We start from the raw sequence: 102,431 nt of genomic DNA on the forward strand, positions 1-102,431 counted from the left end.
AAAGAATAACAAGTGCAGTGAAATAAATCGATAACAGTACATAAATAGATACACATAGGTGATTGCATTGAGCAATGTAGATACACAGAAACATAAAATAAGATATACAGTATTTTTCAGTAAACAACAGAGATCATTGAATGCAGGAGACCACCATCATAAGCGATTAAGCTTGAAATGGATGGAGGCCTCAGACTTTTAAAACATTATCTATGATGATTGTGGAAAAGAAACAAGTGCGGAAACTTCTGCTGGTATATCAGTACAAGGTAGTATTTTTAGCAAACAGAAGAATCTTACTTATCTCAGTGAGGTGTTATGACTTTTGCAAGTTAAACATATTGCAGTCAAATAATCGATACGTTCGTCAATATTTTCTACCCTACACATGAACGCATATCCATATATGTATACAGTATGAAATGATTATTTACGTAAAACAGCCTGGACTTACAGTTGGAAACAATATATTGCAAATGTTCCACCCAAGATTTAAAATCATACCCCTTCTAGTCTGTTGTCGATATGTTATCGATATAATATTTTGTACCGATCGGATTTGAGGAACCACTCGACTTATAGATTGGTATATAATTCGACGATGTCCACCCCTTCCCTAATGTAAGTAAACAAGTTCGCATTGCCTTATAATATCGTATAACATAATTATACCTTTGTCTTTTCCGATAAATAAGGAAGTTGATGAATCGCTAACAGAGGGTGAAGTACAAAGAAGTGAAGACTGTATCGTTATACCTCAAGACAACAATATTATCAAAATGTATATCATGTGACGATGACTCGTTAATCCTAATCTTCGTAAATAAGAAAAATAACGAGGTGCGGAATTCCGAAGATTTATTTCATATGTTTTTCACTTTCGGATTAACAAACCTTCGGAATAGCGAAAAAAAATGTTTTGATTAACGATTTGTTTTTTTTTTTTGTTTTTTTATTTATTTTTTTTTTTTGGAGTTGCGGATATAATACGAACACGAATTTTGTGTGTTCAGAAAAACGAACCTTTGCAATAACAATCCTTATCTCCGGAATAACGAATATCACCAGTTCTCATCTCGTTTGATACATACACCTCTTTCAATGACATTAAATATGATAATTATATAATATTGACTGGCCACGAGGGAGATACCAGCAAATATTGCCCAAACTGAAAAAATATTGCCCTCGTCTTCGACTCGGGCAATATTCTTTCAGTGCGGGCAATATTTATCTGGTATCTCCCTCAAGGCCAGTCAATATCATAATTACCTATCCCCTAGGTAAATTAGGAATATAGATTATTATGTGAATACGGCTATACACTATAATATATATCAAGCCACATTTGACTACCTGTAGATCACCACCAACATGTCGAATAATATTGGAAATTTGTTCATCAATGTACCATTCAACTCCAACTTCCAAGATATATTATGTAGTTGTAACAGGCGAACTTTAAACATCTGAACGTATTTACACTTTGTGTTTGCCTCTGTTTCAATATGGAGAGTTGCAATAACTGACGGTCACAGTGCAGTTATTGAGCATAAAATAATTGACTAGTTCTGCTGGAAGTGTTCGACCTTGTATGAGTTGATTTATTGGCGTTCTTCTGCGGTGCGTGTGTCCAGCGGATTTGAGAATGTCTCCTCTTTGTGAGCCGGATGTAGGGTGATACCCACTAATATCACCCGCTGACCTCGACGACCGATTAATATACCAACTATACAATTGCCCCGCAAAGCTACCTCATGCAGGTAATAATTCAGATTATTGTATATTTCTTCGATTTTTTTTTTGGTGCTATAGGAGCAAAGATATACTCTTAAGATGAGCATCATATTCGAAGACCTTATACGCGTGTACTAATGATAACTACTTGTACTAGGTGTTTCAAAAAACATTTCCCACTTTTGATTCTTAATAATTCAATAACTGTATATCAGATAACACTGTCATTGATATGAGTGATAGCTGAATAGTGTACAATTTGGTTAAAGGTGGTTTAAATATGAAAGCATAAATAAGTTTCATGAAATCCATGATTACATTCACTGTTAGGTTCCAGACTTTGCTCTATTTTCAACCCTCTGTACAAAATTTCACTTTGCACAGGGGTCAATGGGTGTGTATGGGAGTGTGTGGTTAACACCCTGACAATGGTCCTGAACAATGGCCAGGGTTTGAATGCTTCGTTATTCATTCATGAGAAATTCCACTATCACAGCTAGTCTTTATTCAGCCTCTGACAGTATCTGTGTAAAGTCAAACGCCTGTCGATACTGTCATTGAGTCGCGTCAGTGCTCTCCCTACTTCTGAAAAACAAAATTACAATGAATACCTTCTGTTCTATCGTAAACGTGGTGACAGGAAGTATATATACACTTGTGTCTATGGAGCCTTAAATAAATCTACTCTGAAACAAATCACCCCAATGATAAATGCTGCTGAACTCTTTACCAAAAATGATCTCTTTTTATCGAAAAAGCGAAACATTTGTCAGACTATTTAATTAGTAGACAGTTGTATTAAAATGAGGAACTTTAGATCATTTATGCTTTTTTATATCCCAAATTTTAATGATATGTGAAGCAAAATTTGAAAATGATTGCTAGCTGGAATGAAATGTGGTTTTTGGAAGCACTTTACCGTGCATGAATTCAGACTAGCAGTGCCCAGGGCAATCCACATAAATTATTGATTAAACATTCATGTGCCAGGGAGCTCCAGACTGACGCCTAGTCAACAGGTGGTTCAGGCATGTCCATTGTTCAAGGCCATTGTCAGCACACACTCACATACACATCATTGGTTCCTGTGCCAAGTTCAATTTTTGTACAGAGGGTTAAAATTTGACCAAAATCTGAAACCTTACTTCAAAATCAATCTTAGATTTACTGAAACTGATTTATGCTTTCACGTGCAAATCACCTCCAACCAAATTGTACACTATCCAGCTATTACTCATATCAATGACAATTTTATCGGATGAATAGGTTTTGAAATATTAATGATCAAAAGTGGGAAATGTTTTCTGAAATACCTAGTAGTATGTGATCCTTGTTTACCCTTGAAAGATAAAGTTAAAGGTGTTACATATAAGACATGAAAAAAATGCCAATAAAACAACGTTGCTTATAAAATAATCATTAATGGTAAACAATTTACTGGATTGCAAGTGAGGTTAGCTCGTCAATTGAAACTATAGTTAAACCTCTGAGGCGGCGGAACGGGGCTTATTTTTTTGGATAGGTACATATTTGATATCACTTTTTTTTTTGCACCACACAAAGGAATACATACGGTGTCATCTTTGCGCCCCCCCCCCCCCCCCCCACACACACACACTTTTTTTACCCTGGAAGTTCGTAAGTGGAACGAGAAAGAAATAAACAGAAAGCGCTGAAACTAAAAGGATTTGTTTTAAGGCTTTTTTTCACTTGTCAGCTGAAGAAAACAGGAAGTGGCACCCTTTGTTGCGCTGAAGATTTTTTTTTTTGGCTTGTTAGCTGATGAAACCCGGAAGTGGTACAAGAAGTCTGAAGTCCCCCCCCCCTTTACTTACGAAAACGCACCTTACCTGTAATAGAATACAAATAAATGTGTGTGGTATTCACGATTCCATATAGTACAAGCACAGTCCTTTGAGTGGGTACCTCCACTGTTTTTCTTTCGCAGAATGTATAAATATGTTTGTATGAGAAATGCCCCACTTTGTAGTGACTACTGACAAATGTTATTCTTTGCTATCTATATATCAGTCCTTAAACGCATGACGAATTCATACATTTGTACATTCTGTTGAAAGAAGTGAAAATAAAACCTATTGAATTGAATTGAATTGAATTGAATTGAAATATAACGAATTCCCGCGATGTATAACTTTCTCTGTAACCTATGGAATTTACAATTAGAGAACCTATGAAAGTAAAATGCGGTATTTATTTTCACTTCATATCACTCATTTTAAAATTTACCATATATTTATACATTCTGCGAAAAAAAAAAACAGTGGAGGTACCCACTCATAAGACTGTGCTTGTACTATATGGAATCGTGAATACCCCACACATTTATTTGTATTCTATTACAGGCAAGGTGCGTTTTCATAAGTGAGGGGGGGGGGGGGGACTTCAGACTTCTTGTACCACTTCCGGGTTTCATCAGCTAACAAGCCAAAAAAAAAAAAAATCTTCAGCGCAACAAAGAGTGTCACTTCCTGTTTTCTTCAGCTGACAAGTAAAAAAAAAAACCTTAAAACAAATCCTTTTAGTTTCAGCGCTTTCTGTTTATTTCTTTCTAGTTCCACTTACGAACTTCCAGGGTAAAAAAAAAAAGTGTTATTGAGCATAAAATAATTGACTAGTACTGCTGGAAGTTTTCGACCTTGTATGAGTTGATTTATTGGCGTTCTTCTGCGGTGCGTGTGTCCAGCGGATTTGAGAATGTCTCCTCTTTGTGAATGGTGAGAGCCGGATGTAGGGTGATACCCACTAATATCACCCGCTGACCTCGACGACCGATTGAAATACCAACTACAATGAGTGGGTACCTCCACTGTTTGTTTTTTTCGCAGAATGTATAAATATGTTTGTATGAAAAATGCCCCACTTTGTAGTGACTACTGACAAATGTTATTCTTTGCTATCTATATATCAGTCCTTAAACGCATGACGAATTTATGCATTTGTACATTCTGTTGAAAGAAGTGAAAATAAAACCTTGGAATTGAATTGAACTGAATTGAATTGAATTGAATTGAAATGTAACGAATTCCCGCGATGTATACCTTTCTCTGTAACCTATGGAATTTACATTTAGAGAACCTATGAAAGTAATATGCAGTATTTATTTTTACTTCATATCACTCATTTTAAAATTTACCACAAAGGGAATCATATCAACATTCACTATTTTTCTCATGGTTGAAATTTCTCTAGGTCAACACATGCTGGCGCTATTCATTACAATGTGTATATATGACAATTATGTATTTTTTTATAGGTACGTAATTACATTGGTACCACATTTCAAATTTCCATGATATTGGAATTTTTTGTTTGCAGATTGATAAATATGATAAATAAACGATACTACCGGCAAAACTTGTGTGAAGATGATGCAAAATAAAAGAAAAGTGTTTGGAAAATGCTGTATTTCAACTATTTATATCATACCTTTTGTACGATTCATTTCAGGTTAATTGAAGACTATAAGTACTTCACATTTTGTCCTTCAGAATATTACAGCGAAGAAACCCTCATTTCATCCATTATCATATTGCTAGTTGAAATTGGAACAGAAAAAATGCAAAATCTGACGGACATGGTTGTCAGTTTACTGCTGCCATGGCAACCAGCAATATTGGACATAGCTAAATGATATATCCAAATGTTTCCAATAAAATTTTTGGAGAAGTCACCAAATTTGGTTGAAATTGGATAAAGGGCGTAAGAGTGGTAAATGAAAATATGGTAGGGGGCACAATGTGTCCCCCATGGGCTTTATAAGGTTAATTGTCACTGCATCAATCATACTTTTGTATACATATATATAATACAATATGAAAACGATCATGTCAAAAAGTAATCATGATTATGTAGATAGTTATGCTAATGATAATATGAAAAATAGAAATGATGATGATAATGACGATGATGATGATGATGATGTTGATAGATCAAAGACGCACAGCAACTGTCTTTAATGTTCCTGTCATTATTATTGTTATCATTATCATCGTACATATTTATAAAAAAAGATAATGCTCACCATGAGCAAACAAATTAATGGCACTGGCAAAACAGGTCACACAACCAACGAAACACTTTAAAAAAGGACAAATGAGCCACGCAGTTCTCCATCACAAAGAAAATACTGAATGTTTACTCTGTCAATAAAACATTCTAATATCAATATCAAATATCAGTAAATCTGGAAACAAAACTGCAGTGCACACACTTACATATAATTGAACAGGAATCATATTTACAACCGAGGACAGGCTATAATCATGTATAGAGCGCCTCCGAAAAATGGCCATCTTCTAGTAATATTTACAATAAAAATGAACCCTTACCAAAGATACCATCGCTTCCATGATTATACAATTATCATACAAATGACCATGATATACAGGGTTATGCAACATACCCACAAACTTCTCCTCTTACGTAAAATCATTCGTCACGTATTATCACTATAGGATTGTATATTCTATACACACGAACGTTCCGAACAGTAGTGCCATAATTTTCCTAGACATAATCTCAGTCCTATATGTATTCGCACTCGCCACTAAACACATATCTCCAAGAGCGCTATTATACTCCCAGCCTAAAATGAAGCAAAGAAGAGCATGGACGATGAAATGTTGAGACAAATGCACGATGAAGAAGAGCATGGAAGATGAAATGTTGAGACAAATGCACGATGGATAAGACCATCAAGGTTGAAAATTAGGTTCAACTGTGAATAATCGTAACTTCGGCTCGAGCGGGACATTACTTGTTTTGATGGCACCGACTTCCTCGTGAATTATCCTATTACTCAAAAACAGCGAATTAAAACATGTGGAGCGACTTCATGCTTTTACGAACGATATTTGAATAATATCCAATATACATACATTTTTTTTCTTTCAATAATATGGCTTCTGTGCTGAAAGATGTACTGTATAATTATTCCCTTGACAAAAAAAAAGGCAAAAGAGAATGGTGAAAGGTCAAATACTAATTGCAGGATGACTCAGAAAGATATGACGGTTTGACAGTCGTGAAAAGAGCTATTGCTGATTAATCAATGATTAGATAAATGAATAAATAAATGACAAATATGAACAGATTTTTCAGATAAAATTAGTAGATACACGAGACATTGCATAAATCAATAAATACGTAGATACATGGAAAGATGAATTTAATCAACAGTTACACCAACTTTGGTCTATTACCTAATTGAAGTAAAGTATTGAAGAAAAAAAGAGCTGATTTCTCTTCTTTGTCTCAAACTTTATAAGCTAGGAATTCGAGGTTGCTATCCGTCCGCAATTTGGGAGCTACACATCCACACATTGTACACTTAACAGTTATCATGGTTATATGCATGGACTGTGGAAAATATAGAACTATAAAGGTCGTTTCTTCTATTTCTTTTTTTTAAGCACAGTGAGCAATAATTCATGATTTACAAGGTACGGACACATTCAGTAGCTCTGTGAACGGTAGTGGCGAAATGTTTGTATATATATTTATTATACATTTCTCTCTCAACAGCATCTTGTGGTACATGTAGTGATCCTACAGCAGGATGGTGCCAGCGCCTTCAAACAATTGTCGCAACACCATTAATACCAGCCTGACATTTTGTGGTCGTAATTCTCGGCAACTATGGGAAAACCTTCAAGTGACAGCGACAGAGTCCAGAGTGACAAAGCTGAAAAAAATTAAATGTTTATAGAATCGAGAATGGCAATTTTATGAAAAAAAAATAAAAGCCGTGAAAAATAATGAAAATAAAACTGATCGCGAGCAAATAGTTGCTTACAGCGAGTGATAAGAGTGACAGTATAATTTGAATATTATAGAAAGCGATATTATATGATAGGAAGTTATTGTAATAGGAATATTCAGTGATATTAGAGGAGTTGCTATAGTGGATCCAAGTAAAGCGTTAGTAAAGAAATTAAATCATAACGACAGCAAACAGCAAATATGTATATTATATTATAGGCATACGGTGGATGTTAATACCACGCAAATGGTTATTGCTATCAGCGAAACGCTGGTTTGCTGAAAGACGCACAATGCTGCCATGATCAGGTCTGCAAACGACCTCTTCAGCAATCCGAAACGAAGCTTGTCTCCGCCTATTCTGGCTTCAACCTCTCCGCCTATTCGCTCGCTACAACTCCTACTGGTTCCATCATATCTTTCCCCACCCCCCCCCCCCCTATCTATCTATCTCTATCTATCTATCTATCTATCTATCTATCTATCTACCTATCTATTTATCTATCTCTTTTACTTACACTCTCTCTTTCTTTCTTTTTTCTCTATTTCTCGTTTACTTCACCTCATTCATGGTACCTGCAACATACCCTTAAACAAGCCGATGGTACAGATGATATAATTATTTTATCAAACTTCACTAAAAGACAAACATGTCAATCATGTCAATACAAAATGTCAAATTTTCCAGCTTTGGTGTTTGTTTGTTTTTTACTCCTTGTTGCCTTGATTCTTTATCTCGTAAACAATCAACCATACGAGTTCGGTATGTTAAAAAATAAACGAGGAGCTCCGTTAACCGAGTGTATCATCTTCAGTCCATTGTTCACATTTCGTCATTTTGTCTGTGGAAGGGCAATCGACATGCCATTATGAGTTATCCTCATGGAATACATTTGACAGTGATTTGCCGTCACAGAAATTTACTGAATCGGCACCGCCCCCTTTGAGTTTGCGTCAACAACGGTAGGGACGGTGGTGGCAGATGCCTGTGGCGTCATCATGGTATTCTGCTGTGCTGCCGATGGATAGGGGGCATACTGGGTCATGTGAGGAACCTGAACCCCACTGCTGCCCGCAGCGTAGACGACGGCGGTGTAGCTGGGTGGTGGCGCCATGTTGGTAGCAGTGGGCTGAGTCGGGTAGCCCCCTGCACCCTGCTGGGTGGCTGACGTGGAAGTGGTAGTGGTGGTGTTCACATTTCCGCTAATGGCGGCAACAGTTTGGCGACCTGTCCTCACTTTTCTTTTCTTCGAAGAGCAGACAGCTGATATAAGGATCAGGATGAAACTAAAGGCAACGAGCGAGCTCATCACGATGACAGCAATCAACCACCCCGCCATACTTTCTCCTCCTGGAAATAGAAAATAGAATCGTTTTAATAAAAAGCAAATGGGAAGTCAGAGCAAAAAAATTGAGTTAAAAAAACAACAGTAACAAACAAACATAAGAATCATGTTATGGCCGTTGGTCTTCAAATGTTTACATGATTCTGCTCCTTGATATTTTTCCCCGAATGTTACACTTTTAATCATAATTATGTTCACACCCTGCCTTTGGTATCATGATGTTCCACAGGTCACGTGTAAAAACAAAGACCAATAGATGTAGTTTCTCATTTTCTTTTTGTGACAAACAGTAGAAATACATTTTCGCTACACATTGCCAAAGGACTTCCGCTCATCACTTTCAATGTCAATACTAAGAATAAGTCTTGGGATACGATCTATCGGTCTAGTCTACACTCTTTTACGTAGATTTGAACCGTCCTCATCTAATAATTCGTTACATTTGAAAAGCAAATATGTAATTTCTTACTAAGATGTTATTGGATGTTACTGAACAGTTGTCTACCTCATTGTTAAAACCACTTCTCTGTTGTTACTTTGTTACTCTGTTTACTTATATGTTGCCCTGTGCTATATTAGAACAGTCGTATTGAATAGTGACTACTTACTAAATGGCCAAGCTCCGTACCTTCATAATAACTGCACTCCACTCCAACGTCCTGACTATGATCGCACGTGTTGATATTCCACTCGGAGTCACTCACACAGGATGACAGCTGCGACTCGTACCCATAGCAACCAACGTCGCTCAAGTGGATGGGTCCGAAACCTGGCGAAGTTGTCACCTTATAAGAGCTGACGAATTCATACCCAAGCTGCCGGCAGACTACTTGCGCATCGCTGTAGCTCCAAGACTCGTCGCAAACGGTGCCCCATTGGTATCTGTGGTAGATTTCGACTCGACCCGATCCCGACGTTGCACCGCCAACCAGACGCACGTCTCCTTCGCTAGCTGCCCAGACGTAATACAAAGCGACGGCAAACCGACGTTACGCAATTAGCAATATACCGGTAACGTATACTGTAATGAGTGTAGCAGTTAATGATCCGAAGTTGCTTATCTTTACGGTAACACTTTGTTTCTAACCCATGCGTGCATGTTACGCGTGTTCTACAATTCCATTTTACAAGAACTATAACATGCACAAAATATTTTATAGCTTCTTTTCAATGCTAAACTAACATGACTATCTGTATTCAAACCAAAAATTACGTTACCGTTCTGCCCAAGTATGTTTGTCATCGAGCATGAGAGCAGAAAATGTATAAACGATTGTAAACGAAGCTGATGAAGGACCTGTAGTGTGTAAATATTCTTTAGATCCCTTATTTGTTCGCCATCTTTCCTAAATCCCTACAGGCAGATAGATCTGCACTTTGTCAACTCTTAAGCTGATTAAACGCGGTAACCGTAAGCACAGAGTTAATGCTGATATTATTCTATACATAATTTGTTTTTGTAGAAGGGGAGGGGGATTCGCTAGGAAAAAATATGACCACACCGAAAGTGATTGGTTAGCGAACTCTAGAAACGTACCGAATAAGTCGGGAGCTGGAATAACGTATTCCTCGCACGCGACATCGACATCCTGGTAGTGTGTGCAATCGTAAACGTTGCCCCACCCAGTGCTAGGACAGTCTGTGAGCTCCTCCTCGGACCCCCAGCAGCCTAGGTAGGACAGGTGGATTGGTCCATCTCCATCTACGGTGTTGTAGCTATAGGAGACGCCCTGGTAGCCAAGCTGGCGGCAAGTGACTTCCTCCTCTGTGCTATCCCATCCATAGTTGCAGATGGTGCCCCACTGAGAACCATGGTAGATTTCAACTCTTCCCTTGTTATTCCTCGATCCGTCTGCCAGACGAATCTCCCCTTCGGAGGCTGTGCATCACAGATATGTCGATATTTCAGTGCCATTTAACATCTTATTTTCAGTGGATTTCATAATTCCGCCACTGACATAACTCAGCTAACTTTGGCTTAGCAACATTTCAAGAAAATGCTAAAACAACGTCCACTAAAATATCGGCCCTGGGGTGTTTCATAAAGCTGTTCGTAAGGTTACGAACGACCTACGAGCGACTGGTCATCAGTTCTTGTGCTGAATTATGGAAAATCTGATAAGTATAGCACATCAGGACTGATCACCAGTCGCTCGTAAGTTGTTCGTAACTTTACGAACAGCTTTATGAAACAGGGCCCTGATATAGCGCGATAGCGCATTTGGATAAACGTTACGGCCAAACATGCCAAAAGGAGTGACAGTGCTACCCAATATTTGATGTGTATTGTTATTCTTGTGCTGACTTTTCTAGATCTTGAATAACACATAATGTATAAATAAGCATAGACATGACATGCGTACAATGTTATTTGCTGGGGGTTTTTTTTTCTCTCTCTCTTCTCTAAGCGAGAAGTCAAAGTCATTCAGATCTGCACCCAAGAAGTTGTATGGGAAAAAATGGCTTATAACATGTCTTTGAACGTTTACTTTCTATTACCTTCATGAGTGCATATAACTCCTGCGTCTTCGTAGTGGTTGCAGTTGTTGTCCCCCCACGGGTTGCTATTGCAGTCGGTCAGTCTATCCTCGTCTCCCGTACACTGAACGTTATCGAGAAGAATGGGCGTAGCCCCGGACGCTTGTCCGAAGTAAGCACTTGACTCAGCGCTGACGGCATCTTGGTATCCTAGCTGTCTGCAAACAACCTGGGCGTCGTCAATATCCCACAAGTCATCGCACACGACCCCCCACACGCCATCATGGAAGACCTCGACCCGCCCCTGGTGGTTGCCCTTGCCGTTTACCAAACGCACTCGCCCCTCCTCTGGGGTAACTCGGATAAAGCGGGTAATTGAGACGAGGGAGGGGGAGGATGAGAGAGATGGGGGCGGAGAAATAAGAAAGTACAGCAGCCAGATAATCGTCCGAACCCAAGACATACAAGGTTGATACACGATAAAATAAAAAACACGAACACACACACGTGCACACCAGTCACGCACACACACACTCACATGTAGGGCTCTATACGGGAAAATTCACATACGGAATTTGCCACCAAATTCTTTGTCAATCGTTAAAATTCATTCTTTTAGTAAATCGTTGCTGGTTTTCCAAGAGAATCCTTTCCGTTATACGGTGTCTTAATACCGGAAATGGACGGTATCATAATAACAATCCTGCAATGCGCTTCAAGAAAGATTATTCATTCAATTTCATGAGATTCTTCAGGCGAGATGTTTTTATTGCAACTGATTGACAAATTGCCCTATATCGACGTAAATAAGCACTGAATTCGTCAGTGTTTTGGTAGCAGCCATGATAAAAAAAATCATGGGAGTATATACTCGAATAGGATTCGAAACCTACGACCTCCTGATCATCGGACAGGCGTCATCTCCACTAGATCACCGAGCTTCAGCCCGACAGCAAGTCTTGGTTCTAATCCTTATAGCATGCAGCGGGTACTGCGTAGTTATTCAAATTCATGAAATTCTTCCGTCGAGATGTATTCATTGCAAATGATTGACAAAATAATGTTTCGCGTATTTCTTGTGCTTCACGTTGCACTGCGTTTTGTTAATCATTGTGATAATCATTACTGAATTATTTTAACTTGACGAATGCTAAAAAGACCTCGTAAACAGTAAAATGCAAAACAAAAGTGAAATTTCAATAATTTTCATTATCAACGAATTATCTCTCTTCATGTCTCATTGCCATACCAGGCACCCATATATTTATCGTTCGTGTGTATGTTTGATTGCGCGAGAAATAATGTATGTATTAGCATGTATATATGCATATCACATACATACACACACACACACACACACACACACACATATATATATATATATATATATATATATATATATACATGTATATATACATACATGTATATATATATATATATATATGTATATATATATGTACATGTATATATAAGTGTATATATGTGTGTGTGTGTGTGTGTGTGTGTGTGTGTTGTGTGTGTGTACGTATGTGTGTGTTATGCAATACATAAAATGTTATTTGATTGAAATAAAGTGAAGAATAGAAATCAGGAGCGGATCCAGGACTTCCAGAAAGGCGGGGGGGGGGGGGCGAAAAACAATATTTCTGGTGCTACTTCGGGGCTTCATCTCATTTTTTTTTTTTTTTTTACAACAGATAAAGAGTGCGTCCCCTCTGGATTCGCCACTGGAAATGAGCCCAAACCAAGTTGCAGAGTACTCACCAGGATCTGAACACCTCACTCCCGCATCTTCAGAATGTTGGCAGTTATGATCGCCCCATCCCCCGAAACCGCAGTCGGCCAGTTCTACTTCGCTACCGCTACAGCCCACGTTGTCCATGAAGATGGGCTGGTCGTCCTCTCCGCCACCGAAACTCGCAGAAGTGGTGGCTGCTTCGGCCTCTTCATAGCCTAGCTGCCGACAAACCACCCGCGCGTCATTCATACTCCATGCGTCGTCACAGACGGTGCCCCACACGGAATTGTGAAAAATCTCGACCCTTCCTTCGTTGTCCTTACTACCGTCCACAAGACGAATACTGCCCTCTGTCATATAAAGGCCATAAAATAATCATCGATGATTCGATGACGAAAATATTACAGCATTCATCGCTATTACAATTTCCATAACTGTATGCCATAATAATTGTGTTATCACCATTGATTGCATACGGTTGTTATAATCAATATTAAAATATGTATAACCATTAAAATCATTTTATTCTGATCTTTTCATTGGGATTATTATTAGTTTATATGTACCAGTAATATGTATAACTAGCTTTTTATGACTAGCAGCCAAATAATTAACGACACAAAATCAGAGAATAAGGGGCTTTGAATGTCGTGTAAACTGCTATTGACTTTATCCTAGATAAACATAATCAAACACGAATGGAGGTATAAATATGATATTTTCTATGACTTTGACTACTTAGCTTTAATGTTTTAAATAGATACGCGAATTTGGCTGCGAGAAGAAAAATGAAGTTTTACCAACTTTGGCTGCAAAATAGACAGTTTGACCAAGAAGACGACTTAAAACCCTCTAGCCGCATCTTGCTTAGATCATATCTTCTGAGCAGAAAGCATTTACTTCCCTTTTCAGGACGAGAAAAACACAAAAAAAATAATGTACGTACTCGAAACATTGGTGATCCGATTGGACACCAAAACATGATAATATATGTGTTGGTGCCCAATCGGATCACCAATGTGTTTCAAAAGATTATATAATCTTTTAAATAATGATGGTCCCGGCTCAAAGCTATTGTCGAGCATTGTATATCTTTATTATCTATCTCTATATTTCCTTATGCATATCATGTAACAAAATAATGTAAAAAAGATACCCTACTCTCTGCACACACACACACACACACACACACACACACAAAGTATTATAGGGATAAAAGAAGGAAATATTACAGAGTGAAAGATGATGATTTTCCTCGTATATGATGCTGGTCTGTTTGATAGTTCATACACTTGATCCACTTTATCCGTATAGTCACTCTCCCATATGGTTACGAAAGCCTGTCCTGCTCGCGAAACGCAAGAAAATGCCCGAATTGTTTAGCCTAAAACTACACCAACAATAGTGCACGTCGAGCTCACCTAATTCGGCATGCACCGCTCCTATAAAGACGATCAAGACTAGGAAGGCTCTGAAAATCCTCGCCATTTTGATGTTAGCTTCTTTCAAGTACTCTCCAGAACTGGAAGTGGACTGTTCAGACCTCAACAAGAACTGATGTGGTAGGAGGAGATTTTTCGCTATGATACGTTGACAACCGGAGTGTGTGTGTGTTTGTGTTGGGGGGGGGGGGTATTGTTTCAGAGCAGAGTTAATAATTTTTTTTCAGCGTGCGCACATCACTAAAAATATCTAATCACTTACGTGCCGCAATTTATGATTGTACCCGCGTACCGCGATAACCTTTTAGACTTTTGGATTTACATATTCCTCATGAACGTAATTCAACGTCCGTTTGTCCATACTGCCTGTTCTCTACCAATGATGGCTTCTTTTCGAAGTACGTGCCATTTAATTGATACTTGTAAGTTACAGTAAGTAAAACCGCTTGCCAGTGAGTGCCACAATTTCTGCAAATTATACACTACTTGGCATCGAAATCAAGTTTTTAAAAAAGAGAGAGATATACACTAATCGTCTAACGAGACAAATGGAATATACAGGACCAAATATTGCTCGCTTAGATACCAATAATCTGCTTTGTGCGTAAAAAAAAAAAAGGAAGAAGAAGAAGAAGAAGAAGAAGAAAAACAACAGAATAGGGAGCAGTCCGCCTGTCCTAAGTTAATCATTTATATTTCGCGTCCAGTGTCCCAATGAAAATGTCGCTGCATCCATAAACCGCTATCGACAGCCTTTTGGACCTTGGAATATGCTTATCATTATCTTATACATGATTATAATATCCAAAGTTGCTGAGCAACGCATGGCTGGGCACTAATACACTGTACTAGTATGTCGTAAAGTAGCATGCCATATACACATTATGCACTCACGGTTTTGTCTACGGAGTCTCTCAGTCTCGTAGCCACATGAAATTTCATGACCTTATATAAAATATTCATTATGATACAATATTCTGTAACTACGAGAAAACGTGGAAACATCTATTCTTACTCAATATGATAGACTTTTGAAATACTATCTATGACAAGTGGAAAAGAAACAAATGCGGAAACTTCTGCTGGTATATCAGTACAAGGTAGTATTTTAGCAAACATAATAACCTTTTTTATCTTAATGAGGTGCTGTGACTCTTCAGGTTAAACATATTGCAGTCAAATAATCGATACGTTCGTCGAGATTTTTTTTTCCTTCACATGAGCATACATTAATCATATCAATATAATGTATATAGTGTAAAATTATTATTTACGTAAAGCCGCCTGGAGCTACAATTGGAAATGTATATTGCAAATGTTCCATCCAAGACTAAAAACCATACCCCTTCGAGTCTGTTGTCAATATGTTATCAATATAATACACTTGATGCCAATCGAATTTGAGGAACCACTTGACCTAAACAATATAAATTGGAATAAAATTCGACGATGTCCACCCTTTACCTAACGTAATAAAACAAGTACGCATTACCATATAATAGCGTAAACCATAATGCCTCTTTTCTTTTCCGATAAATAAGGAAGTTGATGAATCGCTAATGGAAAGTGAAGTACAATGTACAAAGAAATGCAGACTGTATCATTATACTTAAAGACCGCGATGTTATCAAAATTGAGATTATGTAACGATGGCTCGTTATTCCGAATGTTCGTAAATCCGAAAAAAAAGAATAAGGTTTGTAATTCCGAAGATTTGTTATTACGCATCTTCTTTTCAGTTTTTCGGATTAGCAGACCTTCGGAATAACGAACAATATTTCATTTTCAGAATTACGAACCTTCGAAATAACTAAAAAAAAAAAAAGTTCGAGTACCATTTTTCTTTTCGGAGTAGCGAATATAATACATACGTATTTGTGTTTCAGAAAATTGAACCTTCACAATAACGAACCGTATTTCATTTTTAGATTAACGAACCTCCGGAATAACGAACATCACCCGGTTCTCATCACGTTTGATACATACACCTTTTTTATAGCATTAAATATGATAATTCAGATTACTGTACATTTCTTCGATTTTTTGGTGCTTTGGGAGCAATACCGTATGTCCCAAAAAAAATTACAACGGGGCCCTACGCAATGATATCTTTAAAAATATTGCATCAATCTAAATACAAATTCAGGGTGTGAAACTATAACTCATTGCCGACATCTTACAGAAAACCCCATTCGATTTGCTTCAGTGGTCAAAGAGAAATTTTTTTGGGACATACTGTACATACTCTTATGATGAGCGTCATGCTCGAAGACTGTATACGCGTGTACGTGTACTAATGACAACTATGTGATACTTGTTACTCTTGAAAGATGAAGTTAAAGGTGTTATTTGTAAGAGATGAAAAAAATGCCAATACAACAATGTTGATTACAAAATAATCATAAATGGTAATCAATTCACTGGAATGCAAGTGAAGTTAGCTGGTCAAATTCAATTCAAAGTACATGTAAAATCTTACCTGTAATAGAATAATGTGTGGGTATTCATAATTCTGAAATATAACGAAATCCCGCGATGTACATTTTTCTGTAACCTAAGGAATTCACATTCAGAGAACCTATAAAAGTACAATGCAGTATATATTATCATTTCATACGAATCATTTTTCTATTTGCCACAAAGGAAAATCAAGTCAACATTCACTATTTGTTATGGTTGAAAATTTTCTAGGTCAACTCATAGGGGCGCTATTCATTACAATGTAGAGAAATATGAGACCTATGGTGTATTTTTGGGTAGTATAGGGACATAGGCCTATACAGTGCGTATAAAAAAAAACGCAACAAGATTTAATTTCGAATTTGTGAAGATTGTGTTAACTTTACACCAAAGTGAGTAGCAACATCTTAAAGCCACATTATCCCTCTTTTCAATGACATCTTATTTATTCTTACACGTTCATGGATGGCTGAGTAATCGTTCTTTTTGGACAATGGGTCAAATTGGACTTTGGACCAAGTTTCAGTTAGTGAGACCAGCATAAATCCTTTTCAATTCTCCTGAATGTCTGGACTGGACTTTGTGGAAACGGTTTGCTTCTAGGGCCCTACTTCTTTGAAAACAACATGAACGGAAATGGATACTTACAAATTTTAAATGAACATGTGATTCCTGAATTAATGGAAAATTTTCCTGTGCAACAAAGGGTGTGTTCAGACGCCTATGGGGGGGGGGGGGGGGGAGGGGGGCACAGGATGGCGCACCAGCTCATCGACTAGTTGCAGTAAGAATAGATTGGCTGAGGTATTTGAAATCGGGTGATTGCCTTGTATCATGATGTGGAGTGGCCACCATGATCTCCGGATCTGACTTGTTGTGACTTTTTTCTTTGGGGTTATCTCAAGAGCAAAGTGTTCATTACCCTCCACCTGACATTGCAACTCTGAGACAAAGAATCACTGATGAGTTTAAAGCTCTACGCCACCAAGCCCAATTGATTCGCAGGGCTGTGTGTGAGATGGAGAAAAGAGCTAATCTCTGTGTGGAAAGGAATGGTAGCCATAATGAGGGGAATGGATGTAATGTAAAAAGAGATTAAAAAAAAAGAAGACAATGGTAAGTTGCGATTATCAATGTCATTATTCCATTTTAAGTTAAATTCTAATAAGGTGCATTGATTCTTGCAGTGTCCAAACTTGGTCCAAGTCCAATTTGACCCATTGTCCAAAAAGAATGATTACTCAGCCATCCATGACCGTGTATGAATAAATAAGATATCATTGGAAAGAGGAGATATGTGGCTTTAAGATGTTGCTATTCACTTTGGTGTAAAGTTAACACAATCTTCACAAATTTGAAATCATGTTGCAAATCTTGTTGCATTTTTTATACGCACTGTACAGTAAATTTGTATCACATTTCATATTGGCATAATATTGGAATTTTTAGTTTTAGATTGATAAATATGATAAACAAATGATACTACAGGCAAAACTAGGGCGACGATGACACCATAAAAGAGAAGTGTTTGCAAAATGCTGTATTTTCAATTATTTCTATTATATGCATTGTTTGATTCCATTTTAGGGGTAATTCAAGATCATAATTACTCACATTTTGGTCCTTCAGCAAATTACAGCAAAGAAAACCCCCATTTCATCCACTATTATATTGTTAGTTGAAATTGGAACAGAAAAATAGGCAAAATCTGATGGACATGGCTGTCACTTTACTGCTGCCATGGCAACCAGCAAAATTGGACATAGCTAAAATCATTTATCGGAATGTCTGCAATAAAATTTTAGCAAAAAAATTGGTTGAAATTTGATAAAGGGCATTAACATCGTACACATTTTAGAAAATGACAATTTTCATCATGAGCAAACAAATTAATGGCGCTGGCAAAAACACGTCACACAACCAACGAAAACACTTTGAAATAGGACAAAATGAGCCACGCAGTTCTCCGTCACAAAGAAAATACTGAATGTTATTCTGTCAATAAAACATTCTAATATCAATATCAAATATCAGTAAATCTGGAAACAAAACTGCAGTGCACACACTTACATATAATTGAACAGGAATCATATTTACAACCGAGGACAGGCTATAATCATGTGTAGAGCGCCTCTCAAAAATGGCCATCTTCTTGTAATATATACAATAAAAATGAACCCTTACCAAAGATACATCGCTTCCATGATTATACAATTATCATGACCATGATATACAGGGTTATGCAACATACCCACAAACTTTTCCTCTTACGTAAAATCATTCGTCACATATTATCAGTATAGGATTGTATATTTTATACACACGAACGTTCCGAACAGTAGTGCCATAATTTTGCTAGACATAATCTCATTCCTATATGTATTCGCACTCGCCACTAAACACATATCTCCAAGAGCGCTATACTCCCAGCCTAAAATGAGCAAAGAAGGGCATGGAAGATGAAATATTGAGACAAATGCACGATGGATAAGATCACCAAGGTTAAAGTCTATGGTTCAACTGTGCATAATTTTCACTTCGGCTCGAGCGGGGGATATTACTCGTTTTGATGGCACCAACTTCCTCGTGAATTATCCTATTACGCAAAAAACAGCGAATTAAGACATGTAGAGTGACCTCATTCTTTCACAAACGATATTTGAATAACATCCAATATACATACAATTGTTTTTCCTTTCAATAGAATGTCCCCTATGCTGAAAGATGTATATAATTCTTCGCTTGACAAATAATAAGGTCAAATACTAATTGCAGGATGACTCAGGAAGAAATGACAGTTTGACGGTCGTGAAAAGAGCTATTGCTGATTAATCAATGAATAAATAAATGAATAAATAAATGACAAAATATGAACAGATTTTAAAGATAAAGTTAGTAGATACATGAGACAATGCATAAATCAATAAATATGTAGATACTTGGAAAGATAACTTTAATTAACAGTTACACCAACTGTGGTCTATTACCTAATTGAAGTGAAGTATTGAAGAAGTAAAAAAGAGCTGATTTCTCTTCTTTGTCTCAAACTTTATAAGCTAGGAATGCGAGGTTGCTATCCGTCCGCAATTTGGGAGCTACACATCCACACATTGTACACTTAACAGTTATGGTTATATGCATGGACAGTGGAAAAAAAAACTATTAAGGACATTTTTTCTATTTCTTTTTCTTTTCTTTTCTTTTTTTAGCACAGTGAGCAATTTATGATTTACAAAGTATGCAAGCATTCAGAAGGCCTGTCAACGGTTGTGGCGGACTGTTTATATATATATATATATATATATATATATATATATAAGTAAACGAATAAGTAGAAAAAGAACGCCGTAAAAAATAATAATAAATCCTAGATCTTCTTATTATCATCAAGATGCCGAGCAGACCAATTTTCTTATTACGTTTCTGTATATATATATATATATATATATATATATATATATATATATATACATATATATATATTTCTCTTTCACTAAACAACATCTTGTGGTAGTGAGCCTATAATACAGCAGGCTATTGCCAGCACGTTCAAACTATCCTTGCAACACCATTACACCAGCCTGTCATTTTGTGGTCGTAATTCTTGGCAACTACTAGTATGGGAAAACCTTGCAGTGATAGCGACAGAGTGTATAAGTGACAAAGCTGAAAAAAATAATAAGTCTATAGAATCAAGAATGGCAATTTAATGAAGAAAAAAAAAGCTGTGAAACGTGAAGAAAAAAAAAACGATCTCGAGCGAAAAATTGCTCACAGAGAGTGATAAGAGTGGCAGTATAAGTTGAATAATATAGACAGCGATACGATAGAAAGTTATTGTAATATGAATAATCAGTGATAGCAATTATAGGGGTTGGTATAGTGGATCCAAGTAATGTGTTAGTAAAGAAATCAAATCATAATGACAGCAAAAGAAGAGCAATGGAAGCAGGAAAAGAAAGAGTGACAGTTCAAAAAAAAAATCAGAGATATAGCGCAAAAGTATCAATCATATTTGTGTACATTATGCTGAGCAAGGCAATACTGGAAACAGGAAAGTTAGGACACGGGGAAAAAGATAGTGAAATACGGACAAGAACACACTCGAAAGCTTACAAGTTTGAGGCTGCAAAGTTTGGTCTCATGGAAGAAGTTGGTCAGATTTTATGCACCTAAACGGTAACTCTTTTTTTTACCCCACGGCTGAATATCTGCAAAACGAGAATTTATCTATTCATTTATTTATTTATTTTGCTTACACAACAAAATCCCCAACCAGATGCTGCATAATTCATTTTTTTTCTTTCTGAAGGCATGGACAAAAGTGATAATTACTCGTTATTCAAGATTGAGAGATGCACAGAAAAATCATAGTGACCCCTACCACACACACCCACACTTTTGGCAACAAAATCCATATTACTTCATCAAGTAAAGTCTGTCACTGCATGTATAGGTCAAGTGAAACGTAATCAGTCTTGATCACATAAAAAACATCCCATTTCATTCAATTTACTAGTACCATTTATCATATTATATCGCCACCTTCATCTAATATTCAGGCAGTAATCAATGAAGTCTTAAAAATGCTTTTCAGGGCATCTCAAAAAGCAACATGTTAAATAAACATTGAATCGAGTCCTGATTCCAGTAAAGATGTTTCTAGCATTTTTCTTGCCTTTTTTCCCCTGCTTCTGAAAAAATGACATTCAAAACCTATTCACCATTATGTTTCTGTTTTGTTTTGTTTTGTTTTTTGCCATATTGCTTCCTTCTCAGCAGATCAACTAGCAAACATGGCACTCAAACAGACAGATATCTCCAAGGCCTACCCCCCGTCCCTGGTATACATGGACGCAATATTATTCAGTCTAGGCATTATGTGCTTGTGTATGTTTGTTTGTATGCATGTGTGTGTGTGTGTGTGTGTGTGTGTGTGTGTTTGTGTGTGTGTTTGTGGGCCTGTATGTGTGATTACTCTTTGTTTTCTACGGTCCAACATCTTTCTGTATTAAAGACCCAATGTAGAGAGAAAGGTCATGAAGGTTGAAGTACAATCATTCTAAACAGTAGGGCCTACTTGAGCTTTGAAGCTACAACAGATCGCTCGGCTGTGACGCAGGTCTACTTCATGGGTGCACGTGACGTCGCAATGCTAAATGCAGAACCGCCTACTTCATGGATACACGTGATGTTTATGTCTAATGTGTCAGCGATTTGTGTTATCTTGTTATTTATGTTTGGTTTTTGAATAAATTGACATTCATTCATTCATTCATTCAAGGCCTAGAGGATGCGCGGGTAATCTAGTAAAGCAATTGCCAAAGAAGCCCGAGTCGTTTGAGCATAACAGCGTGATTCAAAATACTGATATGATATCAAAGTATTTACCAAGCTGATCTTTGGAAGGAATTGAACAAAAAAGATAAAAAAGGAGATTCAACACTGAAATTAGGGCAAAACATTTGTCATAGAGACATTCCTTCAGCTATGAAAAGTCATGTCGTGTCTATGTACTGTTTTATCAGAAGATAACCACCAATATTTTTCAGTACATGTAGAGTCACTTTCTCTTAGTTTTTTTTTTTTCATATTGGCAAACACCAGATGAATCTTAATATCCTAAAAACAAAAATATTCATAAATACAATGATATGACTGTCAATCCCACATAAACTTACATGATTCATCGCAATGCCATATTCACCAAATTGTTTTCACAAAATTTCAACTCCTGATTACATGTACTTCTCAACCTCAAAAATAAATACATCAGTTCTTGCATTACACTTCCTGTATTAAGATCAAATAGCATTAAAAGTTCATCATGCCTTCTTTAGTAAAACCAGATGTTCACCTGTTCTGTTAATTTGTTTTCCCCCTTCTTTGTAACATGTGGATACATGAGGTCATTCAGTGAGTGCAAATGATTCGTTTCTTCCTTTGTATGATTTTTAAAGCACCTGTTCAAAGACATAATACCTGTGTGTTAATTGATTTGGGTTTTCAAAATGGCAAATGTGGTGCAGAAGCAAAGGCAAAAAAGGCAGCAAGATAATATATCTCACTGTAACATGGACTTCCCATCCTCTGTACATGGCTGCAACCTTCACAAAAGCTAGGTCATGTACTTGGGACATTCACCTTCATACTCTTATCACGATATGAATTTGTCGTGTCACACTTCTGCGTTGTAAGAAAAGAGATGTGCAAAGATATGTGTGGGTGTTATTACCACTTCCCACTGAATCGACACTCAGATATTCATTAACTGCACACTCCAAAAATGATATCACAGCTAAGGCTGAAACCATCCATCGACTTGGCCAAGCTGTTATGTAAGCATATTCATGTATATATACACAGATACATTGATATGTAAACAGGTCCTAACATTATTGCTTGTGATGCTTGCTAATAGCATGATATTTATGATGCTGGCAGCAAAACATCAACGGCACATATTATCACAAAGATCAACTTGAACTTCTTAGATAAAATGGACCATCCATTCTGGACACAACCATATGCGGTTTCAGAGGAAAGCATGATGAATTACTATCCTTCAAAAATGTTTGATCACCTTCATCCTCTACATGAAGTTGACTAACTATTAGGTTATCCACATTAAGCCACTCAATTATGAATGAGAAATGTGAGTATTGGAGCAATAACTTGTGACACATCAACATTCAGTCTCTCTGCAGGCATAGATCAAATTTTGGTGTGCGATGAAGTTTAAGTAACCAGTAGGTCAAGAAATGATAATCACAGCAAATGACAGCCGCACTTCAAGTCCTCAGGTAATCAGGATTTGAAGAAAAAAAAATCCTAAGTATCGAGCAGTCCTGGAAATAAAAAGCTGTGCACAGTTTAAACCATATTGAGAAATACATCCACTCTTTGCAAAGTCGAGTACATTCATAGAAAACTTTTGCTCACAGAGAGATTTAATGAAACATGTTGAAATGCTTCAAGCACTGAGGAATGGACTCATACCACAGCATTACCACAAAAAAAAAAAGAAGGAAAATTTGAAAAATATCTGAAATTACCCATCATGATTTATCATTTCAAACATAACGCTTTCATCAGTGTACAATAAGACATGCCATATTTAATTTTTTTTATGCTTTTGTCTACCTACATCACAATTCTCCATGACAAAGGCGGCTATGATAAACCTTTCGTTTATAAACCACTCTTTCCAACATACTTCCTTTGATTCCAATCATTTACTCTTGGCCAAACAGACTGCCTTTAAGAATAATCAACTAAGTAGTTACTTGTAGCTTCATCTAATCCAAGCATGTGATAGAATACAAAAGCTTAATAGCAAGTGCCACAGATATTTTGTCAAGCCATGATTGGAGGGGGAGGAGAGTTACAAGAACTCTACTCTTTGACAGAAATTATGTGTAATATTTTGGCTACAACTTACTCTCAGAACTTACTGTATAGCTATTGTTGGTTAAGTGCATAGTGCCCAAATAGTAATAAAACTCCTCATATTTACATGGACATGTACACTATATACACTCTACGAAGTCATTCAGCTGATATGAAACAAGCAGTGGTATGATCAAATTTATACAGGCAATGGAGCCAATAAGGTATTGGACATAAAGTCCATAGTCAGCAAAAAACAGGACATCTTACTGAAGAACATGCAGTATGGTAATAAGTCACAATATTTAAAGATATAGCATTCATTCGACCCTGAAACACTGGTCATGTCAGGTTTCTGTATCGCTTTAGTCAGACAGAATCATTTGTCAAACAAGAACACCAAAAAAATCAATCAAATAGAAGAACCTCACAGGTTTGAAATTGCCATTTGTCATGAACATATTCATCCCATTTCCTCTGTGCACTAATATCAACATTCCAATAGGAAGGTGTATATCACATACGAAATATAGCTATAATAATTCAACAGCACGATGTACCACTGAAATTTTCAAAAGATGAGGATAATGTGTATTGCCATGATAAATATTAAACGACTAAGCCAAACACAGATATTTCAGGTACAGAAAGAACACTAGCATAAGTACAGGATTACAGGATAACAGAAATATCAGCCATATTTGGTAAAACTCATGGGGGAAAATAGCAATTATAATAGCACATTTATATAAATGTTTCTTACTTTATACTTGTTGTACAGAATCTGCAAAAAAAAAGGAATGTACTTCTGAAATCTTTAATAGCAGAGTATACATCTAAGGAAGGAGAGAACACTCTCTCATATGAAATTACTATCAAACCCAAAGTATACAGTGTAGCTATGGAAATCGATGCAAAAGTTTGCAAATCTTTGATATTCTTTTTTGATCACATAAGGGTAACATAGATTCACACACGACTGACCCTTCCAGGAAATATTGCAGAACTTTGCATTTCTTTCTGAATTATGTGCTAAAAGACATTACAAAGCCAGTAAGATTCAAACAAGAAAATCACTTTGAGACCATTATCTTTTTTTTTAAATCACAATTTCTTCATTTCATTTTTAATTTTTGATACAGGTACAACTTTTCTAAATTGTCTCTAGAAATCATATAAACAGAAGTGGATGTAAAAGCTTATTCTGTGATCACCTGGTAAAGTACTATTGCTGTTATTTGACTAAAACTTAATTGATAGGTATGTGTCAGTGGTCTGCTACATGTATATACCCTGCTGATGTATCAGACTATTTCTTCCTTGGGGTTGTGATGAATCATGCGCGTTACCATTACTGCCTCAAATTGCCCAAATTGTGATTTTGGTTTAACTACAAGTATGACATAGTGAAAAAAAAAAATTGTCCATGACAATAAGGGAAAGGTGTGCCGATGTTGCATAGAACTATGAAACAAAATTGTGACATTTCCTCTTAGCTATTTTAGCATGTGATTAAAAAAAAAAAAAAAAAAGTACCTCTTGGTCCCACTGGGCCAAAATGATGTCTTGTTCAAGTCATTGAATCTCTTCGCAAAAACATACTGCATCAGATATAAACAAGTTTTACAAAAAATGATGTTCTTCTTAGTTCCAGGGCAAAATGATGTCTTGTTCAGGTAGCAGGGTGTTTTGGCAAAACCACAGCACAAACGCTGTATGCCAGATATTAAACCAGTGTATGCATTTCAATTGTTATACATAGAGAGTGGCTAACAAACACTAGTGTGTATGCAAGCAAAAAACTCTGAATTGATAGCTTTGTATTTACTCACAGCAAATAAATCAGTCTGATTGCCATATTGTGTATTATTGTCCATAATATGCTGGCCTAGAGAGGTAGTTCATTCTTGACACCCACGCAGGCAATGATTGTTACTAGATACTGTGTGCTAAGGGCAAATGACTACACACCACAGTACTCCAATTCCAGTGGAGAACAATAAATCTGTCAGGTAATCAAGCACACATTGAATACCGTTAAACTTTTCAATTCTTCCTGCGAAGCACTGCTACCAAGAAATGTAACATTTTCAAAAGACTATTTTCCACATTTATACCTCCGCCACACAATAATATGTAACCAATAAAACCAGTTTTAGAATTACTGAATTATCATGGTAGGCAGAGCAGGCAGCATAGAAAAACAACAAATATCAGGTTGAACCATTGTACCAATCCTTCCCAAAAGTAAGTTTGACATGATGTCGTCCACTACAAATTCTCACTTTACAGAGATGACAAGACTTTACATTTGTGCATATCCCTTAATTTTCTATTTTTTTTTTTTTAATTTGTTTCCTTTCACAAGGATGCAAAGGGTTTTGTTTCACGTGTATCCAAAAATATATCCATCACTCATCAAAATGAGAATCTCTTAAATGTACACATTTGGAATGGACTCACGCTAAGCTTCCTCAGTATCTAATGTGCAATGCAATTTGTGTCGTTCTATGCATTACATTTGTAGCAGAGAAAAGGGTCCCAAAACTTTTTTGACGCACTCATCATTGTGTTATAGAAAAAAACAATAAAGTGAAGAAAAGCAGACAATTGGAATTACGGAGTGACCTCTCTAATCTCCACTGCATGAAGGTTTAATTTTGCTAGATCAGCATCACCTCAAAAAAGGGCACTACCCAAGGCTGGGCAAGGCTTGCCTAGATGGTCACAAAACCGATCATCTTCATGAGGGAGGACAGAGAAAAGTGTATAATAACAGCAATATTTTCAGCTTTTACATGATCCTTTCGGACCACATTTTGAGTACTTTACAACATTTGATCTTTACTGTACTACCCGAGTCACAGCAAACTGGCCCGCCCCTAAGGTGCACTAACTTACACTCCCCAGGTAGGACTCCAAGGAAACCAAGCAGTGACCATGGGCCACAATAAGATCTCTCCCCTCTCCTACATCTTTGCACACCTGACTGATGCCGTTTGCCTCTATCCCCAGGGGACACACAGTTGACTACTCATTAAACATATATTTCCAACAAGTCAACAAGTCTGCAAATCATGAAACTGTTCCCTAGGGACTGATAATGGATCAATATTAACTTCTTGAAGGGAGAAAAACAGGAAAAACTGTCTCAAACTGGACTGCAAGGGAAACACATCTTAACATTTCACTACATCGATCCATCTGCAAACAAGACAATTAAACAAATACAAAGGAAAACAAACTTCGCAAGATATAGATTCTAAACTGATTCCATGATTGACTATAAAATTGCATGGTTTACATACGTTTTTTCACTATGACAATGTTCTTGCCGTACTCAAGGAGAATACATACGGATGTGGTATGTAGTAATGATGCAGAAAAGGTCAAACTGCATAGATAATTCTGATACCACCAGTAATCGATTACCAAAAAAAAAAAAAAAATGGGACTCTTACAGCACATTAGCAGACAAAAAAAAAAAAATGTCGGTATTTTGGTTATTTCTGGATCAAACTAGCATTACAAAGATTCTTGCGGCAGTCAGAATATTACAAGCATTGGCAATCTCAAGCTATAAAGTTGGGTAGACTATGACATTAATTCCTGATTGCAACGGATTTAGTGCTCGACTGTGTTTGCAGTGCTTTCCATGTTGCCAAATTACTGCGCTTTCCTTCAGCCTCGGTAAATAACATTATATCTGTCCATCTCTACTGATGGCTATGCAATGGACACAATGGTAATCTCTGCGACTGGGCATGAATGAAACTTGACCATAAGCAGCATCAACTGCCCAGAGAGAAGCAATGACTACTGACAGAACCATACAACTTTGTTTTAAGTACATGATCGCCTTTAAGTCGTCTTCCAATACAGAGGGTATAAACAACTGCTTTAGATGAGCATAAAAATTCAAACAATTTGGACAATTTAAAAAAAACAAAAAACAAAACAAAACAAACACCACCAGTTGGTGAACCTGTACATTTCATCAGTAAAGAACTGGAAGAGCGTGAACATTTCATCGACTCTGTACAGATTTTCAGCCCTTCTAGTTCCAAACTAACAAGGTCAGAGCAGGACCAGACGTCTATAGTAGACCTACAACGTGAGTGAACACCATCTATTCTGCAGAGATGTATGATGGAATGGCAACATGACCTGTCACCCAGTCCTGCCCATTACTCATCACATGCCCTCTGCCCTTATCACTCTTGTCGACACACAGGGAGAATCTAACCAAACAAATTTCTCATGCTCCTCCTCAACAACCATGATCCTTCTAAAGCAAGAAGGTGCACACATGTACGTGTATGTCGCTCAGTACTGCAAGGCACAATCCCGCCAACACCACTGAAACCTTCTTCTCCCTCCTTGCTGTCATATTCCCACTGGTATTTCTTTCTATCCAGTACAAACCTCCCTGATAAGCAACCAAATGTGAATTTTTACAGGCCGAGTCTGAGGTGACAGTCTCCTTCTCTAACCTTTTATGTATGCAAAAGAGCATAAAATTCACAATCCCATACTGCTCTGCAGATTCTTCTTCATCTTCGTAGTGTAGCACTGGTCCTGGACTCGACCTAAAAGGAAAAATGAAAATTTGGTCCGAAAAAGTAGTCCCCGATTGACCCCCGACCCTTGACCCTCGACCCTCAGCTCTCCCTCATTCTGCCGCCGAGGCTGCTGCGGCTGCAGCCACTGGTACGGCCACAGGTGGTGGGGCTGCCGCTGCCTCTGAGCTGGTTCCCGCCTGGTTGGCCTTGTGCTCCGAGTGAAGGGAGGTGAGAATCTCACCCATGCCTCCTAACCGCTGCATGGCAATGACAGCAGCTCCAACAGCCTGCAGACAAGGGAGGGAGAGATCAAGATTGAACTGCAAGATAACAGACAGTGCAGTTATCAAAATTTGTTTTGATGTAAAGGGACCAAAGAAAGAGAGAAACAAAGAAATATCTACCTGTCATTTTTTTTTAATCAAAGCAGAAATTTAAAAAAAAAAGTTCCATTGCATTGCATACTAGAATGATTTGGAAATGTCTGTATTTAATAGTGTAAAATAATCAACATGAGATGGTTCCTTCTATCTCAAAAAATATGCAAAAAAAAAAAATAATAAGAGGACCAAAAAAGGAAATGAAAAAGTTCCCTATGCAGCACATGCTGGAATGATTTTGAATATCTCTGTATATTGTGTGATAATTACTATTAACTTGCCCATGGTTCATGCCCTCTCAAATTATGTGTATGCACAAGTAGGATTACTCTGCACATCTGCAAACAAAGAGTCAAAATTGATGCTTTTAGCAATTAAGCAAATGCAACTCTTTTTGGAAAGAGTCTTCTTTTGTTAAATCATTACAACTCTGGTGTTATTTGAGGCTATCAGTTTCCAATATTGAATTTATTTTTAAAAAGTAAGCCTACATTTAGTAAAGAGTTTGATTTTTGCATCCATGCCCATGGTAGACTTGTGAGGTGATTTTATTTCCTGTGTGGTCATGACCAAACTGTGTTCCACGAAAACATACTGCAACTTTGCAATTCTTTGACTCTCATACCTGTCCGCCCAGAATAAACCAGTCAGTTTTCTGAATTTACTCTTCCTGACAATATTTGTTTTTTGCTTTTCTTATATTAAGCCAAAGTCACATTTTGTCAGACTTAGGTTTAAGGCTATGACTATGAGTCAACAGTGCACTGTAGACTTTGCAGAGGACATGCAACATTGTTTAGGAAAGAGGTTCAAACAAGGGGCCTACATCTAAACAGTTTGGTCCTCTACATTCTATTAGTCCCATACCTTGAGTTTCCTGCGGGCATTGAACTCCTGCATCTTTTCCAGTGTGCTCGGTATGTGCTTGGTGTTGGCTGCGCTGTTCTTCTCCCTGACCCATGGATGCTGCATGGCTGCAGCTGCTGTTAGCCTCTTCTTGGGGTCTAGCTTCAGCAACGCACTGATGAAATCCTGGCAGAAAGACAAGCATCATACACAAACGCTGTGTAACAATGTGTCCAGTTTGAAGAATGTACATGTACACCTGGAAGCTGCATGGTCCTATATGACAATAGATTTTCAGATGCTCTCTTAATTTGAAGCCTTTAGAAAATTATGGCTAAAAATTAATGATTGACGCTTGAAAAAAACAAACAAACAAACAAATTGCGAGTCACAGGGTTACCCACATTCAATACTTCCCACAGAGAGTAGTATCAGAATAACGCATTCAGTTAATGGTTAATTAAATACATTGCAGCATGGTACTATTTGTTCAAAGATCTGTTCATGATGACGACATTATTCTAACTTCTGGATGCCAAAGTATTTTTCATTGCACCAAAATATCATCATACAGCTCACAATAGCAAAGTTTGGACACTTCTGAAATTGAGCCACCACAATAAAAAACAATATCTTTTATGTCTAATCTAAAGTCAAAGATCAAAACTCAGATGGTAATATGCACACAATATTGTGAGAAACCAGGCTTTCAGCAATATGGTTTTGGAGTTGTGGAATAGTCTGCCACAATATTTTCACATCTATTAAACCTTTTACACAAAGATATTACAGCTAGCTACTGTCTAGAATTGCTATATTTCTTTGTTCACATAATTGTTTCTCCCCACAAGCAAACTGCTCAGGGTCTTTACATATCTACATTTTAGGACATTTAACCAACATGAAGTTATATGTTGCTGGACTACAGTCAACAAAGTGCTACAAAAATATCTCCACAAGTTTGTGTCCACTGATATCTTAAGCATGGTCATTATTATGCATACGTACAGCACCGCACCTTTGATGATTTCATTTCAAACCACATTAGAGAGTCATTTATTAAGGATCTTGCTTATCAATAGTCTTCTAATACTTCATTTACCATTGGCAAAAAAAGAACGTCTACGATTAAAAACACTGAGAAAGTCATGATACAAGTCTTGACAATCTACTGATGACTTACAACGAGAACATTAGCTGTCAGTTTGGAACACAACTGCACTCTGCTAAAGATAATATACTCTGTATTTCCTTTAAATCAAGTTAGTAGTAGATAAATGCACAAAATGCATGACCCTTCAACAACCAACTAACGTTTTCAGTCATTGAGAACTGATATCTGTTTAAAACAAAAAAAGAATAGACTTGTTCCCCATAACGCGAAAAGTGGGTCACTACCCCTCAGACGAATGCTGAGTTGTACCTTGGCGCTCTGTGAGATGTCGTCCCACCACGGTGAAATGAATGCGTAGTCCGCCTTCAAGATCTTCTTGTACACGGCCGTGTCACCCCTGTCGTCGTAGAATGGCTCGAAGCCGCACAGGAGGATGTATGTGATGACCCCAACACTCCACATGTCCACGGCCTCGCTGTAAGGCTTGCCCGTCAGAACCTCTGGTGCTGTAATCAGAATGAAAAATGGGAAAACTGGCAACATTTGATATCCCATCAATTTCTGGGGGAATCCTACTGCAGAGATTACCCACTTTTTGTCATAAAATATCATCTCTGGGTTTTTCTTTTTTCTTTATCTATTTCATATCTTAAAAGATTACATGAAACTGGATAGATCCAATTAATCTGCACATCATCATGACATAAAGACATTTACAAACACTTGCAAATTTGAGACAAACAGGAGCTTGCATCTTCTAAAATGTGTGGCCACTTTAAGAATCATCTAACAATTTAAGAAAATATCATATTTTTTTTAATTTCGCAAACCACGAACAACAAAGACAGGATGGCAATTTGTTGTGTAATCCTACCCAGAAAACATACACAGTTGTATTAAAGTAAGGTGGCCTGAGAGTACACAGTATGTGAGTCATGCTGTCCTGTGTCAAGTAGGCCTACCAGTGCTCAAGAACCAGAAAGAATTCTCTCTGAGCACAGCTGAGAGATGAGAGGTTGCTCCAAGTGGTCTTGCATTGAAATCACAAATATTCTATCTCCCATCAAATCATTCTTACTTCTGCAAGTCTATTTATGTTGTGACTTCACAAATTATGTATTCCTTTCTCATTAAAATTATTACAAACAATTCTACTGAGTTTCAGGAGAACTTGTAAAGTCCCTCCCGCCTTCTCATGAAATGTGTTGTCTTCTTTTTCTAATTCACACAGCAGCATATACAACGCATAACACGCTATTACCCCATGGCCAGATGAAATGGCTTACAGCCTGAGTATAAAAAAAGAAAGAAAGAAAGAAATAAGAGCTGGCTTGCTATTGTCTATTACTCATTATTCTCTTGAATTATGCAGAACTAGAAGCTTTTAGCATCCCCATAAACCAAAGAATAAGAAGAAATGAAAAAGGAAAAATTTGCTCGGTTTTGGCATCATGATTTACGAGTGCCTCACCGCAGTAGCCGGGTGTGCCGCAGACGGTCTTCATCGTGACATCCTGGTCGACGATCTTGGAGAGACCAAAGTCCGCCAGCTTGAGAGGAGCCTCCTCGCTCATGTCTGCATAGAGCAAATTCTCTGGCTTCAGATCTCTGTGCACTATACCATTACTGTGCAGGTACTGCAGAGAGTAAATAAGAGAAGGAAGGGGAAATAAAAATGAGTGACAGAAATTTATTTAGCATAGTATCACATATACTGTTTGCATGAGAGTTTGGATATGAGTGTGTGGGTGTGTGGTTCGTTCTGCATAATTAATTTTCTACATCAATCTGTATAACCCATGCAGCAATTTCAGTTATGGTACTATATTCCAAGGAAATTTTCCGCGTTTGTTCTGAAATTCTACTGTAAGTTTCCCAAGCCTTCAAAAACATTACAAACATTTCTACACACAATCTATGCCATTAATGCCAACATGGATACATGTATATTATGCATACAGTGCATACATTTTCCACCTCCATTTCTGAGTGTGGCATGTCTACAAAGACGAGTTAACTTTAAAAGGCAAGTGATGAGTTAAAAGGGCATTTTCAATTAAGAAACATATGTATATAATACCAGTCATAACTTTGTGCAGTGATAAAGCGATTATACTCTACAGTCCATTACACAGTAGAAGGTACAGAAGTAGCAAGGTACATGTAGCTGCCATGCACTTACAGGCTGTAGATATGCCACACATGTACTCAGTATGGGTCGAGGTATTCTGAACGTGAGCTTTGTGCATTTATACGCTGAGCCTTGTCACATTATGCAAATGACTGAGAATAATATTGATCTTCTTGAAACAAAGCCTAAAGCATTTAACCACCAGAGAAGCAATTACATGTACATCAAATACATTATGCAATCCACTTGCAATGCACTGTACCCTACATTTGCATGCTGCAGTCTGTGTTGGCGAAAACGTAAACAAAGAAAAGCAAGATCACAAGCACACATACACGCAAATAAAAAGACGATACATCTTTCTTTTTCAGAGTAGGCACATCACCGACTGAACAAACTGCCAAAATGATGAATGCAGACTGTCAAGAATGAAGACATCACAGATATATATTCCCTCCCCCCCCCCCCCCCCCCCCCCCCCCGCATCCCCACTGGTTTCCCTGCTTCTGTCTGTAACATTTCACATATTCGATGCCTGCCTCCAGGCTACAGCTCGTGAGCAGACACACACACTATAAAGTGTAGCATTGCTGGTCACTGACCGGCTAGAATTGGCCAGGCGGTGGGCGCCGACCACACAGACATAACTGATTGTCTACAATGTACCTCTTCTACAGTTATTTGCTCATTATACAAGTACCAACCTCCCTCAATCTTGATGATTCCATTAATTTGTCTAGCTCCAAACGGGAGTGGTCTCTTCGGTTTTTGTCTTCAGACTATAACAAGCAACACTTGTTTCAGTTTTGATGAGTGCTTCCTGTCTTGTCCACACAGGGGGAGAAAATCCCACAGGAGGACAGCAGAACATATCAATACGATATGGGGAATTCAACATGGCATGTGCTCTGGCAAGAAAGCTAATTCACTGAGTGTAGGGTAGATAGTCACTATTCCATGAAGATTAATGCTGTCTTGGGGAATAGTGCCAATGCTGAAGAGGCTACTCTGGGATAATATGACTATACATCTTTATCATAATCATCATCTTCTTCTTCGTATAACACAATGTGCCTAGCTGATTCAGCTTGGTGACTATTGCTAGTCACCTAGGATGAGACACGTGAAGGGTCATCATCATTCACCTGTTTTCTGGTGTGGGCATATAGGGTGGACCACTTCACCACATTAGCACCCTGCTCTTTGAAAGAAAGTAAAGTGCAATGTTTTACATGCAGGAGTAATGACTCCCTCACATACAGGTTATCCATTTATTGTTCTATCTGAGGGACAGAATGTTTTATTGCTTCTTTACTAGTGGGAATGTCATGATTAGAAGACCTACACACAACGTTGCTCAGCTAGATTCACTAGGAATCAAACCCAGGTAATTCAATTGCATGGCAAGATCTTCGAGGTGCCACCCACTGAGCAACATCACCACGTATTATTATGGCTACTAAGATTTGTTCTGATAATGATGATGATGATGATGATGACGACGACGACGACAACGACTTGTCAGTACTGCCGCTATCAGAAAGTAAAATACCAGTACTTTGAATGGGCCCACAATGGGATAAACAATAAGAGCTTGGTGCTTATAGAGGGAGAGGGAGATGTACACTGTACACTATTACTTTATGCAATGCTCGCATCGGAAGATCACAGAGCAAAACGAGAATTTGTTTAGGACATAAAGAACTGAACGTACGATCATGACATATAAAGAAGGAACAATAAGAGAGAAGAAAAAGCGCAAAGCTAAACAGATATAAACAGAGAAGAACAAAAAAAAATATTCCATAGAAAAAAAAGTGGGGAAAACAATAAACAGAAAAAAAGTTCAAATAAGAAAAACTCACTGCAGTAGCTTGATATTGAAAGAAAAAAAAGAAAGGAAAGAAGAAGAAAAGAGGCTGAAGAAGAAGAAGAAGAGGCAAAAGACGACTACGAAAAATGACACAGCATTAAGTTCTGAGGCAACAGTTCCACTTACTGCTACGGCTTGGCAGATTTCCCTGACACACTTGGCAGCGTCCCTCTCGCTGTAGAAGCCGCGCTGGACTATTCTCTCAAAGAGCTCTCCCCCTGTCACCAGCTCCAGTACTATGTACAGGTTCATAGTGTCTTCATAGATGTTGATCAGCTTTATCTGGGGAGGGAAAGAAGATACAACAGAGAAAATATCAGCATCTGAATTAAGATATAGCAGAGAGAATATCACCATCTGAATTGCAGTGGAGATTAATATTTGCCAAAAGCTGAAAGGATCATTTCACTCAAAGACTACCCATCGGTTACAATACTATTGCTACACATCCTTCTACATTCGTCATTCATCTGCAATGTGCAAAATAACAGATTTTTCAAGGTCAAAGCAGTAAAGATTTCTACAAACAAAGTTTCTTTTGAATGTTAGTAGTAACAAAGAGCAAAAATGAAATATCGATATGACTTTGAGCACCAACATTCCGATGTCGAGAAAGTTATGGCTAGTTGAATTTCTGGCGCACCTCTAGATTCTGCAAACAAAGTTGCCTTTATTTACGAGATAGTGACATCACTCCCAAACATATGGTGAAGTTAGTTTATTTATGAAATGTCATTCATGCTGCACTTTCTCAAGAGTTGAATTGAATTTCCTTCATGACTATGCTGTCGGTATATATATCAAGGGCATGATGTTATTTCCTCCTCGAGTCCATGATTCAATAATATTTACATCAGATTCCATACCTCATTAGATGAGAATCAGAAATATTGCTGCAAACACTGTTTGCTGGAACTGTCACTTACAGTACTTCCAGGGACATTCTTGTATGTCAAGTCTCTGAATAGATCCACGTATGCAAACTCCTATGGAGTCTTTTTTTAGACATTCTTAAAAAAAAAAAAAACACCTTTGCTCCGCCCTGATCAATGAAACTTTCCTTGTTGTGTGCCGGCACTGTTGTATGTACGTTGTATTCATCTCTATCTACAATTTGTATAATGTCTTGACGCATGAAGGGAAGGGCATCTTCGGCACACAACTTGTGCAATAATCAATTATCACTGGACCCACACCTACAACGTACATGGCATCTTTAATGTACATTGGGCACTATCACATAGATTATAGAAATATACTGCGTGCTTTTCATCGCACACACACACACACATAAACACACACACACACCATGCACACGCTTTTATGTAACAGGTTTACATTGTCAGAGTGCATTTTCAGTTATCTCAGTATGTGATTCCGTTTCTACAGCATGTAGTAACTCCCCGACAAGATGTATGGTATATCATAAATCATGATATTTATAGTGCCCTTCGGAGTCACATGGAGAGGGCACATTATATAAAACCCTCATGTGCCACACAAATACTTACTGTATAGCCTAAGCTGTTATTTTCACAAGGGTTTAATTTTTCGTGAATTTTGTGAATCATTGTTGGACCGCGAATTCAACAACACACGAAAATGTCACCATGAGCAAGGTTGATAGTGCACTTACAGTAGCCTTGGTGTCAATTTGCAAAAACGACATCTCGCCAAAATGTCTGTGACCTCCTCATTTGCGAAAATATCCGTACACGCAAAATATCGGCTTATACAGTATCTTTAGGATCCATGAGTACTGGCAGTATAATGCAAAATTTAGGAACGTAAAATGCATCAATATACAGAAAAGATCTTCTAATCTGAAAGATATCTTTATTAAGGACATTACTAGTATACTACCAAGCGCTATCCACAGAGAGAGATGGCTACAGACAGAGACTGTTATGTACATTACACTTTGTACCTAGCCTGAAATATCTCCCATCACAACTCTGGGGCTTTCATCTTTCCCTCTCTTTTCTTGTATTGATCCTTTTCTTTCCATCTATTCATCTATCTCTTTCTCTGTGTCTCTGTGTCTCTGTCTCTCTGTTCATCTGCTTATACTATCGCTTCTCTTTTGGCCACTACAGCGCCATATAATGCAGGGTCACGTAATGGTACGTGGCGGACTACATCGTGCCGTACAGCTGCCCCCAGGCGACGAGCCCCACAAGGATGCTCTGCTAGCAATGTCGAGGCAGCAATCATAACAAGACAGACGGAAGCACCCAAGACCTTCAACCTCCTCCCCCCCCCCCCCCCCCCCCATTTAACCCTATAGGGACTACTATGCAAAAATATCTTTTACATTATGCAGAATAGTAGTCTCTGGTAACAAGAGGGTTAATGGTGACTTTCCTATATAGACAATTGGTACTTGGGGTATTATCTGCACACCTCAGTCAAGGATCGAGCAGTTCAGCTCTGAATGGCGCAGAGCCATCGGCTTGACCTCGATCACTGGTCATTTACACATGGCCATCAATGGCTGAATGCACGACATTATCCAGCATCATGAAAACAGTATCAACAATATCATCTTGCCTTTATATTCCATAACAACTCTCTGAATTAAAAAAAAAAAAAGTACAAATACAATAGCAGGTACCTTTCCTGTTCTCTCTAATGTAGAAGAAACTGTGCAAAGCAATAAAAAGAAAAAAAAGATGTCTTATCATAACGGTGCTCCAGCTGGCAGGTGTGCCACTTGCCTTCATTCACCTCAATGCTTCGTCAGGTACAAAGAACACAATCTGAGTTTATTCAGGAGCATTGCTAAATGTGGTTATTTTAAGATCATCATAGAACAGGAATGAATCTTTTTTTTATGATGATGACACACGCAAACATAATCAGTGCAATGACAATAAGCTTGCCCATAGATAAATCTTTCATGCTTAGTTGAAAACAAGAATATCTGATAATAACTGTTATCAATGATATTTCATTTTTGCTATCATCCATTTAATATAGACAATATCACATCAAATGGGCAAAGGTAAATGTCATCATGGACAGTGACATGACCACACAACTACAATCATACATAATCTGAATGGTTTCATATCTTCAGTAGATGGCCAAGCCAAGGTGATTTAAATCAAGTGTACTTAGAGTGACAATCATATTTCTCTAGTCTCTAAAAAAAGAAGAGTGAAAATCTTAACTCTTGAAGGAAAGAATAACAGAAACGAGTGAGTTTTGAGTGATCCTGAGGACACTCCAAAATTAGTGAAAATGAACATTTCACTCAAAATTCACCCTAATTTCACTCGAAACTCACTCTTTACTGTTATTCACTCCTTCGAGAGTGAACATTTTCACTCTTATTTTTTTTTTGAGAGTAGGCACAAAGGGGAAATAGAGGAAAATGGTAAACATATTGTTGACTGAGAAAAAGAAGGGCACTATCAGGTTCAAAGATTATATAGTGTAAATAAAAATGAAACAATCAGTTTTCATGAAACATAACATTTATCTAATCAAAAGTGGGTAGATTAACCCATTTCTGAGCATTGTTCCAAATATTGGGTGAAATAGCCCCCTTGTGGTTTTGATGTTTAACATTTTATAGAAAATGACGATAATTTAAATTGACACTATAATGGAGAGGAGATTGAGCTCTACAAAGTGATATCAATAATTCCATACCCCAAAAACTATAACTGCCTTCTGCTTCTCAGCCAATGATAATCTATGTAATATCATGCTTCATCACCTTCACAAACTTAACTAATGAATGTTGTCGTCGTAAGAAAGGAAAATAGGTGGTACAAAATGTGGACAGGAATTGTTCCCTTGACCGCTGAGAGAAAAGTAAGCTGTGAGACCAAAACTTATGATGTGTCGCTTTAACCAAGATTATGAAAGCTACATGAAATATTTTGATCAGTTTAGAAGCATTAGTTTTATCCTTGCTAGCTAGAATTTCCATTCTCTTCACTGGGTTTTTAAATGTTATTATGTTTTTCTCACATCCCATCTTCATCTATACTTGCATTTCTCTCTCTCTCTGTGTCTCAGTGTGGTCCTTCTCTCTACTTTTCGTATTCACACAAACCTCTTAAACTTCCAAATCTGTTACTGTATACGCTAGATACATTTTAGTGAGTCTAAATTTTCGCGAATCAGGACTTCCAGGTGATTTCACAAGTGGTTTAATTCGCGATTATGGAGCACTGTACTGAACAGAGAAATGTACACATGTACGTCACATTCATATCGGGATCAGAGTCTATATTTTTGCATGTCTTTAATTTTGTGAATAGCACCTGACTCGCCAAATTCATGAAAATAAAGACTTCAAAAAATATTCGCCATATACAGTAATTCACCTGCCTAGCTATCACTGGCCTCTCTCCCAAGCATTATAAACACATGGTCTGCTGCCAATTTGATTCATTCCACGGAATGCATTATCACAAAAAGAAGTGAATATGGCAAATATTGGTTGGTAGAGGCAAATTCAGTCAAGGTAACTGGCAAACCTAGCTATGAGCTGGCAGTTTTTCCTCAGACCTTCATCTAGCAACAGCAGCTTTTGTCTTGTGTTTGACCCTGGAATCTCCTGAGTTGGAAGGAAAAGGCAGCTCCTGAATTCAAATTGTGGTGTGTTGTCCATTAATGGAGTCTATACACTAGCTTTCCTTGAACATTCATCCTCAAGCATCCCCACCCTTTTCTTTCTTTCCCTCTCTCTCTCTTCATTTCTTTCTCTTTATCTCCTCCTCTCTCTCTCTCTCTAAATACACTGCTCCTGCTTTCATTTTCAAGCAGTCACATTAACAAGCTCAATGACATGATACTGTATTTGAGGAACCAAGCATACCAAGCATGTCAAAATGCACATATGCAGGTTTCCCAGTTCAAGGGGAGCCTTTCACAAAATGACATATTTCATCCACAAGAACGGTGCTCATATGGTTCTATCTCCTCCCTCCCCTCCCCCCTCCTCCTCCTCCTCCCCCCCCCCCACCCCCCCCCCCCCATCCCCCCCACCCCGTCTTTCTATTGCTTATACTTCTACCAAGTCTCCTTCCCTTTCCATCCTCTTTATCTCTTGTAGCCTTGGACTCCCTCGGCACAGAGCCAACTTGTCTGAGCACATAATCAAGTACACTGGCTCGGAGAGACACCACTTCTCTTGCTTTTTGTTATCTTTCCATCTTCATCTCTTTCTCTCTTTTTTATTCTCTCTCTATCTCTCTCTCTATCTCTCACTCTATCTCTCTCTATCTCTTAGCCTCTCCAAGTCTGAATCCCTCTTTTTAATGCTACCATTGAATGCTCAACTCCTCCTTGTACAATACATCTTAATGTCTGCTCCTTTACAATTTGTAGAACTTATATCCCACGGTCAAAATGACTTGAATTTTAAGGAATTAAGATATCATCTCACCCTGACATTTGTCTATACATGTTATATGTTTGCCATTTTGCTTTTCTATCTCTTCTCTCTCTCTCTCTCTCTCTCTCTCTCTCTCTCTCTCCCTCTTATCTGTATTGTAAACATTCTAACTTATATGTCTACTTATCAATATACCTATCATCTTCCTTCCTTTTAATATATTTGTTCAGATTTCATACATTCATTCAGGAATTTAAGAGTATCATATGATGCCTGGAAGATGGGACAACCCTTCCCCTGCCCCCTCTTTTAGAATACTCTAAAAATGCACTTCTTATTAGTATTTTTGCCAATGGCAGTGTCTCATGCATTTCATAGTGATGTCTTCACGTAATGAAATACTGACAGAGTAATCATTGCTGTGTGTGCTTTTTTCAAGGCAATTCAAAATAATCTAATTCTGGATAATACATTAGTACTGCAATCTAATGTAAAGGGTACTTAAGATAGAGCAGGATTAGGCACACTTTGAAATAGGACACAGACCAGCCAAAGGGTGAAACATGTTATTTGTGTGTACAGCTAAAACAATATCCAATATAAACTGCTTTTGCTTAATTGGTCCACTCATGACCTCTGAATGACTCAGAAAGTTTGGAAGGAAAAAATTATCTAAGAAATAATACTACTTCACAGAGTATCTTTATACTATCTGAACCATACTCTCTCTTTCTCTTTCCCTATATCACTGTTCATAATGTCCTGCCTATACATTCCTTTAAAAAAAGGAAATGGTAAATCCAACATTTCAAATGTTGTCACTCTTTGAACCTTTTGTAACAATTAAATTTCATACTCAAAACGCTGGAATTTACATTTCATTTATTTAAACGGTACACTCTAAAAAAAAATGAAATTGTAAATCAAAGTTTTTGAGTGTTATATTCAACACTAAGAAAAGGTTCTGGGAGTGACAACATTAAAAATGTTGATAACTACTGTTTCATTTTTTAGAGTGTAAATAGCTCTTGTATTCCGTTGCCATCACTACTACTACTGATGGTCAAATATCTTTAGGAAGGTGTGCCTCTTTAACCACCATTAAGATCTCATCCACACTGATACCACTGCATCTGTATAAACCAAGGGGTGTTGATTCCAACTGGAGCGACTTATCGCACTGGACTGTGAGCGATGATGCTCAGTGTCTACAGGGATGACCTAACTCTTCTTCTTCTCCTCCTCCTCCTCCTTCTTAATTCCCTAAGAACTGTATTAATAAGAGGAGGAAGAGGGGATGGAGCAAGTGAGTGTCTGGTGTAATTAGATCGAACTGCAAACACGGTCCGATGGAGATTAATGGTTTTAACCCTAAGTAGGTTGGGGACTTGGGGGAATTCTTATGACCTACGGGAGAAGGAAAAAGGTATGTGTCGAAAGGTGATTGGAGAATTGTTGTTTATGAAAATATGCCCATGTCTAGATTGATTCACAAGCAATTAAGTGCAAATTTTCCGGGTATTATGTTTAATATTACACTTATTATCTTTTTTATGTGAACTTTGCATGTTTTCCCTTTGCCTTGTATACCTCACAATTTGTCATTTTTGTAACTTGAAAGTACTGCAAAAGTGGAAAGATCTGAATGATAACTTTTCATGCTTGGCTAACTTTACTGAACTTCACCTATTTACAATTTCTCAAATAACATTTTGCATGAACAAAATTAAATGATTTCCAAAATTATTGCATTATGCTTATTTCCCCTATAGGTCAGTCTAGCTCTAAATTTATGAAAGATTTATTCAAAACTATTCTAAGTCGACATTACACAGTTACTGTTTGGAAATTTGTTTTCAGTGGATCTCTGTATGTATTTGTTTCATTCATGCCTATTTCTTTTAAATGTATTTCCTTGTTTGTGAGTAAATGTATTTCCTTGTTTGTGCGTGTATGTATTTCTTTATATTCAATAGCCAATGACAAATTTCCTTGTTTACTTATTATCAATTCAACTACAAGTGTAGGTGATACCTGGAGATCTTATTGATTTCTGGAAATAAGCATTGTCTTGCCAGTACAATAGAACACAAGTATATGCCGGATGCGCACACGTTGGAGTGAAAAAATGATCTGTATTGTATTCCATTACCCAAACAAACAATTACATGTTTATCTTGAACCAAAAAAAAAAAAAAAAAAAAGGCATTATCATGTGTAGGATACATCAGAGACGATGGGAAAAAAAAGAAAGGTCACCATAAAAGATGAAATTGAACACGAAGGGGATCTGCAATATGCAACATAATAATGGTATAGTGTGGATTGACCCGTATACTGCTCATATGACTTCATAAACAATCGCAAATAAAGGCGCATGAACTGTAAATGGGTTTGTTTTCTCACTGGCATTTGAACTTATGTCCTAATGATGGCACTATCATTAAGTAATGTTTATATTTAAAAAGAGCATAGTTATTATTATTATTATTATCACTATTATTTATAGTGCGCTTTTCCCACAAGGCCCAAAGCGCTTACAATCAATTCAAAACATGTACGACAGTATGTATAATTGGATAAATGTTACAGCTACGAACTAGTTGCTACTGAAAAGATGTGTTTTCAAGGCTTTTTTGAACACACTGACTGATGGAGACTGTATAACGGTAAAGTGGTAAATTGTTCCAGTGCTTTGAAGCAGACACAGTAAATGTCCTATCACCGGCTGAGGTGCGAGTAACAGAATATGTGAGACGAAGCGGATCACTAGATGACCTCAAATTTCTAGTAGGTGTATATAAAGTCAAACAGGCGTCTAGATATTTCGGAGCTTAATCGTTAAGGATTAAGTTGAAGTCCTAGTGACAATAACAGTAAAAAGGAAAGTTTTCTGTGATACTTGCATGGGTAGTAGCTCCACATTACATGAATTCCAACTGATGTGCCATCTATACCTGGCTATTAGAGAAGGTGTTTGCCAAAATGGAATAACTGAGCCATCTACTGTACCAGAACTGAAAATCCCTTTTTCATTGGATGGGAGGAGGAGATATGCTTAGTAGCACTGACCTGATTAATGATATTCATAACAATGATGACAGTGTTGATGATGATAATAACAATGATTACACTGACACTAACAATACTTCAGCTAATAATCACACTAAAATTGATATGATGATGAAAACAACTATAATGATTATCATCACCTTCATTACAGCTATTCTGTACATCAATTAATCACTGATGTCAATATGGTCTTATTTATCCAAGACAGCCTCATCAGTTTCAGGATCATTCTCCCACAGGGACATGTCATCACACCAGAAAGACAAGATGCCTAATTAAACACTTATTATAGGATGGGTGTGGTGGGCAAAACACCTCGTTCAAGGGTGTACATGCCAGGCACAATAATAACAACCCCAAGTCTTTGTTTCGAGCAGTGCTAAGTCTTCATACATGTATGCGGTACTATATACCGCACACATCTTTTTGTGTTAAAGTAAATGAACCGTGACGATGTTATGTCTTTTAAATGACATTCTGTCTGTCGCCGACAATGTGTCCCTTATTACAGGATGGTATGCTACAATTGTACTAAGAGCGGTGTTCAAGAGTGTCTTAAAGTGGCCAGAAGGGCCCCACATGAAGAGATGATTATCATCATCATCAAAAGTGTGCGCATCAGGCAGAGTCATCAAGCAATACTGGAACCTGTGCACAGAGTACGATAAGTAGGGACAAGTGCATCGTAGCACACCTGTGCTTGCTTTTAACTCTTTATGTGCCGTGTCGACTCAGTCGACAGCGTGCCAACTTCGCATATTCTGCTCAAACACACAAACTCGCCCAAACCAGTAGATAAATCGCCAAATGCTACACTACAATGAAAGCGTTTCTCGCAACTCCGTTCCTCTCACATATATAGCTTCCATTTTATGTCGTGATTGACTAGCAAGCGATGTTCACTACTGGATTTGCCTGTGGCATTCTATTAAAGTTTCTGCCACTGTTTTGTGTGCAAAAGTCATGCCTGTATACAATAATATAGCTACTAGTCATTTGAAAGAAAAAAAATCATAAATATGTTACATGATTTTACATTAAAGCAAAGTTTGACATTTTCTAGACAACTTTGCTCACTACATGTCCAGCTTATCAGAAATATGTAAAAGTTGCATATATATATATATATATATCAAAAATGGTATGTTTTCCCAAAGTGTGACTACATTGATGTCTCACATTAATGTGGCACACAGGGAGTTTCCACTAAGCACATGAAGATTTAATGTATACAGCCATCACTGCATGGCTTGCATCCAGAATATCTGTAACCTGGCTATAGCAAAGGGAGCGACGCTGTTGTGCTGCATTCACGGTACAATCCTCACGTCACGAACTTCCTGCTATTGTGAAAACCAACCACGCAAAAAAAAAAGAAAAAAAAAAGGAAAACCCCAATACAAAATCAATATGCAGCTTTCAACACAGCACTTTCACACCAACTCAGAGCACAATACACCTCCCCCCCCCCCCCCTTGGAGTCAATTCTGAGGACCCTTGTGCACGCAAATATGTTATTAGCACTGATTGCTATCCAAGTCATCCTTCATTCATGCAAAATTGATTTCCTTTGTGACAAAGACCTTGACCTTCCTGATACCATCGAATAAAAACATGGTTCCTCCATTAACCTACTTCCTTCTCTCTCCCTCCCTCTCTCTATTTCTTTCACCCATTCACTCTCTCTTTCTCTATCTTGCAACACTATGTGGTTTCTGTAATTTGCTAAACACTCAATAGGTAATGTAAAACCAGTAATTTTAGAGAATTTTGCGGGGAGCCGAGATTCATGACAGTAATATGCATGCAAAAAGTTTTTGTCTACACAATGCATTGAATGCCAATTATGGTAATTAGTGAAAGTTTCATGCCACAAAGGAGGCTGTCGGCTCCAATTTGCAAAAGTCTCATGCCACGAATGTTTCTGGCCTTCCAGTATCTGCTAAATTCCCCCCCCCCCCAAAAAAAAAAAAAAAAGAGAGAGAGAGAGAAAATGTTACTATTTCTCCTGTAATCTCCGATAGACTCTCCTTTTACACCTGTCTAGATCTCAATCCACTCATTTTGCCCATGCCAATTTTTTAACAACCCCAAATGTTCAATGATGGAAAGGTGGTAAGCTCTAATTTGGGCCTGCTACACAATTTTCAGCAACAGCCCGCCATTCCCTTATACTCAACTGTGATTGACTGATTTGAACAAATAATATTTCTCTCATTTCTAATGCTAGATATTATTTCCTCTTGTTTTTCTCAGGCAATTGATTGAGCTAATTAATTTGGTAACCAAACATAATATTACATTCTCTCTGTCTCCACTGTCAAATACCACATTGGAATTCCAACGCTATATTGTTTCTGCTAATAGAAGTGGCTGAAAACTGTTTCATCTCACTTCATTCTCAGCATATAAAATATATCAAGCTGCCTTTAAAATATGATTTTTTTTTTAAATACTGGAGACCCGTCTCTTTAGAAATACAAATTATATTTCAAAACATGTTTGGTTTTTCACACATACACACACACAAAAATGGCTTGATTTTTAAGACAACTCCTTTTGCTTTTAACTATACAAGAAAGCACATAAAAGATGAAAGACACATATAGAGAAAAAGAGAGATGGAGAGGGAGGGGAGATGGGGGAAAGGAGAGAGAAAGATAGGGAGAGAAGAAAGATAGGGGGAGAAGAAAGATAGGGAGAGAAGAATAATGTCAACACTTGACAAATTCCCTCTGGATTGATACCCTGCATTACATTCAGTGCAAAGACTCTCTTTCACTCTATACTGTCCTCTGACACTCTGTGTGTGTGTGTGTGTGTGTGTGTGTGTGTGTGTGTGTGTGTGTGTGTGTGTGTGTGTGTGTGTGTGTGTGTTTGCACGAGTGTGTGACATTACATCCTGATAAATTACAGACCAGTTTAATACTGGCCACCAATGTTAATACATAGAGATCTCTGCTATTCGGATATGGATAAACATCTGAACAGCATCCATGATATGCAACGGCAAAAGCACGGCAGGCTTGTTTTGTATTTCCTCTGATGCAAAACATGAGGCATGTTTGTCCCTCATTTCTCTTTCATTTTTTTTTCTTTCTACACAACCACACAAGAAATACAGACTTAAAAAATGCCCACTAGAATGACCTGCAGTCCATCAAGTCTTGTTTCTTGAACTAGGTTATCGTCTCAACTCCACGTGACCTTTCTAGATCAAAACTGACACTAAAAGGCAGTGACTTCATGCAGCATCATTCTACTTTCAAATCATCTAGAAGCTTTAATACATTCATATAGAGAGACATGACATATGGTGCATTGATATTTATGGCAAAAGGTATAGGGATAATGTGGTAAAATGCCTACAACTGAACCATGCCAATCACAAGCTAAAGAACACTTGCATATTATATGCTTCAATGCATTTATACACACAAAGAAAATCAATACATAAATTACAGTACTGCACACATGGGCTCCAGAAATGGAAAACACACACACAAGAAAAAAAAACCAACAATATTAATCTGTGGCCACACAATACAGTGCATCAACAACAAACGAATATCAAAATTTGATATGGACTTTCAGAAGCATAACACATTTTGTGCACTTATGTAGTTTCCTGTTATGCCACTGTGGAAGAGGGAAATTTCCTGACTGATCCTAGTTTAAGTTATATCCGGAAGGTCACCATTGTCAATTTTTTTTTTTTAGTAATCTATTTAAAATCTATTTTGGGTTTTATTATCACAGCTAAAGAGATAAAAATAACACAATATGTTTCTCCTTTTAAAGTAAAGAAAAAGCAACAACAAAGTTTCTAGCTGCAAAATGAACAACATACTATTACTGCATGTAAGAATACTAGAAGCACTGTTTCCTTTAAAACTAAGGGTAACATAAAGCTTCACGTGGATTTCAGAAATGACTTACACATGCATGGTACGGTGTCACACCATTGTTTTCACTATGTCATGTAACTATTATAACCATGTACTGCTTTGCACCGGGGGGGGGGGGGGGGGGGGGGGGGGGGGGTGGTATATTGTGTATTCAAAACTAATTCTAGGAATAAGATGAGCCCTGGTTGGAATTGCTGCAGGGAGGAAGTAATAAATGGCCTGCATAGTACCTATCAATGAGTCAAGGTCACCTTTCAGCCCGACTGCATTTATCTTGGTGACAGATAACAATACAATCGAAACAATGGAGAATTATCTGGTTGTATTCTGATGAAAACATGTTAACCTTCTGAAAATTGGGGATTCATCAAAATTTCATGAAAAACAGATACTGATCACACATGCAGTGTGCATGAGGGAGTGAGGTGCAGAATGTCATTATGTCATGAACATTACAACCTGACTGTATTTTGTGCAAAAGAAAAAAAAAAAACAAAATCTACCCAAAATGAAAGAAAAAAAAAAAAAACAAACCTGACAGTCATGAAGGACTATGCCTTCCAGGAAAAGGTGTTTGAGTAATGATTACCTTTGTGCACTGCTCTAAAATTAGACATATGGACTCCATTATTTCACTGCTAAAATAAAAAGCCACCAATGTGCACAATGAATGTTGAGCTGTGTGATGACATCATTAAATTTGCAATCAGCAAACATTCATGTGCTTAGTACGTATATTTCCTTTGATTTTTGCAAACTCATTCTGATTTTCACTGAAACTGAAATAAACTCACTCAAATAAATATAGGGATCTGTCTTCTTTAACAGATGTGAGTGCTTTGATTGTGTATGTATGTATGTATGTATGTATGCATGCTTATCTATACTAATACCTAAATTTTAAACATGCAGTGTCCTCCAAAGAAAAAGCTATCAAATGTTTTATGTGTATCTTAATTCGTTCCATGTGGGAACCTGGCGGCCTGTGTATTAAGTCTATGGGGATTTCAGAATTAAGTATGGAACGGGTTAATGTCAGTGTTTTGATAAAAGTGGTACTGTATGACAATGCTGAATACAAAATATGACACACACTGCCAGCAAAGCTCTGGCAAAAATTCTTTCACAGGAAATTTTGAGGAGTTTCCGTAACATGAAGGTCAATGTGCTCGTGTCAGGGTAAGTTTAAGTAGGTCTGCTGCTTGCCGAAAGCTGGCTGGGAAATAATCACTTCGCAAGGACATCTGGAACCTAAACAAAGTGGCAAACTGACAGCCAAATGCCACTCGCGCCAAACTAAACATGGGTAATTGCAGTAATTGACTGGCTAAATCGGTTATCACTGAAATATGCTAGGCATCCCTCACCCCCCCCCCCCCCCCCCAGTAAAAGCATGAAACCAACATCAAAACAGAAACAAGTCTGGCACTCAATCAGTAGCGAGGTCCCCGCGCCATCCGAACAAAGTGATTTTCCGCGAAAATGACGCACCTCGGAAAGAGTGGTATGAAAGTACTCAAGAAGCAACTTGAAAGCCCAGAGCTTTGGCTGATTGCAGAATAGATGATAGATAAATCACCCCATATTGGAAAACATCATCCTATTCACCTGTCCTCTGATTGCCCATGAAGCTGCATTTTAGTGAGACCATAGTCTTTCTTCTCCCGCTTCTCAGACCCTCACGAACGACGAGCAATGCAGTCTTTTTCAAATTCAAGCCATCCTTAAAGGTTTTCATTGCAACTTGCCAAGGCTGATGTTAAAAAAAAAAAAAATCTTATCAATCACTTTACACATAATAAGATTTCTAAATGTTCTTATTCAAATAACAACAATGGAAACCAGACATCACCATATCAATACATTATATACCCCATAGAGCAGCATTTGTCTTCATGTGACTGTTACGTGAAGCATTAATCATACTTGATTCATTTCTGGCAGACTTCAAATGAGGATAGGATTCAACAATGCAGTAAGAAGTTTGGTGTATTGCTTAGGCATTCTTTAAAAAAAGGAAAAAATGACTGATGAATATATGCAAATTTTGTGCTAACGCTACATTTGGCACACCTGTTTTCCTTGCATACTGAGAAATAAAAACATTGATTAAAATGAAACCATCATGGAGGATATTGCCATCATCTGAATTTTCTGACAATAACAGGGCTGAATGAAACCTCACCAATTCGATAGCGATCAACCCATTTTTTGTTCTCAATTTCCTCATATAATCCTCCCTGTATCTCCATTTCCATGCTTTTGAAAGAAGAGAAAATTTTCACCCATTTCTATTTCGTATGTATCTACACTATTTAAAGGATAAGGTCTCCAGTGTGAAATTCATGCAGGTCAAGCATTGGCACTTCTCACTGCCTATTGAATTGGTGCATACAATCTTATAAAATTGGTAAACCTCCACATTTATCTAGAAAAGAAAAACAACTTTTCACATGGTATGCAGCTTGATGAATGATGAGTGGCACAGTTGTGACATGTTGTTATCAACCTTAAAGCAGTCATGCATATATACACATGCAACTCATGGTAAACTGTCGTAATGAAAAGTCACTTTTCTTTGCCATTAGAAGTTCTCAATGTCACTGCTAACATTTGGAAAATAAATAAGAATTCTCATTCATAAAATACAACTTGTGTATCCTGTTTGCAAATTGTTTAATGAATATTCTACCAGAATATAATGCTGATCAGAGTTTAAAGAAAATTATGCCCTTTTTGCCTAGACATAAGCTCACATGCAGTAAAAGCTCCTACAAACAGGGTCTCCATTTCTGTTTTCCTTCGCTTTGAAATCTGATTGATTTTCAGGCTCTGAAATGTCAAAGTAAGTGTGCTCAAATGTCAACTACAAGCGTAGCTTGGATCTCCCTTATTCAGCTGTGGTTATTTGACATTACTGAACATACCTATGCGCCCATACGATGCATGTACATATTCTTGAGTGTATGCCTTATCATTGATAAGATACATACCTGCACTTACAAAATCTGTTTAAATCCTTTTCTTAGATAACATTAAATCTTCCACTCAAATTGTGATATTATGTGATTTACATGTATGCCAAAGTAGGCATCAGGTGTATCTATGCCAGTTGCCTATTCTGTCCAGGAGTAGCATTATGCAAGTTTACAACTGAACATATCATGACTGGCTACGTGCAAAACCCATTTAATTTTGATTAGCGAGCCAATGCAGAGAGGCATGTAGCGTACATGAACACCCCCTGTTAATGTCCTGCAGTGAATGTACGAATTGAGCTCGGGAGGGAAAGCTGCATCCACCCTGGAGGCTTAAACAGACCCCCTCTATCAACCCACAATACACACCACCCATGGTGGCATTCCGCATCCAGAGTTGCGGTCAGTTATAATGCATACTGCACAAACCCAAACACAGGCAGTATGCACAGGCACAGGCAGTGTGCCTCTCACATCGCTATTATTATCCATTCAAACTCATACACACCTCCCACCCTTTCCCAGTCCCCCTTTTAAACACAACCAGCTATTTTAAGCATCGTATCTTGGCCAAATCTAATGGGTCAGAAGAAATTCAAGGCTTCTGAAAGGTAAACAGGCTGATGCTAACCCTGAACTTTCCTACGATTATGCAGACTAAACACATTCAAAGATCATCCCTACATCCAGAATGTCATTCAAATACACGCTAGTAGATCTCTATTCTCAGGTGCTGTACTGTACATGTTCTACTCTAGCATAGGTCTGTGTTCATTCATGCACCCTTTATCTCACAGCTGCATTAGCATTGTAACTTTATTAGTGTTGTAAAAATGGTTATATATTGAATGACAGACTTGCTTAACCCAAGTCTTTGTTGAACATTTTTGAACTTCAACTGTACTTTCTATAGGTTACTTTCGATTGGCTGCATGCTGGACCCCTTTCTCTGCCAATTGAAAACTATAGCCAATGAACAGATATTGCCTAAACCGCCTACTCCTTTACGATCCTTCACATACACTGAAAAGGCGCAAATGAAATCACAATTAATATCATGCTTTGTTTTTTTGCACTCTAGTTAACACATTCACAGGCAAGAATTAAAAAAATTGTGATCAAAATCATATTGATTCACAAATTCAATTGCAACTCAAGTCACAAAGGTTAGAGTGAGGTCAAAGTGCATATGGGTGAGTCTTGGAGTTTGACCCGACTTTGACCTGACACCTTGCAACATGGGATGTACATTATGTTAAAAAACAGGTGCGATTTCATACAGTGTTCATTCACACTTCACATCGGAAATCATCGTGACTTTTCAGAAACATCACACTTTCAATGGTGCACAAATTGCGATATGAATCTCACTAGTAGTCACAACTGGTATGTCCACACAACATATAGAACACATTTCTTCTTTTTTTCTTCTTTTTTTTTGCATCACAATTTGAATTGAGACCCAAACAATTGTGAATATTGGTGGGTAAGTGAAAGAATGTATTGTGTCAACATGGCCTTTCCCTTGGACTAAGGCATTGCATTGTGGGTTGGTAATTTACAAAAAATTCAAGATTGGACGGATTGAAAAATGCTGATTAAAAAAAAAAAAAGAATAGAGAGTTAAAGCTCCCATTCTTGGGTTTATAAGGGGTTATCAGGAAAAGTGGATCCTGGTTGCAAGACTTTAAACATTTTATCACACACATTTAAATCTACTTCTACGTTTAATATGCATACCATATTATTTAACCTGCTATAGTTGACAACATGAATTGTACAAGATATAATTTGCAAACTAAATAATTATGACCTTTAAAAAGGGCATATCAGATGCAAACAGAAATTTGATTGACAATGTACATATACTGTGTAGCTCTATCTATTCTTTTCAAATGTGATGCACATGAACATAACATACAGTATACATTGTACATGTACATGCGCATGCCTGTAGGCAGGATGAATACAGATGTAATGCCTCCAGCACCCTTGGGGCGGAGGCATAAAAATCCATTCTGTCTCTAGGTGAGTTCATGTCCTGAACACAAGTGATTGCTCTGTGACAAGATATAAATGTTCTCTGCACACAAAAGTTGCAATAGAAATATACTAATATCACAGGTCATGGAAAAATGGTTGCCTACTTGTAGGAACCAATTGATTGCGCATATTACGCAGCAGTCAGTGTGGTTAAATCAACATACCATACAATGTATAATAATCTGCTGAAAGTTTTTCACACACAACTATCTATTTGACAAATCCAAACCAAAACATTAGGAATTTTGCAATTGTTTAACAATTAAAAGTCATGAAATTCTTCCACTGAGTTGTTTCTATTAAAACTGATTGACAAATTGCCCTACATTGACATATTGTACATCTGCGTAAATAGGTTTCACTCTTGGCCAAAACAACCCATCATATCAGCACAACGGGGTAAGGGGTCAACGTCATTCATCAGACGGATTATCAGTGATACGATAACATTTATGTTGACAACTTGGAACACAACCAACACACATGCACAAAATGACTGATTGGCAATGACATCAAGCAGGAAAATCAAAAGGGCATACATTTGCCGTGTGAAAAAAAGCATGAATTTTCTGTGTGATAAGTGACACTTGATACCTTAAAGGCATAATTTACCATTTGAAGATGAAACAAATACCCAGCATTAGTAGCTCTAAAATGTGAGTTAAGGATAGAAACAACCAATGTAAAAATTTGAACCAAGTATAGTAGGTTCTAATTGATGTTAAATATTGTTAAATACACAAAATGTGAACAATAGTTATAATAAAAATGTTTCTGGACTAAACCATCTACAGTTATGGTTTTATGAGAAAAATAGTGATATCCCCTTATATTTTAGGCTATGTTGCGAAAACTTATATGGCAGGATGTTTTGTGATACAACTGATCTACACATATGCATCAAAAGTGATATCTTGAACATTTTCTAAATCACTGCTCCCAAAGGTAAACAGGACCTTTAACACTTTAATCTGTTTCAGGTTTCTCTCCTCATAATATTGGTCTCTGGTAACACGCTTACATGTATGTTCCATGGGAAGCCTGCCAAGTTTAATTCAGGCTTTTATTTTTGTTGTAAAATGATCTTGTTTCATGCTTGCTGTTCTTCAGGTTTCTATTAACTTTGCAGGCCTATTATTAGTATGTACATTGTATCATCAAATAGTCACAGTACAAATTTGAAGAAAAAAAAAACATGTGAAGATTTTACACTGTTTAATTAATTACAACAAAAATATAAGTATTCCTTCAACAGAGCAAAGTGCAGATTGTATGTAGCTTATTAAACATGTTTTCATAAGTATATTTAATTCTCACTAAAATTGCAAATGCAATACTTTGAGCATCACTGAAATTGTTTTACTTTACGAACACATTTTGGGCAATGACCTTTTCACACAGATCATGAATGTATAATTCTTACTGAAATTCAAAACTTCGAGAATCACTGAAACTGAGCATCATGAAAATTGACTATCCACCCCCCACAAATGAATCAATTAAATAATGAATAAGCTAGAACACCTTTCAGGGGTGTCCACATCCCCAAAAGTTGGTTGGCATCAAAATTAAATCTTTGCGGAAAATTTATAAAGGATGTTTTGCAACAGTGAAATCCAGGAGCAAGCCCAACCCAATGGCACATGATAAGGGAAAGTTTTTCTAGAATCAATGCGGATGGGCAGAACACAATTACAAATCTAGATAATGGCCCTAAGTGTCTCCACTTTATCAAATCATCTTAAACTGTTGTTTAGAACATTAAGCAATAATTCTTCTCAGATTGGAAATATTCTATATTTTAATAGCTACTGAAGAGCAGTCCCTTTCTTCCCTAGATGGGTAATTATCAGAAAAGCAGAAGGGTTAAAAAATACCAATTGCAGAGTCGATGTCCATCTGGCTCTGTAGAGATGTTTTTAAGAACATCAGTACTGTGAGACTGTATGTGATGAACAGAACAAATATTGGAAGAAGGAAGCTACTCTATTCTCATTGCTTGTTATCATCTTTCTTCTCTGTCACAATGGCATGTTACTACAACTTTCAGTTGAAACAAAGACTTAGTGTTCACCATATGTGACCCTGCATCACAAAACGAACAGAAAGTCGCCAGACATGAAATTTTAGTTAAGAGCATATTTTGAAAGAGCAGACTTTAAGCTTTAAAATGATGTGTAACTCAAATCAAATAGACCCTCCTAACCTATCTAAATATTGGAAAGAAAGCACACACTCGGGGAAAAGTGTGAACTGAGAAAAGAGGCTCTGAAGTACAGTGTCTATTCAAGCGCTAAATCTCTACTAAGCCGTGCTGGCTGTGCGATGAATGGGACAAAAACAGGATGTAAACCACTGGCGTAACAACAATGGAGGGATTATCAGACAAAACTGAAATTGAGTGCGCCTTATTAACACATTCTGACCATAATTAATGCCAACTTTCAAAGCAGTAGCATCATCCTTTTAAAAGTTATTGGAGTTGAAAGTGAAGGGTACATGTATGTACAAGGTTTAAAGAAATGAAAAGGGACTCTAAAGACACACCTAATCACACTATATTCTACCAAAAAATGTTCGAGATAAACTGCTAAAAAACACACTTTCCTGCCCGTTTTATGATCCTAAACTTCAGCATAATGTAGAAGAAGACTTGTTCTTTCAGAAAAGATGAAAAAGTCAAGATCGGCTAGGTTGACCTATTTCACTTGATTTCAGTCCTCACACAAAATCAGTGCGTGCGACTTTTTGTTCGTTTTGTGATGCACGGTCACATATGTTCTCGATATAACATACTGAACGTTAGCTGCAGCAAATCAAGTCCTACAAAAATGTAGTTATATAAGGGAGTGCCAGTGACATTAAAAAAAAAAAAGAAAATTAAGAGAAGAAATGCATTGCATTTTAAGTTTCCATCAAAAGGACCATCTAATGTCTACAGCGACAAACTATGAATAACACTACTTTTTCTAAACAGAGAAAACAGCAGGAGAATTGTAATTAGATAAAGTACAGCATTTCATATACAAAGCATGATATTAGATTTTATTACAAATTATGTTCCATTTTAATGAACTTCATATAACTCTTGGTTTTAGCTACATGAACAGACTGTAAACTACAGTACATTTAAATAACATTTCCCTTACCTTGGTACTTGCTTGTAATCATGGTAATCAATGGGCTACAAACTTCATAAAGAATATAGAACTTCAATCGAACTGACCTTTAGATTTCGAAATTGTTGTCATTCTTGCCCCTGCCTCCCCCCCCCCCCCCCCCCCCCCATATTAAACAAAACACAGTCAAATATCTCAGGGCTGTCTGTCTGTTTGTTTCATTTTTTCCATTTGAGAAGATGGCTAGATAGCCCATATTCAGCTTAACTAGCTGGTCTTCCATGGGGTCCAGCTGGATCTGAGGTGGGACCACTTCACTGGGTTTAAAGGGGAAGGCTAGTAACTGATCACTGGGAATCAGTGGAAAGGCTGGGAGATGATTGTTCCAATCCTTATGGGATTCATTCAAGAGTTCATTGTATATCTATTGTTGTGTGGAAATGATTTGCTTCAGAACGGTCTCATATTCAAGTAATGTGCAGATTAATGCTCCGTCACTGACCAGGGACGCTAACCTGGAAGCATTAAACTGCATATTACTTGAATATGAGACCATTCTGAAGCAAATCATTTTCACACAACAATAGATATACAATGAACTCTTGAATGAATCCCATAAGGATTGGAACAATCATCTCCCAGCATTTCCACTGATTCCCACTGATCAGTTACTCGCCTTCCCCTTTAACACCCTGCTCTTTACGATAAATTAAAGGAAGCAGGGTCTCTCACTTGCACGAGTTGTGACTCCCTCACACACAGGACCTTCATTTTACGTCCTATATCCAAGGGACAGAGTGTTTTGCCTCTTACTAAAGGGAAAGGGATGATCACACACAACATTGCTCAGTCGGAATTGGGAATCGAACCCCGGTCCTTTGGATCTGGAGGCAGGACGTGCTACCGACTGAGCCAAATCACTGCCCTCTGTCTCTCAGTCACTTTCTATCTACAGATGTATCTCTCTGCTTTCAATAAAGCATCATGTTTGATCAAGAGAACCACATGATTTTCAGCTGTATGTAAACTCATACTGAGACTGTGATAGAAATTTGCTTATTCTCAGCTGAGAATCAGAAGGACGCTATTGTATTCTAAGATCTGAGCATAGATAAACACAGAACAATAATTTTTTATGAAACAAAAAAATACTTCATCAAAAGGGGGTATGTATTTCCAAGCATTGTCCCAAATATCGAGGTAAAGTAGTGCCATTGTGGTTTTGATTTTAACATTTTACTGAAAATGAAATAATTCAAAATTGACACCATGATGTAGAAGAGATTAGGTTCTACAACATGATACCAATAAAAAAAAAAAATGCAACAGCACCCTTCTGGTTCTTAGCTAACTTTATGATAATACATAGTCTTTTTCCCTTGTGTTATCTACAGTAGATATTGAATGATAGGAGCCTTCACAATAATTACATTCCTGACAAATTATACAACAGCATATAATGCAGGTGGAATATGATAACAATGGCTAACTTATGACACAATGTGTGACATTGCTTGACATTTTGCACATGTCTTTTATATAATTGACTGTCTAACTGTCATTGAGAAATGTCGAAAACAATTCTTGGATTACGATGTGGTTCAAATTTGTTCCCTTTCTGATATTTTAGAGAGTTGATATACCTCTAGGAATACACCTCCCTGAATAATATATATATATATATATATATATATATATATACATATATGAATACTACAAATTTGTTTTTGCATAACGAATCTGCTCTTTTATTGATACCTACAATGGAAACCTACTATGGATACATGTGCAAGTCAAGTCAGAAGAAATTATATCATCTTCCTGATGTTAAATGCCTACAACAGAAAAAAAAACAACCTACAAGCGATACTTAAAGCTAAATCATCATTAAATTTCAGTAATTTGAACAATGCATGCTTTCCACATTTTCTGCTGCGTTAATCTGGTTTAAACATCTTCAAATTGAGTGTGCAGAGATACTGAATCACAAGATATTATCAAATGTAGGATCATACAAAAAACATTTACAAAAATATTGAATGCATGCTAACTGTACGCATTCTGTCAAGATTTTCCCGTTATACACACACATACAAACACTGACAGGGCACAGACTCATACACTCACTCACCACCTGACTGCATAAGGGAATATTAAGCAGCATTTCAAAGGTGGAATCACCTGGGCGTACATCCCCATGCCACAATGTGTGTGTCGACCCATTGGGCACGCATAAATGACAAGAACATTGGCTCACTCTTAAGTGCCTCTCTTCCCTCTTCTCTTCAGTTCTCCATCCCTACATCTCTCTCTCTCTCTCTTTCTCCGCACACCCTAGTTACGGCCAAAGAATCGGTGCATTTAAAATGCAGCTCAGGGCTGGAGCCTAACTTCACTTTCCATTCATGACGGTGACCCTCCCTTGGGACCGTGCCTCTGCCATTCATTCGGTGCTTTAAAATTCAACGAGAGAGAAAAAAAAACACCTGAAGATCATACAACGCAGGACTGTATGGCTGCAAAGGGATAAAATGGGCTAGTTTGAGATATACAAGGCTCCCGTAAAAGCAGGTGCATCCTGCCATGTTGGTTTTCAGTCCTGTTTCATCCGCTTTCTCCTTGATCAGATTTCGTAACGTCAAGGTAAAAATCACTTGAAGACTGGGTCTTCACTTCTATGCACAAAATCACAGGACAAACAACATTTTATACAAAAGTGCTGTTACATCTCCACTGACTGTAACAACCACATACTTAGTGTAAAATGAAAAGCAGTGACTATTAAACCTCTATGGAAGAACCTACTGCAAAACATCACTTCATCCATGCTTTATCTGTGACTACCCGTATCACTGGTAATCTTGATTTAAAGGCACATAAGTTCTTGGATCATTTCATAAAATGCACAAGAGTGATCAAAGGAATGAGGTTACAAGAATGACAGCAAAACTTACAAACCCTAGCAAGCACCAAATGTCATATCCAAAATCAGTCACATTGAACCAAGAACATACATTACAACATGAAACATCAGAATGCATCTTTAAAGGAGCAAGCGACATATCAGCTCAATAAGGTTGTCAACTTTGCTATCTGATTAAGTTAGATATTATCATTGTTATCACTGCATATCATGTGTACATGCATGTCCATGAATGTATGTATAGCATGTGTGTATTATGTATGTATTCATATACATGCATGTGTTTGACACACTTTAGACACTCTTGGGAGGAGGATCTGTAGACCAATGACATAAAGTTTCCTTTGCTTCAAGCTCTTTGATTTACAAAGAGGTGGAGAGGTATTTAAAAAGACCAACAAAAAAAATGTTTCAAAGCTACCCTTACATGCAGATGTATTTCAGCATGAAAAACACGATATGTGTCAATACTTTTATAAAGAACAGTCTGTGGAAATAAGTACAACTTTGGCACGGAAAATTTGGATATCACTGAAATAAATATGTACATGTAGCTCTCAATTTTCAGAATCAATGTTTCATACCACATCCTTACAGCCAGTCTGAAAACAAAAGAAAAGAAAAAACAAAACAGAAGTTCCTCAAAATTGAAATTCATGGCCTTGGCAGAGAATAACACATACCCTAAAGAAGTGAAACTCAATCTACTTTAAATAATATGTCACATCCTAATAAAATCCTTTTTCAATTATTCAACACGGGCACAGACACCTTGGCAAGAACGAAGCACGCATGTGTAGCTTGCGAGTAGGACCCTACGATAATGACGACGGTGGCACGGTCAAATATGCCATTCTCCGCGGGCAGATGTCGAGTCCATTACCTTCCCCTTGTCCTAAAGGTCCGCAGGTACACACAAGGACAAACCCTCTGAAGAATCAATTTTGCATGAATGCTGTCCATGAATATGCCCGTGCCATTTTCCACGAAAAATTGTCCACACCCTATCCATTTTCCCCTGCATTGCTACCCTCTTCCTCTCCTTCCCTTCTCTTTCTCTCTTTTTAACTCGCTTTCTTTCCTATTACATTGTATCTACAGCATTTATCTTTCTGCCCTTCCTTCACCTTGGCTTCTTCATGCATTCCTTCGTGCAATCTATCTCATGATAAACACCAAAGTTTGTGTGTTTCTTTTTATATTAGCCTATTGAAAATAATACGACCTTTGTTTTCCCAGCTTCTCTGTCTATTCTTTCAATCAGTCTATTTTTTGTCCTCTCTTCTTCTTTGGCTTCATTATTATTGCCACCGTGCTACCGATTCTTGCCTATTCTACGTACTACAAGAACCACGACATTAAATTTGCATGTTCACATCTTTGTATGTACCTCTTTCCCTCCTTGTTTCTTCTCTCTCTCTTTCTCTCTCTTTATCTATTTATCAATCCATCTGTCCATCTCTTCGCCCTCCTTTCTTGACTTCAGCATTCATCTTAATTCAGAAACATCCCTTGTTTTTTATACTCTAAGATAAACAAAAACATTGATTCACATTTCAGTTTTTGATTTCTTTATTCTTCTCCCCATCCTAATTGTCATAGTAATATATCTCCCTTCCGGTAATGCCCTTCTGGAGCTCCCTCAATCCCTCTGGCACAAATGCACACACACACACACACACACACACACACACACACACACACACACACACACACACACAAACACACAGAAACATGTTCCATCTTCTGTCATTCTGTCAGTCTGATATTTTCGAAGTGTCATATACCCATGCATCACAGAAAGATATTCTTGCCATCCCAGAATTCATACTCATTCATTACCTTGAAGCTCCATGAAAAATGCATCACAGAGCTGAAAGGCAATCCATTTTTTCCCTTCTTTCTCTCTCTCTCCCTGAATTTGCCCCAAATTCCATGCTCCATCACTTCTTCTGTCTCTGGCTCTTTTGCTTTCCTATTTGCATCTCATCTCAGACTACCAGCATATCAGGTCATTCTATCTATTTCTCTATTTTAACATTTCTGTTTCCTTCATTATTCACAGTTTTTCATCTCCCCTCTTTCAGGTGATAGGTTTGCTCTTTAAAATTTTTTCTCTCTGTATGATAGGGATGCACACATGTCTTCTTCTCGTCATACATTTTCATATAGATAAGCTGCTCACATTCAAATTTGAGTCAGCATGCCCTACTGTTTCTTAGCCTCTATATGCACACAATGATATACAACTGTCAGACACATTCTGCTGCATTAGTGGGCACAATGATGGATTTCTCGAAGCATAAATGATGTCCATGATACTGATGCACAAATGTCTTCGTTTTGTCATACATTTTCACATACATAAGCTGCTCATACTCAAACTTGAGTCAGCATGCCCTACTGTTTCTTAGCCTCTATGCACACAATGGTATACAACTGTCAGACACATTCCGCTGCATTGGTGGGCACAATGATGGACTTCTCCAAGCATTAGTGATGTCCATACCTCGAAGTTAAGTGAAGTCCTCTAAAAGTCAGACTGGAATACATCCCTAAAGTCATGGGGAAAGAATAGGAGTATGTCAACACCACACTTAATGGCATGCTTCCTAATATACCACAAACTGGAAGTGGGAAAAAAAGAGTCTGTAGGTTTGTTTTCCAGACAATACTCCTGTAACACACAAGCTTCCCTATGACAACCACAGCAAAGCAGCACTATAACTCCTGGAATGTTTGCTAAATTCTGTGGTAATTCACTTTTAAGAGGGATTCAATAAGGAAAAATGTTCTGGGAATCTAAGCAACATCTACAAAGAAAACAAGAATTGGAATAACAATGGATTCATGTATAAACATGATTATATCAATTTGAAAGGTAGGGTTATTAATCTGATGTAGCTACATTGTACACTCACACGCACCTTTTAAGTGCATCTGAACAGTGCTGGATTAGCTGAGAATGATGCTGTCCGCATTGAATTCGTACCTTGTTGCATACAGGAGATGTGAATTGTCTTGATGCATGACAGAATCAACTTGCCATTACATGGTAAGCATCAGGTATTGCAATCATCTGTTACTTTACCTTTACAGAGTTATGACCTAAATGTAATGTCGTTACAATACAATCATGTTACCACACTTTCAGAGAGTTATGAAGAATGTCTGTCATTTTGGAAATGTCAAAACATGATTTAAGAGTAAGCTGCATTTCCAGCCGTCACACAATCCTGAGGCAGCTTGGAACATGTGCCTAGGTAATTGGATTACATATATATATGAGAAAATGCCAAGACAGGCGATTGCATCAAGGTTTTATACTTCCTTGGTTGCTGAATCATTCATTATCTTTAATACAGAAACACAAACTGATTTGACAGTGGCTTCTTGGATATGAAATTCCAGATCTTCTTTTTCCACCCGTGTGCAACATCTAAGTTTTGGTAATTAATAATGTGGTCATCACACAGTTGCCACGACGTTCTTTTGTCCAAAATTAAATGGCTGCATCAATCACGTGCAGAAGTATGTAATGAGGTGTAGTTTTGAAAGGACATCTGATTGCTTTTCCCTCTCTCCTCCCACTTTCTACCTTCGACCTTGTTTCTTCATTCTACAAAGGCCAAAATTATTGCCTTGCATTCCTTAACCTGCATGTATTACACATAGATAGCTGATGATAGTGGTGATAATGATAAAGATAATAATGATTATGATAATCAACAATACTTACATAGCGCATTTATAACACATAGTATACACTGTATGTTAACACATAGTGTATGTTCCAATGTGCTCAATCAATGATATGGTCATTTTTTTTAATGAATTTATTGGGAATTTTCTGCACTGAATATATATTACAAATGAAAAACAGTCATTTCACCTTATTTTCAAGACAATAAAACATACAGTGTGTACATCCGAACATAACTGAGATGTACGTGTACAGATTGAAGATAAGTATAAGAGAACATGTCAATTGGGAACCACTCGGGACATACAGCGTAGTGAATCAAATGATCTGACTGAATTATGGTGCATGTACTGGGAGTGTGAATGCAGAAGACTGTCGTCATAGCTTGAAGGTATGACAGCCTTAGAAGAGAAGAAAAAAAAAGAGTAAGTCATAAGTCAAGTGCTTTCAGTATGAACTGATTAGGAGCTAATATTCTTAAATTCTATCACGCTCCACACAAATATCGAACATCAGAACATTGTGTCATGCATCTTGTTCAGATTTTGCCAAAACAAAACCAGGGGGAAAAAACCCCTCTAGACATGTCTTTTGTATACACTCCTCATTTTTCACACTTCAATGCTAAAATATTTATTCCCAATTCTCTGCGTAATTTCGAGCCAAGATCGATCACCACTCTGCTAGCTTTCTATCCCTGCACTGGATGCGGTGCAAAGATTTTCAATCAAGGAAAGAGACTTTACAGTCTCGAAAGGGCTGGCAGGTGCATGTTACTACGTCCCAAAAATGGTGTAGGGTTAGAGTGAGGGGAACAGTTTCACTGTCTACATTTCAACCACAGCACATTTCATCGTTACCTCCGCCAAGGGAGGAGGTTATGTTTTCGTTACCGTTGGTTTGTGTGTTCGTTTGTTAATTAGTTAGTTTGTCCGTGTGCAAAATAACTCAAAAAAGTAGTTAACGGATTTGGATGAAACTTACAGGAAAGGTTTAGAATGACACAAGTAACAGATGATTAAATTTTGGTAGTGATCCGAGAATTTTGGGGGAATTTATGAAGGATTTTTGATATTTTGGCAGGTAGGGTCAATGAACTTGGAAGTTCAGGCTGCGCGTATTGAGGTTTGCATGCGCGCACTAAAGTACGTGCTCTAGTTTCTGCCTACGCGCCGTGCAGCTGAGGGTTTATGGCATAACAAAGGCTTCTATATTTGGAAATCAGGCGACTTTCAGCACACAATATAACTATGTATGGGTGAAAATCACTGATATCTCTATGGAAGAACAAGATCAGTGGTGGAAATGAGCTGCATGCTTGGCGGAGATTTGCGCTCTCAGAGTGCTTCTCTAGTTTCGTATGTTTTCTGCTACCTGTCTTTCAGTTGGATTAAGACTGGCAAAGCTAAGAGTGAGATACCAATTCTGGCTCCTGAATAGTGCAGCCATCGTAACTGCTTCAAATTGATTGGCACAAATCTTAAATTGCACTCCTTCCCTTGTAGGATTATGCCTGTCCCCTTCCCAACAGTTTTTTTTTTTTAAAATAGCAAGACTCATCACAACAAATCATAGGATGTTTTTACTTTCCTTTTTGCTTGTAAACAAGTGCTATGGGGGAATAAAGCTATTCAGTGTGTAAAGGTGTTCAAAAATGTCAAAGGAACTTACCTACCGGTAAATGAAAATACAAGCATGTGATACTAACATATAATGAAAGCCTGCGTAAATATATTGCATAATTAAACTGCGATAAGAAATCAGCCATTCTAGCTATGGGGATTGACCTAGTTAGTTCGTCTGTTGTTTCCAATGTTAGATTGTTTTTCACATTCACAGAAGATCATAAGTGTAAACTACTTGTAGGATTTCCTTTACCACGGGATTATCATGACTTGCAATCTGTACTGGCAATTGATTCCTCCAAACAATGATTATCAGGAAGTATTTACTGCATGTTTATCGCATGCAATGCCAGCTACAATAATGCATGTTTTAGTGGTAATGTTACAGGAATAGTGATCAATGAACATGAGGTCTTAAAAAGCTGTGGTTTCCAGTCTCATACTGTCCTTTGCATATAAACTAAAAGTTAAAGTTTCAGGTCATTCATGATCATAATGCAATTTGTGTTTGGTTTTGTTTGTTTGTTTGTTGTTGTTGTTGTTGTTGTTTTTTGGGGGGTGTCCTTTCTTATCCTATACTTTGTAATGCATATTTCAACTTTAATAAGAATGAGAATTTTTTGATTGCTAAAGTTTCCCAACGATGTGGTATTTTCTCCAGCACCTCCAACTGATTTTAGCTGCACCATCCCTTTAAACTTTGATGGAATAGGCTGGAGCACACTGCATTCTGCAAACCGGAGATGTTTGAAAATGATCCATCACCCTATGCCGATAAATTAACATTCCAGGGCTGCGCACCACCACCACGGGGAAAGTATACAAACAGAGTGGTGTATCGTTTACACCAGGTGAGCATCCAGCATGGGATTGATCAGAGTGCGGCGTCAAAACAGATGACTTGGTCACCAGTCAGCTTCCGTTGTTTACATTGATCACTCACCCACAGTATTTTCCGACTGTAAATACTACATTTAGACTGCATGCCTGGAGAATTTGTGCCCAGGAAAAGCAGCAGGTTTTGATGAGTTAAAATATCAAATTATAGCATAAGAACCCATTAAATGCTCTCCAAAATCTTATTGATAAAAGCAAAGCCATAATTGTAATTTGAAAATCTGTCAATCATCAATTCACCAATCGTATCTGAAGAGGAACACACACAAGAGTTGTCTCTGTCACATGATTCTGACACTGCTCATGTAGTGACATTCCTGATGAATTTTGTATGATGTACACACCCGTCAATGATTTCATGTCTTTTTTGCAATGTTCACATGTTTGTAATCTTCTGTAAACCTTACAGGTACAACAGACCAAGGAAGTTACTGAACACATTGCATAGATTTGTTAATGTAAAGGGATCGTATAGTTTTGGTTGAGACCTAATTTCAAGTTTCTAACTTCTTTTGGTGAGATGATGAGAAACCTCTTATGAGATATGAAAGAGCATGTAATTCCATGAGGAATTCAACGTCTATTTGATGAAAACTGGTTTTGAAATGGCAGAGATATCCAAAACCGAGCGATTCTAATAAAGTGTAGGACCCATCTTTTCTTACGACTGCTTTGTTTTACTTTGTTTTTGGATGTTTCGGTCATTCCAAACCCGATTTTCATCAAATAAACTTTGATTTCCTCTTAAATGGTATGCTCTGTACTATTTTATAGTAAAGTGTTTTCATCGTATCTCGCAAAAAGTTAAAAGCCCAATTCTCATCTCCACAAATACTGTACCATCCCTTTAAACAACTGTTTGGTGTGCCTGTAGGAAAAAGGACTTAACAGAACAGAAAGACAACATGCAGTCACCTTTTGGGGGGCATTAATGGATCAGCATGTTACCTGGTGATCCATTCTTTCAAATTCTAAATTAGCTTACTGTTCTTTAATGTCACAATTACTATTGACTGTCATGAATGTATGCATTTGTCCAAAGTGGATGTGGCCTGTTCGGCCCACATTGGAGCAGAAGACGGATCGAGACTGGGGATGATTGCACTCGAGGCGAGGGGAGGAATAAAGTTTTGTTTGTTGCTTAAGTCTGGTATGGTGGTGGTGATTTGTTTGTTGTCAGAAAATACATGTGACATGTTGTTGTGCTACCAATATTTTCCTCCCTTCCATATCACAAAAAAAGTTTCCTGATCAGCATATCTTTCATTTCCAAAAGATGGCACTTGGTTTTCATGGGAACACAGTCTCAATTTAAACATTCTTGGTCTCTACAAGCAGTCAGAAATGACAACATTCAAGTTTTGTTTCATATTTTTTCCCTTTTTTCATGCATCAGGTATCTCCAAATAGCATCTCAGTGATTAAAGGACCTAGACAACATGATTTTATTTCATGAAGCACTTGTCACTGACACATCAGCTAGGTACCAGACCATAATATGCTACATTCAGCCTTGTCCTATCCAACACTCTTTGTGATGACTGCTAAAGGGGGACTGTCTTGCCTGTAGCAAACTAACAGTACACCAGGGTCTGATGAGCTGTTATGTAATACACCATGTGATACAGTGTATGGCAGATTAATGGAAAGTTCATTGTGCTTTCCAGAGTCCTGTACCGATAGAGATATTGTTGAATGCAGGCTCTCTCGTGTGCCTTTGGGTACACAATCATGCACATCCTGTATTGAACAACAGATTTTTGTATGCTGTTTGCAAAGTGCAATGTGTCACACTTCCAACATTCAAGGAAGTCTGCATCAGGAATCCCAGCGCATGCTTGGTGCCCAGTTTTATCTATGATTCTCTTTCCCCTTCACTTCTATCCTCTATCTCTACACAGCTTCAGCAAGGCATTTGCTTCGTGTACAATGTACGGTATTCCATCCTTCTTTTGCAAAGACAACACAGCGCTACTTCAATACAGTTCACTGACCATTCTTTGGGGTTAATTGACCGCTACTGACAAATGCCATGTGAAAGAAAAACAGCTGATAATCCACACAGGATATTCTATAAATACTCTTTGTGGAGAAGAGCACTATTGGAATTACAGCAAACACGATGACTTTATTGAGAAAGGAAAAAAAAAGATAGAGAGAAATGGAAAGAAAGAGGAGGATTTTTTTCCATTTCCTTGTTCTCTTTCTTTTTGCTCACTTCGTGCTTGCCTGGGCGTGTCCATTTCTGCGCAACGGGATTTGCAAATAGGGAGGGTGTACGGTTCCATTGTCGTGAGCATACTATTCAAAGAAAGTAGGCCAATATTGTCATTATATAATGTGTGCTTTTCAGGTCTCACTCTTTATATCTCACAGAGAACTATGAAGATTGTCTCCACATACAGTACACATCCACTGTATGCAGGCCGCAAGTGCCAAAGTTTGCATATGATATATCTATTATTCAGCAGCCTATTGAGTTGATTGATTTAATCACAGCCCACAGAGCTATGTACACATCCCCGTACTGCAGTCACCTGAAATCTTATTTCACATCCCCGAGATGAAATTCACTTTCTGGACGATGGCAGCACGAATCTTGGTATTTGTATCATCTTGCACTGTGGAAATCCTGAACGGGGCAGACATATTCTCTCATGTAGAGAAATATATCGATAACAGCAAATATAACAGCACTAGAATATCACCCTAGATAGATTACTTTGTGGAATGGGAAAAAAATATCAAATGAAATAATCAAACAGTTGCAACACACACACACACAAATATATATATATATATATATATATATATATATATATATATATATATATATATTTATTTATTTATTTATATAGACATTTACCCTTACAGCAATTTACACATCTCTGCCTTTGTTTTCTTCTTGATTTATTTTTCTAACTTCTCCTACACAAACAAATGTCTACATGTACATACATGTATGACCCTTGATCCAGAGTAATGTTATACGACCTATATTGGAGCTACATTTGAAACCTACAGTGTACTGAGTAGGAATTCAGAGCTCAGGAGGTTGTGTGAATACTGAATGATTCTGAAGTCAGGACATGAAATCAGCTAGGAAGATCTGAAGCAAAATATCTTTTTCAAAGGCTGTAATCATTTTCATAAAGAAACAATGAATAATAACATTGATTTAATGATAATAATCACGATGATTATTATGATGATAGTAAGAACATTGACAATAATAATAATCATCATCATTATTAGTATTATTATTACCACTATTATTATCATTATTATTATCATTATTATTATTATTATTATTATTATTATTATTATTATTACTATTATCATTATTATAGAAGGTAACAATAACAGTTCCTCCATACAAATTTGAGCACACAGTGGTATGTACAATGTATGCATGTAATCAGCAAAAATTCAAGATAGCACAAGTGCAGCTCTCTTTTCCACTTTCAAAGGACTATTAGGAAAGGGGACCCACCCCTACCCCCCCCCCCAAAAAAAACAAAAAAAAAACAAGAAGCAATTTTCAGCCATTCTGATTCCAAATGATGGCTCATACTGTACATTCAAAACAGTAACAAATTCCATTTATATACCCATTGAACAGGAGAGGAGGAAAATTGAACCAAATTGAATCTTTGCCAGAGGAAACGCATGCACAGGGTGACAAATTATTTGGCGAAGTGGGGGGAAGGGAGGTACATGTAATGTGACATCTCTCACACCATCTGGAAAGGACATCGCAAATGTCAGAAATTTTCATGTCTATACAAGGGCCACTCGTGTCAGTCAAGGCTCTCGAAGGTGGAAAAAGTTGTGATATTTTGGCTTCAGTTGCTAGGCCACTGTACCAAATGCCACTCAAAACATTGCTGGAAAATTCTTGCAACAGAATGCATTTTTTTTTTTTTACCTTTTTTCTACCTTCATATGATGTCTGTGACAATTTGCTTACATCAGGAAAAAAAAACCAACAAATATGATTTATGTCAGCTAGGCTACAACTGAATTTTAATAGTGTATACATCATAAATTTTAAACTGAAGTTTCAGCATGTATATCATTGTTTAAGTATTCAAGAGGAGGTGAATTAACCCTTAGCTCATTTCCAGGTTCTCTAAGAAACCTAAACCAATTTATTTCAAATCCTTACATGATGATAAACTGGCAAACTGTATGTTGTAAACAGACAAGACTGTTGCCTTTTTGTCTATCCGTGTTACGTACGTTACACACTAAAACGGGAAATGGTATAAAACACAATGTTCAATAGAATTTTAGAATTGATGTTATTATCTTTTCTAATCAATATCAGGCCATTCAATTGAAAATCAACAAAATTTCAATGTTATGAGCATTCATTATATGACCCTCATATGTCAATACATAGATGTCTGTCCTGCGTTGAATATGTTACCCCCAAATTTTTCATTTTGGCAAAAATTCTAATAGATTGCTTCTTTGAAGCAAATTTGGCGCCAAGTTATCTGTAAAGTAATCAGATTCTAAAAGATCATATTGTATTGGGGGGTAATGCACATTGAAAACAGAAAATAAACGACATCCCTGAAATTTGCCTTTTTACTGTCTAAATGCCCATATCATCATCAGCGTATTGTATGTTGGTATACTAATTACTAAGTGTACTGTATATCTATACGTTACTGTAAAACGAGGAATGTTCACATGCATTTTAATTTTGCGAATTTCGCGAGAGCCAAGATTCGCGAAAGTTATTGTCTACACTATACGCATTGAACGTTAGAGGCAACTCGCAAAAATTTCATGCCACGAAAAAGGCGTCGGCTCCAATTCGCGAAAATTTCATGCCGCGAAAATTTCATGTTTTACAGTATCTAAGTGCTTGTGTGTGTGTCTGTGTATGTGTGTTAGAGAGAGACAGTGAGATTACTGGAGAGCATAATATGTTCTATTCATATTGGATTTCATGTAATATCGTGGGTTTTATATGCATTGGTTGATGGCATGCCTTCCTTATTTTCTGTCAATTAGAGTCATTGACAATAGGACATTTGTTCTGCCTTGCATACCAGCCACGACACACACAATTAAATTGTATGCTAAAGACCACTTTCATAACCACTCAACCACGGATCAGTGAACTTCTGATTTACACTGCTTTGCAAATTCGTAGAATTTGTAAAGCAGTAAAAATAGTCATAGTAAATAGTCATAGATCCTGCATGCCAAATCAGATCTGCCTTTGATATCTGGAATCGTATGATAATTCATAAATTTTGAAGAAAAAAAAAATACAATGTTATACTTTCATATTGCCTTCTGTTATTCTATAGCGAGGGTCACTACAAGTTTGCATTAAAACAAAGTTATTAATGCCATTATGCATCCTTTTTAATGTGAATTTCATGAGTAAGGAGCTATTTGTGAATTTGACAACAGGTGAAAATATTAAAGGATGGTATAGTATTGGTTGAGGTGGGGATTCAGCTTTTACTTTTTGCAAGATACTTAGAAACCACTTTGATTCCAACATACAAGTGCAAACATTTTCCAAATGCAATATATGCACGTGTAAATTTCTCCATCTATTGCTGTACCCCTTGATCGTGAATTTAACCACCTCGCAAAATTGTCCTAAAGTCCCAATTCGCCAAAAACAAACAAACAAATAGACTCACTAAATATATGTATGGCATATACAGCAGTTTAAATGGTCACTGCATTTAAAATACTGTTGGCCTTTAGTGTCTACCTAGAGAGAAATTCCAATTACAGGATTAAATGCCAGCTACTGGTGCATATTTAGTAGGAAGGGGGAGGGGATGTGGAGAGGGAAATTATTGGATTATGCTCTGTCATGCAGCTGGGAGGGATAAGTGTGGGTAAGTTATGGGGTAGTCCATTTAAAGGGAAACTCTACCTTGTACTCGTGCTGTCATTATCAAAGAGTGTATTGAAATCAATCAGCTAGAATTGTTTAGAGGGATGGTACTGTTTTAGTTGAGATGGGGCTTCATGTTTCCAACTTTTTTGTGAGACTATGAAAAACCTCTTATGAAATATGAAAAGCATGCAATTCTAAGAGGAATTCCATCAAATGAACTTTGAATTCCTCTTCAAATGGTATGCTCTCAATATTTCATAAGTGGTTTCTATTTATCTTGGCAAAAGTTAAAATCTGAATCAACATCTAAACCAAAACTATACCATTCCTTTAATGGGCTAAATCAAAATCAGACAAAGCTTGATATGAGTATCTTTGCAAACTTGTGATACAATGTAGTCTAGTCAAAATCACAGTGAAGCAGAGAAAACCACTGCCAAAAGTGTCTGTGCACAAACATGGTGATTTAAATAAATAAACACAAATGCAGGTGCATGCATGGATAGAAAATTGAAGATAAGATGAAATAATAAGCAATGGAATAAAACAGAATGAACACAGAGGAAATTATGCATAATTCAATTGAGTTTTATATGCTGCTGTCAATTTGAGTACATTAATTATAATGGAATGGCTTTTCCCTTCAAGGGGCAGAGGGTAACTTATGAATTAAAGTGCAAGACTTTTCTGTGCCACTCATGATCAGTTCATTCCTTTCCCTGGGGGCACTGCTAAAAGGTTTGGTACCTCATGTGAAACAGGTCAAGCTTTTCATAGTGTGAAACTGCTTTTAAATTTAATGGCTATTCACTGTAGGTCACACTTGCAACTGCAGTGCAGCTATAAGGTTTTGATTATATATTCTATACAATCTTGTAATATTTGGAGGTTCTATTAATTCATTTAGAGGAGCAGATAATTTTACCATACAGGGTATGCACAGTTTTAAAATAAGGAAAGAATAGGACTTAACATTGTTTGACAAGTATTCAAATTCTCATTTGTCATACCTTAAATACAGTCTAGATAACAAAAATGATAAGAAAAATTGTGTCTGATACTTGTTTCGTATATAACAGATCAACAGTTTCAATGCCTATTATGTATTCAAAATTATGTGAATAAAGGCACTTCCTCTATTTTAGTCCATCTACAATGTAATGATAACATGCCCTTTGCTTTGCTTTTTATCAGAAACCATACCATAAAAGGCCTCCCAGTGTGAATGTGTCCATCTAGTTAAAGATCTCAGCTGCATTCATAGCAACATATGAGAAACTGTCAGGCATGTTGATGATATGCTTTAGAGGAGGCAATTTTACAGTATTGTAGGGTGCAGGTACAGTTAAAGGGCCTGTCAGGCTCGACATCATTGTTATCATCACAACTATTATGATTGTTGGATAATTCACTTAATATTCTCTCAATCCTGATCATGGTTTCAGTGTTTTAATTTCCCATTTCCAACATCTTTTTTTTTCAATCAAGGAATTTCTACACTGCATGCATGGGCATTGCAACATGGGTGAAATTAGGAAACTATAGTTCTCCGTCACTCTTGATCTAGAAATGGAATAGAGAAATCTGATCTGCATTTCCATGTATTGATTTAGACATATTGTGTGCAACACTCATGGCCTACTTCGATACAACCAAAATCGAATATGATTTTGATTATATGTATAGTATCAAGCCAGGGTATGTGTCTGTAGAATGAAGAAAATACTGCACATATGACACGCTACAAGTTGCCTAGCTTATAAAACAATACTCATCACTCAATAATTCCTCACAATAGAAACTACTAATGTAAAAAAAAATGGCAACTTATCATTTATCCTGAATTAGCCTTCAGGTTTCCTGCTATTGTAGGTCGCCTATTACCTCAACAGATGCAAATGGCTGCGTGGAGTTCCACGCGAGAGAACGGGCAGAGTAAGAAATCCCATCGCATCATATGCATCAAGACGTTGCTGCTTAGCATCATAATTGGTCGCCACGGCATCGGGGAAAAGCAGGCATAATATTTTGAGTAACGCTTGTCCATCAGATACTAGATAGAGTCAGTGGGAGCAGGGTACTCAGTGCTTTCTTTTCTTGTTTTTATTGTTTCTGTTGTTGATGTTGTTGCTGCATCTTTTGTGATGTAGGAGAGAGAGATGGAATATGACTGGTATGCATAGTCTGGGAATACAAACAAGCAACAGCCAACGCAATTGCATTATACATTTTTTTTTCTTGGGTGGAGGTGGTCAAAAAACAGATAAGGCTTATGCGAAGATGGACTGTCCATGAACGATATCTAGGTCAACCGGCTGAGGATAATGATATGGGAAAGGGTAGGGATGATTGCATCTTAAGAAACAAGAGTCATGATTTCCATGATAGCAAAGTCAAAGAGAAGAGGAGCCTGAGCTACTGCAAAAACTGTGATATGTATATTTCATATGAGGAATTTCATCTCACCCATGGCTACGCTCCCCACATGTTGCATAGGGAATGAGATGGTGAGGAACGGGGAATTACACGCCAGACTGAGCATCACTCACATTACCTGCGAGGAGTGCCTCTACGAGACGCTCGAATGCTGATCGCAGCAGAGCATGTTTGCTCCGTGAATTTATGTGTCTTTTCCATTACATTTTGTCAATTTTCCATAAATCTTTCTTCTTTTTTTCTTTTTGCTATCAAGTTTCATACTTACTATGTATGTATTGAATGGATAATGAATTATTATGAAGAGTCACTTCTACGGAAATTTAAGAAAAAAAAAACATAACCAAGCCATTGAACTGCTCTACTGTAAATGAAGAAGTGAATTCTTTTCTTCAAGGTATGAAAAAGAGCATGTGTATACATGCATAGCACTACGTAGATGAAATATCAAGAATCAAGAAAAGGGTTCAATTTAAAATGCTCTTGAATTTGATGAGTGTTGGATAGTGTAGAGTAACTGATTGGAAGGTATTTGAGAAATAAAAATCAATACAGAAATAGATTAGCTGTTATGGTTGACATAAACACATTTTCAATGTCAGAAAGAAAAGAGGAAAATCTGATTGAAATCAGACAGTAAAGAAGGCATGTCTATAGGAATGTTTGATAATCTAATGCATTGTCTCCAGAGAAAATAGAATATAAATATGATCGCTATTTCATGATATGGTCTTTCTTAGTGACAGTGGTACTGTCCAGTGTAGTCTAGGAGGTCACAGACAAAGAAGCTGCATTTGTGGATGACTTCCAATGTTGAAATATCAGCATACTTGTAAACACTGGAGATCTTTACATGGACACATTCTGGTTGAAACTGATCACAGGGGTACAGTATACACTTGTACATTGTACATGTAAGGCTGAATCCTGTATAGAGATATCTGCATCAATATACAGATGTACATGTAACAGGGTTGTAACATAGTATGTACTAGAAAAATTATTTTAGAGTTTTTATTTGTTAACATTCCTATAAAGATTATATCACAAACATACAAGATCATCAAAATCTGGGTATTTATGTCGAGTGTTTAAAAGTAATTTATTGACATACAATGTCACACTCATGTACATGTGTTTGATGTTTATTGGAGTTCCATGTAGTCGCGAACGAGAAGCAAACTTTCACAATTTTAGCAGTTCAGGTTTATGAGCTTTTCACAATGTTTTTTTTTTTCACTCTTCAATACAACAATCTTGTTCACAAGTCCCACATGTATGCATAAACCCCAACATATGAAAACTCATCGCGAGGACCTGGAAGTCAAAACTAGTTCTCTACACTCCTGCGTGACTTGTACACTACACCCAGGAACCTATGGCCCAATTTCCTTTGATTTTTTTCCTTTCTTTCTTCTCCCTTCCCCTTTCCTTAGAGCTGTAATCTGATTAAGAGGAGCTTAAATTCTTTAAACTGGTTATTTATCTAAGATACCTAGTATTTCCTGTTTTTTGACAATCAAATTGACCTGTAATGCATTCAGATCCTTTTCTTAAGTAGATATTCCTTCGAGGGTCTGTCTGATTTCCTTTACGGATTCTATCCATATACTTTGGGAAATGCTGGGTCAACAAGGATTGACAAGGAAATGCATGAGTTGGTATCTAGGCAGTTAGGCACCAGGTAAGTTTGTGATCTTAGAAGAATGTAATTTTGATCCTGGCAAATAAACACGATGCAGCTTGAGAGGGCACTATAAAAGTGATAATACAATTGAAGCTGTTTACTGTTGTGAGGGCTGGGTTGTATCAATGCCTTGTGTAAGTAAGGGTTATTTCTATAATTCAGAGAATGCTAAAAACACAAAACTGAAAATATGAAATCAGGTACACTGATGGTACAGGAATGTTGAAGTATAATACTAAAGCTCAACGTTTAAATGCAAATGTGCAAAGTCAGTCCTTCATATTGCATTTGTATGCAAATTTATACTCTTATCTGCAAAGTTGGGGTTTTTTTTCACAACTGTAGCATACCAAGTTTTATAATCATGTGTTTTGAAGAAAGTAAAGTCATTGCATAGAATAATTGATCAAGTGTCATGGCATTCATCATCATTATCACATCGTCATTATCACAAGTATTGTTATTTATTGCTAATTACTCCCTTGATGTTGTACCCAAATACTGTATAGAATATAACACGTGTGTATTCACATTTTTAAAAGTCAAGATTGAAAGAATTCAAAGGATATGATTCACAACACCCAAATTACCTGTACTGAGTATTTCTTTTCAATCCACAAATACATAAATAATGAGGACCATAGATCTTTTATGTGACTTTGACTACTGTCAACTATACTTGCACGCTCTCAAATCTACTTCCCGCCAAATAAAATCTAAACCCTCTTACGACCTTTATAGAGCATGTTCCAGCGCTATATTACACCTGGCATTGCAATCAGTCTACCTACAGTATGTGGTGCAAATGGGACACGCATAATTCATTATCCCCTAAATTTACCAGATGTTGAGTCCCCCCATCCCCACCCCCCATGGGTAGTTTATAAATACCCCACAAATTCGGCCACATATTTCGTTCGGAGCTGGGCTGTTGCATCCAGCCGGCCTTGAACACTCTCATCTGTCAGCACTTAGTGACACATATATCTTCTTAATTAAATGACACCCAGGCTTAATTGATACCATATACTCATCAAGCCTCGAGAGAAATGAGACAACTCAATCACACATTAAAAAGTGTGATATATGGTCGATTAAACGCTGTCAGTCCACACAACGCCAGTCGTGAAATACAGCAGCTGATGGCAGAACGTGCTACTGTCGTATCACACCACTATCATGTGACGTTCATTTCATTTCTACTCTCGCCTGGGAAGTGGCTTTGGTCTCAAGTGGTGTTTTTGTTTTCGTTTTTAAAAGGTGTCTATACAGCTTAAATCATGCTCAAAGGAAAAAGATGATGTAAACTCTCTAAAATAATTATTCAATTGTTATGTCTAGTTCTTTCTCTTGAAGAAAGCAGCCAGGTGTGTGCATATTTGCAAGTGTGGTGTTTTTACAACGAATTGCATAATTCACGTCCCTGACTGTACACTGTACGAACACATTCAGTATCAGCATCATCAGCAATGACACCAGCAGCATAATCATCAGGCCCATTCACACTCAAGAGTTATCAGATGTGGAATTGCATTGCAAAATTTGAGTGTATATGCCATGATTGCTTACACATGCCCCCCCCCCCCAAAAAAAAAAAAAAAAAAAAAAAAAAAAAAAACATTTTCAACCTCCAAATTGCACATTGTGTGAGGCAAATTATTGCTGGGTTAAAAAAAGAAAAAAAATCCAGAATAATTGACATTTGCATTACCATGCAGATCGCAATATTAGTAATTTATTTCGTGTCCCCACATCAGAAGTACAGCTGTAATGGTTTCTGTAGCATGTTGCAAAAATGAAGCTTTGAAAACTGTAAGTTTTTGGGTGTACACGTGTGTACAGGCCTATTATTTAGGATCATCCACATCCCTGTGTGGGATTCATTCTAGCCCATTTCCTTGATATACATGTATGTCATAAGATCAATTCATTTTGGCCTTTACAATTTCCTTTTATTGTCAATGATTTTAGCAATATAGGACAAAGTTACTGTATTATAGTACTTTATGAATACATGACATGTATATCTGATTGTCACTTTCATTTTTTTTCCATATTTTTACGTCCAGTACTACCCAAAGAGGAGTTGCCCCTTATTTGCTGACTTATTCTGAGATACAACCATGCTGTCAATTAAGTGTGCGTCATACAAGTACGTTTTTCATAACATTGCATGTTTTTCATTTGTTCATACCTGTGGAAAGTAAAAGGTAGAGCTTAGGATACTTACAATGTGTGCATGCTTTATGGTCCATAAAACACTGACTTCTGCTGTGAAGACCTTTGTATCACCCTTAGTGTATAATAGGGAGAAAGAAAAAAAAAGTATGTTAAAAAAATTACACAAGGTGACATCATTTACCTTTATACTGTATTTTAATCACTATACATGCCCTCATACCAACAAGAAGAGAACATTACCATTTCCAATTTTGTTTTCTAGTCCACAATACTGAAAATGTTTGCCTATAAATATACCATCATTATTTAGAGCTATTAGTCTTTCTCCGTACGTACTATCATATTTACCAGCAACATCATGCAGACAAGAAGACACTCAAAAAATAGGAGGTGCATTTTACTACATGATAAGTGCACAATTTGCAGTCCTAAGATCATTTGTTGCAGGTGTTTTGGTAGCAAAAGTGCAACATGAAATACAGAATCTGGGACATAGTTGTTAATCAAATAATTTCTCTGGATTTTAGAGGCCTAGAATAGTAAGTCACTTTAGTTCCCAATGAGATCCTAAGCCATGTGTGGTGCACTTGCTTTCAGCTATTGTACAATATACATGGGGTGAAGCTTACACTCAATTAACAGTGAATTACATCTGTACGTACAATGTATGCTGAGTGTAATGAAACTGAGTTTTCAATAGCTACAATCATTAGATTACCATAGTTATCATTAAAATCTTTAACTCTTTATGTGCTAAGTACTTGGAATGAATTGGCTAGAACATGGGGTGGGAACAGTTCATTATCACACCAACAAATGTGGTAATATCAAAAAGAGAAAGTGGATAGAAAGACTGTCACATTATCAGTGCAAAGCTATGCAATTATGCAATGATATTTGATTTACTGATCATACTTTAGGCAACCCTGGATACAGTATGAAGAGAAACGGTGCCTTTGCAATTTTCTTATATAATTTCTCTGGGTAAAAGACATCATTGCCATGATATAAAAGATTTGAAAACAATACACTGGCTTTTTCTGACCTTAAACATGAACACCTGTTTATAGCATTCGGTGTGTTTTCTTTTTCTTTATTTTGCACGTCCATACAAGTGATTCTTCTATTTAAATGGGATTTTTGTGCATTCACTGAAAAAAACACACAATTGCAGCAGAAAGACAAAACTAACAGAAATCACTTTGAAGACAAAGTACAGATGTTGTCACCACAAAGGAGGCTGCTAATAAAAGAATTTTGGGAAGTCACATAAAAACCTATAGATCTCTTCCCTAGAAATGAGAATCCATCATTTTGTCAAACCTGGCTGGCTAGAGGAAAACCCCTGAGATACTACACAAGGACACAATCATGATTTCCTACAAAATGGATGTAGATTTATCTTTCTCATGAGATCACATTGTGTGTTTCCTTGTAGGTAACATGAAGAGGCACAGTATATAGCCATGATTTCACTAACCCTGTGGAGGACGAGTCCCCCCCCCCCCCCCCCCCCCCCCCCATACTCGGGCAGGCATCTATGGGAAATGTGTTGCAGCAAAATCAAACCGTCCTCAATGGGTTAAAAACCTGTCACTTTGACTTTGATTAATGGTCACAGCTGCCCCATGATCAAGCCCTGTGGCATTTCCCTTTATATCGTATAACATTAAATTTCTTGACAAAAAAAAAAGATGAAAGTTTGCATCTGCACACATTGCTGTCAATAAAGCCATTTTACTGTTTACCCAATATAAACTACATGCCAGATTACAAATACATGCATACTTCAGAAAGTAATCTTTCTTATTATTTACATTCCAAAAGCATGAAGTGATACTTACTGTTTTCTTTACTTTCTTCACAGCGAATGGTCTGTTTGTTCCATTTTCAAAACATTTGTACACCACAGAAGTTGCTCCCCTACCACAGAAAGAAAACAAAACAAAACAGAAAAGTAAATTTCAACATATTTGTATTACTCTATACAGATAAGGTAATAATCTACGTACTGACAAATTACAATGTATGACAGATCAGCCAGATTGTAACCCCAACATCATAGGCTATTAAATTTGTGCTCATCAGGAGAGCTTTTTCAATCTATTGAACTCTTCATTTAACTCTTGTCATTAACAGCATTGGGCTAATTCCCTTTACCTGGGGGTAAAAGTTGTACCTGGTACTTGCAACTTTCTTCTTCTTCTTCTTTTTTCTTCTTCTTCTTCCTGTTCAGTACAGTCCACCTTTGGTGTATTGTCGTATTGTCAACTTTGCAAGCTCACTCAAGTGTAACAATGCTTTGACAGTCAGTCCAACAGGAAGATCATGGTGGCCTAATGTGATGGATTATGGGATTAGGTAATCCCTCATTATTGACAGTTTCCAGGCACCTTGCTAATGGGGGGGGGGGGGGGCATTCCAGCGGATGTGCCAACCAGCGACCAAAGGAAATGTGGAAAGAGTTCAAACTTACCCAAATACAACAATTGCTCCTTCAATGGCTGAGCAAGAAATTTGAATTAACTGCAATTTTGCTATATATTGCCAAACACAATCCTCTCATCTGCTTAAAATACAATGTACCAATCACAGGGATTTCAAATCAAATCCCTCTTTATCCACATGAATACAAAGTAGGTCAGGAAACTGGACTTCAAACTCAATTCTGTTTGTGATCTTATGCCACATTTTGATAGTTTTCTCATGCATTATACACACTCTAAAATAGGGGGACAAATCATGATTAAATAATGACCAATTATCCAAATATCTTCCATATGGTAATTAAACAAAACACTTAAAAAAGAACACTGACAAACAATGTCCACGCATTGATACATTTTAATGAATCAGTTTAGCATTGCCAAATTTCGTATTCTTGATACATGATAGGCTCAAAATGACCATACAAATGTGACCCTGCACCTCAAAACAAACAAAAAGTCGCCAGACATGAATTTTTAGTTAAGACCATATTCTGAAAGAGCAGACTTTAAGCTTTAGAATGATGTATAACTCAAATCAAATGGACTCTCTTAACCTATCTAAATATTGGAAAGAAAGCACAAACCAGGAAAAGTGTGAACTGAGAAAAGAGGCTCTGAAGTACAGTGTCTATTCAACAAATTCAAGCGCTTAATCTTTACCAAAGGGCAAGTCCAAGATAAGGTCCCCTCAGAAGGCAAAATTTCATCTTTGCTCAATATTGACATGTTTGGTATCATTTTGAAGCTTATGAGTTGAAGTTTTGATTTCCGTGGAGGAAAAAATGATATTATGTAAATTTATGCAAATTTCAAGGGCTTCATTTGCATAAATGTGAAACACAGCGTTACGTATGGGACATTTATAAGAATTCATATTAATTCAAAGGAAAGCAAATAATATTTGATTAATATGTGGACATAAGAAGTTCATCACATAGTTTAACTTGGTATGAAAATTTAGGGATTATGCAAATGATTATGCAAATTAGCTCGTGTCCTATCATGAGATGTCCCATACGTAACAAAATGAGGTCATTTTTTTAGGTTTTTTCTGAAATTGCTAAGGTTGTTTTAATGCCCTTTTGGAAAGTTCTAATTTATTGTTTAGAGAAATTAAATACCAGAGAAAAAAGAAAAAAAAGTAAAAGAAATATTTTTTATTAGGCATTGAAATAATGTTACGTATGGGACAAATGCGTTACGTATGGGACATCCTCATACATATTGCATGTGAATGCATGTAGCTAGCTGGGAAGGTCTCTCAGTACACAAATGGTCAATCATCCTGAAGAAAGCATCCCAACATTGTAGCTACTTTTTGAGTTATAGACACTTGAAACAATACATGAACTTGACTGAACAATTTTCAGAAAGGGGGAGGGGAAAATGGCAAAATACACAATGAAAAATCAGCATTAAAGGGATGGTATAGTTTTTTGTAGAAATGGGGATTCAGTTTTCAACATTTAAAGAGATGATTGGAAACCAATTATATGAATTACTTAAGAGCATAAAATCCTAAGACAAGAGGAATTCAAAGTTTATGTGATGGAGATCCAATTTGAAATGGTTGTGAAATATATAGAAAAAAAAAATTAAAAGTAGAATGATTTTTTTTTTTTTTATTGCAAGTGATACACAAATTGTCCTTATTCAGTTTTCAGTAGTAGCCACAACAAAATTCATGGGTATACATACTGAGTTGTGACTCGAATCAATGACCTGACTGCTAGACAGACATCAGTTCTACTCGATCACTGGGGTTCCACGAAGCAGGTATTGCTTATTTATTAAACTTAATATTTCTTGTGTCAAGTTGTTTTTTATTGAAACTAAATGGCAAACTGCCCTTCATCAATGGAAGTAAACACCTTAAACTATTCAAATTTTTCAATAGTAACTATCCTGATAAAAATAGGGCATACATACTCAGGTTGGTCATAAAGAATATAGAATATGATTGAATGTGATTATGATGGTAAATATCTGGGGAATATTGTTCCCTTATCAATCTGGATCAGTATTTGAGTAATTTCAACTGATTCCACCACAAAAATTTGTTTAAATGGGCATTTTGCAAAATTATTTTGCAAAATACCCATAAACATGGTTCTCCACACACTAAACGAATGGGGGACAAAGGGCATGCATACCCAGGTTGGTCATAAAAATATAAAAATATGATTGAATAAGATTATGATGGTGAATATTTGGGGAATATTGTTTCCTTGACAATCTGGATCAGTATTTGAGTAGTTTCAACTGATTTTACTTCAATAATTATGCAAAATACCCATAAACATGGTTCTTCACACACTAAATGAATGGGGGACAAACTGTCCCATACGTAACTGTCCCATACGTAACACGTCATGTCTGTCTTTAATTAGAACCTGTAATTAGAGCTTTTTGCCTAATGACATGAAACTTACCTGTGATAATCTTGAGTGTTGTGACTTTCATCACAGTGAGTTACAAGTTGTAGAATGATATACTTTCAGAGAGTTTTGAGGTTGAAAAAAATGTTCAAAAAAACAAAAATTTTCTGGTCCCATACGTAACGGCACATATTTTCTCTTCTAGAATATAATTGTCAAGGTCATTTTTCTCAATTTTTTACATGATTATACTTCTTCTAGATATCAATCACCATGATGAAGTTCAATATGATCAAAGGTCATTAACACTATTTTTCAGGTCATAAAAGTCTCTGAATGTCCCATACGTAACGTGCGTGTTATCTTGGACTTGCCCCAAACCGTGCTGGCCGTGCGATGAATGGGACAAAAAACAGGAAGTAAACCACCAGAGTAACAACAATGAAGGGATTATCAGATTAAACTGAAATTTAGCATGCCTCATTAACACATTCTGTCCATAATTAATGCCAACCTCCAAAGCAGTAGCACTATCCTTTCAAAAGTTATTAGAGTTGAAAGTGAAGAGTGTGGACAAGGTTTTTCAGAAATGAAAAAGGGATTCTAAAGACACACCTAATCACACTATTCTACCAAAAATGTTCGAGATAAACTGCTAAAAAAACACACTTTCCTGCCCGTTTTATGATACCAAATTTTAGCATAATGTAAAAGAAGATCCGCTCTTTCAGAAAATATGAAAAAGTCAAGTTCGGCTAGGTTGACCCATTTCACTTATTTTCAGTCCTCACGCAAAGTCAGTGTGTGCGACTTTATGTTCGTTTTGAGGTGCACGGTCACAAATAATGAATCGGTCCATTATGTCTCTTTAACAGCAAGACAAACATAAAAGCATTCTGACGATATTTCATAACTCATGATCACGCACACATTATCTCACCATGATCCCTTTGCGCTCGAATCAAACCACTCAATGATTTCTAACATCAGATGCAATGACGTTACTTGCAAATTTACTTAAATTGATTTCATTCCTCAAAGGACAAGTTCACCTTCATTATCCACTCATGTCGACTGAGAGACTACTGAGAGACTGGTGTAATACAAGCTTGTACATTAGTGAAAGTTTGAGGAAAATTGGACAAATTGTTCAAAAGTTATGAATTTCTGCACAGTCACTGCTAGATGAGAAGACTACTACAGTGTGTGATGTCACATGCATCTAGAACAATAACCTGTCGTAAGGAAAATATTTAGAGAATTTCACCAAATTTCATATGTTGAAAAAAGTGCACATTTTCTTGACTTGCCACTGTACTGACCTATGTTGAGGGTGATATTAATCCCCCTGCCTTCTGAACGAGGCACTTTAAGTGCTCTTTTATATTATGCATAAAAAGTGAAAATATGCTGAATTTTCTTGATATATATATATATATATATATATATCAAGAATTATATCAAGAATATATTTCATGCATATGACATCACAATCTGCAGTAGTCTTCTCATCCAGCGATGGCAGCATTGAAACTTCAAAAATTCATAACTTCTGAATGGACTGTCCGATTTTCCTCAAACTTTCACTGATGTGTTCTACTAATATTGCTGCATTCTCTCAGTCCTTGTTGGCTTACCAGTTTATTATGTTGAAGTTGTACTTGTCTTTTAATTATGTATCACTGTTTCATATTTCTGTGTGTTTGTGTGTGTGTGTGACAGTGAGTGTAGGGCCTTTTGTGTGTGTGGTATTTGTCATCAAAGTGATATAGTACCTGGTATTTATAACTTAGAGAGAAAAAGACAAATAGACTCTACTAACCTCATTTCATTGTAAATAATATTTGTCTATCACAGAACAGAATACAGATATACAATATTGCTTCATACAATTGTAGTTCATGCATATTAACTCTACTCCAGGTTGCTGCTTGTTGAGGTTTATATTCAGCAGTGGTGAATAATTCTAACAAATTTGTTAATTCATACTAGCGTCTATCAAGGTTCAACTTTTACCTCTTTGATTTCAGTGTAATATTTCTTTAAACAGATCTACTATTTACTATAAATGTTAGCTTGGCTTGGACTGAGTTGAGGTTATTGAATTTCAGTGGGGGCATGCACATAAAACTCTAGATTCTATAAAACTTTCTTCTGCTGGTTTCCCTCGAATTCTCAGCATCCAGTATGGAGGGTATTACGTAGACACTCTATCTACCCTTGCCTTGGGCCGGAAATTTTGTACAAAATCTTCATGTTTACATACCTGCCAAGTTCGATGTCAATAGTGTACATGGCTTCAAACTCCGAGTAGGGTCGGGGAGATATCTGTGATGGGGTACACCTCTGCGTGCCGGCGTTCGACGCCTTTGCAGCTGAGTACGCTTGGTCGCGACTCCCTCCATCGGGAGTCGGTTTATCTCTATTTACTGGCATGATGGTAAAGAGAAGCTAAAAAACCTTGCAAAGGGTCTAAATAATACGATGCCACCAGTGTATTCGATTCCTTGCTGCAAACTTGAAGGGTAATCCAAAAGTAAACCACGGAAAGTCGAAAATCTGACGATTTATTATGCCAGTTGTGTACCTCACGGTGGAAATCCGCAGAGCGCAGTGGTTGCTAGAGGGAGTATGTCCGCATTGGATCGGCCTGGTTGTGACTTCATTTACCGTACGTCACGAAGAACGGCGACAGCATACCGAGAATGCGGCTTTCTATTTGACTCACTCGCTCACATCGCTGAAAGCTAGCCCGTGTGTAGCGGCATGCTACGCTCGTCAGCAGCGTGGCCGTGGGATGTTGACGAGGATTTGTGTACTAGTATTTATTATGCGGCCGATCATGTTGTCATGATCGACTGCAGGGGTATGGAAAGCTACATGTGCAACCCACATTTTAATGACTCGCGAAGTACTGGTACACTATTAAAGAGTACCGAAGTGATTATGTCAAAGTCTTGGGATATAGTGATAGCTATTGGGATGGATCGAAGGTATTTGCGTGCATACTCTGGCAAGGTGATATTGTTTAGAACCACTTTCTATGGCAATGAATGGCTATGACATCACATGACACACTGTTGTGGTACTCTGTCGGTACGCCTATTATGATTTTTTATTTCCAAAACGTTTTCAAAAGTGGGGGGTCGTCTTCCGGGTTTCATGAGCTAATAAAAAAAGGGGTCTTCGGCGCGGCGCATCTTTCTCACACTGCACTTCCGGGTTTCTTCAGAGCTGACAAGAAAAAAAAAAAAAAAAAGGTCCTCAGCGCAAAAACAACGGCCTTACCGCGCTCAAAGGTTTCATTCTATTCATTTCTACTGCCACTTCCGAGGTAAAAAAAAAAAAGGTGCCGGGGGGCCCAAAGTGGTGACACCCTATGTATTCCTATGTAAGGGTGCAAAAAAGTTAAGGGGGCGAGCCCCCCTGGCCCCCAGTTCCGCCGGACCTGAAAACATTCAGACACTAGATTTAAATGGCATCTTGACTGGCTTTTGAAGAAGTGGTGCATTATGATTAGCGATAACCGTCCCGAAGGTAATGTTGTCACCTGCTGTATACCATACTGGGATATGCTTGCAAATTCAACAAAGCACTTTATGTTTTAATAATATACATCAAGAGCTCTTCTTTCTTTTAATCTGTCAATAAGAATTAATGTCAGCTATTCTCGAGATTGCAAGATATCTTCTAAATTAACTTTACGATTTTCTGTGTTTGTGACAAAAATAAAACTACTTATTGTCCGACACTATCAGGATTAGCATTCGTCACTATGTATGGGCATCAATTTCTGTATACTAATAATATTGTGTTTATTTTGTAAGCCGTATTACAAAGACAATACGTTCCTAGGGCACTATATACAGCATAAATACAACTGCATCATCGTTTTTCTGTCATTCTTCTCATTATCCCTTTGTGTGCTATAGTGCATGCCGACTGTCATAGAAAACCCCGGAGCGATATGCAAACTCTCGATGAAAATTCAAATTGAAGAAGTTGTTCATAAATTCCTATAGTTGAATGAGTTATATCTTAGTTACCCTTAATTTTGAGCTTCCTTTTTTTATGCGTTATACTCATTCTTTTCTTTAATCTATTCCTTCCTACATTATGTACATATACCTCGGTGATCCATCGCACCATGTACCTCGCGTGTGCTGGTATAGACCCTTCATCTCTTCTCCTTTCTCGCCTTTTCCTGTCCTCTTGTCTCTTTCTGTTTCTTCCTTCAAAATAATTTCCTCTTCTCCTCCTTTTCCTTCACTGTGTTTTGTTTTTCTCTCTCTATCTTTCTCTTTACAAGAGAGGTTGCTTGTGTTTGTTTGTCCGTCTGTTTGTTTGTTTGTTTGTTGTTTGTTTATTTGTATAGGACTGTATGTGTTGCGCACCGTTTATGTCCAGCTAATTGCCTTTCGATGTTATTTAGTCTTTTTGTCCACGAGGAGACTGCAAAATACAAGCTTAGCTTTTTAGCATGTCTCCTCCATTTCCTGCAACTTTAGTTTTGATTCAATATTCTCTTGCTTTTTTTCATGCGTATTATTGTTAACTTCATGTATTTTTCTTTGTTACGACATTGTATTGATGTTGTGTTATTTTGTGTATGAAAATGTTGTTGGAAATGAAATAAATGAAATGAAATGAAATGAAATGAAAAGTCCCTTAGCTGGCACTTAGAAGATCAGATTTACAGAAACGTGTGACATGAGTATATGTCCACAAGATAAACCATTAACAATGCCGATAACATCAAGCTTAAGAAAAATTATCATTTGGTCTTTAGATGTCTTCATGTGTCTAATGATTGGCCTAACATCATTATAAAAAGAAGATCAAGAAAGGAACTCGAGTTAGGTAATAAAAAAAGAAAGAAAGAAAAATGATACTTGTTCGTAGCACTACTTATCGTATGAACTGATAAGATAATTATGAATAATAAAAGTTGTGTTGGTTTTGAATCCAAAAGACTTAGTATAGTTATCAAATAAAACTATATATGACAGCCGCCATTACAATGGGGGAAAATCAGACTACAGACCTTTTAAAGTCTTTACATATGGTGATATAGACTTCCAGGTGGACTTTGCCCACAAGTTCTCATGATGGATATGGTACCGAATCATTTTAAATATTTTATTATCTCTCTTGAATTCCGTGAATTCGGGTGAAACAATCGAATTCATAGACTCTTTCTTTCGACTTCTAAAAAGAAAAATCTCTCAGTCCTACTTCTTTGAAGTTATTTGATATGTTGAAATCAACATGAATGAGAAGTTGAATTGAAATTTAATGCCGGTAATTGTTTTTTAAATTATTCTTGACCGTCTACTACATGAATATCGAGTAGTAAGTATACACCACTGATCAATCAGAAAGAAAAATTTGGTGCACGTAGAGCTTACCATAGCTAAATACCGGCTTTTTGCCTCACGGTACGGTTATTGCTACACCCTTGTAATAGTGGAATGAAGCCGATATCATACGCACAGTGATAGTACGCACCTGCGTTACAAGGGCTTCCCAGTACGTGGTAATTCTCTGATTGCAAACATGGCGACTACCAGGGACGCCGTAGCTAAGAAGTCGTCTAGCAGCGATAATATAATGCTAGATCTACAAAACCAGCTTCGCACGGCTAAGATCAATGTCCCCGACTTGTCAACCCTTGCTCAAAAAGGAGAGGAAAAGGTAAGCATTGAAATTTGAGTGGTTAGGCCACCGGAACCGCGTGTATTATCTAACGTTTCATAGCTATATAAAGGTCTAGTCTAGATCATAAACCTTCGTCCCAACTTCGTCGTACGTACGGTAGCTCTTGTCAGTCGCTGTACCAGAACTAGAAGTCGCGACAGGTTTTGACCGGAAGATCGGTCTGTATCTTGTTGGCGGCAATGGGGCAGGGATATGTTTACGGAATGTATACGGAATCCCCTCCTATAGAAAGCCGTAAAAATTTAAAGTAAAAAAAAATGATAAAAGATTCCTGTGGACAGACCGACGAGACGGATTTTTCTGTCTGCAACATGCTGGTCTGTGCTTCGCACGGAAGCACGGGGCGGCACCGGCGTCTTCTCTTGTGTCGCACGGGCCAAGTTTCACCATACATTTTGTAGAATCTATGTGATGAACGTGATACCACTGGCACTGCACTGTACCAAAACAAACAGGGTCCGGGCGGCGCTAGCCCCTGCTCTACCATAAAACATAGCCCCTAATGCACTTGTCAATTGTAGTTCCAGCCCCTGGGTACCCGGGGATGGCCGGGACTTGCATCCCACTTGCAATTTTGGGATGTTACACCACCCGGCCAAGTCCCGGCCAAGTCTCCGACAGGTCGGGCAAAATTTTCACGGAAATCCCCCGCTAAGTCCCCGGCAGGCCGGGCAAAATTGAAGTTGAAATCCCCGGCCAATTCCCCGACATTCCGGGCAATATTTGTGCAGAAATCCCCGGCCAAGTCCCCGACAAGCTGGGCGTATTTGCATAGAAATCCCCGGCCAAGTCCCGACCCTAAAGGCCCGGTCACACTGCACAAAAGTCGCGTAAGTTTGCACGAATCCCGCAAGAAATTTGGTTGTGCGTGCTTGTCCGTTGAGAATTTTCGCTGATTTACGCGATGAAAATCACCGATGAATTGCACAAGAACTACGGAAATATCACCAAAAAAAAATCACTAAACCACGCACTTTCAGCGCATAGGCACGCAAAGGCCCCAAATAGGGTGAATTCGTGGTTGTGCACGACGACTGAGGTCCACGGAAAATCACGCATAATCTGCGCTTTATCACGATGAATTTCGTATGAATCGCGCATGATTCGCACATGAACGTGATAGCGGCAACATTTTCGCAAACGATCACTGATAATCCACGCATATTTCGTGCGTTTTTCGCGTAAGAACAGCGTACATGTAGTTTTCCACGCATATTTCGCGCGTTTTTCGCGTAAGAACAACGCAAACTACGCAAAAATTACGTAAAACAGTGCAATACTGCTTAACTTTTACGCGAAGCCCAGTTTTGAGCTGGAAACCTGGCCTTTGAGGACCTGTCACACTGCCCAAAAGTCACGTAAACGCATGAATCACATAAGAAATTCGAGCCTTATTTACGCGATACATGCGCGATTTGCGCATTTCATGAGTTTGTCTACAACGTGGAACCTTCGTAGTTGTCAGCCGATGTGCGCCGGATCGGCGCTTTACGCAATTCCGGGTTTTGAGGAGCTCAAAACTCGGCTTCGCATTTAAAAGTTTACGCATTATTGCGCTGTTTTACGTAATTTTTGCGTAGTTTGCGTGGTTCTTAAGCGAACAATGCGTGAAATATGCGTGGAATATCAGCGATTGTTCGCGAAAATGTTGCCGCTATCGCGTTCACCAACGACTCTCCACTGACTATTAGCAGACATAAATAATGACGCATGTTTCGCGCTTGTACGTATGTAACACCTACGTATCACTGAAAATCACTGAAAAAAAATATTGGCGTAGGCCTATGTACAGTATCTCTAACAGCTTAAACACGCGAATTAAGCGCATGTAATACTTACGAAATACTGATCGATGAATCACTAATGTATCACTAACAACTCACGTACGATTGGCGCTATATTTTTGCGTGATCTTTCCATAGTTCTTGTGCAATTCATCTGTGATTTTTCATTGCGTAAATCAGCAAAATGGTCAAATTCTCGACGGACAAGCACGCAAAACCAAAACCAAAAACCAAATGTGATTTATGCGATTACGCAACATTTGGGCAGTGTGACAGAGCCCGCGTGGAATCGCGTAAAGCGCTGATCCGGTGCACATCGGCGGACAATACGATCGAAGGTTCCACGTCAGAAAAATTCATGAAATGCGCAAATCGCGCATATTTCACGCAAGGCTCTATTTTCTTACGTGATTCATGCGTTTACGCAACTTTTGGGCAATGTTACCGAGTCCTCAATAGCGGGGAATTGCTAGTCAAGCGAAATAATTTATGGTCACATTACCGTACTGGAAATGGTACAAGTCATGGTCAACTCTCAAGCAAAATCTGACTCAATCCCGGCCGAAATTCCCGTCCCAAATCCCTGCCAAAATTCCCGTCCCAAATCCCTGCCATTTGGTTGGAGCGAATTTCCCCCGACAAGCCCTGGTTTATTCCCCACCCACCGGGGCAAAATAAGTGAATCTCCCCCGACAAAGCCCGGTCCATTCCCGACCCACCGGGGCAAAATAATTGAATCGCCCCCGACAACACCCCGGTACATCCCCGGCCCACCGGGGCAAATTAAGTGAATTTCCCCTTACAAAGCCCGGTCTATTCCCGACCCACCCGGGCGAAAAAAATGCTGAAATCCCTGCCCAACTTGGTTGCAAGTCCCGGCCATCCCCGGGTACCCATGGGCCGGGACTACAATTGACAAGTGCATAACAGTAACAATTAGACCCTCGCCTCCTAGACAAGTCCTACCCTAGTCGGTTTTTCAAAGTAAGGCCAAGAGGCTAAGCCAAGGTCCAGGAGCCGGCGTCTTCTCTTGTCGCACAGGCCAAGTTTCAGTCACTTTACCATACATTTTGTCGAATCTGTGTTATGACCTATGAACGTGATACCACTGTGAAGTACCATAACAAACGGGCCGGGCGGCGCTAGCCCGCGCTCTACCGTAGCCCCTAACAATTAGACCATCCTAGTCGGTTTTTTCAAAGTAAGGGAGCCGACTTTTTATTTGTTATTTGATGATGTGATGGCCACATTTTCTGAATGGTGCCACTTCCGGAGTTAACATTCACAATCAGTTGATCTAAAAACAAAGCAAAACAACAAAGAGTAGATCAGAGCCTAACGTCAATTACCATATACTGTAAAAGTGGATATTTTCGCCCGAGTAATTTTTCGCGCCCGGCCGGGTAAGATGGAATTCCCCTTGTTTTTTAATTCCATGTTTTTTATTTCCATGGGATCAGGACATTAACTACTGAGACATATATGGCATGCAAAAATATTCGCCTGCTTATTTTCGCGCTAGTGTCTGGTTGCGTGAAATGCGCGAAAATTTCCACTTTTACAGTAGTCGCCTGAACATGATTTGTGCCGTGTTTTGCTCGTTCTCAGCGAGAAAAAGTTCTAATATTGGCGTAATTTCAAACTTAATTTCTCGAGATAGGATCATCATTTTGTCATGAAATTTGAAATATGTCTTCATAACATAATTCTCTTTCATATGAAATTGTTCATAATCGGCTTTTGAAAGAATTTGAAAAGTTAGAAAAATACTCCAGACACCCTAATGTTATGAATATGAACGTGATACCACTGTTAACTACCATAACAAAAGGGCCGGGCGGCGCTAGCCCGCACTCTACCATAGCCCCTAACAATTAGACCCTCCTAGTCGGTTTTTTCAAAGTAAGGGAGCCGACTTTTTATTTGTTATTTGATGATGTGATGGCCACATTTTCTGAATGGTGCCACTTCCGGAGTTAACATTAACAATCAGTTGATCTAAAAACAAAGCAAAACAACAAAGAGTAGATCAGAGCCTAACGTCAATTACCATATACTGTAAAAGTGGATATTTTCGCCCGAGTAATTTTTCGCGCCCGGCCGGGTAAGATGGAATTCCCCTTGTTCTTTAATTCCATGTTTTTTATTTCCATGGGATCAGGACATTAACTACTGAGACATATATGGCATGCAAAAATATTCGCCTGCTTATTTTTGCGCCAGTGTCTGGTTGCGTGAAATGCGCGAAAATTCGGACACCGCGAAAATTTCCACTTTTACAGTAGTCGCCACTTGTGTGCATTTCTGTAATATGCACTCCTGGGTTGGCGAACTAACGATAGGCACTGACATAGTTTTGCCACCCATAGTGCGCCACGTATTATGCATGTATGTTGTAGATTCTACACACACTTCAATGTAGGAACTAGGATGCACTGTGCATCATCGCGCTTGAAAAACTCTGTTAATCTGCCACCTGAAATCCATTCCAATGAAAAACATTCTTGCATTAAAAATGGTTTTGTCATCTGTTACATATGATAAAATACATTTGGATTACAATTATTTGTGTTTTTATGGTGGAAAAAGGTGAATTAGGAATGTCTTTTGAGAGCGATGAAAATCCGTTGCCCTGGCTTATCTCCAATCATGGCGTGCGTTACATGCAATGTGAATGTCTGGCGACTTTTATAGGTAGTGGCGACTTAATGGTAATTGATGTTAGTTAACATTTTTTGGTGTCACTTCTGGGGTTAATCAGTTGACAAGCAAAAAGAAAACAACAAAAGAAAGACCATGTACAGGGTTTTTAAAGAAATGAAAAGGGGACTCTACCCAATGGCATTATTCTTATTAAAAAAAAAAAAAAAACTCTTCAAAAAAGCTGCTAAGACACACAATTTCCTGTTTGTTTTATGATTCAAAACTTTAGCATATAAGGTAGAAGAAGACTTGCTCTTTCAGAAAATATGAAAAACTCAAGATTGGCTAGATTGACCCATTTCACCTACATTGTATTTTCAGTTCTCACACAAAATCAGTGCTTGCGACTTTTTGGTTTTGTAATGCACAGTCACACGTTATGTATTTTTGAATTCATCTCCCTCAATTTTAAAACTGTTAAAACAGATAAATTGAAAACAGATATATATTCAACAAAACAAAAATTCTACATCCAATTGATTTCCAAACTTTCCTCCAAATTGCAATATACTGCAAGAGATTGACAGCTTATAACAGGGTAATTTCGGCATTTCCTACATTTTGCACTGCATGACACTTCTTTGTGTGACTGTGTAATGTAATGGGAAAAATGGAAAAATCAAAATAGATGTTTATGTATTTTATATGAAATCAGTTCTCGTCTGTTGTCTTCCAAGCCAGAAATGCATTGATTTTGCAGTGTTGTTGTTTCTTATTTTTCCCTCCCATCACGAGTAAATATGGAATGTGTTGATCAAAGTTGGTTTGATATCAGAAGATGTAAGGCTGTATTGCAGGAAGCCTTCAGTTTGTTTTTCACATTATAGATGCCTCTTGAAATGTTTTGAAAATCTTCTGCTTGATTCCACATGAGTGGATGATGATCAGTTGTCTTTCTGCTATCATCTCTGCACGTATGGTTGGTGCTCTATACAAGACATTCCAACCCACCTCCACCTTGAGACATCCATAGGCGTTGTGGCGTATAGAGCGGGATCTTAACATCTCTCACGAAGCGAGACTTTTCTTTTCTTTTCTTTTCTTTTATCTTTTCTTCTCCTCTAACAAATAAGCTCAGCAGGAAACATAGAATTATCCGCACATACTGTTTACATTTTCCATCACACGCTCTTTAAACATTGGGATTTTCATGTACACATTTTGCCGGCGAAAGAATTACCAACAACTTTTCAACACAATACATGTTCAAAACAAACCATTTGGTTCATACATAATTCACTTGGCAGAGTGATTTATACTTATCACTGTCCACGTGGCTATTAGTTTTCGCTAAAGATACAAGTATGTTTACAAGACTGCAAACAGTAGAATGATATGCCCCTTACCAATTCAGACTGCATCTCTTTAAATGTCTTCAAACATAAATTAAAGTCATTCTTCTTAAATTCTTTCTTTTTTATTCCAAGTTATTTGTTAAGGAGAGGCTGAGGAAAATCAGAAGATAGATAATGAAGTGCAGTGATACTCGAATAATAGTTCTGAAGAAGAGAGACAGACAGAGAGATGGGGGACAGACAGACCAACAGACACAATGTATGAGAACATGAAGGGAATCTGGGGGGGGGGGGAATGATTTTCAGGGCATCATGGTTTGAAATGTCATATCAATGTAAAAAATACCTTGATGTGCCATAACTAACGGTAAGTTGGTTCAAATCTGTTTGTCACACTTCTGAAGATTGAACATGTACAGCTCTGTTCAAACACATTTTTTTTAGAAGTGTAATGGCAAATACTCATACATGTCCGCTGCATCATACTTCTTTTGCAGCTTGTCGAGAGATTCTTGTCAGAAAGTGTTGAGGTCAAAGGAGAAACGGGTGAAGTCCTTCAAAGTCAGCTATATATTGGTAAGTATTGCGTTCCATGCAGCATTACTTCAATTTGTGCTATCATTGCTTCTTCGTGTGGATACTAATGCCATTATCTAATTAACAAAGAAACTGCATTTGTGTATATTGTAGAAAAAAGTCAATGTTTTACAAGTCTAATTGCATAGCTACCCAGCTTGCTATGTTATCGGAAAGAGTGTATCAATGACAGCCCCAGTTTTCAATACTTTTGTAGTAGTCTCGCTGTCTGTCTCTCTTTAATCTGAAATGTTTGTTTGTATTCTCCGTGTCTTATACATGTAATTGATTAACAAGTGAGAATAAATATTACATCATTATTTTTCTTAATACCTTACAGCTGCTTTCTGGGGATTCCATGATGTCATCAAAGGTTTGCTAGAAGGGGGAGCAGACATAAATTTTCAAAACAAGAACACATTGTGGACACCACTTCACGCTGCAGCATTCCAGGAACATGGCAAGGTGACCTTTTACATCGGTGAAGTTAATAGGCTTTCCCATAGGAAGAATAATTGATGGTATTATTGTTGATAGAACAAGTTCAAAATTAATGGTGTGGTCTATATATATATATATATATATATATATATTAGACATTCTTTTGAACTATATTATAGACATCATATTATTGAATTTATAACTTTGTATTACAGACATTCTTTCAGCTACTATATGGTCTTCTGAATAGTTTGATGGTTACATTCACATTCATTTTGAGTAGTACAGTATCAATGAGAAGGCTCCTGAATGTGCACCATATTCCCTGCAGTCATAAGGAAATCTGAATAGAGACAGAATGATTCTATACGGAGGAATTTGTAATGAACAGATATTTGTAAAAGCCATCACACTTATCTGTACTGCTGTAATGGTAACAATCCAACTGTTTTTACCACTAAACGATAAATATAAGCAACAGTTCTGCACAAGGAACATTGATGCACTCACGTGACATGGTATTTTCCAAGATATTGCTCTCAGGGAAAATACAGTTGTGATACGAACTATGAACATGATCTATTCCACAACCAACTCTACAAAACTGAGTGTGGACGGACCTGTTGTGAAGTCATACTAGAGTTCATTTCTTGTTTTGTCTTGTTTTCATTTGTTTTCGTGTTCTCAAGGTGGTCATGCTATTGCTACAAGAGGGAGCCCAGCCAGAATTACCAGACAGAGATGGAAGGTTGGTTCTTTAATTCAGATTCGTTGTGGGTGACATACTATGTGAGCTGTTATTTTCACGTACAGGTATTTTTGTGACTGAGGAAGTCACAGACATTTTAAGGAGATGTTGTTTTTGCGATATGACACCGCGGCTATTGTAAGCGCACTATTTACCCCAGCATTTGGCAAAATTTTGCCATGTTGTTAAGTTCACAGTACAACTGTAATTTGCAAAATTTGCAGAAATCAAACCCTTGCAAAATAACAGCTTATACAGTAGTCACCAAGCATTGACTTGAATTGTTGCAAAATACCCTTATCACTACTTGTATGTGGCTCAAAGAATCTGAATATGTGCCATATATTTTGTAATAATTCTTCTGCTATTTTTCTTCAGATAACTTGGATATGCCCACAAAAGAAAGAACAGCAACAACACCTCCCAAATCAAGATTCTGTCAATGACATCATCTGTCCAGCATTGGCAAAGTACTCTAATATGTGATTTAATAACAAAAGTCATTGGAGTACCTCTTCCCTTAGGGTGAGCATAACTTGCTCGTTTCCCTGTAATGTCTTTCGTTGATTACATTAGTAACATGGAAACATGCAAGTTATGCTCAGAGTACAGTAGAGAAAGGTGCATTCCATTGTCATTTGTTAATCATATTCATACTCTACCGATGATTGACAGAGGATCCATCGACAGAATCTTGGTTTGGATGTTTGCGTTTTATATGTTGTGGGTGTACCCAAGTATAGTGTACTCTGACAAAAAAATTATAGAAAAAATTATAAGATATATGACACATATTTAGGTAATCACTTGGCCAAGTGAATGATATTGAGGATATTGTGAAACAGTACAAGTCAACATTTGCAAGTCAACATTTGCAGTGCATGGTTTCTTTAACTCTTGTCCACTTAAAAGCTGGTGTAGGAGCAAGTAGTCAGATTACCATGATGCTGCTTACCTTTTCTTTAGGAATACGCCACCTCAAAATGCATGTATGGAGCACTTCACTGAGCTGTAGAAATAATGATCAGTACGTGTAGGGAAGAGAAACTCTTAGTAAGTGAGATATGTACACCATTAATCAAAAAACAGTGCCAGGGAGGGTAATAGTTGCCATTCCAGTACCTATCTCATCCACTATTTTTGCTACAACTGTCGTGAAAAGGATGCCAAAACAAACACCAAGTATGTTTTTGCCAGGGAACTGTGATACTGGTTGAGTTGGTGTTCACGTCCTGGGGCCCGTTGCATAAAACTTACCGTTGAATTTCAATGGTAACTACCGTCAAAATTAGGCATCACAGCCAATCAGCATCAAGGATTATAAAATTTACCGATAATTTGCAGACTTACCGCTAGAAAGGAGCGGTAAGTCCAGCGGTAAGGGTTTTATGCAACAGGGCCCAGGTGACCTCCCAATGACCTTTCCCCAGTATTCATCACCTTCGCAGCCATTCATCATACTTAATAGTCAAGGTCCTGGAGAATTGCAATTAGGCACAATGCTAAAACTCTCTGTTTACTCACCCGAGACGAGTCATAGAATTAGGCTATGCATGCGTTCTGTCAAAAAAAAAATAAAATAAAATAAAAAATTGCATTACAAAACCAGAAGCCATGATTTTTCCATTGTTAACAGTGTAGACTATATCAAATTAAGATAATGTACCAACTGCATGCTTTATGTTGTTTCTCTAGTATATCTTGAAGGACAGGTCTGTTTTTTTATCTAAATGGAAAAAAAAATGCAATTCCTGTTTTTAGGCCTGTTGCTTCAACTATGTAAGGAATGAGCATGTGAACACAGTGTACTTTTAGAGTGTTCGATTTATATCGAATAGTCACCATGGCAACTGCACATTTTGTTTTTCCGGGGAAAATGAAGGCAGGTCTAGTTTTAGAAAGGAGGAAGTATTCTTGGATTTGGATTCAACAACAATTTAAAGTAATCAATGGGGGAAGGGCAGGATGTTTGAGGTGGACTCTGCCTGGTCGTAAATTAGATGGTGCTAGAGATACAATGTACATGCAGTGGCGGATCCAGGGAAGACCGCAACCAGCACACGCCCCACCCCTTTATTTTTTGTTGAAACAAAAGAAATAAAAAGAAAAAAATGGGGGAGGGGTGCGTGCGCCCCCCCCCCCTTTAATTTTGTAAATGCGCCCCCTCTTTACGGAATTCCTGGATCCGCCCCTGACATGTGTATACTCAAGGGATGATTAAGGTCAATGACTCACTGGAGATGGAGAGTATTGGTAGGGGTCAGTGACTGGCTGGAGGTAAAGAGATATATCCTGTCACCATAGTGGAATGGGGAGGGGGTTGTGACAGCTTTGTGTATCATTACACAACAATACTAACATGTGCATTGTTCTTGTTTCCCCCTTGACTGCTGCAGAACTGCCACAGACTTTGCCTCAGCATCAAACAAGATATGGGCTCATTTTGCTGCTCTTGGCTGCCCTCGTACATCCAAGCAAGATTTGATCTCAAAGGGAATCATTAAAAAGGTATAATGGTAATATAGAAAAAGAGGCATGTATTTCCATTTTTTAAGGGCAGCAAGTCCACATTATAAGTATCACTTTGGCAAAAGAAATAGCAAATGCAGAAATATTGTCAGTGAGAATTGACTTGACCATGTGCAGGCCAATATACATGTATTTCTTATTTTTTCTGTGCATGTGTTTGTTAATAGAACCAACACAGTGCTCCCAATTACCAATAAAGATTTTACTCCTGAATATACCGGTTATCCTCTGGGTTAGTGGTTTGTGAATTGTTTAATAGTGATGCATTGAAAACAGAAGGAACACATATGATCATCGTCATTTGACGAGCAGCAAGCAAGCGGTTGAATTTTATGCATGTAGCAGGATGGACTAGGAGGAGGGATGCATACAGTGTAGCTCTTACACCATGGTCAAAAAACTGACCTTTATTGCTGACCATGATACGGAAAAGTAATGACATCAACAGAGCAAGGCGTTGAGGCCGTGGCAGTCCAAAGACACTCTTTTAAACTCCTGTGCAGACATAGCCACAAAGTGCACACCACCATACATAATACATTATGCAACTACGGGTATCCATCTATGTTCTTCACGACAGGTTTCCACAGGTGGTAGTCGCCCCAGCAGTGGGTCACGTCCTGGCAGCGGCTCGAGGCCCGACAGTGGCACACGCGTGATGTCTGGAATCAGGATGGTGAGTGATGCTCAGATCACACCCCCTTGCAACTCACTTCTATCAGGAACCATTACACCATCCCTAAACATCTACATTTTCAAACCTGAATAAATGCACTGTATTTATGTCTTGAGGCATCCTTTAAAAAACAGCATGGACAGTGATACAGTATGATGTTATAAATGTTCCCAGATGGTGAAGTAGGTATATGTTACAACAGGAGATTGACCTAGTTGAGCTTAAGTGCATTACCCATTCACCCCCCCCCCCCCAAAAAAAAAAAAGAAGAAAATCACAGGTACCCTTGTGTGCTTGAATGTGTAAATTCTTTTCTCCGAAATTGATATATCTACATCCATTCTATGGACAATGAGGTTTTCGTGTCGTTTGAAAATGAAGTTGCATGTCATATTTACAAAAGAAGTGTGTGATATATGGGTGGATTTTACAGACCTGGGAGGCAGACAAGGCCCTTATACATACATGTTGTTTCTACTCATTTGTGGCTTATGAAATAAATCTCTGTCTCAGATTATACCATTTAATAATAAATCTCATGCTGATACACTCCTAAATTTTGTTTCAGATTATAATAGTTTGTAATAGACCTTCTGTTGATACACTGTACATTCTTTGAATGCATTTTCTCCTCTTGCAGGCATCATACTCTAGGCCTGAGTCGGCATATGCAATCAGGCAAGATCCATTCTCGAAGCAGAAGAATAACTGTGAGTAAAAAAAAGCAAACAAACAACAACAACAACAACAACAACAACATAATTCTAAATACATTACTCCCGGAGAATCATTGACAAGCAATATTGAAATTGAATGTCTCGCTGTTCTGCTTGTGAGCTCGCCATGGTACATTGCATTCAGCACTGGAAGGTTTACTAGATAACTTGAACATCTCTTTGTATAAATAAAGAACCCAGTATGGAGACATACAAAAGCCAGCGCTTGTCTGATCAAACTTTTCAGAGTGCTAGGACCCATCATCAAGCCCAGTGAAGCAATAAAATAATCAATCTGTACGACTTGTTGGAACCAGCTTACTTCCAAAGTGCATTGCTCATTGCTTTAAAAAAAAAAATGGTGCAAGACTGAGTAATTGTTCCATCACCAGGCCTAACAGACCAGAGGCAGTTAGTTGTATTTTGCTATTGTTGAGGATGGCCACAGACTGCTTTGATGCTGCCAATGATATACACATGATGACTGAATCTGATATGGCTCAAGACTAGCATGAAGACTTAATACTTTACATAAAGTTTTGTAACAAGTTGTGAGCTAGGCAAGGCACATTATTAATAGCTATAATATGTTCTACAGATGTTTTGATGGGTCACAGTGATAGATAGATGTAGTTCATGACATTTTTTTTTCTCCTTATGAATGGATCATCCTGAATAGAATATTGCAAATGTAAAGTGTAGTTCCTTGTCCAGTGCCTTATAGTGCTAATAGTTCAGTGCTGGCAGTTATAGCTGTTCAACAATGTGTGACTCAGACCCGGCTGTTTCCTTCCTCCAGAATCGTTGGTGGGTTGATGTGACTATTAGATAGAAATTTAATTGAATGCTGAAATCTTGTAATTTAGTTCGGATCTACCTGCAGTACAAGATGTCCCTCTCTTTTTACGATGCATACGGTATTTTGTTCATTCACACCTCCAAAGACCAGCATTTGGTTAAATAGATAGCTCTGCTTTCCCTCTGTTCTGAGTCCTATCGTTTGATCAGCCTGAGATTTCTCCACCTTGTCTGACTCCACAGCATCTCAAATGGCTGCATTGCTCGGCGGGGACATCCTAGCTGACGAAGACTCCACCTCTCAGGCCAGACAGGCAGAGGGACAACCGGCCTTCTCTGTTTGGAGGACATGAACCCCTGTGGGTGGGACTGAGAATGTGCACAATCTTCTCTATTTCTCCTTCCTGTAACACTTACCTGGCCCAGAGGCATCATTTACCAAAATGCATGCGACTATGCATAGTTGCAAGAGAGATTGTGTGAATAGCATGCGAGGTCAAAGGGTGCTGCAGAAGATAGCATTATGTATTAGCATATCACATACAGTTAATGTTGTCATCCTCAGCACTGTTGTATGTCCACGGATATGACTCTCATGTCATTTGCACAATAGGAAGTGAAATAAAACCAACGACGTGGAAGTTGCGAGATTGAGTTATGAATTTCATCCTCACAGCATCAGATCATTGTTAGTAGCAAAACCAACATGTGTGTCACACTGTTTTAACTAGTCTTGTCACTTTAATGAAGATGAATAATTATGTTACACTGTAGTGTGACAGATGAGGATTTGTACCCTCCCTAGGCCAGACTGCAGATCTCCGAACCATTCTGAACTTGGATGAAAGACTCCTAGCTTCTGACCATGTTGGTCCTTGTTGCAGATGTCAGATTTCTCCTTTTTGTGAGGGACATGCAGTAATATGCTTTTACGCAAAGCGTGAGAGTGTTGTAAATTTCCCACAAATTTTGTTCCTAATTTCACACACAGATAGGATTGAAGCTCTGAAATTGTAGGATAGCAAACATGGAAGGATATACCCTCTTTACCCACTATGTAGTTCTGCTATAGCAGTGAGAGACAAGATGGCGTTTTCAGGTTTCTCAGGAAGTGAAGTCTAGTGGAAAACGAGCTTTCACAGCTTTGTTTGACAGAATGACAGTTTACTAATACATTTTTGCTTGTCATGAGAAGGCAGTCGCATTGCCAGTGCTAAACATGAGAGCTGGCTGGCTACCATTCAGCGGAAATCTATGAGCCGCTGAGTTCTGCTATTTCTGTGGACAAAACATGGTGCCGTCCACCAAATATGTCAGGGTATACATTACAGAGCAGAGAGTTCACTTATAGAACTCTAGCAATATCGATGTCAGCACTTCACCATGTTAACAGCATTTTGGAGCTGCTTTTAGATTGATACACAGTAGATTATTGTTCATAATTCATATTGATTGCCCTACATGCCTTGATTTTTTGCTGTTTGAGATTTATATATGGTGATGCGAGCAATATGAATGTAATGGATCAGCTTTGAAAATGTGGACACATCTTATTGTAAAACCACTAGGTGAGTTCTAAGCAGATACTAGTAAGGGGCTGCACTTCTACAACTTATAAATGATGTTTTAATAATAGCAAACTTATTCGTGATAAAACACTCAGTTATCCTCGTTTCCTTGCATGAGTCTAGCGAAACTGAAGGAAATCTGTGCTTTTAATGTTAATGTGATCTTACCTCATGTACAAGAAAGTCATGCCAACCTCACTAAATGAAAATCACAAGTCTGTATTGGACTAGGGGGGTGGACATAAATTATGATACTTATTCTCAGCAAAATGCATGCCAAACACACAGTTGAACTGGCACTTCCGTGCTGGTGTGAGTGATTTAGTGAATAGTCTTTGTTGGAGCACTGTGGATGGGGCTTTGAACTATCTTATGGCGGTCCATGATTTAAATCCTGCCCAGCATGTACATCCTTTGACAAGATGTTTTATCTCCTATGTCTCTCTTGACCCAGCTTTATAAACTGGTAGTACTTGAAGCACTTTTGTCAATCACTTTACTTACATTATGGTCACTGTTATTGAAAAGCAAAATGAGTGTGGCTGTTGTATGTGACAAACTTTGATACCTTGAAATCATTCCCTTGTGTAAGACTTTTTTTAAAAGAAATACATGAGAAGGGTAAATTTAATTTCCTTGTATTCATTCTTGTGAATATCCTTGTATCTATTAACTGAAGTGAAGAGATGTGAAATGCTGTTTTGTTGTGAGCACATTTTTCTTTGAAGACAGTGCTTCTGTCACTTTGTGTAGCATAAGTTTCAGGATATGTGCAATTTATGTAACAGAAATTGTATCAGAGGACTGCAATCTCTGGTTTTGTGTGGGTGTAAATAGAATTTGATGTAGTATGTGTTGAAATACACTTATGCAAATGTTGCTGCACCGTTACATGCTACAATTTGTATGTCTATTCAAGGGAAAAGCTT

General features: G+C 37.7%; 3 protein-coding genes across 3 annotated transcripts; 1 reads left to right on the forward strand and 2 right to left on the reverse strand.

The window, feature by feature from the left end:
- Positions 1 to 8,438: 8,438 nt before the first annotated feature.
- LOC139741915 (scavenger receptor cysteine-rich domain-containing group B protein-like) lies at positions 8,439 to 14,628 on the reverse strand. The gene is made up of 6 exons (XM_071652487.1): positions 14,502 to 14,628; positions 13,107 to 13,430; positions 11,364 to 11,690; positions 10,402 to 10,743; positions 9,493 to 9,816; positions 8,439 to 8,869 (listed from the first exon to the last, which is right to left on the reverse strand). Exons 1-6 carry the CDS (start codon positions 14,566 to 14,568, stop codon positions 8,439 to 8,441), a joined length of 1,815 nt encoding a protein of 604 aa, XP_071508588.1. The 5' UTR covers positions 14,569 to 14,628.
- A 14,415-nt stretch (positions 14,629 to 29,043) lies between these two features.
- LOC139741916 (calcium/calmodulin-dependent protein kinase type IV-like) lies at positions 29,044 to 84,618 on the reverse strand. Its single transcript, XM_071652488.1, has 8 exons — positions 84,217 to 84,618; positions 78,928 to 79,006; positions 77,133 to 77,195; positions 35,404 to 35,559; positions 32,745 to 32,910; positions 31,583 to 31,779; positions 30,181 to 30,345; positions 29,044 to 29,220 (listed from the first exon to the last, which is right to left on the reverse strand). The coding sequence occupies exons 1-8, from the start codon at positions 84,384 to 84,386 to the stop codon at positions 29,044 to 29,046; spliced, it is 1,173 nt and encodes a 390-aa protein (XP_071508589.1). The 5' UTR covers positions 84,387 to 84,618.
- A 2,888-nt stretch (positions 84,619 to 87,506) lies between these two features.
- On the forward strand, positions 87,507 to 100,556 carry LOC139741926 (uncharacterized). The gene is made up of 8 exons (XM_071652497.1): positions 87,507 to 87,644; positions 93,948 to 94,026; positions 94,367 to 94,491; positions 95,157 to 95,215; positions 97,612 to 97,723; positions 98,325 to 98,420; positions 99,061 to 99,130; positions 100,178 to 100,556. Exons 1-8 carry the CDS (start codon positions 87,507 to 87,509, stop codon positions 100,285 to 100,287), a joined length of 789 nt encoding a protein of 262 aa, XP_071508598.1. The 3' UTR covers positions 100,288 to 100,556.
- The last annotated feature ends 1,875 nt before the right edge of the window (positions 100,557 to 102,431 follow it).

The sequence above is a fragment of the Diadema antillarum genome, unplaced genomic scaffold (genome assembly GCF_040938485.1).
Source record: "Diadema antillarum isolate AM-2024a unplaced genomic scaffold, OU_Dant_1.0 seq00000962_RagTag, whole genome shotgun sequence".
Classification (NCBI taxonomy): domain Eukaryota; kingdom Metazoa; phylum Echinodermata; class Echinoidea; order Diadematoida; family Diadematidae; genus Diadema; species Diadema antillarum.

Coding starts and splice junctions, on each gene's coding strand:
- LOC139741915 (XM_071652487.1), bottom strand. CDS start 14,568: ATGGCGAGGATTTTCAGAGCCTTCCTAGTCTTGATCGTCTTTATAGGA. Junction 9,817..10,401: donor TCCAGCTCCCGACTTATTCG/GTACGTTTCTAG, acceptor ACGTCTGGGCAG/CTAGCGAAGGAGACGTGCGT. Junction 8,870..9,492: donor GGAGTGCAGTTATTATGAAG/GTACGGAGCTTG, acceptor TTCTATTTCCAG/GAGGAGAAAGTATGGCGGGG.
- LOC139741916 (XM_071652488.1), bottom strand. CDS start 84,386: ATGCCAGTAAATAGAGATAAACCGACTCCCGATGGAGGGAGTCGCGAC. Junction 79,007..84,216: donor ATTGACATCGAACTTGGCAG/GTATGTAAACAT, acceptor TTTCTGTGGTAG/GGGAGCAACTTCTGTGGTGT. Junction 35,560..77,132: donor CCATAAAGCATGCACACATT/GTAAGTATCCTA, acceptor TTCCCTCCCCAG/ATAAAGCTGATCAACATCTA.
- LOC139741926 (XM_071652497.1), top strand. CDS start 87,507: ATGGCGACTACCAGGGACGCCGTAGCTAAGAAGTCGTCTAGCAGCGAT. Junction 94,027..94,366: donor TCAAAGTCAGCTATATATTG/GTAAGTATTGCG, acceptor AATACCTTACAG/CTGCTTTCTGGGGATTCCAT. Junction 95,216..97,611: donor TTACCAGACAGAGATGGAAG/GTTGGTTCTTTA, acceptor TGACTGCTGCAG/AACTGCCACAGACTTTGCCT.